Source organism: Chaetodon trifascialis, chromosome 5, assembly GCF_039877785.1.
Source record: "Chaetodon trifascialis isolate fChaTrf1 chromosome 5, fChaTrf1.hap1, whole genome shotgun sequence".
NCBI lineage: Eukaryota > Metazoa > Chordata > Actinopteri > Chaetodontiformes > Chaetodontidae > Chaetodon > Chaetodon trifascialis.
The window spans coordinates 13,802,058-13,941,806 of NC_092060.1; the positions used below are offsets into that span (position 1 = coordinate 13,802,058).

Genomic DNA, 139,749 nt, shown 5'->3' on the forward strand with positions numbered 1-139,749 from the left:
AAAGTCACTTTTCCTCCTCGCTGTTCTGCTGACTCTTGTCCTGCTGGCTTGTCTTGTTTATTTATCTTTTCCTTCTTGCATCTCCTGCTTGACATTTTGTCCTTAATCTTGACTGTACAGTATTTGACAGATCTGAACTTGGCTGTCCCTCGCATGCGTCTGTCTCTTCTCCTGTCCTGTGCGTCTTTGTTGCTGCGTTCCTTTATGTTTCATGACTACAGCTGTTATCATTTTAAGCACACGTCATTTTAATGTACTTTTTAACAACTGGCGAGAGACAACTGAAAAGATTTGCCATTTAGGTCTGGGGTAATTTCAGCTCATTTGCATTTTTATTGTTCATTAATGGCCATTGTCCCTAAAAACAAGCGGACAAATTCAAATGAATCGTATCCAAATATGGAATATAACAAACAGGACAGTTTTCCTGGCAGTGAATCATTGGATAAAACAGGATAAAAGTGCTTTAAACTAAGCAGTTGCTCATCAATAATCACCATCACCATTCAGTGTGTTAAACCTTTTGATATTTCAAAATGCTGGAGTCTGATATTTGTGGCGGAAAGGTTGACAGACACTGGATGGAGAGCTGACATGCCTGCGTTTGACATCGCAATGCTCAGTCTGACTCCTAAGGCCTAAATATTATTCTCCAGCATGCTTTTGAACTAACCCATCCCATCGCCTCAGGCACGACGTTCATCTGTTTGCGACTGCATTGACACTCTCCTTGAGAGAAAAATCAGCCTTGTGAGTATGAATGATTCGCCTGTATCCACCTGAAAAACTCCAGCACGCCTCATATGTTCTCTCTCAACACCACGCAATGAAGACCGCTTTCAGACGTTCTCGCAGCGTTAGTTTGCTTGTGACGTTGTCGTCTGCTAAAACACGTCTCGCGACTGTGTTGCTGAGGTTTGTGTCAGCAGCTCTACCTCCTCTGTGATATATTTTCTACCGTATTACGAGTGTTGAATGACAGCAGAACGATGGCAGCTCCGTATCAACCCTCTTGTTCTTGAGTGTGTTAACATTGGAGGCTTGACTTTGCGTCATTAAGTGGACACGGAGCACCATGAAGAGTCCTATAGATGCTGGTGTATGTTTAAACACTACATCTAATGAGGAGCGGCTGTTGTGTTGTGGTTGTAATAGTTGCATTAAATTTTTGAAAGTGACCCAGCCTCTATTTAGAACTGCACTGGTCACTTATTATTACTTATTGATACACACTTTAGGGGTTGAATTATGTGTTTAAACCTGAATGCAGCGTTGTTATTTGCATTTAAACAGCTCTGAAATCCCTTAACTCTAATGTATACAGAGATTTATTTTGGCTTGAGAGAGAACTCCTTCTGATGATGAGGGACGTTATATAATAATAAAGGAAAATCGCAGCTTACTTCATTTTCAGAGGACATATACGAACAAATAGTGTCGATCAAAGTGCGGCACAACTTCAGTAAACAGATAAACTCAAAGACAATATAAACATCGCAGCAGAGACACAAGGACAATCGAGGAATGACAGGGAAAGTCAAAGCACTGATGAGGCTGTATTGATCTCAATTGGATTTAAAGGCTGAGGCAAAGAGATGGGTTTTCAGCTAAGATTTCTAAATGTCAACAGAGGGAGCGGGCTTACTGTATGCGGAGGGATGAGCTGCTCCGGTGCATCATATGGCTACTGTTGGTCCAATACCACGTAGAGTCATATTATAGAGATGACTTCAACAAACACGCTGTAAACCCACAGTCACAAACGTGTGAGAGCTGCTCGCATTAAAAAAAAACAAATCCGTGGAGGAGTTTCAGCAGTGGAAATGTAAAATGTAAATAAGGTTGATTGGGGAGGTGTGGCTGAGTCACACAGGTAACCATACTGTGTAATTATGCACTTTATATATGAAGAGAAGTGAAGGCGCTCTGTTACATACAGTACATATTTATGGTCTCACAATGATTCTGATAAAACACAAGCATGTTTGAATTTTTTTAATCAGTTCGATTCAGGGTTTTTTTTTTTTTCTTCATCTGTATCACTAAGTCTGGCCTTTTTAAAGAAGGCTGTTAATGCATATCACACAAGCTGTCACCACCACCAGATTTCTTGCCATAACTTTATTGTCTCCCGATCATGGGCATTAATTGAGGTTGTGAGGTCTTTAATAGCCCAGAGTTAATTTATTGAGTAGGAAATGCAACATCAACCCCGTCCCTGCAAAGAACTGTAGTTTATTAGCCCTCCAAGCAGCCGATTCAGCATTTCAGGAACTTTTGCATTGCCTTCTTCTTCCGCTGAATTTCCCTCAGCCCATAAAAGTCCCCTTCTGTGCTCTTACCGGTTTGTTATCTTTGTTAATAGCTTGTTTATTTTTTAGTACAATTTAAAAGAGAAATTCCTAGAAAACGCAATTACACCGAGAATTTTAGAATTTCCCCACTGGAGCAACTCGCCCTGGGAAGAATGCTGCCTTGATGGGGGATTTTTTTGGGGGGGACGCTGAAGTGTGGCCCGTCGGTGACATTTTTTGGATGAGCTGTCGCAGACGGCCAGAGCGGGAGGGCAGCGCGGGGTTGGAAGGTATAAATCCTCCTCTCCTTTTCATGTATGATGCGTGTGCCCTTGGTTACCTAGTAACTCTCCTCTCCATCTCCAATTGGCGCTCCCGAACATCCAGCCGGGGTCGCGCCGCGCGCTCCCGCGAAGCTCGTGTTGAGCCGGAGAGTCAAGGCGAAAGCATCAAAACGCACCAGGAGGACTATGAGGAGAGCTTCCCCGTGGGAAAAAAAAAACAGCAACATGGGAGAAATCCATTAAAATGACAGCGGAGTGAGGATAACGAGAGCCGCTGTCGCTTCGCAGGAAGGTCATTAACGAGAAGCAGAAGCAGTGCGCAGACTGGACGGATATTTGGAGTACATGCATACCCGACCGCAAGTGAGACAGTGAAACATTGTCCCGGGTTTTTTCCCCCAGAAAAACAAGGCATGGGGGGATTTACGTCTCGACAAGGCAGGTGAGTCATTCCATGATACTTGACGAGTGGCTGAGGGGGGAAGTCTTGAGGCTGTCTGCCTGGTGAGTGAATTAGGGGGATGCGGAGGGGGGAAACGGGCACATCGGGCTACTTGGACTCAAATTATACGACTTGTCTTTTTCTGTAAAGATAAAAGCGTGCTGATGCTCCATCGACGCAGCGCAGTAACCCGGCACGAAGCACGTACACTTCCAAAACGCATTAGGATTTTGTGACTTGAACGGACGAGCCCGACTCTCCGTTTGGATGCCGGATGAACCGCCTGTGTGTCTTTGCGCACACTGGCACATGTAACATGTCACAACGCATCTGCGCTGCAAACGGCGGCGCACGGCAGAAGCGCTGTGTGGAACTGTTCAGGGCACTTGTTACTTGGACATAAGGACGGCTCGTGTGTGCGTGATGGAGCAGTGACGCGCGAGCGAGCCGTGCTCCCTACCCAACTAATAAAAAGAGAGAAGGAAAAGAGGAGAGGAATGGCTTGCTTTAGGCAAATTAAAGTGCAAGTTGAACGGAAATTAAACGAAGAATTAGTGAGTCAAATCGGCCGGAATGACATCAGATCAAAGATGTCAGGATGCGAGTGGGAGCTGCCACCAGTTTGTAGCCAGCTATATACCTCCATCTGTCGAGGTGAGGGCCACGGTATTCTGCCACATGCATAAGTGGGGATCCCCATTTTCCTCTTCTTCTTCTTCTTCTTTTTTTTATTTGAAGTTTTTGCACATGAATCGATTTGATTGGAGGTTTAGGGCTGAATGGGAAGCTCGCTAAGGTTGAATGCTTAATTGTAATGCATGAGGTTCAGAGAGAGTTTGAAATCAAGGATATTTCTCTCCATCTTTCACAGTGACAAAGAACTTAGATGAAGATCCGATATCACATATTATTTTCCTGCCCGCTCAATACTGAAATGCTTAATGATGTAGTAGCCTATAAATCTGCCTCTTTTCATCCTATCGCAGCATCGCTCGCATCCCATGCCTCCCTCTCTCCTTCCCATCTTTTATCATTCCTACGAAAGCTGTAGAAACCACACAGCACAAATTGCTTGTGCAAGAGGAGCGTGTCGTGCTAAATTTAAACCACAAGAATGATCCTGCAGGCCTCTTGCCTCCACTTTTTGTACAATCTGAAATTCCTGGACACATGGCAGGAGCTCAGAGATAAATAGCCTGGTTGTAGTCAACGGGAGAAAGAATAATTAACCGCGAGAGTCGAATTCCAAAAAAGACGAGAAGAGGGAGTGAAAATGTCAAGCATGAGTTGTCATGGTGATTGGTTGAATAAGCAGTGTGTCCCTGAAACCCAAGCATTTAGGAAATGATCCAGCCTTTTATTTGGCATGCATGCCACACTATTGATGAAAGAAGCCCTTAATGGCTAATAACAACACAGACACATAGAATTCCTATTGAGCTCATTTAAAGAGCGCCTATGAAATTTGATTAGGACTCTTTGGATTTGATTTGCAGTGAAATTGCGTTCATTTATATTGCATGTGTGTCTTCAATATCATGTGGAGGATTATGCACGCTGCTGCTGCTGCTTGTGAGTCCTCTCTCTGGAACTTCAGTGTTTGTATTCCAGTCCAGCAAAGGGCTATTTTTCAACTTCCCTGCTGTTTTAATATCTATTCTTCACTCTTTTTCTGGGGCCTTTTGTTCCTCAGCTTTGTGTTTCAGCTGCTGGAGAAGAATTACCAACAATGCCGCCTGATGAATTTGTTCATCGGCGAGACTTATTAGGTTGAGAAGTGGTCAGTGTGTGAACACTGCCAGGCACACACAGGAACACCTTTTCAAAGTGCAGCGTCGAGTCTGTTGTTTACTCTGTGAGTCTCAGGGCTGCTCCGGGAAAGCTCCATGAGACTCCCTGTCTGCTGCAAAGGTCAGCAAGGCTTCGTCCTGACCTAAAGTGAATACACCTGAGTAACGTCTTGGCCTGACTTAACATGGATGAGCCACTCATTGGTCTGCGGCCCGGGAGGCCTCTTGTTCTTTAGCCTTTAGTGTCTCCTCCAGCGTGCTCTCACATCCAGACGCGTGGACGGAGGCGTGCGAGCGCGTGCGTTCCTCCGCGTATACGCAGCAGAGGTGTGTAGTTGCACATGTGAGAGAGGTTGCGGAAGGTTATTTGTGTTTTCTAATATTCTTCATTGTGTTTGACGTGTTGTCTTGGAGCAGCAGGAGCAGGAGCTGAATAATTTCCCAAATGGATACCTCTGACCTTCTGAAAAATGCATCCTATCACCGCCTAGCTCACACCTGAGGAAAGGCCTGTCATTGTTCCGCCGCCGTTTTCACAAGTTTGCAATGTCATGAGCGCAGAAAGAAAAAGGCAGTCGTGGAGAATTTGGATTTAATGCAGATTAGTTTTGCACCACAAGCAAACAAAAGGTTTGCATTGGTCTTGATGTCTGACGCTCACAGACACACAGTTTAGAAATGGCTTATCAAACAGATATATAGTTGACACACTTCCTTTAAACTATCACTTCTTCTGTGGGTGCAGGAGGAGACATTCATTCAGTCTTATTGCCACTTAAAATGTAAATGATTCAAAGTCCCTCGGGTTTTTAATTGCCCTGCATAGTAGTGGTAGTGCAGAGAAAACGGATGGGGCAAGAAGCAAACTGTGCGTCATGACGTGTCGGCTGAGCTCTGTCATAATCTGGTTAGCCACAGACGTAGATGTACAGTGACTAATGAAGGAGGATAAACTTGTCTCTTCATATTTGCTCAGGAGGATGCGCTTTCATAATCATTAAATCACAACTTTGGTGACATATTTGCAGAAAAACACCCTGTTTCTTTCTTTCTTTCTTTTTTATTATTACTTGAAACAAGCTGCAATTTGCAAGATACACTTGTGTCATATTCATTTTAATAATGAATAAGTCGTATTTGTTAAATCTGTGAAAAGATGAAACAGTCTTTGTTTGACTAACAAAATGGTTTTGGCCTGAGGCTCAAAGATATGCCTCAAGACTACTGCACATAACATATTTAACAGAGATTTTACATTGTTCATGGCCCAAAAACATCTCCCTTGACTAACAGGTTTCCCTGCCAAAGACCAGTGTCTGCTTAGTAAACAAGATTCTTTTGGACATCGCCATCCTAACTACAAAGCAGATGTCACACAGTATGTCTCCACTCACTGTCTGCCAGAAGTTATCTGTTTATTATTTATTTATTAATTAGACAATTTACACTCAATAATAAACAGACTTAGGACGAAGCCCACTGAGTCAAAATCAGGGACGCGACCAAATGTGCGGCAGCAGCGAGGAGCTATTTTTGATTGCTTTCCTTTTTTAAAGGAGACTTTTTAAAAATGCATCACATGGCGGGAGACAGCAGGCGGTGTGTGTGTGTGTGTGGGGGGGGGGGGGGGGGGGGGGGGGGGCGGGGGAGAGAGACCGCCATGATAGGGAGAGAGGCTCTTGGTTGCAAAGCTGCACTCTGGGCTTGCATAAGCTTAGATTGGGCTGAAGTTCAATTCATTTCATTCATGTGGAACATGCGAACGACATGAGTGACCTTTTCAGCTGTGGCATGCAGGAATCAATCCGCTCAAGCAGTGTGTGCAAGTTTGTTTACATTGCATTGATTTCACTTTGTGGAAGTGTCATAGTTATTTGCAGACTGTGACTATGAATGATGATTTGTTGTCCGCTTGCACATGCAGCATGATGCGACAAACAAGTAACTCCCGCTTTACATATGGATTTCCGCAGCCCTGCGCTCTCTGTGCTCTGAAAGTCCATGCATGTAGCACGCCGGCTCATTTGAATTTTAAGACGTCTGTCAAGAAAATAATTAAGATAAGTGTGGAATGAACAAAGGAACAGTCACTCTGTCCTCACTTCGTGGCTGACAGGGGTGAAGCCCTGCACGTTTGTTTTGCCGGAAAGTTCACCTTAATCCCTATGATTCAAAATTGCATTTTACTCCACTTAATCCACCCCAGAAATGTACAGACAAGCGACAGGGAATCAACACTTTTAAATCCCGGGGACGAGCGTTACTGTCCAGGTAACGTTGATGAGGCAGAGTGTGTGTTTCCCCTGTCAATTTCCCAACTTCTTATCCAACTAAGCAATCACTAAACCCTTTTCTCTCCTCATTTTCTGAACACGGGGTGAGCATTGTGTGGATCTGGCAGGACACAGAAGTGAGGGCCCATCTAATTCATGGGGTAAATTAGTGGAGATAAGGCCTGAGTCAGTACCTCCAGCCTACCACAGATCCCCCGGGGCAGGCTCTTAAGGAGCTTAGTAAAAGCCTGTCGTATGAAGACATGACATGGAGCTGGCTAAATGGGCTACGTTGGAGTGTCTTCCATCAACCTAATATTCACATACTGTACGGGTCACTGTCGTTCAAGCTTTAATCCCATTCAATTTATTCATTCTCGGTTATTAATTCAGAGTTTTAGGACAATATGGCACTATGTGTAAGAAAGCAGAGAGGTTGTATTAGTGGGGCTCTAATGCAGCTGCAGACCAAACTGACAAAACACTTAGGCCCACTCATAACTCCGTGTTGTGTAAGAGTCTGTGCCACCAAATCAATAATGAATGCTGGTTTACCCATAGTAAAAGAACAAGGAAGAACTCCTCCGGAGTCACTGGGTCACATACACTGGGGAAACAATTAGAGGCTTCCTTGCGCTTTGCAGTGCGCAGCTTTCTTTTTCTTCTTCTTCTTTTTTTTTCAGTCCCACACATTCCCCTTAATTTTTCTCCAGGGTCCAGCAGCATGTCTTTACTGCTGTTGAGAAATTACAGACGCCGGCCCCAAAGTCTTTTCCAGCCAGACCCACAAAAGGCCACGTCAGGGCCGCGTGATGTATGTGGGGCCGCGTGAAGCGGAAAGCGCGGTGACGGATAGGACACCAGTCTTGTGAGTGTGTGTTAACCTCATAATGCTGACAGATTACAGATTTAAATATTTTAAATCTCACAGAGCACATGCTGCTGGTGATGAAGAGAGTGGAAATGACTGCAGTAATGCAAGAGATTAATTGAGATCCTTCCTCTCTCCCCCCCCCCCCCCCCCCCCCCACACACACACACGCACACGCACACACACATTTCCTCTGCCACTGGTTGGCCATTGTATACTCTCAGACCTGTGTGCCACAAGTCGACTCTTGCTGGGCCAAAACAAACACCTTTGGATCATATTGTCAAGATGCAAAATGGTACACTGGACTCAGATTATGAAAGAGAGTTAATAATTAGGGCTCCTACGTATTTAAGAGCATTTTTATCTCACTTTTATTTATTTATTTCTCTTTTTTTTTTTAACATTTGGCAGGCCAAATCGGACCTAATTGGAGCCCAGCGTTGGCTTTGGGGAACCATACTTTATACTCTCAGAGTCTCTTTTTCTTCATCCTTTAACTTTCGTTCTTCTTTTCTCAAGGCAAATTGTAAATAATGGAGAAGTGTGTATTTATATCCTTTAAATCTGTTCTCAGGCAGACTCTCCACCACACTTTTCACCTGTATTTCTCATAGTACACAGAGAAGACATTAGGCACAGATGTGAGTTGTTCAGAGCTCCGGCTGACTGAGTTATTGCTTATTTACAGCAGCTTTTATTTTTCATCTCACTGTTCTGGTTGCGGAGGATCCTGGAGACCAAATTAAATATTATGTGTATCATAAATGTAAAGGGCTGTGAGGGTTCAGTCATTTTTGCCTCACAGCAAACGGGCCTTTGGCTTGTCCCTGTATGGATTATGCTGTTTTTCACTCAAGCCAAAATTATGAGATAATGAATCCAAATTCTCCCACTGCAACCAAACCCGATTTTTTTTCTTTTCAGCATTTAAGTGTTAATATATATTTTCCAGACACTTTGTTTCTTTAAATGTTGTTTCAAAACCATCTCCCCAATGTTAGGGGTGTAATTATGATTCACTAAATGACTTCATTTTGGCTCTTTTTGGCCTAAAACAGTCAATATTTAGAACATAAATGAAAAAAAGAAATCCGAATCAACCTTTAAAAATTCACCTGTGTAAATGTGTAATAGTAGAATAGAAAGTAAGATTTTAATGTCCCGAGGAGAGGTCATCAAACCCCCCCCAGCTCGCCAAAACAATAGTGCGGACGTGTCCTTGGTGTCTTCAGTGGTAGCTGTCTCTGTTTACTGATGCTCACTGTTCCTCCCACTTTCCACGCACATGCAGATCAGGCTGAGTGAACTGCCCGCAGGTCTAATATGTGAGTGTGAGCAGATATCTGTCTGTTAGCCCTTTGATGGTTGTCCACGGTGTTCTGTTGTAGTCACCTTAATAGGAATGCATGAGTGAAATGTTGTATGGTCCAGGAAATAGTCAGCAACCAAATCTAGTGAAATCCTCTCAGTAGTACTGTGTATTAGAGTGTGTAAACTTTTTAAACGTGCCTTAATAACACTGTAAACCGTCTACCTTAAAAGGATAGTACCTGCTTTGGGATTGTGCTTACACGTAGACCTGCTCCTGACTGGTCTATTTATATCTCTTGCCAGCTTGGCAATGCTTCCTGATAGCCTTTGAGGACAGAGAAATTCCTCCATCAAACTCAGGGCCCATCTGTGCCCATATTCCTCCCAAAAGGAGCTAGCCTCCACAATTATAGCCTCCTTCCAATGGTACCATCATCATGCCATCGCTCGGTGTAAGAACAGGCTCCAGGAAATTGACTTGATATTAATCTGACAAAATTACCAAGAAAGGAAATTAGAGAGGGGAATTTTCTCAGGAATTGATTGCGTTTTAAAGGAGAGATGCACACTTTGCAGGGCCCTTGCAGCTTGAATAATAGATCATTTAGCTTATTGATTATTTGAAATATTGTGTGACGCCGAACGTCAAGCTTTAAAATCCATGCTAAATCGAGTTTATTTGACCTGATATCTTCTCTTTGACTCGCTGCAGCTCATTACATTGATACGGATCCAGATTCACCTGAAAATCTGGGTCATTACAGAAATAGCCTTTTGGCTTTCTCTCCCAAGATGGCAGCTCTGATGAATTGGTGGCTGTAGGTCACTATGACAATGGTTCAAGTTAAACAGCAAGGACGGAGGGACGAGCTGGAGGTTTTGACAAGTTTCTTGCTGGTTTTTAATCTAGAAAAAGTTTTGTTTCTGAGGAGTTTGGAGATGTGGGCGAACACATAAGACTAGAGTGATCCTCCAGGCGCTTTTCTGATCCTTTAAGTAGCACAGATTTGAGGGTTTTGCTACAACTGCCCAAATGATGTGCTCCAAAATCCATAATCGCATATTATTTGTAGAGTGCTGTAACTATGTGGGATGCAACCATGATTATTAATATACTGTACTTCCATGGGCTGAAGTAGCCCAGTAGAGACCTGGAAGGTAACGTGTCCCATCTCTGCGACAGGAAGGTAGATTTGAGACAAGAGACTCGAGACAAGAGTTGTAGTTTCTCTCTCTATAGGTCCTTTCGGCCTGCACCCTCTGTGAATTTCAACCAAGTTTAAGTACAGGTGTTGAATGACATAATGGTGGTGGGCAGTTCAGTCCTAAAGCAGAAGAGTGAAATGATACGGATAGAAATGGTTCTCTGAGAGTAGCAGGAATGGAGAGGGGATCAGAGAGGATAAGAGCAAGGACAGAAGGAAGAGGTGAGATTGAAAAGAAACAAGAGGAAAATGGTTAGGTTGGTGAAAGGTAAGCCTGGATAAGCCTTTTGACAAGTGAGCTCTGGGCTGGGGGAAGCCAGTCAAACAAAAATCTGCCAAGTTTGTTTTATTCATGCAGTCAAAGACTACGGCTTTACTACCCCCCCCACCCCCACCCCCCTCACAGCGACACACAAACAACAAGCAGAACACAAACACCGCTGAATTGTATCCCAGCATTTTTCTGCACTTCCTCTTCTATGCAAAGATTTTTTTGATTGAGGCAGATCTCCCTGCCATGTCGAAAATTACTAAATGATTCAACGTTTTCTGACACCCCAGAATTTACTTGCATTCTCATCTCTTATTCTCTTTAATCACATCCTCTTTCAATCCAAACCTGCTTCACACACATTTCATGCGTTTGAAATTCCACAGAAGCCCCAACTCCAAAGCAAACAGTGACAATAAGCATTTATTGCTGAGGCTTTTTGGTAGCCTGGCGCCAAGTAATATGTTAACTAAAGGGATGTTGCGTGGAGTTGTTTGCTTGCTGCTGAAGAATAACAATTCACCAAACAGGATATTGAATTTACATTTTTTTGTGCCACCTGCATCACCAAGCTATCTCCCAAATCTGCATTTGAAATAAATAGCTAAACGGAAGAAGTATTGTATATTTTATGGAGCAAACAGCATCAGAACTGTAAAATAAATTTCAGGCGGGCTGCCAAGCTGCTACACGTCATTTTACTTGATTGGCTGTTGAAAAAATACCCATAGGAAAGTCATTAGCTGGCTTGCACACACACTTAGACGCTGCACCGGAAGACTCCTCAGGGTTGATTCTAATGATACCCATGTGATTTATCCAGCAGATCCCTGATCAGTGTGTACAAAGGAATCCAGAAATGACCTAATAAGCCATATCTTTGCCTTTGTCTCTCACTGTGCTTTCTGAAAGACATAAGGAAGCCACGAATGAAGAAACCTCATCACAAAAGACGTTCAGAAATGTGACACATTTCCTCGGGGATGATTGCGCTTTGTGTCTCGGCAGCCCACTTTTCCTTCACGTTGATGCTTTGCTGCACACGAATGACAAACAGCTACATCACATGTTAAGGTCTTTTTAGCGGAATCCATTAGCGGGGGTCGCGAGAACAGGACTCGAGAGCCGAACATCCTCCATTGAGAAAATGTTTACTCTGTGTGTTTAATTGTTCGGAACAGTGTGAAAGGACTTGTCAAATTGGGTTCAATGAAGATCCTCAGTTTCCCTTTTAATCTGAGACTCGCAACGAGTACCCACGCAAAAACAAAACGCTGCTAAAGATAAAAAGCGACCAAAACAGTCGAGCATGGATATAGCGACGAATGGCTCATAGAGAATATTTATGTAATCTTGGGGCACCAGGGCTGACTCAAACCCGACTCAGAGCCGCTGTTGCAGAGAGAGGCCCAAGGACAGTAGCAAATTTTCTAAATCCCTGGTAGACACAGAAAGTTAAGACATGCAGTGTTGCAATAAAACAAAGCCCAACCCATTTATCTGAGCATCCCACACAACCCCTGGCCCAGATTTAAAGCCCCGGGCATCCAGAGCTACCAAATCTTCTGGCAGCCACTGCCGCAGATATTGATAGGAAGAGCGAGAATCCCACCAAGGAATTCTGAGCTGAAGGGGGCTAGCTTCCCAAAACATGAGCTGTCCCTTAATGGTTCGGCATCAAACACCAAAAGTGTATGATATAAAATGTTATGTACTATAATCACATTGTAAATTGGGATAAATTGTTTGTCATTGATTTTTGCTCTCTGAACTTGTCTAGCAAGTATCTCGTGCTATGTGGCATTAAGAGTGTATGGATTGTTTGACAAAGCCAGGTCTTTGATGAGCATTTGTACCCCCCGGAGACAGAGCACAATTCCATCAAGAGCGAAATGCCTGTTTGAAAACAAATAAAAACAGGCCCTCTCTCATCATTAGATCTAAAGCACTTAATCCTGCACAGAGGCGGCTCTCCTCCTCCACTGAAAACCCTTTCTTTGTATCCATCACATATGGATTGCCTTTGTGGAATATGTGTGCATACCAAGTTGCTGATGTTGATCCTCTGGAGTTAGAGGGCACTTGTCACCACCAATGCCTCTCTTTAGGTTATCCACCTGGATGCAGAACCTTTTTTAATTACAGCATAGAAAAGTCATTTATGGATTGCTGGTGAGAAGAAGTCAAGCACAAAGATGGAAAAGAGCATTCAGTGTAATAACAAACGCTTTCGGGCCTGAGAACTTACAGCATTGCGGTTTGCTGCTGTCATACGAGCGAGCTTTGAATAACAGACGGATTTTTTTCCTGCTGAGTGAAAATTTTCTCGTGATTCATCTCACCTTTTTTTTCCACTGCCAACTCATAAAAGATGAAAAGGACAATACAAATCACCCATGCACACACCTGACACACACCTACACAGGCCAGTATGTATGCGAGCCAGGCATTCTGTTCACCACAGGAGTAAATACCAGTAATAGGTGATGTGCCATTTTGACTCTCGGGGCTTTGCTTTTAGTGCCGGGAAGGCCTTGTAGTCACATGACATTTTACAGCAGGCATGGAGGCATTTCCATTGTTGTTACGCTCCTTACAGAAGCTCCAAGGCGTTTCAGCTAGAGAACAACAGTGGCCTCGTTGTTCTGTCTCATCTGCGTTCATGCCTGGTAAAAGGAACATAAAACTCCTTTCCCTCTCTGAGCCGCTGCTAGTTGCACTGGTATCGGCACAGTTCAGGCACAGAGGAATAGTTTTCAAAGTGTCACCGTTTAGGGCATGGTTTGGATGTCAGCAGCTAAATGAATAAATAATGTGCCCTCAAGTTGCATTTGATGTAGCAGGATCTGATCCGATATGACTTTTCACTCAAGCTAGCTAACATCCAGATGTTGGAGGAAAAGCCTTTTTTTCCTCCCTCAGGTTGCTAATGAAACATGGAACAGGGAGGATGTTTATAGTCGCTGCACCAACAGAAATATCAGAGGGTTGAAAAGAGGCAGATAAAAAAGATGTTGTTTTAGAGTAACATTGATTTGGAAATGTTGCGGCGCTGCGTGTAATCCTGGGTGCATGATCGCAAAGTGCACAAGCACGTAGAAAGTATCTACAGTATGTGTTGTCATTGCTCTGGGCGTCTCTGCTGCAAAGCAGGCCCAGAACAGGAAGGCAGATACAGTAGTAGCTCACAGTGCGTGTTGTGTGCAGTTTTTGAGGAAGTGCAGACAACCCGAGGCCAAATCTGCCTGCAGTGTTTGGACATGGCCTACTTCTAAGCGTGCAGTCATTAATATGGTCTTCTACTCTGTTTAACGTGCACAAATGGAATTTTAATTCATACTCAGAGCTCCATATGCAGAGTGTCTTCACTCAGTTTCTTTAAGTGTCTTTTCATTCCTCTGCACTCATAGTTCAGCATAGCGTGTGCACATATTCTGGATAAAAGACCACAGATTTTCTAAACCGGTGACATCCTGTATGTGTGGCGCCTTGCTGTATGACCTTGAGTGGCCTCAGCAAACCGCAGTGTCTGAGGATGTGTGTGTTGGGTACTGTAGTGGCCTACTCTTGTCTCGTGGACTTTATAGTGCCAGTGTGTGTTTGAATAATGTCCTGCAGGAGACACACTAAGTGCAACGTCTAGGACTCAGGCGTCAGCAGTAATATCAGGGCAACCTCTCCTCTCCTCTCTCCTCTGTGTGCAATGGCATGGGGGATATTACGGCATTAGAACGCATGAATTATAGTCACATTGTTAGCTCAATGTCAGGGGACACCAACGTGTTTTTGGTACCCCCAATGGCATCAGTCAAAAGCTAGAAAAGGAGCAATAGGGATTATGAAATGTGTTTTAAGTATATCCCTGCGTGCACTGTTTTGGACCTTGGTGATAAATTTAAGCCAATTTTGCTGAATAATGCTGTATTGAATTAGGGTGCCACATTTGTCACAAACTGTTGTGAGCTTAAGGCTGCTCTGCTGTTTGATCTGACGGCTGCTGTGCTATCATAAACTCAGTATTCTGTATCATAGTAAATGGATCTGTGTGTTTCCCAAAGACAGCAAGTGGGGGAAAAAATAGAAAAGCCCATGCGGTGCAATAACATAGGATGCATTACCTAATAGATTTGGCAGAAATACAGAGTTCAGGGCGGTCTGATAAAGCTGGGTTACAGTACTTTAATCAATCACTAAGAACACGAGCCAATTTAGGAAGAAGCCTGACATTCAAGATAGGCTTTCAGACAGGATTAGAAATAGTGAATGGAGGGGAGACATATCTGCCAGGGCGAGCCGAAAGGACTGTTGTCAGGAGACACTGTTCCCTCCTCCATGTGTGATATTGAAGCATGTCTCTGCCTCGCCCCATACACAACCAATCCCAACACCCTCCTTTATATTTGGAAAGTCACATTACGTCTTCCCGGCCTTGCCCCTCAGTTCCACTCTTTCAGAGAATGCAGATGAGTATTAGTAACAAGACAGAGTTGGTCGCCTCTGATGTTTGCTCTCTCTCCCTTCAAGAAAGAACACTGTCATTTAAAATGTCCCTTGGAGCTCATCATCATCTGGAGTCTGCGGCCTGACTAATAATATCTATCAATGTGAACATGCAATGAGCAGAGTAATACGGCTGCTTTTCTAAACTGACAACTGGGAATGTGACTGGAGGAAAAACAGCTGCTTTTTTTCCCTCCAGGATGTCTCTCTGTTTTTTTAACCTCACCACAGCAGCCCAGCCTGTTTGTGTCTAATCCAACGCTTTCAAATAACTGGAAATCACAACTCTCTTACTCTTACTGTCAATTAAAAAAAAAAAAAAAAAAGGAATTAGCTATTTCCCCAAACTTCAGGAATCCCTGCAGCTAAGGGCTAGGTTAGCCTTAACCTGCAGCCCTACAGGCCGAGCAGGATCAATGGGGAAAGCAGCCACGGGCTGTGATGGTGCTGGATAAGGGGATGGTTCAGCTGTGATGATTGATATCACTTCACTAATCCCCCCACATCTCCTTCTAAATCCACCTGGCTGCAGCCCTCACTGAGCCTGTAATGTGATGAATTAAGATGTAAATGCTCGAGCCACACATACATTTCCGTTTGTCACGTTTTTGAATGTAGATTATTTATTACTGAACTGAAATGAAAGCAGTCCAGATTATATTTCTGTGAATTTTTTTTTTATTTCCATTCATAGATCTGTCTTCAGTCGGTGATATAAATGAATCACAACAGACCAGAGTACAGCAAACTCCTCTTTGAGACGTCAAAGGCTGTATGTCACATAGTCTCTCTGAATGCGAAACCACTATTAATTACTTAAACGCCTCTTATTAATGGCTGATAGAGGCCATGTGGCGCAGCATGTGTTTGTTTGGTCTTTGTTTACACTGAAGATGAAGGTCACCCCCTCATTAGTGCAGCAGCATCTTTTTTGATGTTGTGATATACATAGTAATCAAGTGTGGCTCACATCGCTGTTTACTGTTGACCTTTAGTTAAAAGCACATCACTGTCGGTCGACTCCAAACTTAATTATGCTCTCATAAAACTCCAGCCATCATGTACTGTTGTCATTAGGCTACTATAACCCTGCGCTCCCTCTGTAAATCGAGCAGCTCACACCACAATGCTCATGATTCCATTATGCCTTTTTGTGTGTGTGCGCGTATGAAAAATAAATGCTGTGGGTTTTGCCGTGTCGAGCGCACTCGTGTACATCTCGGCTCTCAGCTACGTATTCAGAAATCCTGCTTGTCACACAACAATACACTTTGGCACCTCTCACTTCTCTGCAACTACCAGCCATTTGCATGTCAATAGCATCACTCTACCACTGTGCTTTTGGCATTTGCAAATACCCTGCAAGGAAGCCAGGCAGTCGAGGTCTTTGAAAAGAAACATCAGAATAATGTGTTGGGCGTTGCTGCGTTCATTAGCACGTTATTTTCTCGAAATTCATCTCGGCTTAATTGATCGTCAGTCACAATTAAGGACTCGAGGGCCTATGATTTACGATGGGTTTAAAAGAACATGCACATGCCTCGAGGGAAAAGGTGACGCTACCAAACTGCTGTATGTGATGCAGCAGTTGTAGAAAAGGCACGCTGTGATGCTTTTAGATCAGAACAAATTAATTACTCCCTGTTCTTACACAAAGTCTAGCAGTCTAACACAATAATTTACCTGAATGTGGACTCTCTGTGTTTGCACATTACTGTAACTGCTGCAAATGCTAACCAAATGCCTTGTGAGCGCATTCATTTTACAGCCAACATCTGGGTCATGTCAGTGCTTGGTATATGTATGATTCTTTGGAGCCCTTTCACACCGAATGATAAAGCTGACCTTTCAGTTTTCACTGAAACTGCAGCCTACTTACCTTAAATTAAGGCTGTTATGGAGCTTATTAGGCCATGGGAAGATTCAGTTTCTCAGCTTACTTACAGTTCTGTAAATGGGCACGCATACACATACAAATGCACAAGGCTATTATATTTCACATTGAAGCCCCAACAGCTTTCATTTTAGTGTTAAAAAAAAAAAGATTAATTAATGTCATATTCTTCTGGACAAGTTGATCTGAATTTTTAATCTTTGTCTGCAGAAAACATAATTCAAAATGCAGTGGATGAAAGTGGCGAATTACATGCACTCAGTGCAAGGCTTCGCTGCTTTTTGAAATGGTGCATAGCTAAGTGTTGTCCCCTCAGGATGATCAGCTCTTCAAAGGCCTGGCTTTGTATGGTTTATGAGGATACTTCTGTTTGTGTTTTAGTTCCTGTAATGGGGGTTGGTGGGTGGCAGGGACATTACAACCACAAGAATTAATTTTCTCTATACCTAGCAGGAAACGTCCACCAAATTGTAGACATTACAGCATCGTCAATTACCCACATGCTATTCACTGCAAAGTCAGAATCACGTTATAATGAGATGCGTTCTTCTGGTCCAGAAGAATGGTTTTGTTCCTTTGAAATGATTGCTCACCAATGTGGGTTACTCTTAGTTGCATATCTGCATTTGATACTGGCTCTGCAAAAGGGTTATTCCGACCAAGGACAACTACATGGGCTCTTTAACCCAGAGTAGAAGAGTCAATACTAGCCATAGGAGCTGATCCATTATAAGATTTTATAATGCAGTGCCAATGAACTTGGGACCCTGATTGCGAGAGATCAACTCCCTGTTGTAATTACCAGCCAGACCTCAATTAACTCACAGTAAACCCTCAGTTCAACTCTATAAGTTTGTTAAGTGTTAATAGCTGTTTTAAGAAAAATGTTTCCCCCGCTCGCCTCCCTGTCAGTTGTTTGCTAGCACTGATCCGCTCGGATCAATGTTCAGTGCGCTGCTTATTGTTAGATACATTACTTAAAATGACATACATTAAGCATTCAGTGAAGAGTTTAAATAAGAAGTAACCCATTTATCCCAAGTGATACCCTCATTAATCTTACACTGTAATCAATCAATCTAAATATAAGTGCGTTTTCTTCTCAGGCAGTAATTCTGATAACTGGCTCCATGACAAGCGGTATTTAGACCAAGGAGTGTAGCAGGAGTAATACACAGCAGTTCACACTTGAAGTGATTGTCATAAACTTTGATTTGCTTTATATATGTAGTGCCATGCCAGCGCTGTTCAGGTTCCTTGCACTTGCCTGAATTTTATTAGGGATGCATCCCAGAAGGCTAAAAATCCATCCTCCTTTCCACTGTAAGCCAGAAATTGATGTTAGTGCTGCCATGTTATACGTGCTGTCCTCACAGTGCAAGAGATGAGAGGAGCTGCTAGAAATATCTGCTGAATTCTCCTTGGTATGCCTGAGTGTATCCTCTCTAGGAATTCAATCATGTTTCACATATGCTCACCAAGTCCAATCAAATGTGTTGCCACTTCACAGATGTACGATGATTTGACCAACAACTGAGAAACACAACATTTAGAAAGCTATCTATGTCGTGCATACATCCATTATCTGATTCGGGTCATCACTGACACTTGCGTGATAAATACACATGAAAGCCATGAGGCTGAAAATGAAACACACAGAAGCCATGGAAATTCTGCACTCCTTTTTTCTCTTTTTTCCCTCCAGTTTCTTATGAGCAATAGTCTTGTGAAAGAGGTGTCAAAGATGAAAAGAAATGGAAACAGACTAAGAGTCTACAGCCAGGCTAGCAGGTCTTTTTGGCTGTGCTTAGGCAGCAGCACTTTGAGCTACTGTAAATGTGAAAGTCAGCATGCTAACATGCTAACAATGGCAATGCTAAGGCTTTGTTCATTTATTTCTTAAAATGCATCTTTAAGACAGACAGTCCACACTGTATTTTGCAAATGATCAGATCAGATTTGTCTGTCCAGACATTACCAACCTATCTGTATAGGTTACTGCAGCAACAGCGTAGATGTCAGCAAAGACTGTTTATTTATTTATTTATTTATTTATTTATTTATTCTGAATTGTTTCACCCCATAGTCGCCAAAGTAAATATTGGACCCATTTTTCACAAGCCGCATATCTTCAGAACACTCTGACCGTAAAATGCCATTTTTCAACGACACCCATTTAGGAGACAGCAAGTATATACCATTTCATGCCACTGGCGCATCTTAAAATGGGCAATCTTAAGTGTCAGTAACTACATACGTAGGGAACATGTCTTTCCATCGCAGAAGCATGAGAAGTGGAGATCCATTATGCTCCCAATCCAAAGAATCCTGCTATCAAATTGCGTTGGAAAAGAGCCTTCGCTCTGCTAACAGCAGCACAGATTCTGCTCGGCCGCTCTGACGCACTTCCATCTTTCTGGATTTTACATTGTCGTTGTGTGTTGCGTTGCGAGTGAAAGAGCATTTTGAAATCTGAAATCTATCAGAGCGCTCTGAGACAGAGACGCATGTGTAGAAATCTGATTGGTATCCCATTTCAAACTACCTCCAAATGCTAAAATTGGAATTCATGTGGTTTTTCTGCTGTCCAGACTTTCTAGAATCAATCCGGACATGCCAAAAAATGGATTTGAGCTGGCAGTCTGAATAAAACCTTAGTTTAGCCTGTTAACTGGCCAACATTTGCTAATTAGCACTGAACACCGAGTACGGCTGAGGCTATTGGTTTTACAAGTTATTACAAGTATCGGACAAATGGACATGTTGACTGGACGATGCTACTATATAAAAAGTCAGGGGATCATCAAAGTTACTGCAGTTCAGTTCGTCCTGAGGAGAACACAAAATTCTGTACCAAATTTTACGCCAATTCGTCCAAAAGTTGTTGAGATATTTCACTAATTCACCAACGTCATGGTGGTGCTAGATGAAAGCTCAGTAGCATTCCTTCTCTTGGGGCTAAGTTTCATGGAAACCCATCCGTTAGGTGAAGGGATTTTTTACTGACCAAGTCACCGGTCTGACATTGCCCCACATCGAGCCACGCTGCTAGTGTGGTTAAAAATTCCTCATGATTGATATGATATTGTGTGTAATTCTGTGGCTGAGAACCCATATAGCAGATATCCAGTGGGCTATAATGGAGTAGATGTGAGATGTGTAGACCAAACACAATTTGAATGAGGTTTTCCTTGTTTACAGTCAGTGATGTGCTAATATGTGACGACATGACAGAAGCCATCCAGGTCTTGTTCTGTTTCGTTAGCAGCACTTTGGAGCCGTGTTGGCAGGGGGATGGAAATCGCACAGAAAACATGTCGTCAAGAGAACAGATCCCACCCCGCAAATGACATCTGTGGGAGGGTGGATAATGAGTGTGCCATGTGTAAAGCCTTAATGTGTTTACATACAGCTAGATTAGAGACGGACCGAATACTTGCCCCTGCGGTTTCTCAAAGAATCCCTGTGGGCTACTTGAGTGATTAGCTACTTTGAGTTTTTTCAGTAGGAGTGTCTAGCGGGACTTTGCAGTGGATCAATAAGAGTTAGGATGATGAACTGCTGGGGAAATTTCTTTCTTTATTATTTTTTTAAATGTAACCTCCTCCGTCCTTTTCCGTTTAATTGAATCAGTTAGCTTTGATTAATATACCTGTACCTCCACATATCGCATTACTGCCTAAACCCTGAAATGCAGTCAGGAGCAGGACAGGCAATATAGATCTAAGAATGGGTCCACTGCCTCGACTTGCCGCTTTAAGAGTTCTAGATCAAATCTGTCCCTATCATTTGAGTCACGAAGAACAAACAGTTGTTTCAAGCACCGTCAGCAGTTAACAGAATGGCCATTATTTATTTGCCGTGCAGCCACAGAATTCATCTCAACATGCACTCACCTGGAATCTGTCTTCATTTGGCCTGCCAAGATCAGCCCTCCATGTTGCCTTGGCCGTTTGGCTGGTAATGATACTCACAGCAGCATTTATCCAGCAGCCAGGAGAAAGGGTGGAGACACGCAGCTTAGTGGCCGGCCACAGCAGCGGCGCCGTCATCCCTCACAGTCTCCCTTTTGCTTCTTTAAAAATATGTCAGCCTCACCGCGGTGATTAGCAGTCAGAATGTGCTGCGTCTTTGTCCTTGATTTAATGCCAAATCTCCTAAGTAATAATGACTGCACAGACTCTGTGTCTGACGGAAAAAAAGCAAAGGAAGTTAAGAGTGGGCCCTCATCCCTCACTGTTACAGAGGCACCGGCTCCCAGCAGGAGCCTTATGAAGCCGCGGTTTGGTTTTGACATTTTGCGAATGTTGTTTCTGAAACATGCCAATCTCCTTGATTTAATATGGCGTGCTGTTGTACATGGAGCGCGGCAGCTTATATAAAGCGCGTGCCTGCGAGAGGAGACAGGCCATATGTGTGTACATTCATTATTGATTTTGCTGTGTTGAAATCCGTGTTCGCCTATTTGAAATAAACACGTGTAAGCAGACAATTTACAGATATATTTTCCACATTATTGACATGCGGAGGCCAGAGAGCAATCCTATCACAAGATGAGAGCGCATCTCAAAATGGAGCCTTCGCACTGATGCAGACTGGTGTGTTTCTGGAGCACGAATGGGAAGGTGAAGACGCTAAATGAAGTTTTTGCCATTGCCTCTCACATTTTAATGAGTTCAGCCGAGGTAACCGCCTGAGCGCGTAGGTTTCTGTCTTCTGGTTCCTGTCTTGTTGCCTGTCTCTTATTGTTTCCGTAATGGCACATTCAGCCTTAGTTATAATGTAACAGCACCAGAAGCATTTGTAATCAGTGATTACGCTGTCTCAGGTCAGGACGGCTCACTTCATTTGAAGTTAGATGTTCCAGAGGACTAATGCAGCTTTGTGAATGTCGTTATTGCAGACTAGCTACTATAATAACAGAGTGGGGAGAGTCAGAAGCTCCATCTACTCAGAACTCTTATTGGTTCCTTTTTTATCAGAGTCCATTCAGCCTCTCTCTAAGGGATGTCGGGGCGTAGGAGTACATTTGGCTCTGTGCTCAGACTTTTATTGCAATGCAGAGATCTCTCCGCTGTTGGAGAACAAAGGGTCTTCTACAGTAAGTGTACCCGGCTGTGGGCTCGGACCAAAATAAGGCGGAATGAAGTCTATGTATTTTCTTCTCAATATGGGATACGTATGGGGGAACTCATGTGTTGTACCGTTGAGGTGCTTTTGAATATTGATGAATGGGGTTTGGGCCGGCTGAATTTAACATGTCCTGTTAATCAGGGGTCGGAGAATTGGGGAGGAGAGTGTTTAACAGCATGTACTTGGTGGAGTGCCGTCTTGCATTAAGGGCTAATAACCTCCTTTAGACTCAGCACAGCGCCCCCCCCCCCCCCCCCCCCCTCCTCCTCGTCCTCCTCCTCCTCCTCCTCTCTCGTCCCCGCCTCCACCTCCATCACCCCAGTTGTATTTATTATAGGCTGCAAGGCCACGGTGATGAGACGATCAATATTTCTGGGATGATGAGGGAGAACTCATGCAATCTCTCTCTCCCTCTCTGTTCCTCCCTTGGCAGTGCTTCCGCAGGTAGAGAGATCAAAGCAGAGAGGACCTCTGAGATGCTGTTGGAGGGGAGACTGATGAAGTCCTCTAAGCTGTGTGTCCTCTAAACACACACACTCCATCACACTGTCCTATGTCCTTGCTATGTCCTGATTAAGAAGTGTGACCTGATGTATTTTATCTCAACTAGAATTAGTGTTATCACGCTCGTTGTGCTGCTGCATGTGCAGATCTAAACAGAAAAGGCTTCAGTTAAAATTTTCAATTGAATATCTTGGATCTATGGGAAAAGGTGCCTTTTTGAAACACTCCTCTGGGCGTGCTGCGTTCGCTGTTCAGGGGATCAATACGTACCCACAGAACACACAACAGGTCGTAAAGGGGATCCGTTTAAATCGGAGTCGTTGCAGCTTTTGAAGAGGGCTCAGAAATGTTGTCAGGTGCCTCTTTTAGTTTTTATGACGGTTTAAAACTCAGTTGCCAGTTTATTAGGTACGCCAAGTTGAAACTACTGCACTCCAATGGGAAAGCTCTGCAGTAAATCCTACCTTCCTGAAAGTTGCCATTGTATTGTGTTCCCATTTAATTTTGTTCTTAAAACAATATCTTCAATGTTACTGAACATGGAAACGGGGGATTCACCCAGATGAGCTAACGTTAGATTTACGTTAGGACCCCCAGTTTTAATTACTTAAACTTCATTTCTTATGATTTGTGTTTTGCCTGTAATTTTGCCTTGATGGAGGGGTCTACATACTACAGTACCCAAGATTCTTGATTGCTGTGGCCATGAAAATCTTCAGCTTCCAGCCCCTGTTAGACATAACAAAATTTTAACCTTGTGGTATATTTCCAGCTGAAATTCACCTTGGGAGTCATAGTTTAGTCACTGATACACTGAAAATAGGTTTGACAATGTTTTTTTATTGATAGAAATGAGAGAGTGGATATAAATGGGGTGGCCAAAATGTTAGAAAACCATCTCAGTGTAACGCAATGCAACTCAACAGCAAAACAAAATGATCATGAAGCTCTGCGACGCTGTTGTGTGAAACAGAATTAGTTTTAACTTGGTGCAGCTAATATGCTGAGTGTATTTGATGGTTTCACAGTAGCTGAGGCTGTAAATGCTGCGGCTTGTGATCTATGCTATGGATTTGTCTTCAATAAAAGCTAAGAATGAAATACTTCCACGTACAGCATAGTTCATACATTCCTTAAACGTGGGGATCTGGCAGTAATGTCTGCTAGGTTTTGGGCTTGTGCTGCAGTGATCTAAAGTTAGCAGGGAAGAGACCACTGACACCTTTCTAGCATTCCGAAGCCTCTGCCAGTCTTTGGCCTCCCAGCAATGCATGCCTTTTAGTCCCCAGATTGGATATGGATGGCTTTTCATGTATTATCACTGAGCAGGTGCTCGGCTTCCGTAGTCTCTGAGCCGAATTGTCCATCACATGCATTTAGTTTCCAAATGTATCAGTGAAGGTAGACTCATCTGCACTATTTACAAAATGTACTGTATGTGTATGTTTTTCATATGAAGTGAGTCCAACTTCCACCGGCACACTTTCCACTGCAGAAAATGGGAGTAGCAGCCTAGCGATAACAGCACCTCCAGGAACGTCAGGATTGCTTTCTCTCAGTGGTTAGTAGCCCTCCAACGGCTGCTGATACATTATAAATCATTTACACAGTCATTTTGGAATGCAATATCCTCTTCTAAATGCTGGCTTTTCTTCTCCATTGTTATTAGAGTGAACACTGCAGTAGGCCCACAAGGCTGTGGGGGACCTTAAGCTACAGAAATTGAAAATTGATCAGGCAGTGCGGGAAGGTGTTGTCACTGGCACCCGCAGTTTACCCTGGGACTGTAGATTAGCATTTACAGTGCTGTCACTGGAGGCACCCATGTGTCGGCTGTAGCTACATCCTCCTCTGGCTCATCTTCTGTTCATCCTAAAAAGTCATCTCTTGTAAGAGCAAATGAGGGAGATGAAATTTAGATTCTGCCTCGTTCATATCTGTGCCAAAGGGAGATGTCGGGAAAATGCTGCGTGACATTTAGGCTGTCAAAATTGGCCCAAAATGATGTATGGTTGTGCCTTCTATTCAAATGTCTGTTTTTGCGCATTATGTCCATAAGAGGGCAAACGGTACAACAAGAGACTTCTATAGGTATATTTACATACGTACACATTACCAAATAAACAAATCATGTCCTATACTGTGTTGCTGAATTATTCGCTTGTTTCAGCTTAACCTACAGTACATTATACTTTCAATCAATGAAAATGACATGAGAGTTTCCATTTGATGCCGCTCCACGTGTCCTGGAAGACTTCACTGTTCCAGACAAATGGGAGGAATTCCGGCCTCTTATCATCTGATTGTGTCCTAGGGACTAACGGAAACAACAAGCTTTTCCAGTGTTAAGGGAAAGGACTCACCAAAACCTTATTGGTTTGTATTTTACTGTTCAACACCAGATCTGGTTTGGTTGAAATAAACGCTTATTTCATTGAGTCGGGAGAGAAGCGAGAGACAGGGTGGACATCAGAGAAGCAGAGGGGGAAACAGCATGGAGAGGCTGTCCCACCCCACGCGAGAACAGCTGAGAACAGCTCCACAATCGCATGTTAATTTTCACTATGAATCTATTTTGTTTTGTTTTTTTCACTGTTCTATTATATATATTTGAATTTAGTTGGCCGACAGCCGTAACGACATTGAGCAGGACACAAGATTTTTATCACGTCAAAATGTTTCTGTTTGACTTTTTAGTAGTGCTTCTGTGAAAATTCTGTTTCTTACTATCCCTCCTCTGCAGCTCAACAGGGAAACACTGTCAATACATTTTTTTCATTTTGTCCTGTTAGCATTATTAGGCGCATCTTGACAAGTTGCTCAACAGTTAATTGCAATATCCAAGTCAAAGGCAAGTTCTTCATTATGTGGATTGATGATAGCACGGAGAGCTCTGTCATGTTTATGTGAGCTGTTTTATGTCATGACAGAAAAGGACTCCACAAGTCAATAAAAATGACTGACTAAAAAATGGAGGCAAACTGGTGGGCTGTCAGGGAAGTGTCATTAATTTTCCTGTCTTCTCTTGCAGCTCGGGATAGAAGATCTGACTCGCGAGCGGGAGAGAGGACGGTGAATAAGGACCTCGCTGCAGAGGGGAAACTGCATAACTGTGACCGTTTCTGCTTGCCTGTAAGCCGGCAGGCTCCAGTATTGCTGATGACTGTCCCTCAGGTGGCTGGACAGCAGGGCTGAGCGGGAAGCCAGTGTGTTTGCTGAGGGGGTGCCCCGGCTTGTATGTTGGTCGCTTGCAGTTGCACTCGCTCACAAGGACCATGTGGTTTTCTCCAAGGAGAAGTCGTCTCCCCTCGCAGAACTGGCACAGTGCCCACAACTGCACCAATTTCAGCGTGTCCTTGTGGGTATTAAGTTTTTGTTGGTGGTTTGCAGCCGTGAGAGGTCAGAACTACCACCCCACTGTGAATACACAGTATGGGAAACTCCGAGGGGTGAGGGTGCCCCTGCCTAGTGAGATTCTGGGGCCGGTGGACCAGTATCTGGGGGTTCCGTACGCCGCCTCGCCAGTGGGAGAAAAACGCTTCATGCCCCCGGAGCCTCCTTCCTCCTGGTCGGGGATCAAGAACGCCACTCACTTTGCTCCTGTGTGCCCCCAAAATATTCACAACGCTGTGCCAGAGATCATGATGCCAATATGGTTCACCTTCAACCTGGATATAGTTACGACATACATACAGGATCAACACGAGGATTGTCTTTATCTAAACATCTATGTTCCAACTGAGGATGGTGAGTGTGTCGAGTAAACAGGGTGAAACCAAACCTCTCCTCCTCCTCTCTTCTGTCTCTGCCTTCCTTTCTTCCTTTCTGTCTTTCCTCTTAAGATTTTGTGTCACCTCTGTATTTTGCGCGGAGCATGACCTGTTGTCTGGCGCATGCTGTGTCCGTATCCATCATCTCAACCTCCCATCTTGACTTGATCTTTCATTTAGTCTTTTCATCAACTCTCCCCTTCCATGCCACTGTTAGAGGTTCCTCTTTTGATGACTTATTAATATGACTGAATTTTAAAAAAAGAAAGAAATCTAATCATACAAGGAGCAGATTGGAAATAGTTGGTGCACCTTCCTACCGTCACTGTCTTGACTGTTCTGGGGATATTAGCCATTAGTGATTAGTAGCCTGCCTCATAAGTGAATGATCTTCTACTGTAGGGTTGGTGAAATATTCTGTCTGGTACACGAGAGGCCTGTGGCATCAGCCTGACCTATGTAAGACCCTTTACTCTCCTTGCTTTATTCAGTTTGTCCTTGCGTAAAGCTAAAAGCATTTTTTGTGCAAAAGGCAAACACAGATCAGGCTTCACCACAACTAAAAGTTTCAGATTTTTAGATTTTGACTCTTTTAAATGTTCCCCATTATTCCACCACTTGAAGGAGACCCACACAAGAAAATGGACTTGAAATGTTAAGTGCTCTGAGAATCAAACAGGCACTGTCAAATAACACTCTAATTTATCAGATTACAATATGAATTACTAAATGTTGGAAATCTAGCCTCTCTGCCTTCTGTGTGGCTGTAATGGGTCTTAAATAGAAGTGCATGTGAATATGGGCTTCCTGTGTCCCAGGATGCAGCAAATTCATTCCACCCTTTTGGAATATTTCTGCAGCAACACCCCAGTTACTTTCTCAACAGGTCCTTTGTTGTTCTTGTTGTTGATGATGACTGGGAGGGTGGGAGGAGGAGGGAAAGAGGGTGAAGAGGGGGTCTGACTCAGTCTGAGTTGTTGCATGTCACATCCGATCTTTTCCAGATCTCTCTGTTATTTTGTAGTTTTTCCGTTCATTTTACAGTCAAAAGAATATCCAAGGAATGTGCCAGGAAACCCAACAAGAAAATGTGTAGAAAAGGAGGTATGTAAAAAAAAAAAGAAAGAAAGAAAAAGAAAAAGAAAGACAACACGGAACGAAAGAGAGGAATTGAAAGAGTGAAAGAGAGAGGAGAGTGATGGGTGCATCCTTCCAAAGCTGCCAGTATCACCACCTATCAACTCCCAAATCAAAGTGTTAATTGGGATGAACGTGGGACTTGTGACCGAGATCAACCTTGACATGAGTGTGTGAGATGAGAGATGAGTGAGTGATTGTGCTGTGTTGTGCTGTGTGATTGTGCTGTGCTGTGCTGTGTTGTGCTGTGTTGTGCTGTGTGTGTGTGTGTGTGTGTGTGTGTGTGTGTGTGTGTGTGTGTGTGTGTGTGTGTGTGTGTGTGTGTGTGTGTGTGTGTGTGTGTGTGTGTGTGTGTGTGTGTGTGCGCGCGCGCGCGCGCGTTGAAGTGTGGTTTTATTATGAGAGTGTGTCAAGGACAGAAAATGCAGGTCCCTAAATAAATAATGATGCTTTGTCAACCCAATGAGCATGATGTCTAAGAATAACATGTATTTATTCTTTTTTTTTTCATTATTGTACAGCTTGTCCATGTTTAAAGTGTGATATTCTTTCATTTAAGTACAACTGTTGATTAAATCAGAAGCATGAGTGCTACTTTGAAATACTGGAAAGATAAAATTTGACTTGGTATGCAAAGAACTTAAGTCATGTGTCACTGCTCTGACAGCACTTAAGACGGCAGCTTATTGGAAGTATTTGTCAAATGCGACACCTGAAAGCATCGGAGCCTCAGTCGTTGATTTAATTTCCACAAAAAAGTAGAGGGCCACCTCTCTGTTAAATTTATTATTCACAATTGTTCATATATGGGGCAGTGGGGTGTTTTATTGGCACGACAGCTTTCATCTATCCATGTGGCAAATGCTCAGACGCGCAGCCATGGAGAAACACAGTCCAACTTCATTAGCAACTGCTGAACTCTCACTGTTGGTAACAAGCCTGCCTGAAGGTGCTAGGACCTTACGAGTAGCCTTAAGACTGTGATCCTGAGCATATCTCACTCCGCAGTAAAGATTCAGTTTCAGCTGGGAGACCTGTGCTGCTGATTTCCATGGAGGCAGCAGGCAGCTTTTGGCCTCACTCTGTGCGCTCGTACATTCTGCTTTGGTAAACCAATTTTGTTAGAGACAGACTGGCCCTCCAGGCACTTCTGCTTCTGAATTAGTCCCAGTTGTGGAATATACACAGAAATATCTCTTTAATATTCCCCTTCCACTTGGAATTTTTCAATTATCTTCCCCATGTTTAGTAATGAGAAAATGGTTTATCATAAGTTTCATATGTTGATTTTGTGACACATTATTGTGCAGAGAGATAATTGTTGCATAGCTCCTCTTTTGCTGTAAATACAAAGGTCGTAATTTTCAATCTTGCTGGAAACGCTCTCTATTTCAGTTGCACCTTTTTTTCTTCAAACTGCCTCTACTAATCTTGGCTTATGTTGAATTAGCAGTGCAAATGAAGCATAATTTATCCTTCTTAGGCAATGTAGAAAGCAACCTCTGAAGCATACTTTGGTTTTGATTAAACGTTTCCAATACAAAGTTAAAGTCTTCTTTGACTAATTCAGTGTGAACTGGGAAACTGTTTTAACAGTTCATCAGTTCCCTCATTAAATATTTTAATTAGTGTCCTTTCAATAGTTAGATCTGTTACATAAAATGGTTAATACCAATGGGGTCATATGTTGTTTTTTTTTTATTTCAATGTTTGGAATGTTTTCAATAGAGACCTGTTCATTGCAGTAGAGTCATACACACTGTGCACATTCAGTACTAATAACGCTTCAGCTACAATCTGTACCTCTGTGAATGTGGTCCCTCTGGAGGAAAGAGTGATTAATTTTCAGGTAAAAAGTATGGTATTTGACTCTTTATGAAATGATTGTTGCCAAGCAACAGTATGCAGCTGTGACAGAGTAAATGGCCCTCTCACCTAGCATGAAGCACCTTTGTGGCAATGGTGATGGTTATTAAATGAGAAAAATACATCGCCCATGAACCCTGTTAAATGCATCACCCGTGATCTTGGTTACGTGATCCTCCACTTCTGGGACCATGGTTCCCTGATGGAAACGATGGATTGCTCCCTCTGGAATGGAAGTGAGTTGCTGCCCCAAGCGAAGGGGTTCAAGTATCTCAGGGTCTTGTTCACGAGTGAGGGTAAAATGGAGCATGAGATGGACAGGCGGATTGGTGTGGCGTCAGCAGTAATATAGGCGTTGTGCCAAACCACTGTGGTGAAAACGGAGCTGACTTGGTAGGCAAAGCTTTTGATTTACCAGTCAGTCCATGTTCAAGCCCTCACCTATGGACGCAAGTGTTGGGTAGTGACCGAAGGAATGAGATTGCAGCTGTACGGTGACTGGGCTCAGCCTTCAAGATGGGTTGAGGAGCTCAGACATCTGGAGGCAGCTCTGGGTAGAGCTGCTGCTCCTTTGTGCTCAACGGAGCCAGTTGAGGTGGTGCAGGCATCTGATCAAGATGCCTCCTGGGCACCCTCCTTTCTGAGGTTTTCTGGGCACGTCCAACCGGGTTAACCCAGAACACGCTGGAGGGATTACACACAATATGTTATGTGGCCTGGGAATGCCACGGGATCTCCCAGGAGGAGCTGGAAAACATTTGTAGGGAGCGGGACATCTGGACTACCTTGCTTAGCCTGCTGCCAGTCATGGAGAAGTGGAAGAAAATGGATGGATGGTGATCTTGGTTAGATTCTTCTGTTGTATTAGACAAGTGGTTAGTATATGATGATTTGTGGAGCCATAAGTATAAATATGTAACAGAATCTGCAGTGTGAGTCGCAGAGCGGTGGTAAGAGTGTGTATGTATAACTCTCTGTATGACTGTCAAGAAGTCGAAAGTTACTGAGAAAGTCCTCCATATGGATCTGGGTATTGTGTAATACCTGATTCACTGATATCAAAGATGTGGCTCATCTTCCTACATTAAACAGAAGAAAACCACACAGTAGTGTCCTGACAAAAGATCAAAGACAGATTCATTCAAAGAATAATAGAAGGCTCAAAATTGGAGTAGATGTTCCTTTTTTTACTATGGTTGGTTGGTATTCAGAGCTGGTGTTGTTATGCACCAGCTAATTTTGACAGTGCAAAAACAACAGAGCGTTGCTCTTTGTTCAGAAACTATTTTACACTGACTACAGTGTAATTCATAGAATGGCTGCTCCTTCGTTTGATAGACAGTGCACCAGTGCATGACCAAGATGTCCAAGCAGGTAGTCACAAGGTCATGTGGAGGTGGTCCAATGTGCAAGATCAGCACTGTAGCCCACTGCTCTCTCTGAAGTGGCCTTAAAGTGTGCACACAGGCCACAGAGCAGCGAGAGAGGCAGACACTGGAGCCTGGGTTATATCACTCATTCTCTCTGCTCTGAGTCAAAGTGAATGGAGTGAGGAGAGGGGTAATGATGTGCGGGGACACAGCTAAGCACTATTCAGCCTCAGAGTGTTAGATTGGCTCGAGATGGGTCAATTTTGCGAGAACAAGCCCCGATGAGGTCAATTTTTATCTTTAAAAAGAGGTTTACATTGTTAAATTGATTGACAAACTTTAAAAGATCCGTAAAATCACATCCTTTTGATGAGGTCCTCATTGTGGCAGAGTTGTGGTGATAAGGTGCTCTCACTGTTCTGCGTGCTGCCTGTTTATGCAATATGCACATTATTTTCTGCGGGGCTTTACAGCATGTCTCGTTTGCTGCTCGTAACCTGCTTGTAAAACCCGTCCGTAGAGTCCTTCACGCTGGTCTGTGTCTGAATAATATCGCTTCTGAGAGACACTCTGAGATCAACCTTCCTGACTCCTAAATTCATCCCTCATCATGAGTTTATTTGAGATAAGTGCAGCGAAATCTGTTGTACATTTTGGCTTGATTTGGACCACTCAGCTATCATTCTTATGCAGCCCTCACAGGCAGCAGGCTGCCATGTGTTACGCAGCCCGGTGCCAGTACTGAACCGCCCAATCAGTTGCCAAACCTGTAGATTAACTACCCCAGCAGAAACACTGGACATTTTTTTCCTATTACCAGATGACCTCCAGATGCTCAAGAGCTGTAAAAACTGTGAAAGAGCCCCAATCTTGGTTAGACTGCGTCTGGGCTGTGGCAGACAGTAACACACCATGGTAATCCCGTTGGTTGGCCGACTCAACCCTGCCTCAGGGAAGGAGGGGCTACTCCCTGAGTACTGCCGAGGAAATCTGTACACCGAGCAGACAGCACAAAAACTTTCCAACAAGACAAGAACAAATATTGGCTTGTGCCATTTGAAAACAGAGCAGATGCCCACTTTTGTTTGACAGAAAATGACTTCTATAATCATCTATGATCATCTGTCTGGGACAGTTGATGACCCCAGTGAGTGAGGGCTGTAACCAGCCAGCGGCAGATCCAGTCACACTGACTTGAGATGCAAGACGCAGCCTGAGCAGGAAGTTCCTATTCAGAGGCCTCCTGCTGCTGTGCTGTCCAGCTTCCACAGTCAGTCCAAGGCTCAATATCACTGTTCTGTTCTTTGTTTATCCCAAACTAAAAGGGAATAGAGGGCACAGCCTGTGGAGCCCTGTTAAAGGGGAAAACACTGTTTATTTGTTGCTTTTGGTTGGATCTCTGTTGGCTTAGATCTAGACCCTTGAACCCCGATATCCCTTAAATCTCTCCTTTAAGTAGGCTTAATCATTCAAACCTGTTTTTTTATGGCTGACAAATTTGGCATCCTTGTAAACTGAAGAATGCTTTGCCACACATCATGCCTCTGTAATGATGCACTTCTCAGTGCATTTGGCGCAGATGAAGAGGTTAAAGGTGCCCTGTGGAGCTTTCTTATGAACACATCGCTTGTTTCCTTGTGATTTAACAGGTGGTTTGAGTGCAGTTCTTTCCTCCTAAAATGTTTGCACATCCAATTTTTTTAGACTGCACATTCATGTTTGCTTATTTCCAGCCCTCATCCTCACTGCCTTTGTTGTTTGCATGTGGATGGACTCATACCCATGCTCTTAAATTAATTATTAAATAATACTGAAGAGGGCTCTACTGCAAATATTTGCACCACATAGTGTCAGATAACGGCCAGTCTTTTGTGCTTTTTAGCCGGCTTGATTGGGTTTTTGTGAATGACACTCACTTGACCATAGTTACCCTCACTAGCTAGGCCTCTGACAAGCTTACTTATTACTTATTTGAAGAGTTAGGTCTCCGAGACTAACAGTGTTGTGTTAAGAACATGGACAGGCTTAGGCGGAGATCCACCCTTAGTGGACTTATCTTTCACTTGAATGCATCAGTTTGGGACAAATTTGTGCAGAAGTGTACATGAAGTGTTCATTGGAAAAGCCAACAACAATCCCTGCTCCCCCGCATCATCATGTTTTGATTCAGAGTATGCATGTAGAGGAGGGGATCCTTCATCAGTGTGGTTGTGGGAGAGAGTGAGAGCGGCAAGGTTAAAGGGCTGATTGAATCGATGCGCTACACATAGCTCTCCAATGAAATAAGATTTGACCCATTTTAAATGGTTAAAAAAAAAAAAATTGAAAATCGATGTGTTGATCAGTACTGATTTTGTTGTCACAAATAAAGCAGTGTGTCTGAAAAGTACAGTATGAAGCCAACTGCAGGGTGTGAATCGGGCCACCTGGGTGCTCGTGCACATGCAAACAAAATGTTCCAATTGCAAAATGAGAATTCAGAATCGGCTATGTTGACCAAGTACGCGTACTCCGGTTTAAACATTCAGTGTACTTGCATGGGAAAAAGACATCACAGTCTGCGCATTCTGCAGCTAGGTCTCCTAGTGTTGAAGGCTGCGTTCCTGCATTGTTCTGGCTTTCTGAAATCAGTCATGATGCATAGTCAACTGTGGTGCAGCTCTTACTTAAATGACAGAAGAAGCCCTAAATCTAGTGAGTGTTGCCTTTCTGAGATATTTGTGCAATGTCGGCTTTTTTGCAGAGGATGGGAAATATATGGTTGATTAGGGATCAAGAGTAGAAGTAAGAGACCCCAGAGTGTACGCAGAAGCCTGTGGTCTCTGTTAAACTTGTCTCTTTCCATTATCGAGCTGTGGACAGGCAGAAAGACAACTTGGCTGCCTTTTATTTGTTATTTTATTTTGGGAACAGCTGAAGCGCAGTGTGAGTTTTGGCTGTCCTTTACTGCAGGATTACAGCCTCCTTAACCTTTTAGCTGCATTCTCCATCATTCTCTCTTATGTGTCCCTCCCAAGCTGTTCCTTAACCTCTAAACTGAGAGACAGATTGAGAGAGATGGAGACAGACAGACCGACAGACAGAGAGAAGGACAGGAGGAGAGACAGACCCAGGCACTGTGAAAGAGAAAAATGGCCACCTGAGGATTAGAGACTGAATATAACTGCTCTAAATTGTCAAGGCTGCAACATTTCACATTTCACTAAGTCCCTTTCCACGTTCTGACCTTTCTGATATTTAACTCCAAGGCCCATCTATTGTCAGCGAACCTTTTTCCAGCAAAGGAAAGGCAGTTAACATTTAGCCCTTCCACGATGTATTGAGTGAATTCTGGATTCAGTGAAGAAGTCTCTAGAGTCTGAGAGCGCTCTGTATCTGTGTCAGTGTGTATGTGTGTGTGTATGTACGTAGGTGTGCACGCTAGGGTTTAGTCATGTAAAACTCTTCAGCCAACTACTGGAGTGTCTTTTGTTTGCAGTTCCATCCTGGTGAAATGTTGAATTTCAATACCCTTTATGTAACAAGTGAGCCCATCAAATGCAGTTTCTTTGAACCTGATTTGATAAATGCGACAGGTTTCTATTTTGCTTGTCAAGGAACATGAATAATAGCTGTTACTCTAGATGCCGCCTGTTTTGAGGCGATGCTAATGTCGGCTCGCGGAGGCCGGTTATGCAAAGAAATTCATCTGATCACTGAAGTTTTATTTTAATTTCACAATCTCTTGCGGCGGCATCACATCAGAAGATTCAAGGTCAAATATAGGCTCATTTGCTGAGTCACTGCAGACGTCACATGTTTGCGGTGCCTATTATAGATCCAGTGTTTGACACACACAGGCAGGCTCACAGACAACACGATTCAAAGTGACAGAGCTTCCCTGTCGACACCTGCCATCCAATCTATGCCTGTCTGAAGCACTATCACTCAATAACCTCGCTGTTTTAGCACGTCAACGGCAGAGTGAACGCTAGAATAAGCGTAATCCCCAACAAGCTATAAAGAAGGCTGTTGAAGGAGGTGAAACCCTTTTGTTTGACTGCCGACTTTTATTCCGCTAAAACATTTTCGGAGGTTTCCTTGAAGCCTGCATGAGAGAGACGTGACATCTGATCTTGATGGCAGTCACTTCCTACACGAGGAAGACGCTCCTGACTGCGAGCTAGTGCTGCTATGAAATTCGTTCAACTTTAAAGCGCTACACCTGCCAAACTCTAAGACTGAGGCCTTTTTTAGACTGAGATGAGCACTTTGCGAAACAGCGCAGCTCCCCTATTCACTTCAATGAGAATGTTTTACTACAACATAATGCAGCGTTATCCTGCAGCGCGAGCACACATTCCAGGTAGATTACTTTGTCGCACTCACGCCATATTCCTGCTGTTTCTGTGGCAACTGTAACGACGAGAGTGTAAATGGTCACCGCCATGATAACATGCCAGAGTTGTGCAGTGTTTTGGTGTCTGATAACCATTCAAACTCATGACTGCATTGCTCAAATCAGCATTTCTGTATTGCATCATCAACGAAGCCCCTTGTGTTCTGATAACCTGAGCTGTTTTCAACTAGTTTTGAACGGTATTTTTATACTGTATGTTGTTAATGGAATGGATATAAATTTTTATCTAATTAGCCGATGACTTTGGGAGAGGATGTATGGCCTACCACACCAAGCAAGCCCTTCACCTTAAATGTCCAGTACAATTTGATAGCCTGCTCCTGCTCCTGCACACGCTCCCACAACCACTTCCACAACTTGGTGCCATTCATCAGATTGCCAAACAGGGTGACATAGAAGCTAAGCAAGTGCTGTAAGCTTGACATTGTTGTAGTCTGTGATTATGTTTGCAAGTCTGAAGATAGCGAATGATATAGCAGCCCATGCAGACTGCATTATTCATTAAGCTGCGTTATACTCCACAACACATCCGACACATCTGGACAGAGTGAACAAGGTCATTGTGCAGATGGTGAAATCAACAAATTCAAATGGCATCCCCACTTTGGAGAGCTTGAATCTGGTCAGTAAATCTCATTACACTCAGCCCGTTACATTATGCGTATATTGCATCTATCAGTTAACATCTGATCAGGTATTCAGACATGGTGGCGCATTCATTCAGATAAAAGCTGTCTAACTGGCACCTATGCTAAAGAGATTTATATGGTTTCTGACTTCTGTGTCCACACTGTGTACTGTCTGTCTCTGACTGCACCAAACTGACTGAAAGACATAATATTTTAAAGAGTCTTAGTCTCAAGTCACCCACATCCTGACATATGTTGTCTTCTGATTAATGTAGTTAGTAGATGACAGTCTAAACAACAGCCAGACTCATTAATGCATTTGCTGTGTGAAATGGCAACTTCACTCTTTTTCCTGAAAGGTAAATATTTTATTTCATAAACATTGTATTATTTATGATGTTAGTGAAGGTGATGTTTCTTTCAGACAAGGGTCAGACCCACGCCTGCTGTTTAACACTGTGGAAATACCAGACATCTTCTGGAAATCATGAACGGTTCAGTCAATTCTGTGACAATCGGCCCATTACATTTCAATATTAAATCATATTCATAGTGGCTTCGTGATTGCAACAGAGGAAAAGTCCAAGCTCACCAAATCATTGAGATTTACTGTATGGAGCATTGCTCAGGAGGAAACTCTGAACTGACAGTGGTGCTGGATGAAAGGTCAGAGTATCACCAAAACTGTAAAAGTCTCTCTAAAATCTTGTCAAAAAGTGATGGACTGTTGAATGGATGGACTGATGGATTGACCAACTGACTGTGTGCAACAAAAAATGATTGTACATGGTTGTCCAAATCTAGACATTTGAAAATACAGCTGTGTAAGTGGTAGGTGAAGATAGTCCTTCTACACTATGTTTGTGCACAGTATGCAGCGGCCTAAGGGGATAGATATTCATACTAATATGTAGTACAAGGACAACAGCATATATTACCTGCTGTTCAGGTCAAAGAGACATAACTGAGTATACATGATGCACACATCATGTGATTTCTAGGGGAAGTCCCGCACGTGTTTTCGCTTGTAGTGTAAACCCTGCTCTTTAAACAGTTTTCTGCATCCTGGTTTTTAGATTCTTAAACTTGCCAGCAACCCCATTGTCTGTTAATATCATTTTATTTGCCTTTTATTTATGGTCTTTTAAACTGTTTGAAGTTCATGTTCCAGAGAAAACAGAAAGTTACTAAATTGTTGTTTAAGCACACTTGAGCCCTGCTGGAAAAGTCATTTCCAAACCGCAATGAAAACCAATCAGGATTACATGTTGTAGCTGGTCATTTTTGCAGCAATCCTTTAAGCTAATAGCGTTGTTACCCAAACCTATAGGACTGCACTCACAGGGTTTCCCTGATAAATCTGAAAAGGTTTTTTCTGAAACTGCCAGTGGTGTATGACTCTGCTCCGGAATAAGCTATGATTGACAGTGGAGGGTGTTTAGATTACCTTCTGTCAGGTGTGTTTTTATTTATTTATTGTGTCACCTTCTTTAATTTGTATTCTATTAAACAAAATGTTTACTTTTCTCTTAATATGCTGTGAGTGTTGATAAGACTTGACAAAGTGTCTAAATGTGAGTTGTTTATTTCAATTAACGTTTGTTATTATATGCATGTGGTCTCAAATGCTGCTTTTTATTGAATTGCCTCTTTTCCCATCTGTTTGTTGCCAAACATGCTATTTTGAATTTCCCTGTGCCTCTCTATGTCTCTCCCTGCTTCAATAACAGGGGCCCATGCAAAAAAACAGGGCGAGGATTTATCGGATAACGACGGTGATGAAGATGAAGGTATTTTCCTTGGTGAACAAAGATGGTGCATGAGTTTCTTTTCTAAAAATGTCACTGTTTTCTGATCATTTCCGGTTTTTCTTTGATTTGTTTTTAATTGCAAATGCAATCATCAAGCACCCCTGTCACATTAGAGTCTGTAGAACAATGTTGTCTTTGATCAGACGGTAGAGAGTGTGTGTATGTGTGAGTGAATGTGAGGTCTCCTCCTCCAAAGCATCTAAATTCAGCTGATGAGTGGAGCGTTTGGCTTCGGAGTCAGATGGGATCTAGTAGCTGTCGAGATAACCAAGCCCGGGTTGAGTCATTTTAATATCTCACATGGCGACTGGAGCAACTGTTATTACAGGGGCAGCGGCAGTGGTGAGAGCCCCCTCTGAAGGTGTGGCCAGCAGCTGTATTTGTGGCGATAATGGCAGAGGGAAAGTGAAGCAGCAGTGTAATATCAGACTGTTCACCAGGTCTGCCAGCAGATTTAGATGAGGAGCGGCAGTTCAGGAGTGCTGCTGGAGAGGATTAGAGGCGAGAGGTGTAGAAAATGGGAAGTTGCTGCTCAGCAATCGCATTGTTCACTTTCCATATTTATCTTGGGATATTCCTGGCTCAGGGTGGATCTCTGCCGAGATTAGAGTGAGAGATGATTCTTGTGCTGCAACAGAAACGGCTTAAGTCTCTGAATCTAAATCAAACCCTTGATATGGCCCCGCCCTCGCCCTCCTTCCCCACAGTAAGGCAGGTGATGCAAGCATGATGTTGGGTATCAAGGTTGAGCCCTTGATTTATGCCTCATTTGTTTGTTACGGACAGATTGGATTTTTGCGCATTATGTGTATATTTGATGAAGGAGATTCATCTTTATGCGTGGAGCGAAGCTGTTTGGGACCTTAGCACATGTTTAGGGCATATGGACCTTCTATTTGGCAGGAAAACTGAGATGTCACACCAAGTTGCCGTATCCTGTCGCTTATTTGTCTTGAATCATGGCACAGTTAATGCTTTGCTGGGGGATCCTGCGTTGGGTTTTAACCCCAGCTGAGGCCCGGCTGGCCAGGGTTCTTTCCAGATGTTTAAGGGTTTCTACTTGAACTCCTTCTTCGTTGCCAGTGGGCTCTCCTTTCAGAAAGAGGCCTCACGCTGGCCTTGATCACAGAGCAGGAAGCGTTGTCATGGCACCACTTTGACACACAGGTGTTTCTCATTCAAGCCCAGGGCGAGCTGTTACAACTGGAGCCACACTGCCTTCAGTTTTCAGCTCGACAGCATGTATGCATGCGCGCACGTGGATGTTTGTCTTCCCCCAAGCAAGCCCACATGCGTCAGTGTTTGTAGCCCTAAGTCCGTTCAAAATTGCTGACAAGTGCCGATCCCTTTGTCTGGCAAGTCTTTGCATGCGTGCACAGTGGCTTGGTCTCCAAGCTGTTGTGCAAGACCAGCCTCACTGAAAATATGACAAGTCTTTACTGAGCGCAACTAATGCTATTTGCGGAGCATCACCGTAGAAGCACAATACAGTCCCTGCAGTATCCTTGCCACTGCACTGTAACTAATGCATGTGTGACAAAGCGAGCCATCAATCCCAAAGAATGATCCAGAAGATTTTCATTGTTTTGGCAAATATGTCTGTTTTCAAGTGTCATGGAGCCGACATGTGACACCAGTGTTCACAGACACCCCTCTGTTTCTCTATAATCCACCACCCCAAAAGAGAGCTGGTACCTCTGTGATGAAGAGACTTCAGTCCTCACTGAAGGATGGTTGAGCACACTGCACAAACCAAAGTCTTTGTAAAGCTGTCTTACAGACCACTGCTTTTATATGTGGCTGTACTATTATTGCGGGTAATAGCAATCTTTTTTATTCAAGTTAAAGGGCAAGTAGAATCAGCACAGGCAGAACTCCCAGTCTTTCCCTCTTTAGCTGATGCACCTCTTATCCACATATTCTCATTCAGTCCAGAGAGCTGCTGTCTTCTCTGGTTTCTCTGTCTAACCCCCTCCATCTCTCAGTCTGTTCATCCCAACATTACCATGCTGTCTCAGTTGGCAGTCTGTCTATCGTGGGCTAATTCCCCCCTCCCTCCACAATATTTGAGCAGCCCTCCTGTCCGTTATAACCTCCAGACACGCTCTTAAATTCTGATTCAGATTAGTTTTATTGGAACAGCATTGCCAAAGAAATGTAAGTAACGTCTGTAATGGAATAGTAATATAGAAATTTGCAATTGAAAAAAGGCAGCAGAACAGCCAATGAAAACATTCAATGGAGCAAACTGCCATATGACATAACAACATAATGACCTTTTTTTTTTTTTTTTTTTTTTTTTTACAGTAAATCTCCTTGTATTCACCTTCTGTTTGTCTCTTCTGGTGTCTTTCTGCTGGTCCCTTGGTGTGTCCGTCTGTCTGTCTGAGCAACAGTCAACCCCCTGGCACAACCCGAAGTGCATTCAAATTCTGTGCGACACTCCCTCCAGCAACACGAGCGCGTGGGCCAAGATGCTGTGATTTACATCGGCCCACAATCAAGACTCAATTTTACAGAGGCTGTTATTGCACCGTAAAAGAGAGCTTTCAATCACCTACCTGCTGTTGTTAGATAAAGGTGGGCATGTAAATAGAGGAAGTGGGGCTGTGTAGGACCTCCCAGGTGGAACATGGCAGTGGAGCCCAGGTGCTGTGCCCAATGTAAGGCAGAGAGAGGCAGCCGTCCCCGCTGCACCTCTGGAGTGTCTTGTGCCACTGCTGCCTCGGCCTCTCCTGTTGATGAAAAGTAGATGTGTGTGTGTGTGTGTGTGTGTGTGTGTGTGTGTGTGTGTGTGTGTGTGTGTGTGTGTGTGTGTGGGTGTGTGGGTGTGTGTGTGTGTGTCATTTGGCACTCTAGCTCTAATCAGAAGGCATGCTTCCACCCAGTGTGAGTGCGCACAACCTCAAACATCAACACCCACACCCATTAAATCAGTGAAGCATGCACACATGCACACTTGCACACATTATACACATACACAATGCTTGCTTCCAAGCTCTAGAAGTAACCATCGAATAAGACAACAGACACACACACACATATACCCCCACCCCCAGAGAAACGCTCCATCGTTGCTGTGCCAGGGAGCAGAGCTGAGCTCCACCTGCCCGGGTATTACCATTAATTCCATTGCACAAGCCTGACTGGATCCCCATCCGGCAAAGCCCTCCGCTCAGCTCAGGCAGGATGGAGACTGGTGAATAGGCAGTGGGGGCAGTTCACACACCATTCTCCCCATTCTGCCACTATCCTATTCTCTCTGATGTGGCGGGACGAGGAATGATGCCCCTTGAAGCCCATTTATGCAGAGATTTTTGGAATGCTGCTGCTCAGCTTCTTTCCAAGATAAGCATTGCTGCTAATGGCTGATCTGCAAAGGCATTGTTGGAGCCTTTTCAGAAGACGGGAGTGCGAGACCTACTGATACTGATACTGGCACACACACACACACACACACACACACAAATATATATATATATGTATGTGTGTGTGATATGTGATATGTGTGTGTGTATTCTTTTGAGTGGCACAAAATAATTGGCAAGTCAAAAACATGAAAAAACGCACTGCTTTTGAAAAATCTGAAGAATGGAACAAGCGAGGAGATAGACTTTGAATTAGCTCATCGAGGCTCTTTCCTTACGTGGTGCCACAGCAGGTCCGAGGGGGGTTGTGCCATGTGCGCCTCTGCAATGTGTTTGTTGGTGTGCTGTCCTCATCCCTTCAGCAGGTTTGTACAGTATAACATCAGATTTTGAGGCCGGCATCAAGGACAGCAGGCTTCCCTGACAGACTAAAGGGTTTGTCTTCATTCACTTGAGGAGCAAACAGCTATCTGTGAGTCTCAGGGATGACACCACCTCTGCAGCTTTCTCCTCTCATCTAGATCCAGGCCAGCTGTAGGGGGCTTTGGCTAATAGCCTTGTAGGCTTCTCACCGTGTCTCCCCTTTTGTTTTACTCAGCCCGGTGTCTCTCCCCATCTCTCTTCATTCTCTAGCCTCATACACACTGCTCTCTGTCTGCCCTGTTGCCAACATTGTATTTAACGCACAAACACACCAGCCAGGGAGCAAAAAGTCACCTTCACACAAAGGTCATTCCTCCCCTTACATTTAGTCCAGCGATGTCAAGATTCACTCTCACATCTCTTTTTCATATAATGTCGTACTCAGTTTTCCTTTATATACATAAGATATACCTGAGTTACCCTCGCAAATGTCAAGTGTTGTGGAGAACACGGTGGACTGTGACACACTCCATCTATAAGGTGCTCTTTTCCTGCCCGTTCCATCACCCCTGATGATGTGCCGGCTCTGAAAGCCCACTGGATTAAAATAGCAACAGCTATGCAACAGCTTTTTTTTTCTATGTTGTCTTCCTTCCCCGGTCTTCTGTGAGTGCAAAATAGAAAATTTGTTTCTGTGTGTTCCTTCATTTCAGCCTTTTTTCCCCCTCCAAGGCTGACATTCAGAATACTGTCAGCGACTTGTACAACAGCACACGCTGCTGTATAATTCGGTGTAATTACGCAGCCTGTTTTGCGAGGATCTCCCCAGTTAAACTAAATGCAGTCCTTAAACGTGAACATGGCCAGTAATGGACTTGTCATGAGTGAAGCGTGAAGCTGGGCCTGACAAGAGCACTACAGTAGGGTGCATGTCATGTCCTGCCACATCAGGACATTGTCACCCCCCCCACCCCCACGCGCGCCGACCACAGACCTCACTGATAGCCGTTGACAGCCACCATGTTTCACCAAGTGTTGACACTGTGAATGCCACGACACTTATCTCCGCCCGCCTTTGTCCTGCCCCACTCCGGAGTGTCATGGTCGCGTCTGGGGGCGCTTTAACGTCAAATATACCGTGCGTATGACTGGCTGTTTTCAATGGAGTGAGAGGCAAAGGACAAAAAGGTGGTAGCACAAGGGAGAGGGGGGGATAAGATAGAGGAGGAAGAAACGAGTGCTCCCGGCCCTCCTGGTGGGTTTCACTTACAGCGGCAACACTTAGCGGCTCAGCTCAGGCCTGAGTTTGCCTCCCACTGACACTCCAATCAGTCCAGAGCCACTGTGATGCTCCTGTGAAAGGTTGTGCTCCTCAGGTCCTGCTAAAATTCATGCCCTGTGATGTATTTGTGGGTGTGAATGTCCCCAGCCTTTCTATTTAGCCGGGGTGAAGAGAACTGAAGACCTTTGAATTGATCATTTGTTGGTAATATTTCCTTTATTTTCAGCTATTTGTTGTTCGTATGACATGTGCTGGGGGTGTATGACGCCAAATAGCTGCATGATGCCACTTGTGCGACTGAGAGAAATATGTGAGAAAATGATGTGTCATATAAATTATGTTTCTCCGCAGCTCACCCTTCATTGCACATCAGCTTCCATCAACATTTCTATCATGCACATATTTTTTTTTGGTTCATCTCCAAGACATGATTTTATTTGTCATTTTTTTTCTCAACTCGTTGTGCATGTTGAGTTTTTCTTGCAAATTTGTCAGTCTGTGCATTAATGAACCTATCTCTGTTTCTTTTCTAGCACAGAGCTACTGTGCTGCATTCTGATGCTATGTTATGTGTGTTGATGTAATGATGTGTTTGCCTCGGAGAAGTCGTGAATCAGGACGCAGCTTTTCAAGGTAGCCACTTAGTCACCTGTCACCTGTTTCGCCAGATTAGCCCGTCCGCAGCGGCCGATAAAGCTCTGATCTGATTGGTTAAGCAGAGCTACTCACCTCATTTCCTCCACGACATGCTCAGGCTCAGCCGTGGATGAATCTAGACAGGATCATTATTCCTCACTGTAAAGCAAAAGTCCAATTGGGATCTGTTGCATGTATATATATATGCCTCTGACACAAATCACAGTGTCAGTGAGAACTGTATATCACATCTGTGTGACACCTCCCACATCAGATCATGCCAATAAATAGATTAGAGCAAGTGGAGCTTCAGTGTCTTGTATCGCTCTCCCAAAGGGATTTAACTGTTGTCATGGAGACCCGATGTGAATCAACAAAAGAGGTGACTGATAACATTGACATGACTAATCTCTTTTTCTTATTTCTGCCCCCTGTTCCTTCTTCCTCTCTGCCATTCTCTTCGTATCTGTGGCCCATTTGTTTGAGTAGTTCTTGCAGGTTTTGCTGTTTCTCTCCCTCCCCCCTCCCCCCTCCCCTCTCTGACTGTACCTCTCATGCTTCCTCACCCCATGCATCCCCTCCTCCTCTTGTCTAAGATAAGTCTGTGCATAGAGAAGTGTCAGCTATAAATCACATTTCACTGTGTAGCCTTCTCAGATACCAGCAAGATAAAGAAAGCTATAAATAAGGCCACATCATATACAAGTTATTGCTTTGCTTTTAAACCTAACGGGGCCATGAATAACGACGGGAATGATGGGGGGAAAAAACCTGTGAATCAAGGCTGAGCTCTGCTATAGGGGTTGCAGAAAAGCCGTGTCCCTACAAAATGCATTTAAGTAGTTGTCCTTGGTGTTGAGCATGCTAATGTGATGGGGTGCATAACGACGAGCGGTGCCTGCAGATGGATGCAGATTGGGCCGTGCAGGATGTGGTCTGCGATTAGCTGTTCTTCAGGATTTTAAATTTTGGCTCTCAGTCGCCATAGCAACCAGAATACAATACCACCCTTTTAAATCTGAGCCCATTGCTTCCCCCCTTTTTCCTTTCTTGCTTTTTTTTTGCATCTTTCTTTCTTTCTTTCTTTCTTTCTTTCTTTCTTTCTTTCTTTCTTTCTTTCTTTCTTTCTTTCTTTCAGTCTGTCTCTCCCTCACTCTCTTTCTTTCTCTCTCTCTCTCTCTTCCTCGCTCTCTGCCCTCCCACCCCCTCTCATTCTCACCACTCTCAGGGCTTTGGTGGGGGGGGGGGTGGAGGCGAAGAGTTGGACAGAGATGGAGGGAAGGCAGGAGAGAAACAGGGAGAGACAGGGGAGAGTCTGTGAGTGAAAGCGATACAAAGTGAGGGAGGGGAAGGCGAGAAGCTACACGGAACGCGGGGGGAGCAGGAGTGAAAATGAGAGAGAGTTTCTTGTCTTGTCTCCCAGCTCTAGCTAGCCAGCCAGTAATTCAGGCTATTCCTCAGACAGAGCCTTTTTTCTTCCCTCTACCTCTGGATGTGCTTTATCTGGCTGGAGTGTCGCTCCAGCTGGGTATCAAGCCCTGATTCGGGAATAGAATAAACAACATTTTACCAACACTGAAGCGCAAATTTAACTGCCTGCAATGCCGAGCAAGAACGTGCAAATAAATTGTTGCACAGAGATAGGCCTGTGTGAAAAGGAGGCACATGGTTGCATTGTTTAATTAGCCGATGCGTTTTCCCTATCACTGTCAAGCCAGATTAGCCTTCTCCCTGGTTAGGAGATGTGTCAGAGCACCTCTCTCTTTATTCTCCCTAATGGCTTCCTGCGTGTCTATATTGGGAAGTGGGCCTGCCTCCTGGAAGGCAGCACAAAACCGAATACAGCCCTAACAGTTTAGGTTTATGGGATAAATATTTTGTATGGTAAACGATAAGCTGCGTTTTCAGCCGAGATGGCCAATTACCGTAATAGAGTTGAACTCAGCATAATGAGTGGGAATTAATTTGTATCTCGAAGAGCAGATACGATAGAGTATTGCCTCCGTTTCCATTAATAGGCCAGCAGACTGTGTCCTTACAGCTGGTATCTGAGAGGTGACCGTCAGCTTGTCTGTTTGTGGCCACCATGTGCTGTGTCTGCCGTATCTGAATCTGAGCTGACCCTTGATCGGAGTGAGCGGACGACAATGTGAATGTGTTAATGATGGCCGCTCTTGCAGACATACGTGATACTGGGGCCAAGCCTGTGATGGTCTACATCCACGGGGGATCCTACATGGAGGGGACGGGCAACATGATCGATGGGAGCGTCCTGGCCAGCTACGGAAATGTCATCGTTATCACTCTCAACTACCGCGTCGGAGTCCTCGGTAAGCATCTTTTCCTTTCTCTCTCTCTCTCTCTCTTTTTTTTCAACTTCATTTCCTCCTTCAAGGACGTTTTCTGGGCCATCTTTGTAGGGCAGCTAGGTGTAATGAGCACCGCTGATTGCCACATACACTCCAAATAAGGCCGAGGGAAAAGCAGAGCTCTGTAAATACGCACGCTGGTTCCCGTGATTCTTGTTGATGTGGTGCTCGCGTATCAGAATCACAGTAATTGAGTGTGCTGAATGTGGGTTTGTTGTTGTGACTGGGGTTTAGAATAAATTAAGAAATTATTGTAATGAGGTTGAAAAAAAATGATGAGATGGGCGTGATGCTGGAGAGATACAGGCGAGGAGTCTTGTCAGAGAGAAGGAGGGGTTCTCTCTGAGTTGTGGTTGGTTGCAGATTGACTCACACAGCTGAATCCTCTTTCAGACACTGGTGTGTATGTGTGCGTGTGTGCGCGTGTGTGAGAGAGAGAGTGTGGAGTGGCAGAGAGGAGAGAGAGAGCAAAAGAGAGGGAGAGAGAGCTCCATGGAAACAGCTGCAGCAACACAAAATGGAGTTTGTTAGCACACTACCCGAGCTTTGTACCTTTTCCATCCATCTCTCTGACGCAGCTGATTTCCCTCCTTGCACATTTTTTACATTTAGAGTGTTTGTGTGCTGGCTACAAACACTTTGAATAGAAAATCAAATTTCCATGTTGTTGTTTGCATTTTTTTTGAGAATATTGCCTCACATTTGAGCTATTGTTGGCTGCTGTTAACGTAAAAGACGCGACTAGGGCTACTCTATATGTGTCCTCAGGTCAACAAATCCCATGAAAGAGCCAAAACCAACAATTCCTGAATCTGTTTCAGCATTTACAAGTAATTTTATAGAACGGCTTTTAGCAAACGTTGCTCAAAGAGAGTTTAAACACTGCATTTGTTGGGGCCATGTTTCAGACTGTGATTAAAATGAATATTATTATGGACTGATGATAAAAGCGAAGATGTAGTGTATTCAAGTTTTGTTTGTAAGAGATGAATGAGATATTACCTCTTTCAAAACTTACATAGTTGTCCTTCAGTGCACATTTTGTAGTGCTGGTGAATATTCACAGCAGCAGGACAGTGCATGCAGCACTGACTCAGATAAGCAGTCTGAATCTCGTAACTAGACGTGGCTTCGTTTTAACAGGTTTTAAAAGGCAGAAAGGTTGAGGACCACTGAGCTACATCCAGCCATGCTGCACATTGTTAGTATCATACGGGCTTTGGTCTTAGCTTTTGTTGACAGCGAGAAAAATAGAGAATATCAGCAGCCTCATCTGTAAAGGAGTGGTCTTCCTCACCTTGCTGCTCAGAGAGCTCCACATGTCAAGAACGGGAGGGTGAGGAGCGCCACTGCTTTATCCTCGAGGACATTGAGATGACTGGTGTGGTTGAATCACACCGGCGCAACTCCATTCATCCCGAGACTCTCTTTTTGATGGAGATGAGAGCGATACGGCCTATCGATTTTGTCATCAGGATCGCTCGCCTTGCATGCGCTGTGTTTTCCTCTGTCATTTTTGTGGAGTATCATTTTGAGCGCTGTAATCAGCCTTCGGGGTGGTAAGGTAGCTGGAGTGCCGGCTGAGCGTGCTGCCTCCTGCTCCTGCCGTTGGTTTAAGGCTGAGCACGTAAGCCTAATACAGATTCATGATCATATTTCTTTCATGGCACTTCAATTATGAGTCAGATGTTTCTTCTCTCGCTGCCACATTTCGCTAAATGTCATTCTACATGCATGCACACATACCCTCTAATAACACATACGAGTACTCTGAACACGCGCACACTCGCACGAGCACGCAGCGAGCGCAGACCGAGAGACACAAGCAACAACAACCTCCACATACAGATGCGGTTTGCCCTCATGCGCAAACGCACACTCTCAAAAACACACACACACAGCTCACAAAGCAGCTCTCTTGGTGAGCTCCCCAGCAGCCATACTGAGACATGAGCAGAGAAGAAGTGATGCATGTAGTTGAGCGATAATGTCCATCGCAGTAGCATGGTCTGATAATCTCCCCGTGGTACGGCTTTAAACTGTTATTACAGACACACTCATATAAACCGAATAAAACCAAGGCCAGAGAGAAATCAGAGCATGATGGGCCAATTAACACTAAGCTGTCTGAAGATTCTCAGTCATAAAGTGTGAACTGCAGTACTCAGAACATGAGAAATCGTAATTACATGTCTCCGTTTTATTTTTGTTTGCCGTTTTTTTCTGTTGAAAATGGGTGTCACTCCCAGTTTGAGCGTTAATCTAGTCTAGACAGCCTTAAGTGGAGCAGATTTGCTGTTTGTACTGGACGCTGTACATTAGCCGCTGCACACACAGCTGAAAGCTACACACTCGCAGCCTAGCATCACTTCATATGACAGCTGAAGGAGAGCAAATACTCCAGTTTTTACTTCTTCTTCAACTAGCAGGACTCCCTGCATTTCAATAATGGAGAGGAAAGAAAAAAGAAATCAGTGGTTTAGATTCGGCGCACGACGAAGCAGTTTTGTGTCGAAATCCAAAATAAATAAATAAATAAACAGATATTAATGAAAAAATGAAAGCTCTTTTAATTAGGCTGCTTAAAGGGATGAGGGAATAATGGAGGCAGAGAGAATTAGACAAGATAATGAGTTTAAAGTGAAAGCAGACAAGGCAACTCAAACTCCAGCTTTCTGACACTAATATAGCTCTCCCACCGTCCCTGTGCAATCTGAATATGGCATTAATAATGCAGTAAACACCTTTGAAATACACACAACAATCTGCATATTTAACTCCTTTCACAGAAATAATAGGCCTGAACTATTAGGCAACAACAGCGCTCGCAGACAAATCTGTACTGAAAACATTCTTAATCTGGAGAATGAAAAACATTTTCTCCAGCAAATTTCAACAAATTGGGCAGCACCGAACTTTGGTAAATGTCAGCCATGGATGTTTTACTTCTCTGTTGCATTAATTTCATTTTCGTCACACTATTTTTGTAGTTTACAGCTTCTCAGCGTTTCACTCAAAAGGAGGGAAATTTGTCGGTGCTCCGTGTGTTTGTGAAATATAGATTTTTGCACTTGTTCGGCGTTTTTTTCGAAAGACGGGCTGCAGTGGATTTTGTCTACGTTTCAGCGTGGTTTTATAATCTGTGCATGGCAGCTGCAGACTGTACAGTGAAAACACAGAGAGAATACACTCGCAGAGAGAAAAAAGGGGAATGAGGCTAAGGGGAGCGCGAGAGGAGAAATACTGTAGAAAGGAGAGGTAACACGGAGGAGAGTTGTACAAATTCTCTTCAGAGACTCTGATGTGTCAAGTCGCTGCCACTCCTGTTCCAATTAAAGAGGAGTCCACTAAGTTTCCAGTGCTGTTCTATCATCCCCCTGCAGCTCTCAGGCCGACGCTGCTGTAATGGTAATTATTGCTTCAAAGGGTGGACCACAATTCTCCTGAGGCCCCATTTGGAAACTTTCATATCTCAACCTTTCACTGTTTAGATGAATGAGAATTCATATCAGATTTAATCTTTAATTACGTATTGACCCACCGCAGCACGATTATCGCCAGATGAGATATGGAGAATAGAGCTTCACGCCGTCCAGGCTGTCCTGCTCGGCCTCGTCTCGCTCTGCTCCGGTCGGGGACCTGAAGAGTAGAGTGTGTTAAGCAAAGAGAAACAGTGTTTGGATTTCTGCTCATTGATCTGTGTGTGTGTGTGTGTGTGTGTGTGTGTGTGTGTGTGTGTGTGTGTGTGTGTGTGTGTGTGTGTGTGTGTGTGTGTGTGTGTGCGTGTGTGTGTGTGACAGAGAAAGTTTGTGACTTGTCTGCCCACGTGCACGTGGCCGTGTGTGGATTGTTGTGTGCGTGCGTGTGTGGTCTGTGCACACGTTGCGTGCGTCTGGTTGCCGCGCCTCTCTAATGATGTGTAATGAGTCCCAGTCAGAGGGGAGTATCTTGTATCACTGCTCTTTACAAATATAATTACTCACTGGCTCTCCAGAGCATGTCAATTTCCCAGTCCATTGGGGGGGGGAGAGGGGGGGTACTTAATTACTAGTTTCCAAATGCATTAAAAATTAACAAAGGCTGCCTCTCTTGCCAAAACCCAAGGTGAGACTCTCAAAAGCTGCTCTAAAAAGGAGAATGGTCAAGTACAGGCTGTACTTGTGGAGTTTTCACCTCTGACAGGGTTTATTTGTGACCTTTGATGTCTATCTCCCATATCTGTCTGATCGCAGCCATTTTATGGTGCCGCTGTGGACCGTCTCCTCAGTCCGACCAAGTTATTCAGAGCTGCAAAAGAATAGTTTTAGATCCAATCAAAATAACCTCAACCTACTGTATGAGTGCGCTCTCGGCATTCATTTGTTCAATCGGCAGAGTTATTCTGTGTGTGGTAAGTGACTCTGCCGCTCTCTGTTATGTCCCTCTCCTCAAGTAAAGATGGTGACAGTTACTAATTCAGCCAGGGATTTGGGGAGCGGGGATATTTGTGGCTGTGTGTGAACAATATTGCAGAGCAACAGGTCGTCCATCACACAAGTTTGTATAGTTGTTTGTCACCACCGAAGTACGGCTCAACTTTCTGACCCAGTCACCGCACTCAGCTGAATGTTGGCGAAGTCGTAATACAGGTCATCTAGGATGTCATCCGCTTCCTGTCTCCGCTCTAAAATCATTTGCACTTGTTGTTTCAAGTGTCTTATACCTGGATGAAGTCCAGATGCAATTTATTACACTTTCATTTACGCTGCAGACGCCTCCCCTTTGGCCAGACCACAAATCTGATTGCAGTGCGCCTTGGTTTTCCTTGGCCACAGGCAAATCAGGGTCAGCCCTCCTCCTGCCTAAAGGGAGGTGGAAATGCACCTGAAGCCTCCAAAAAGAGCAGAAGAAGAACTTTAGCAGCTTAGTTACAAGAACAAGCAGTTAGCATTAATAGCTATATTGCTAACTACAAACACAATATGGCTGAGCTCTGTTTATGAACCACGAACAAGACAAATGTTTTAATATCTTCACAGGCCGTCAAAAATCCAATGCCCTGTCACACACACACACACACAGATCATTAATGGTCAAACTGATCAGGGATCAGATAAATGCTGACAAGAGCTCAGAGTATCTTCTGTATGATCATCAGTGGTGGAAGAAGTATTAAAGATCTTGTAGTTAAGTAAAAGTGGCGACACTGCAGTTTCAAATATTCTGTTGCATGTAATACTGCTCCGCTCCTGCCTCCGTGATTTTATCGAATCCTTGCACGGCTTTTAGAAAATGATGAGTGTGAAAATAACTTTTTTTTTTACTACAAATTCATGTGCAGGATATAATCCGTCTGGGTGCGTCTCATTTGTCACATCGGATGTCTGGGATCACAAAAATCACTCTGTGAGTTACCACGGAATAAAATTCGACATGACAGCCTCCTGTGTGGCGAGGGTGAATCGACTTAAAATAAAGAGCCTCCCTCAGTAAGTGTTCCCAGTCTCAGTCATTTCGGTTATCATCTGATATATGAGCTTGGCGCCGAGCAGAGGAATTCTCAAACAGTAGGTGGAAGAAAACGCGAAGGCAGAGTGAGTTCTCTTTGTCTTCTATTATCAGGAGGGGAGCTGAGATGGATATTTACTTGTTTTCATTGCCATTTGGATGAATTCATCCAAATTAAGCAGAGAACAAAAACATTTATTCATCCTATTAATGTCAGGGAGTGAGGGATTGAAGTAATGGCTTTCATGCTCCAGTCTGCAGCAGCTTGTTGATGCTGCTCTCCTACAAATCACTGCCAGGAAATTAACTCTTAAGCCAGTCTTGCCAGACACTCTGCAACAGACGTCTGGCTCTGCAAGACGGGGCAGAGATGGGGCCTATTGTTGCTCAGTGCTCTGCTTGTCACCGTCCCCAAGAAGATGTTTCCTTTCTACCTTAAAACTCTTGAAAAGTATTGATTAAAGCTGAAAGGGAATAATGCTGAGTAGGGCTGAGCGCCTGGAAATAATGGAGCAGTTGATGTCAAACAGCACTTAACACCGCGGGGCCTCGAATCTTCCTCATGAGTGATGATTTTTAAATATAGCACGGCTCAAACGGTTAAAGGTTCTGTGTTATTAACTTTTCATGAAATTGTTTTTGATCATTGTTGTCTCTGACAAAGCGCAGTGTGTTTTATCATCATTATTTTTGTATTTCTTTATTAAGTTCTCAGTTGCAGTCGCAGCACTCTCCACCACATCCAGAGCGCGTGCGTCATTTCAAACACTGGAGTTTTTGAGGGAAGGGAACCAACCAAGACTGATTGTGTTTTCATGCACTTATGGAAGAGTCCAACATCGAGAGAGATTTCCTCCAGCTTTGCCTTCATGCAGTATTTTAAAATCCAGGCATGAAACAATATCTGTAGAATGACATTTTGAAGCTAAGCAGGCTAATATAGTTCAAGCTAGTGGTGGGGTCCGCCATTCAAATGACCGACCCATGCATGAGATTCACGGGAAATGATGAACGCATGCTTTAATGCGTGCAGTGTTTTAATTCTATTGATATCTGCATTCTGCCCACCGGCCTGCAGTCATATCAGTATTTCGTTCCTGCTAATGAAAAATGAACATTTCCTGCCGCCACTACTTCACATTAAAAGCACCTAACTGCCCGCAAACGCGGTGGCATGTATGTGAAGCAGGCACTGCAAAACGCATTCGCAAAACAAGACACTGTCATGACATTTTTCTGATTGGGGATCAGCTTAAAATACAGTCAGGTAACATGATAATCTGCATATTGGATGGTTTGGGTTCATTTTCCCCGCAATAATTACCATCTGATCATTTTTAGCTCACAGCTGTGGAGAATTCGTTTAGTCTCACTGGACACATCTGCCAAAAAATCAGTTGCAAAGTGAAATATGGACAGAATTTAAGAGGCTATTAGGTAACATCTTTTTTCACTTTCAGAAACGAGTGTTTGGGCTGTATCCCGTTTCTAGGACCAAGGGCTGGTATACTACTATACTTTGAAGATGTTTTGAGCAACTGTTTCTTTCTGTCTAACCACCTGCAATCATCACAGCAGCGTTGTGTAAAGATGTTCTACACTGAATGAACAACGAATTTCCCCTCACTGTTGTGACTTGAACTTGGTTTGCTGATGTATTTTTAATGAGAACTTGTCCTTCTTTTTCATCCTACAACAAATGGAAACAGGAACAAAGCTCATTATATTTCATCAGCATGACATTTCAGAAATCTGACATTAAGAAATCAATTTCTGGAGTACAGTAGTGGTTTTTGCTATTCAAAACAAGCTTTGCTGTAGCACTGCCCTCAGATGAAAACATTTTTAGATGATCGCAGTACTTTCACCATAACAGTAAATATGCATAACAAAGACATCAAAGAGCTAACCCAACAATTGCTTTCATCTGGTCAAGGGGTCCTCTGCAGCGTCTCATGTAAAAATGGAGCACTTCACCCGAAGACGGCAATATGAAGTGCACAGATGGAACAGCGGTTCACTGAAGGAAAATGTCAACCTCGTGTCAGTGTTTGTGGTTGAGATGCTTTATTGATGGATGTTTGACCTTTTCTGTTCGTGATGGAAGATGTTCTCCTTATGAAGCTTTCATTTGCATCCGAAACATTGCCAAATATTATTCCTTTTCTGCCTAGTGGCGCACTAAAATTAGACTTTTGTGGGTGGAGATTTGAGTGGCTCCTCAAAGACAGAAGACTAATATTTACAGAGCAGCTATCTCACTCGCACTAACATGGCATGACTGAGCAACAAGAGATGGCGTTTCCATTTCCACCTCAGCACCTCAGCATTTGACCTATTACTGATTCAGGGGTAGAGCTGCAATTTCCAGGTATGCCACTCGCTGCCAAAACTTTTTTTTTCATATTTTCAAGTGCCCCTTAAATTGAGTGTATTTGAGTGTGAGCCTCAAATGAAGTACCCAATAGGCGAATCATAATGCAATGCATGCAGAGTGGCAGGTGTTGCCAATGCAGTGATAAAACCATTCTTTCACCTTTGGTTTTTGTGGCAGAGGCTATTAACTTGCACAAATAGACGTTTCAGAGTTTTGTGTGAATCCCCAGGCTGGCCTTCGCCTTTGCTTTCAGTGCCAGATGCCCCTTTAATAGCCACACCAGTAAATCCCAAAATATATTCACACCAACAGGGGCTTTTGTGTGACCTGCTATACTAAGTCCTGTTTGGACTGGTTTATTGTCCAGCAATTGCGAAATGACCTTGGTTACTCAAGGATATAAATTGAAGGTCCCCTCAACCTTTAATGTGTCACTGCATAGCAATTGATGCTGTTATGATACCCCGCCCCCCCACCCCGGGGCCATACCAAGCCACATGAATACTGAAGTAACATTTCTGAACGTATTTCTGTACAGTTCTAACACGAATAAAACAGTAAATACATCAGACTGTACGACTAAACAATGCTAAATCCTTAGCATTACCAAAATAAAGTACATTGAAGGGCACAAAAATGCCACATAAAGAACAATGCAGTCTGGGTAATGGGAACTGCAAATTACTGTTTTGTTCCTCCGCTGAGATATTGACACAGGGACCGAAAATCAATTAAGTGAAAACAGTACATACCATTGTATGAAGTCTTTGAACAAATATCACTCAGTCAGAAGGTGGCACAGGAAAGATACTGTATATTGTATACCCAAAGGTGAATATTTGTATTTCTGAGACTTTTTTATAACTTTAGTCTATTCCCAACTCGTAGTGGGCTTCTTGTTTATGCCGCCTGAAAGATCTATCTGTAGTGATTCATTGCTTGAATGCTTTGTTTTGCTTTATATCGTGCTCTAGGAGGGAGTATGGGGCTCCTAATGGCAGCACAGCTTTTCTTCTTAGTGCATTTGTCCTTGAGGGATTTTTAACTTCACAACCAAAAAACACACAGGAGCTTCTTCTTCCTCAGGGCAAAATACGTACAGGTAACAGCCTTATCGAACGGAAGCCAGCGTGTACGCCTTCCAGATCAGCCCGGTGTGGAATCTTTGATCAGTCCGAGAAGGGGAAAGAAGCGTGTGAATCTACAACTCTTTTCTTTTCTTTCTTTCTTTTTTTACTCTCAGGATTATTGTGAAGTGTAGGAAGGGGGAGGATTAGAGCAAGAGGAAGGACGGGGGTTAAGATTTGTCCATCATCAGGCGATGTGCGTAAGGAGATATATATTGGCCAGGCAGGTAGAGGTACTTGCTTCTAGTCTTGTAGCGGCATTAATCATAGCAGCGGCCGAGCCTAACCACCAAGGTCAGCAGTCCTCGCATGTGTGGGAGGCGCTCTCCGCAGCTGCCGCCACAAAGCGCTGCTGCAGAGGGGCTAACAGGCGGGAGGCTGAAGAGGGTGAGGAGCAGGGTGTTGAATTGACAAGGCGAAAGTAGGAGGAGGAGGAGGAGGAGGAGGAGAAGAACAGGGAGGAGAATGAGGTTGGATTAGTGACGACCCCGGGGGTGTGGTCGGTAAAGAGTGGCACTTGAGGTGGTAGTGAAGGAAATTGCTAAGCAAAGGTAGGTGGACATTTTGGTATAACAGCTGGAGGGGAGAGAGAGCAAAATAACAGCGTGTGATGCACTGGTACAGTGGGTGGACCTGCACCATTCAGAGGGAGTAAGGGTTGGGAGGGGCAGCGTGTGAACAAGGTCTGGTCACAATGCTTTTAATCACACCTCTCGAGTAGGAGTTTGGTATTATTAAAACAGGACAGAGGTGAGAATTATGCCCGTTCAGGGAGAATCGTGACTGCTTGGAGCTTTGAGAAAGATAAAGGTGTTAATTTGGCAAAATACAGAGTCAGATATCCAGTGTAGTGCTTATACTTATAACAAAGTATCCACAGAAGGCCGACTGTAAGCAAATTGGTGGCAGTATATCCATGACAGGTTATAATATACGTCAAGCTAGTGCCATCTTTCTCCTGTGAGAGCTAATTTTATCAGGTCATATGTGGTTTGGAATGTGTCGTAACCCCACGGAGGTCTCTCAGATGTGTGGGAGGGCATTTCCACTGAACCACTATGAAGAAAATATCGTCATTTTCTGCTGCGGTGTGAAACAGAGGTGCAATATATCCCTATAGTCTGCAGTGAAGAGAGCAGTGGCTGCAGTCCAACATCGTCCAACTTCATCTCCCTCACTATTTAGGAGCCTTGATTGGTATAAAATTGATCCAAGTGGGATTTTCCACCAACTCTTTTTGCCCATCCAGTCTTTTCAACCCCATGAAGCAGGAGATACTCTGGAGGGAAATGTAGAGAATTAGAACACACTGGAAGGGCTTTGTTGTAGTAAGCCAGCGTACAACTAATTCTGCGGGCACTACCTTTGCCTGACTGCCTTCTGCTTATATAACTTTTTCAGGCATTTCAGGTGACTCTGCCTGTCTGTAGGCATCACTGTGTGAGCTTGATTAGCTGTTTTTTGTTTTGTTTTGTTTTGCTTGCGGATCGTGAATTGAAACACAGAATCTGGCTTCACATTAAGTCCTGACAAAATAGATTATATGTCAGTGCGAAGATGGAACATTTTAGTAATGATAATAACAATACAACCCTGATTCTAAAAGAATTGTGACCCTGTGTGAAACATAAATCAAACAGAATGTGATAACTTTTCCTGTTTGACATTTACTCAATTGAAAACAGTACGAGGACAATATATTGAATGTTTTACATGGTCAGCTTCATTGATTTTTGTAAATTAATGCTAATTCTGAATTTGATGCAGCAGCATGTTTTGCAGCTATTCAGGTGCACAAATCCAACGCACCTCTCCAGCATCCTGCAGCAGTTTACAATGAATTGATTACCTGCTGGGGGGCATGGTTATCTTACAAATATTTGTGCATTGATGTTTTTGTGTGTGATTCAACAGAAAAGTAAAAGAAATGTTGCGACCAGAACTCAATTCTCCTTCTTCCTTAAAAATGAATAACGTCGTGCAACATTTGGTGCCGAAACCCGGGAAAGGGGAAATGAAGAGATGAAAAGTCTTATTAGATGTATGACAAGAACAAAGACAGGAAAGAAGAATGGCTGACCGTTTACGAAAGAAAAGAGCTTCAATCCGAGCTTCTACAACCAAGATACTAAGTAAAGTTGATGATGAACTTAGTAAAGAAGCAGCGCATCCTGATCTGCTTGAGGAGCTTTTGGAACAGCCGATGTTAAAAGAATAATGTTTGGCTAAAATTGACGGAGAAATTGAGGAACAAACAAACTCCAAGACGGATGACTTGGAGGATGAAGAGTCATGGAATATCAGGAACACATAATAAAAAGCAAAACTAAAATAAGAAGAGCGCTCAGGAGAGTGCAGGGGGATACAGCCTCTGTGACGTCTTGTGAATCAAACGCCGTGCGCCATAATGTGAAATTGCCCAAACTTGTCATTGATAAATATACAGGAGATATCAGCCACTGGCAGTATTTTGGGGGACAGTTTGAGACGGCTGTGCATCAAAATCCCAACCTAACGAAGACGGACAAGTTGAGTTACCTGAGGTCATATCTCATAGGGGCGGCTGCAAATGTGGTCGCAGGATTGCCATTGACTGAAGCCAATTATGATAATGCCATCCAACTGCTACATAACAGGTTTGGCCGAAAGGATCTTGTTATTAATGCCCATATGACCAAGCTTCTTAATCTTAATCCTGTTAAAAATTCCAGTGATACAAAAGCCCTCCGATATTTCTATGATAACTGTGAAATACAGATCCGTAGTTTGGCTTCTACGTGAGTTGTTTCTGACACATATGGCAGTTTACTGTGCCCCATTTTGATGAAACTTATACCAGAGGAGATGACTTTGGAGTTTAGCCGACAAAAGGATGAAGATGATGTCTGGAAAGTTGAGGAACTGATGAATTTCATTCAGAAAGAAGTAGACAGCCGAGGGCGCATGTCTAACTTGACCCAGGGCGCAAAAGAGCGCACCGGTAAGGAACGAGACAAAGAGACACTCGGTGCATGGGAAATGCGCACAAAACGAACAAATATGATGACAGCTTCTGCTCTTTGTGCTTCAAATCAAGACAGACAAGTTTTTTTCTTTTGTGAGAAATTTGATCATATGTCCAAGCGGTGCGATGAAATGTCTGTGCCTGAAAAAAGAGAAAAGTTGAAAACACAAGGAAGATGCTTTGTGTGTTCCGGAACTCGACATGTTGCCAACGACCGTCGCATAAAAGGCATTTCTTGTGAAAACTGTAACAGACGTCACCACAAGGCTCTTTGTTCCTATGATGGAAATGGATTGACAAACAAAATTGAGACATCAGATACAGTGATTTCTGTTTCACCCAGTGAATCAAAGCGAGAGACAGTCTTACTCCAAACTGCGTCTGTGTGGATTGAGACTCCAGTGAAAAGACAACTCACCCGCAGCTTTGTGCGTCAAAATATCTCTCGTGCACTTAACCTCCCTAAAATAGGCGAAGAGACTCTGAGACTACACACGTTTGGCTTGAGTAAACCAAAGCAGGTAACTTTTAATAAAGTCAAGCTAACACTGAGTAACATAAGAAATGGCCAACGTGTAGAAATAGATGTTCTAGAAACACCTCGTGTGTGTACTTCTATCATGAAAGTTGCAGGTGAGGAATTACGCAGAGATCTGGAGCGCAAAGGTATGCAACTTGCAGACACAGCTGTAAGTGGAATGGAAATACAGGATCTCTGAGTGCTAATTGGAGGTGATCATTATTGGAAAGTTGTGTCTGGTAAATTAGAACGTCTCTCTGAACAGCTGGTTGCATTAGACAGCAAATTTGGCTGGCTCATCCAAGGATCTGTATCCATGCTGAATGTAACTTCTGACCAAGAAATCACAGACATTAGAACGCTGCATGTGAGTGTTGGGCTGGAGGAAAAATTAAATCACGCCCTGCGCTCCGTCTGGGAAACTGAATCCATCGCGATCCAATCCTGTCTATTATCTTCCACATAGAGCAGTCATTAATGAGGAGCGTTTAACCACTAAGCTTCGAGTAGTCTTTGACGCGTCCTCCGATCTTTAAATGACTGCTTAATGACTGGCCCTAACCTGAATCCTGAGTTACTCAGTATATTGTTAAAATTCAGACTACACAGAGTGGCATTTATGGCTGACATCACTAAAGCATTTTTGCAGATCTCCATTAGAGAGCAAGACCGAGATGTTTTAAAATTTCTTTGGACTGATGACTTGCCTAAAAAAACATGGAACACTAAACATCAACGTTACGCGAATCACCAGAGTTCCATTTGGAGCTTTCCCCTGTCCCTTTTTATTGGCGGCGACAGTGTTTGTATGTGGACGACCTAATTTGCGGTATACCAAGTGAAGAAGAAGCCATCAGTGTATCAATGCACGCCAAAGCTATCGTAAAAGATGCTCAAATGACTCTGAATCTGAAAACCCTATGGAAGGAGAAAATGGAAAGCACAGTAAGTGGAAATGTTGAAGTGAAAAACACTGTTTTAAAAGTTCTCGGATTAACGTGGAGAACTGAGCAAGATGGCTTTATGTTTGACCTGAGAAACTTGTTTGACTTTTTGAAGGATAAAAGTGATCCAAAAAGAGTTTTACAGTACAAGCCGCGTCCTGCATATTTGATCCCGTGGGATTTCTTTCCCCTTTTACAATCAGAGTGAAATGTCTTTTCCAAAAAATGCCGGAACGTGGACTTGAATGGGACAGAGAGCTGCCTGACCATCTTGCAAAGCTGTGGCATGAGTGGTGCAAGGAGCTGACCGACATCACGAATATTAAAATCTCCAAACGTTATCATGCAGCGCTTTTAAAGCAGGATGCACCTGTGCAACGAGAAGTGCATGTCTTTAGTGATGCCAGCGAAAGCGCATATTGTGCAGCTGCCTATCTACGCGTCATTCCAGAAGATGGTGAGTGCATTGTCACTCCTTTCCATCCAGTCTGAAATCCAGCCTCTCAACCCTTTTTTGGATGATCAAGGGATTTTAAGAGTTGGAGGCAGATTACAGATGACTAATTTTTTAATTCGAACAAAAGCATCCCTGTATTCTTCCCCCAATGATAAATTCTCAGAGTTGATAGTGAGAAAATGCCACCAACAAGTAATGCATCCGGGTCTGCAAGACACTGTTAACCAAGTGAGAGAGAGATTCTGGATACTAAAAGGAAGCCAACTGACAAAAAGAACTGTAAATGCTTGTTTACTCTGCCGCAAACATGAGGCAAAACCTGATCAGCAGATTTCAGCTCCTTTACCTGAGTCTTGAGTTGAAGAAGCTCCTCCCTTTGAAAACACGGGTGTGGATTTTGCCAGACCCTTATACTGTAAGTCACAAGACAAAATATATATTGCCCTTTTTACATGTGCAGTAGCCCATGCTATCCATTTAGACTGATATGACAACAGAGAAATTCCTATTGGCTTTTCAACAATTTGTGTCACGAAGAGGACTCTGTATGTTCAGACAATGCAAAGACTTTCAAACAAGCAACACAAAATGACAATATAAAAGTGGCTTCTGCCACATCAGTAGGCATTCAGAAGTTTCTTTGTAAAATCAGTTAACACATTGAGAGTTCAGTCAATTTAACATGCTGTATATTTTTAGAGCAGTGTTGCTCAACTGGACCCGAGTGCAGAGAATACACCACATGCATAATTTCCTAACTAAACTTCTAATCTAAACTTCAGACGAACTTTATGTTTCTTTTCTTTGCTCAAGCGAACACAGAGCAAGACAATGTGCTGCCAGAATGGCCACAGACTAAAAAACCCTTTTAATGAGGCAGAACTGACTGGAGTGGAGAGAGCTTGGCACTGGTGTCTCCAGGACTTCGCAAGTGGGATCTGGAACAACAAGGTATATGTGGTGAGTTTGGCATGTGATGCAGATAATGAAGATGATCAGTCAAAGCAAGCTATTTAGCCATCAGTGCAGGCAGCCCTGGATTCAGCACCCTGGACAGCGGTCGTGACATTCAGTGGTTTAACTTTGTGGTGGCTACACTTTTATATGAATTATTGTTATTTATTTGAAGCTGTAATATGAAATAATCATGCGTAAAAGCATTTGTTTTGTTTTTTTAAATGCATCAGTGTCCATGTATAAAACAGTAGAAAATCCTTGACTTTGATAGGATTGATAGCGGCTCACAGCAACACATATGAATCCTGACCCGCCTTTGGTGCTTCATGACCTGAATTCCAAATTTCTCATCAGTGTATTGCTGAGGATTGATTTGTTTTGATTCTAATATAAGCAAACAACATGAACGTGATGTATCAACAGCAGCCTGAAGGGGGGAAATGAAATTACATCATGAAGACGCAGCTTACAGAGGAAGGGGAGTTACGCAGATCGTTTATATTCTAACGATTCATTTGAAAATTATATGTTTACAGAGCAAGTGTGACACAGTTTGTCTATAAATAACCTGGAAAAACTGAAGGGGAATCAGTTAAAACGGCATCATAACATGCACAGAAAATCATGTTAAACTCTGGAAGCTTTTTGCAGGCACATGATCTGAGCGCGTGCGTGTGTATGCCAGTGCATGCAGTCAAGATGTATTCTTTAATAAAATCAACTATTGAGTTCTGCTTTTTTAGCTCGTATCCCTTAATTTGATTTGTTCTGTTTATCAGAGGATTAGGTACGTCTTTCAAGGTTTAACTTTTCAAGCAAAAGCGCTTACAGGGTCGTTCGCAACAAATCCAACTTTTGTAAATCACGGCATCGCAAGAGGAGCTTGTGTGATGTTGGGACGTATTGAACCAGATATTCAATTTTAAACCAAATGCACAAAGCAATTTGAAATAGTAAGTCACAGGTGTGTAATTCAATTTATGGAAAAAAAGAAGCAGAGGGATAAAAAGTCATTTAATTCAGAACTAACGCTTCTTGATTTGGCTTTTTTTTTTTTTTTTTTTTCAGTGTCCACTCTGTACTGAATATCAGAAACTCTGCACAAGGTACCTAATCAACCGTAAGCCTTAATTGAGATTAGCCCATAGAACAGAGAGAGGCTTTGTTCCTCACGGGCAGAAAAAATAGTTCAAGGCATTCTTGTAAATATCACGCGAGACTGATGTGAGCGTCAGGTGCTGCCGAATGCCAATTTTCTCATGAATAATAGCAGTGAAATGTGTTGATAAATCCTGAATGTCTTGTTGGAGTTGCGTTGCTTCAGGTGTTGGTTGACATTCTCTCTGTGGAGCTGCCAGTCAAGCCGCTGCCGGGCCTCTGGAGCGCCGTCTCTGCGTCTTTCCGTGATATTTTTCAATAGAACAGTCACAGCACTTGAATACCACACTTCTGTGCTGCAGTGTGACTGTAATACTGACAATCCACAACCTCACTAGCATATACTGTACCGAGATTCCTCCCCTCAAATTCCGTGGTCTCATCTCTTCCTGTTTTGTTTACACAGATATGAGCCTTGCTGTGTTTCCCCATATCAAACTGTATTAGTTTCTGTCAGCACTAACACAACGTAGCAGGCTAATAAAAGCACCAGTGAAGTGCGCAGCACATGGCAGCCGCTCTGGGAATGGTCGCCACAGAGTAGCAGCTCTCATCTGGTTCTGGAGGATTGTGGGTCCCGCTCCCTTATATTGGCCAGGAGCCCATGTGAGATGTGACCCCATGCCACTTGTCCTTTACACTCACTGGCTGCATGCTGGCAAGTTGACCTTTATCATTAACCCTGCTGCGTGCTTGTCATTTGAAGTCTTTATTATTCACGCTTCCCTTTGGGTATATTGTATACCAGGGAGCAGGGATGCAGAGCTAGTTAGCACATTTACACTCAGCAATTATAGCACTTAGCTGCTGCTGAGAGAAACCAGCAAAGCAAATTCTCAAGAGCAGAAAAATGTGAAATATAAAAATATTGAGTTTTCTACCCAGCTTCAGCCATCTCTCGTGTGTGCAGCAGCACAGAAAAGCATGTTGCTTTACTTTATCTCACAGGCACACATATCCCTCTTTACCACTATGCACACCCACATGCATTGGCTTGAGCACAGTATGGTACTGTGACTACTAAACCATCAATTGCACATTTTCATGTTATTGATTAGTCTCATCGCTACACTATAGTCACAGTTTCTTTCATACAACAGCATTTGTTTCCTTTTTTTGACTTTGATGTTCAGAGCCCCAGCCAGACGTGAGGCACACACATGCGCACACACAGATACAGACACACACACACACACACACACACACACACTGTGGCTGAGGCACTGTTGATATTCTTTGGACACCCGTCTTTATCCGCAGCAGTGCTAATCAGCAGCCATTCTAATTAAACTCAGTTTGCACTTGAAATGCGTTAAAACATGTTCAAACACTTCTGAACGACAGCTGTTTGATAGGACACATTGCTGCTTCCGTCCTGCTTGCAGGTGATAAGAGCAGCCTGTGCAAAAGGAGCCGGCACGGGTGTATTTTAAAGTGCACATTGTCTGTATGTAATCGAACCGAGTCGATCCACGTCACACACCTTCCCTATGATATTATTCATGAATGTTTTTACCCCGATCCCACATCCATTACATCTTTATCACAGCTATTTTCATTATCATCCGGCTCTGCCACTTGCCTTCACTCAACCTCATTCTGCTGCGTGTCAACTCAGCAGTCTCCCGCAAAAAGTAATCCACTGCCTTTGCTGATGGGCTGTGATATAGCTCTCATCTTTTCAGCGCCGCCGCGACGGCTGCAGAATGTGGCAAACAGGCAGCTGACATCCCACTCCTGCTTTGTCAACTATTCAATTTGAACACTCTCTAAATGAATCCTATCAAATTACCTGATTACGTATCCAATTACAGTGTTTTTTGGTGCAGCTATCATCAATGCATTTCCATTTGTAACAGAGGTGGAATGTCAACTTTGTACTTGGAGCCAAATGATACAGCTTAGTCGTGCACACTGTTTGCACGTGTACTTGTTTGTAGCCCAGTCAAAGCCCTAACAGCCCTGCATACGATATTACATAAATGTTAGCCAGAGGACAAATTACAAAATGCTTTCGCCTCGCAGAATTTTCCATCATTAAAAAACAGAGCGAAGGAATGCTATTCGGATTACAAATGGGAATTTTGCAAATGCATATTCCCCCCGCCCCCTCACCCCCCTGCTTTACCCTGTCTGAATCAATTGAGCAAACCGGCATGATATTTGATGGCCTGTGAGCTCCAATTATTAGAACAATATTATGGCGAGGGTAAGTCAGGGGCACTCCAGTGGAATTCCAATAGTGTTTGGAAGCTATTTGTATTGGTGTTAGTCCTTCAGGGGCTAGAGAAGGGCATACAGCTCAATAACTCAATTCTTAACAATTAGCCCCTGACATGTCCCCCAGAAAACAGATAGAGAGGACTCCAGTGAATCATATTTCCAAACTACAGAGATTATTGCTTCAAAGGCCCAAATGGCATTGCAAAAGAAGTTGAGGCTGTTTTGGAATCAGACATTGGCTACTGATAAGATCGTAGTTGATAAGTGCTTAATTCTTCATCTCTCAGCTGTTTAGGTGGCTTTTATTTAGTTGCCATCAGCAAGGATCTCATCACCAGCATCCGCTTCGTGCTGCAGACTGCCTGTTCTCCAGGGTCACTAATTATCAACAGCACACTTGCGACATTTGTAATGGCCCAGACCTTATCAATCTCAATTATAAATGTATTATACTGTAATCAGAGGGGCTCTTGGTTTTGGGATCGGGCCTCGTCGAACTGGCTGCGTGTTTGCCGCTCCCCTCCTCTGAGCACACATCCTCAGCCACGGACCCAGCAGAGAGTGACCTTGGACCGGGGCCGACCTTGCAGCATCACCGCGGTCTGATGTTATTAGATTGTCCAGGAAGGAGAAAGGTTGAAAAAGCATACGCAGTCCATCTGGCCTTCGTTTGGTCTTCGGTGCACTTTCAAGGGGATAGGCAGAACAAATAGAGCTGTCTGAGGGTGTTTGACTTCTTGTGTGTGGGTGCAAATGTGTGGTTGTGTGTTTGATGCTTCTGCACGTGTGTCTGCGCAGCCACATAAAAGATGACTCGGAGAGGGACACGGAGGTGGCATTTAGAGTTGTGTGCTCAAGGGAGAACTCCCGTGCCTGAGGGGATCGTACTCAGTCGGGCTCTCTTTTGGGTCCTGATGGGCTGTGCGCTGTGGTCTGATTGTAAAGAGGTCATAGCTTTGTGAAGGAAGCCCCAGAGGCCAGCTAGAACAATTAGAAATATGTGTTTCTGGGTCACTGGAGCACAGTTACAAGTCTGATAATACTATTCTATTTCCAGGCAGCGAAGGGTGAGGAAGTGGCTTTACTCTGGCTTTCGTCTGATTGGTGATGCGATATCGCCGTGCAGGAAACACCATGCATGCTGCTTTGTTTGAACTGGTTTATACTTGCAACAATACCATAGATTTTCAGGCTTTTACTTTATGCTGTATATTCTAATCTTGCTCTCTCAAAGTCAGTAGTCCTTAAATCAACCGCAAGCTGTGCTGCAAACACAGCAGTGACAATACAAATGCATGAGCAGTAACCCAGCTTCAAGTAAGCTAAGCCTAATGTAAACATGGCCATTGTTTCACATATGCACAGCACGGCGTGGACAAATGTAAGTAATGTTTTCAGGAAAATAGACTTCAGTATTCCATAAATATTTGATGAAATCAAAAACACAGGGTCTACAGACTACACTACACATAACACATGTGTAATTTAATTCATTCTTCCTGTAACACAGCTGTGAGCCTAATGCTTTCATTGGAAGTAGATTGCCACAGGCTATATACCGCTCTCTGAGGCAGCATTTCTGGTGCTTAATATAGCAGTAAACAAGTTAACAATGCTTGACAGGGATTAAAATGGATATGGGCAGAAATTCAATGACACAGATCATATTAACTGTTAAAAGTGTCAGACCATGCAAGTTGAATTCAGATTTTAAGTTGTGTGTCACTGTTGTTCCTGACTCATAGGGGAAGTGTGTAATTCTTTGACTTGAAACGTCAAGATCACCAGAGCTGGATTTACGAGCTTTTCGCCCAACAACAAAAATACATGGAGGTTTTTCACCTTTATATTTTTCATAGGCAGGATGACTCAAGCTGTGCCTGTGATCAGTGGATCCAGCTGTTAAGTGTGAGCGAGAATATGGAGCGATATGAATTATCATAAGTGGTATAAGGGCTGCATCAAAACAGATTATCTCCTGACTCAATAATTTTGCAGGGTTGTATCACACCAGTCTAACTTGATCATCCACCCCCATCATTTTTGACCTGAATTGTGTATCAATTATCTCCCCAGCTCGAGCAGGCTGGGTTCTAAGTACAGCCTGGTATGATTTGCTGGCCTAGTTCTGGCGTCTAAGTGCATGCCCTTTCTATAAGGTAACATTTTTCATGCAGGATTAGAAAATGCTGACTTCGTGCTTTCGTGTGCTGCATTTGCATTTTAATGTAAACCCCCATTTACATTTACTAACAATGCCACTGTGGTCAAAATGATAATAGTAATACATGCAATTGGGTGAGAATAAAGAGTTTAAAGAAAAAAGGGGGCTTTAAGGCTTTTAAGAACAGGGAAGTCCCATCTTTTTGAGATAGAAAGCTAACACATTTTTCTGTGCAAACAAGTCAGGGTCCAGTGCCATTTGCTGGTGGCACCACTGCTCTAATGCCCATTTCCCCCCATGTTGTAAAAGGCTAAATTAGCCTCCTCTGGAGCCAATTTAGCTGAATTAAGGAGCTTAGAAAGGTCATACTTACATTTCATTTGAACTTAACAGACATTGCAATAAGAGTACTTTTCTGTGTTTGCCTACATCACCAGCAGACACTTTCAAAGTTAATAAGACCAAATATTCAGTCATTATTCCTGATCCGTCATCATCCAGAAGCTTTGCAGGTGACTGGGGTAAAAAACCTCAGGTATCTAATATCTTTATGGCATTTTCCCAAATTAGGCCGCCAATCCACTGTATGTTTGGCCACTGAGCCACCTCGTTAAGTTAAATAATGAATGAATTGTACGGGTAATTATGAAAACTCTCACACTGCTCACAAGCGGGACTAATGCTTCTGCCGGTTTAATTAGAGCAGGAGCCTGCCACTCAAGGCTGTTCCCCATGCCAATCCTGAGGACAGAACCGTGGGCTCCCAGGCTGGGGGGAGATAAGGCTCAACTCAGGAGCTCAGAGTGGTACAAATCTGCCACCATTGCGCAGGCTGCTACAGGTAGCGAGGCTGCAGGGTTTTCATCCACAGGTCGGGTTGTTATTGACAGTGAGCCACGACACATCCACTTATCCCAGGCTAGAGACAGGAAGAGCAGTTGACCACCTGTCTCCCAACATGGGAGCTGTTGCAGCGTAGTTAACGTATCAAAGACGAGAGAAAAGTATTGTCATCAACATATGCCTTGATAGCACCGCACAGAGCATTAAGCATTATCCATAGCACAGCCAGTTAGTGGACACTCAAGTGAAGGAATAGATGTGGGGTGGTAGAACGGGGGATGATTCAATCAACACAATTGGCTTTATTTCTGTTCTGCACCTGCTAGCTGTTTTGCTGCTGATGCTATCGTGGAGCCAGAGGGACCACTGGAGCATTGACTGAAACAAGATGTCCCACTAACAAGATTCAGAATCCTTCCTTTCATTAGGACATGTCTGTTTGCCTCCCATTATCGGCATTGTTGTTGGGTCAGTAATCCACCCTTGTAACCTCAAGGCAAACTGACTCTGAAGGATCCAGAGTTAACAGCAAAGTGTGTCAGCGTGGAGATTGCGAGCGGGGGCCACGAGACCGGCAGCGATGCCCGTTCAGGCTGTGGCCAGACTGAGGAGAGGTGACATTGGCCTTGACTACCCAGAAACACTGCAAAGCAATCTGTATAATGAGTGGTTTCCTCACTGACTGAGAAGGCTTGTCATTCCATTCATACGTCGTGGCTCGATACATCCCTCCCAACTCTAGTCAGCCCTCTCAGGCCTGAGGGGAGAGGAGAAAACAGTGGGGGTGACACTAACACAGAGAGAGATGAAGTGTTCACCAGGGGAAAAGGCAATGTACAGAACAAATGAAAGGTACTATCACATTGATTCAGTTGCTTTGATAATAGCATTGCAATTACAGAGTAACCATGTTAACTAAAATATGAGAATTTACCGTTTAAATCCTTGTATTACGTTTTGTTTTTTTTGTTTTTTTTTCTGAAATGCTAATGCAATTCCCTCAGCACATTTGGCAGAAATTGGTTACACTTATTTACGTCCTTGGTGTATAACAAACGTCTGCGCTCATGTTATTGTTTACACTGTGTCTGTTCAGAAAAGTATGAGCATGTGCCCTAGATAAGCCCATAGGCTCATGCAGCATGCAGCCACAGTTCAGACATAAACATCTGCCATCAAAATAAAAAAGAAACTCAATTAGGGGATGAGATCTGGTGGGGATACCATCAAATTAGGTGACTGACAGGCCCAGTAATCTGGAGCATATAGCATTTTTCATCTAATAACACTCAAAGGTGTCCTTGGAAAATGGAGTATGTGGCTATGCTCAGCTGATAGAAAGGGAGGGGAGCGTGGCTGCCGGGCCGGGGGTCATGTGCGAGTACAGCGACAATTTCTTCCGACAATGTCCCGTCTTATTTTTGCTTCGTCAGCACGCTCTTTAAAGCGGGGATGTCGCATTTAATCAAATTACCTGCGAGAGCTGCTCCTTCTTTTATTCATTTATTGAGGAAGGGTGAGGGGAGCCGGGGTGGGTGAAGGAGCACGGATGAGCTCCTTTGGGATGAGTGTGTCTTCTGAAACGTGAACCAGGGAGGGCTGAGCTAACAGGAGCTGACAGTGGCAACCGCCCGAGTGCTCGGCTGTGAGAGGACCAGTCGGCTTTTTTGCTCGAGCCTCGTTAGAGGAACAGTGAGAGGTGTCATCTGAGGCTCGGAGACAGGAGCTGGGTCTGATGCTGCTGCCGTTCAGAGGAACACGGATCAGGTCTGACTGTGTGCGTCAAGAGTTTGAGGCTCAGGAGCTGTTATGTTAAGCAGCGGTGAGGATAGTGGACTGTTATCCAATCACATCTCTCTGCAACGTAGAAGGATGCTGAATTAGTGCTGTCAATCAGCCATATATGATTTATATGCAGTTTAATCGTACAGCTCTGAGTTAAACCCTCTAATCTAATTGTCCATCAAAGCTGATTTTGTCAATGAAGATAAAAAGGCAGGTGGTTAAGAAAATGCGGCTATGGCACGTGCAGCAGAATTAACAAGACTGGATGCTGTTCTGTCTCCACACCACCCCTCGCTCTGTGCTTTGGCCGTCGGGCTCTCAGGTGTACAGTGCATCTGGCCTGCCTATAGGGCGCGTGGAACAAAGCCACGGTGACATTTTATCTGACGGTAGCTCCTGTGGGGCCTGAGCCATGCTGCCGAACTGTCAGGCAGATTTCAGCGCGATGAGGAGGGGGAAGAAAGCCAAACAAACAGAGCCCTGGCACAATCTCCCATCGCCAAGCAGTGCAGACGAGCACAGAGAGACCTCCCTGGGGATCGCAGGAGGCCGAGATGAAACAGAAAGCGAGATCTAACCTTTTTGTTGTTGCTAGAACCCAGTTCTTTAGTGCTGTTAGATTAAAAGGAAGAACGGCGAACAGAAATGAAAAAGGAATCACTTCAGCTGTTATACGTGGAGACCCTTGCTGGAAACAGGACTTCAATATCAATGGAAAAGGGAAGAAAATAAAGCAAATATTGTCATCCTTTGTAGGACATGGGTACAAGTGTCTTTTGTACGGTGCATGGCCTTTGTGTTACATGCAACAAGACATGACAGGCATACTCCCTCAATTGTAGAAGTGTTATGGTAATCATACACACTATTTCAAAAGCTTTTCATCCATTTTTCATTTCCCACTGTTCTCGGGGTGAGGGAATAGCCACGTTTCATCAACAAAGGAATATGCGAAGCCAAGCGAGCCAAGCACCCTCACAAGGTAGAAGGCAATGAATTCTGCATATGTACAAACCGAGTGGTTTCAGTTTCTATGGCACAGAACGGCATCCAACTGCTAATATGGACAATCACATGTGTTCCGTGTTGGTGGGCATTGTTAACAAACCACGTAACCGCAGAGTTGTATTCCCATGTCACCCACTTTGATCGCTTTCCTTAAAGTAGGTTGCATTCCCGTTCTTTTGATTGTATAATGAAAACATGTGCTGTTGATCAGAGTTCGCAGAAGGACTGCTGCTTCTGCACACATTTGTCTCATACTGTATAACATCTGCAATTATGGAAATGAGCTCTTAAACCTGCTTTGTTGTTTTTCTCCAGCTTCAGATTTTGAGGAACCTTTAAAGTCGCTTTAATGTGCTAAATGTAGATGTGGAGGATTCTAATTAATTCTGTAGCACAAAGAATCCCCCCCCTCCTCCTCTCTATAGGGTTGGTATTAACCTCCTGATGCTTTCATGGGCAGATGAAGAGATACCCACCACTGATGCTAAGCTGGAACTGGAACTGGAGCCTCAGGAGGCTCTGATCAAATCCCCAACTTAGCGCTCCACTGTGCACCGCGTAGCCCAGTTCAGCCTCACATGGCCCAGCCTGCCCTAGCTTATGCCGACGTGATCCTCTTGCACCATCCTCCTGGTGTGAAGAAGAGGAGGATCACGGCAAAGAGAGACAGAGATCAGATGGAGGAGGAAGCAGAAAGTGAGAAGGTGTGCAAGAAGTAAGATGGTGATTGAGAGGTACTTTAACACGGTGGGCTAGGAGGAGGAAAGTCCAAAGTATCGTGAAGTCATCCAGTGTCAAAGTTCACTCAAGACGGGCTGGAGTTTGAAACAAGGCTTACTCCCACCAGTTAATGCATCAGACCTTTGAAAACAGGGTTTAACACTTCTTTTCTACGTGACAGACACTTCAAAATCAGCCCTGCTTCTGCTACTTAGTGGTGTCAGGCTTTTAAGAACAAGGCTAGCATGGAGGTTAGACCTTTCCTACCAGAACTCAGTTTGTCAGTGCTGCTGCTCACTGTGACGGCTGCTACAGACCTTATACCTTTTTTCCACATCAGAGAGTAAATGCACGCATTACCACTGGCCCAAGCGAATGCTCACATTGCCATCGTTCCGGCACTTCATCAAATTGATATTGTGGGAAAACACACGGGCAGTGCCCAGTCTTTAGTTCGTAAACACACCAGAGTCTGTGCCAGTTCCCACTGGCTAGTGTGCTGGCCGTAGACCTAGTCAGTGCGCTTGGCTGATAATATGAATGGTAATGAGTGACTGGCTGCTGGGATTGAAAGCAAAAGTGCTGTCATAATTGAGTTAGATTAATTAAAGGAGCTCCTCTGTATTCTTACAGATCAGTGCATCTTGTTAGAGGGCTGTGCTATGGGTTTGGGCTCCGAGGGGGTGTGTTCCTGGCCAAAGTGTATGTGTTTCTGCGTGTGTAACCTGCAGATTGTGGGTTAGGTGGGTTGTTGTGTGAGGAACTAATTGAAATGAGAGGCGATGTGCGAGTCTCAGCCAACACGGCCAGTCCATTTGTCAGGGTGACATCACTGCACTCACACCCCATCCATCTCCGCCCGGCGCCACAGAACCATGCTCCTCCTGGTGATTAATATCCATACCTCCTTCACCACACTGCATACACCCTCCCCCGGTCCCAGCACTCACACACTGCTGCTTTTCCACACATGCACACCCACAAACAAACAAATACTCACACACACTCTGTTGGAAGCCCTCCTCTTCACTTACGTACACATTGGCTGCACACTCACCCACACTCAGTGCCATGGCACTCCCATTTACTCTCTGATACACACATGGCTGGAGCCCAGGGCCCCGACCAGTCACACACATAAACTTCCTAATTGTTCCAAACCCAAACTGTCCTTGCTCTTTGGTGGCATTGGGTAGCATTTTAGATTTTACTAATTCCATTTCCAGCCTTTTTATTGAATCCTGTTTCAAATTCGTATGACATTAGTGTAATCAGATCATTCAAGTAAGACAGGAAACCAAAATATTTTCAAAGTAAGAGCCTTGTTGCTTGCATTGGCTGATTCATTCTGATGCATGAAAACACTTTATTTCTTGTGCAGTGGAGCAGGAAATGCTTTGTCATGTTAGATGGATTTTCTCCCGTGAAAATCATTGTCACGCAGTGATTTAAAGATGCTAATGATTATTGTCATTCTTGATTAATCAGCAGATTACTTTCTAGATTAGTTGCCTGGTCTAAAAGCACTAGAAAATTATGAAAAAGACCCATCACAGTTTCATAAAGATGAAGGTAATGTCATCAAATTTCTTCATTACCGCAGTAATTCAGGCCACAAAAATGACACAGTTTTCTGTAGAATAAAACAACAACAACAAGCAAAGAAGCTGCAACTAGGGAGTGTGTCGCATTTCTTTTCGAACTTACAAACAAAACTCTAATTAAACCATGAATTGATTAAAAAACAGTTGCTCATTATTTTTCTACCAATGGACTGATTGATTAATCCACAAATTGTTTCAGCGCTACAATGATTACATTTTACTGTACAACAGCTGCCTTTGGAGAAGTTTAGAGGATGAGGCTGGTGATGTTCTATGTCTTTACAACAAATCCCGCACAAAGGAGTAAAACGTGGTTTTTTTTTGGCTGCAGAGTTATTTAAGATTTAAGGCAGCAGGATGGTCTTTGTGAGATTGACTCAAAGTAAACTACAGTGATCATCATATTGAAGGAACCCGTCTTCCAGTGTTATGTTCAAGCTCATTTATGTGTTTTTAATAATTTTTGGACAACAATGGAGGACCGTGGCGCAAAGGAATGAGCTGTATCGGGTTTTGGCTTCACAGACAGTTCTCCAATAGGATGTATTCACTGCCAGCTTCGATCTTTTCATGAGATTTGTTGACAATAAAACAACAAATATAGAACACCACCAGACCTATATTTTACACTTTTTGAGTGCTCGTTATTGTCTGGTATAATACACAAATGCTAGCATAACCGGCAATCTAGATAAGAGTGGAGCACGTCCAGACTTTGCTTTCAGTACATGATGAGCTAAATCAAAAAGCATGTTTCCTAACAAATCCTTGCCTCTTGTAAATTTGGAGCCAGTTCCAAATCAGAACACAACCCCCCTGGCAGCAGCACTACTTTTTGTAGCCAAAAATATTATACCCTTCTGAAGACAAATGAAACATCACTCATACAGTACACAGCACACTGCTAAACCTCACGAAAACAGATGTTCATTTAAATTGCTGCAGTTGATTTACAACTGAAGTTGGCAGGGTTTTACAAATGAACAAATATAAGAAGACAGGATTTACAGTATCGGGAATAAAAGCTGTAGAATGGGCTGCCTGGGCTTATTTCACAAGTTCTCGTGAGGATGGGTCAACTCAAAACTAAGCTCATTATGGCCAGCTATCAGAGCTACTCCAACCTGAGGAGCTGGGCTTTGAAGATCCTCTAAATGATGACCTTTCTCTCCTGCTCTGCTCCACTGATGTGCTTTGATAAGCCGGGCTCTGATCTCCTCCGTAGTATCGCGGCGCATCACCGCACACTGCCCCGTCCTCCCGGAGCTGGATGGTGCTAAACTTTCTCACTACGCCCTCAAATTACATCACCCAGGCTTGATGTCATGTTTCACACCATGCCTTTGAACTTGTGCAGCCATGGGCCCAAAAGTGAAACAGAGCACTCTGCATACAGTGTTGTTTTGTTTGAACAAAGGATGGCGAGTATGCTGTAAGAATATTTCTTTTAAATATCAGACTTAAGGCAAATTGTTCATGAAATATCTTCCCACGATGCATGTTCCTCCAAGTGGAACCAAAGTGCTGCTTAACCTCACAGTTGTGACTCTCCAACACCAGCCTCTCCCTCTCCCTCTGTGGGAGCATGCAGGCCCGCCTCCGCACCAGCTGTGAGATGCAAAGCTCTCCTCAACGTAAAAGCATTTCTCTGTCTTTGAAAATCCACTGTCTGTGCTAGTCACTGAAAGGTAAGATGTTGAGAGATACGAAGAAGAGGGAAGGTGATAGGTACTCTGTGTGCGCGTGTGGCGGCGGTGGGGGGCTGGGGGGCGGTGGAGGCATAGCACAGAGAAAGACACAGAGAGCAGAGGAAGACAGGAAACATGACAGGGAGAACGAGCAAAGGGAGAGATGGTGAAGGGAGGGTGGGAGAGAAGCGAGAGGGGAGCAGCAAAGCTGAAAGCCGACAGCCGCTATAGCCGATGCGTGATTGATTGAGTGGCATTCAGATACCAGGGGTCATACATATGCAAACTGCTCATTTGTAGTTGCTGCCAGGGCTGCTGTTCGCCAGAGCCCTTGAATTGTGTCGCCTGGCCACCGGGACACATCACACAATCAGATTAAGCAGCCCCGAAGTCACATGCAGGACGACCAACAGCTGCCACGTGCACCACCAGCTCCGACTTACAGTATCTGTTTTTCATCCCTGTCTGCTACAACAGGCCCTTGTCTGTCTGCAAGAGATCTGGGTTTTAGGGGCTCAGATATGTGTCAGATGAGCTTTTGGTGTTTGTGCGGCGCAGATTTCCCTCTTGACATTTTGTTGTTTGTTTGCTTTTTTCAGTGCTTTTTTGCACACAAACCACATTTTCCATTTGAGTGGCTCAGTCTGTATACAGCAGCACAGTATGCCTGATGCTCTGTCTTCAGCATCATGCGTCAGACTGTCCGGCCGCCTTATACAGTATCCTCGCAGCGTTGGTTCGCGCGTGTCACTGAGACAAATAGTCGAACCAGTTAGGTTTGTTAGTCATCGATCTGTCGACCTGCAGTTGAATCATCATTCAGTTTGAACTCAGCCGGTGTCGAGGGGCAGGCTCGTCATACGTCGGATAACTTTGTCGCCGTTCACGGCGGTCTGATATTTTCTTTAATTATTGATCTGTAATGAGCCCAACAGGAATCAGGGGCTCATACATAAATTCTTTTTCACCATTTTTCTAGTTTGATTCTGCTGTCATGTTGTATTCATCCACATGGAACATGGTCATTTGAAGGGGTGACAATCAAAAAGTTTGTTTTTTTTCAGGTCTTTATTTTCTCTTTCACCGGAAACAAGGATGTGGTGCTGGGTAAATGGACTCCAGTGTTCAGGCTGCCATAAAGAGGCTTTCTTGTGCTTGCCTGCCCTGCTCTCTCTCTCTCTTTCTCTCTCCCTCTCTCCCTCTCTGTTTCTCCATCCCTCTCGCTCGCCTGCACTCAGATCAAACTGCACTCCGGCCATGCTATTGGGCAGCGAGCTGTAAACAGGAGCTGTACACTGATCCAAGTGGCAGTCACCTTCATTCAGGCCCACACCCCCATCTTGGCCCCTTCCCTTCACACTCCCCTCCCCTCCCCTCTTTTCTTTTCTTTTGTTTTATTAATTTTTTTTATCCCCTTGTCAGCATGCTGAAATCGTCACCCCCCCCCCCCCCCCCCCCCCCCCCCCCACTCAAAAAAAAGAGGATGAAGAATCTTGTGGGAATGACTCCCTGTGCGGAGGATGGACCGCTGGGTATGTCCCTTGCTCATCGCGAGGCTAACACACAGGCCCTTTATGTGGCTGTGTGGAGGGTGGCCCCTTCCCTCCTCTGCTTCTCATCCACACCCCAGAGGCTCCCATTCAGCTCAGGCCTGGCTGGGGGGAAGTTGGAGCTCTTTTGTAGTGGGGGATTCTTAGGGGAGGCTGTCAAGGCTGCGACTGTGTGGGCCTTTATTTCCCCAGAGAAGAGAAGGGGAGGAGAAAAGATAGAGAGAGAGGGCAAGAGGGAGACAGGGGGGAAGTACGAAAGGAGAGTTTGGACACAGACGGCCTTGTTAACCGGCACCCCCAAAGAGGGAGAGGATGAGAGGGAGAAAGACACAGGGAAAAGGCAAAGCAAAAGCGAGAATGAATCCAGCAGAAAGCCAAAAAACGTTCCCTCAGTTACGTCAGTGCTGTTATTCCCGTCCTCCTCCTCCTCTTTTCCTCTGCTCCTCCCTATCCGTTCCCTCCATCTGTCCCTATGTAAGCTCGCTCTTCAGCTCAATAACAAGCGTTTGCCCTCCCCTCACCCTTCCTCACCCCCTTCTCACCCTCCGCCATTACTTTACACACATTCCATTATCTGGGAGACCAGGCTAAGAGAGATGTCTGGGGTCGGAGCGATCATTATCATCACCTCTTTCCGCCACACCATGAGTTATAGCCCACCGTATAGGAAACAGACATTTAAATCATAATCAATAGAGCAATATCAATGCTGAGAGGCACGGCTAAAGGAAATCACTGCCGCAGCTCAGGAGGAGACGGAGACGTTCGGTAAGGACTGAGATAGTGGCATCTGCTCATTGATAAAATACGATCAAGCGGCAGAATGCATTATGTGGCATCACACTCGGCACTGGCTTTTTAGGAAAAATAACTTTCATTGACATTCACTTGATGCAGTGATTGTGCCTGGGCTGTGAAAATATGTGGAAATGGAAAGCTGCTGGATGTGAGCGGTGATCTCCTGGTCTCTGAACATCAGTGTCTGCAGCCCGTGTATTGCTTCTGGCACAGTGGCTCCAAGCTCAAACACTGCAGAGGGGACGCTGTCATGCTGTATACATTAACTGACCCTCTGGTCATGTTCAGGTGACAAGGCCGGCTAAGTTCCTCATGGGGGGAGCTGTACTACATACACACAGGGTTTTGTCCGGCAAGGACGATGCAAGGTGACAGGTGCGACCTGACCCGGCTGCGACCAGACCACGGTCGCCGCTGCCACTCCGGATGAGATCAGGACTGAGTCTCTGGTTCTGTGCTGCCACAAGGAGAAAATACCAGTTCTTCATAGAGCTGAAGTGCACCACATCACTGTCAAGGAAGAACAGCTTTGAGACACGATACAAAAACACATCATGTAATCAGTCAAGACAAATTACAGTTCTAACATGCAGAGAGAGAGCAGAGAATCACTGTTATTAACTCATACAGTTTGTTTGCGGTGAATAAGGAACTCTCATGCAAATTTCATGTCTCATCCAGCTGACATGCAGACAGGTTATATTCCATTTTTGGAAGTCTTTGTTTGAAGCATTGAGACAATTTGAGATGTTATTTGTTCACATGACCTTTTATGAGTGGTGCTTATATAACCTGTTTTCTCAGCACATCTCATGAAATGCATTTTGGATCTGGCATACATGATTTAAGAAGGCTGACTTAAATGAAGATCAGTTCCATGATTCCTTTTCTCCAGTGTAGTTCATCTTCAGGGCATCTTGTCTCGGTGTAAACAAAACATTCTCCACTGAAGCATTTGTGGCTCATATACAAAACAATGTCTTGTTTTTTGAGAGAAAAAAAAACAATCCATACATGACGTCGGTGTTCAGCCTGAAGGTAGAGAGTGGACTGAAAAAAAATCCCACGTTTAATTTCCAGTTCGTTCTTGGTTAATAATGTGACAGAGAAGATTAAATTAGAACAAATGAATTTATACGCACTTAACTTTCAAAGTATCAGATCAGCTCGAACTGTTTACAGTTCAATGATTATTTTGTTGAATTAACTTGATGGTAACTGTATATACTGTTTGCGCTAAAGTTAATTGGTCAGATCATTTAAGAGTATTTGCATATTAATTTGAATTCAGGCAGCTAAACAAAGATGGATATAATGTGATTATATTTTCTAATTAACTGCTTATTGTAAAGCGGCACCTAGTGTGCATCAAAAATCTCAATTAAATGTCAGGTTGAGTAGCACATTCAAGCACAGAAGCACAGCCTGACCAAAGAGTTCAGAAGCAGTGAGCTGTAGCCCAGAATCCCAAGGTCCTGTGTAGGAGTGAGCCGTGAACACATCACGGTTCATGTGCAGCCAAAGCCCACACAGTGCTGATGAGACAGGGATCATCTGCTCGATCTGGAAATCTCTAACCAGGTTCACAAATTTAGGTAACTCAAACACGAGAAAGAGAAACTACATGGTGCATAGTGTGAGGTTATTTGAATAGTCAGGTCCTGGACTTAATTTTAGACTGAAAGTCCAGAGGTGATGCATGGGTGATAGACATAAAGATGTAGCCATAAAACAAACATCACCTCCAGCGCAAGCGACGGTCTGCTAGAAATGTAAAAATAGAAATAGCCATGCATAAAAAACAATTATTTTGCTATCTTAATTGTTTTCCAAAGAAAACACTTTCTGTCACCTTTCCAATTAAAACATTACCAGCAGCTATATTCGATGTATTTTTAAATGGTGCCTGCAGCATGTCTTGTTGTCTAAGATATTGAATTCCACCTCTACATTTTAATGGCCAGTTTCATTTATAGATGCAGAGGAATCAACACGGCTAAATATAAAAGTCACAAAAGACTAAAGCATTGAGCGACGCTTTATTCTGCCAGCCTGGGATCCAACTCTAATGATTTACATTTTGTCATTTAGTAACTCCTCATATTACAGTGCCAAATGGATAATGTTTACTATATCTTTTCAATTAGGCTAACAGTTGCACAGAGCCCCTTTCACATGGCGGTCTCCTGACATTTCGTAACCCATCTGACATACACTTGGCGAAGTGTGAACCATTTCACAAATGAGGGTTATTCTGGGAGAGTCATGTCTCCTCTCTCTCTCCCTGCACAGCACCCGAGAGAGGGTTGTAAAAGCTGTTGTCCTTTAGTTGTGACGGAACACGAGGAGGAGTCGCAAGAGAAAAAGAAAGGGAAAAGCTCTTCATTGCGAGTCCTCCCCTCTCTCTCTCTCTCTCTCTCTCTCTCTCTCTCTCTCTCTCTCTCTCTCTCTCTCTCTCTCTCTCTCTCTGTATGTGTCTCTGTTCCTCTGCCTGTCTCTTCCACTCTCTCCCTGCATGTGCCCTGCTGCTCTGTCATCCTCAGGGATGCGTCTGAAGGAGACCATCTGTTGATCCATTTGTCTCCTGCTTTGCTTCCTGTGCCACCGCCTCTCTCCTATCGATGATCAGGCCTGGCCTTTCCCCTGCCCACCCTCTTTGTTGCTGCCAGCGGGCTCTCTGGGCGAGGCTGGTGTGCTGTTGGAGGTGGGGCAGGAGGTTGTGCCCTCTAGTCTCTGATCCACACAAAGAGGGAAAATAGGGATTGGCAGACATGCATCCTTTTTGTACACACATACCATAAGCAGCTAATGAGCCTGGAGCAGCTGCTTTATAATCTGCGTTTATCTAAAGTGAGCGTCTATGTGCTGACCCGAGTCCAAAAAGGCACAAATTTCATCTTTTGTTTTGCTTTTTTGATATTGAAACTATTCTCTCTCCCCCCTTAGGACTCAAACACAGAGCGGCCATCATTATATGGAGGTATAGACCATGAAATAGACGTTAGAAACAATGCTGAGATGCGAAAGGACCATCACTGCAGGCTTGCGAGTGTTCACCACCAACACATTTATTGCTTGTGAAATGTTTGGCGGTGTAGCCACTAAAGAGGGGGTCTTGCTTTCCACACATGTCTCTGAGCTGTCACCTCGCATGCATGCTGAGGGGTTTGATGGACACTGAGTCCACCGTGGGGACTTTGGGGATTGCTTGCCTTTGATCTTCTCCCACGCCTCTCGATTACCCATCATTCAGCAGGGCTTAGGCCCGGGGAGAGCGGCTGGGAGAGGGTGGTGTGTTAACATGAGCTCTGATGTACCCAAGAGAGACTCACTGTCCAACTCAGGCATCATATAGGAGATTACACAGACACAGGAAAATGTGCGCTGATAGTGCCTGTTGTGAGTGTTTAGAGTGTGAGAGAGAATCGAAAAATGTCAGAGGAAGGTAGTAACTTTGATGCCATATATAATGAGGTCCACATGGAGGGATTTAAAGCATCCAAATTACTGCAACTCTTATTATCGCATCTTTTTTTCTCTCCTGGTCTGCCGAGTGTTCATAGATTCGTAAGGTTTTCATCAGGGCTGCTCAATATATCTGATGATGGGTGTTCACCCGGGGAGACGTGCCATTGATTTCCCATAAGGTGCAGATGACATGTGGTCACACGCGCTCCTATTTTACCAACAGCCGTGTCATCCAATAAGTCATGATTTCACCGCTGCTGTCACCTGGCGTGATGGTTCCTCTGACAAAATCGGGGTGGGGTTTGCTATTGCAGATAAGGTTTTATCCTGCAGGTGCAAGGAAAATAAAATGGCTGTGGCATACTGCGTGTTCACGAGAGATTTCTTAGTGAGTTTTTAATCTCTTGATTTCTGTGTGCGTTGCAGGCTTCCTCAGTACGGGCGACCAGGCTGCTAAAGGGAACTATGGGCTCCTGGACCAAATCCAGGCTTTGAGGTGGATCAGCGAGAACATCGGCTTCTTCGGGGGAGACTCCAACCGCATCACTGTGTTCGGTTCTGGGATCGGAGCTTCCTGCGTCAGCCTGCTCACCCTCTCCCACCACTCTGAAGGTACAGCACAACAGAGATGGGGGAGGGGGGGGGTGGGTGATACAGCTGTGGAGCTCATGCCTGCTGGTGTGAAGGCTGCTTGATATTAGAAACTGCCGATGCAGCTAGTGAGCTATTGAGTAATGTATGCTACTGTACTATGCAGCATAACAAATGCTTTAAGGAGCAGGTGTTTAAATTTAAATGATTGCGACGTTTGTGCCCATCCGAAAATTGAAACTCCACGGCAGATTTCGAACCACATGCGGCTCTTGATGTACTCTGCTGGTCTGCGAGCGTCCTTCACTATGTCAGAAATAAATATGTGGATATATTGTATCTTTGTAAGCAAGATAAAAAAGGACATGGTGTACCAGGAGAGAGCTTTTTAGTGGCAGCTGCAGTTATACGCAGACACACATACACACTCACGCTGTTCACTCTGTAAGCAATGCTGTTTATCTGCTGGCTACCTTAATGCTACTTCATGATGATTTACTGCCCATGTTGGCCATGTGTTTAATACTAAATGCAGCATGCGTGCTTAACCTGGCCATGCGATAAACATCCCTCATACTCATGCTCTCCTAATGTGTCGTTGGATTAAGATGGAGCCTTACTGCTTATAGGTAAGTTCTTGCAGGGAGCGCTTAGGCTTAACTGTTTCTTTGAGCTCCATCCATGAACTGCACCCCGCAGAGCTGCATCATCCTTAACCTGGAGTTATTACACTCGCTCACGTATTTGTCCACCCGTTTAAGAGCTGGCGGTTTGTTTTTCTGCATTTAATTGTTAGCGGCGGCGTGTACATGGCAGGCTATCTGAATATTGAGGTGTTGTGGCTCAGCAATGTTGATGTTTTTTTTCCTGCATTGATAATGTGGCGGTAATATACCAAATGAGAAATCTTTACATTCAGACACGCTCTCATAGCCTGCCTGCGAACATGTTAACAAGCCACAAACATGCTGCTTTGGACACACGTGGTTGGAAATGTAACACGGGGCTTTTGCTGTACATTAGATGGAAGTGAATTACATTAAAGGAATCACTCTTGCATTAAATAGAAGATTGGTCTTAGGCAATGCTGTGGTCAGGAAGCTAACCACCACTCACACTGATACACACTCACACACGCAGTTCTTCTTCTTGTCACTAGGCAGAATAAAATCTCCAGTGTGTGTCTGTGAAAGAGGTCATTTGAGTTGCTCGTCTTTGGTCCCCATCACAGTGGCAGGGATTTGTGGTGTGTTTTGCGTTCTCCAATTCGCATTTAAGTGTTACTAATTGCCTTGATTTCCTCCGATGAATGATGACTGCTTTTGGATTGATTTTTTACCATAAATGCCTTTTTTATTCATACTCCATAATGCTACGCTCCATGTAGCATGTTATTATACTGCCAGTGAAACCATCTCCTCTGCCTCCTAGTAAATTGGATATTACCGGGTCTGTTTTTTCCCCTGAATGGAAATGTATGCCCCACTGATGGGCTAAAAAAAAAGAGCCAGAAAACTTGAGGGATCCTAGGAAATTGAAACAGGAAGCCTTCTATCACGCCAGGACTCTTGCTGCGAATGTTACCAATGGCAATCAGATTTCACACAGTCTCTCTCGGAGCACAGATTGTTGTAATTATATAAAGTTTAGGACTGGAGTGGGCTGCAGGATGTGACAGGAAATCCAAGTGAAGAAATGTCTTTTTGCACCTGCTTTCACAACATCCGCTGCACTCACCCCCTCCTCTCCTCCTCCTCCTCTTCTGTAGTCTTAACTGTTGAAGTGAAAACCGGTAGGATGCCCTTGTTGCCAGGACAACGCAATAAACAAGAAAGGAATCAAAGTGTCTGGATCTGTGTTGCGGTGAAAATTGAAGCAAAAATCTATAATCAAATGAATTATACACTGCAGCACGAGCACACCTGGTTTCAGGTGGCCTCTAGTAATGGATTTGTGTAATCATTTCCTATCAATGTTAGCAGACAGTTGCATCTAAGGAAGAGCGCCTTATATTGAGTTTCCTACTTTGGATTCTGAATGGAAATTAAGTCAGGAAACAAGATCGTAAACAATGTATCACAGCCCCACCCTCATCTCCTGCTTTGACTTTTTATTTTCGACTTGCTCACAAATGAAAATTCAGACTCTGTCCGCATGAACAGAGGTAGTGCTGTCATATTGAATGTGGCGTGTGTGAATTCAGGAGTAGCAAAAGGTAGGAAGCGATAGCATCGCATAGGATTCGCATAGGATTCACGTAAACATTTTCCTCCACCTGCTGCTCAGATGCAGGATAATGAGGCCCAGGTTAAAAAAAAAAAGGGGGGGGGGGGGGGATCAGCAATGACACAGTGTTCTGGAGCTCCCTGGAGTGTCAGTGTATTTAATGACAGTATTCCCACTCTTACTGTACACAGTCTGTCATCACTGCCTACAGTGCATAGACTTTCCATCTAACAAAGACTCCTTTTATGCCTGTTGGTGGCAGAGTGACAACTTACTTCAGATGCTCCGTGCTCCTCCTGAAGCCTATTTAATAAGCTGGATCCTCCTATATCATCCTAGCCCTCCGGCCTCTCTCTTTGATTGCCTGCTCCTCTGGCCTGGCCTTGGTGTTGTCTCCATGTGGGCGTGCCGAGGGCTCCAGTCACAGGGTACATCCATCACAGAGTCCCCCCCCCCCCCCACCTTCTGGCCTGTGCGAAGGCTGCCCTGGACGTTCTCTCGTGAGGGCAGGATTTTTCAGACCCCGGTCCCTGCCCTGCCTCCTCCATCTAATCTCCTCCTCGCTGCACCCATCTGTCTCTCTGCCTTCACAGACAGTAAAAGCATGCAAGGGACAGACGCTTTCACTCCATGTGCCAGTGTGCGTCTTTCTCCCTTCCTCCCTCCCTGGGTTTCTGCTCCCCACTCTGCAGCATGTGTGGTGCGTTGCTATTAATAAGATGGCTGCCTTGTCTGCTATGTGGCGAGCAATCTAGCCTCACATCTGAGACTTTGGAAACAGAATGGTCATTAAAAGCGCAGTCTCTCTCGGCAGGAGAGTGTTTTTGACCAGCTTATTAAATGTAGCTCAACAGTTGCGTTCCCACAGAGGGAAATCTCTGTCCCCATCTTCTTTTTCTCAGCTTCAAACAGAAAAGGGCTGAAGAAGTTCAAAAGCAAGGACATCAGCCAGTCCCATGTATTATCTATCTGGCATCGCACTTGCGCTAATTGAACATGCAGATTTGGCTTTTTCCCTATCTCTTAATAATCATTATGGTATAAAAAAAGTGAGATGGCTTCTCTGCACATGGACAGAATACTAAGTAGCCAGTGACGTAGACGTGTAATTGTACATCTACATTTCTCTGTGGAAGAGAGTCAATATATCTATTTCTCCTTTTACAGAAACAGAAAACCTGCTCTGTACCTATCAAGTGTTCCAGCTGTCCAAATATGTGCACGCAGGCATGTCTATCCACGTAGCACACACGAAGGGAAGAGCTGGCTATAGAGCCATTGAAGGTCGTTCGGCTCCTTTCTTTTTTCTTTTTTTTTCCTCTCTTCCTGTAAGCAATCAGGATAAAAGCTCCGCTTCTGAGGAAGTGCTCCCCTTTTAATGGAACGTCTTGGACATTAAAGACAGCTAGCGTGGAGGATCCTTCATGCCAATGTCAGCTTTCATTTTTATTAAGACTTCTGGGTTATTGAGGACCATAAATGTGCATGTTAAATGCTTTGGTTTTATTGCAGCAGTGCAATGACTACCAAGCCTTTTTAATGCAAGACACCACCTAGCAAACACTGAAACCCCTTAGACCATGAGTATTCAGAGGGCAGTGTGACAGGTACTCAGTTTTCTGCAAAGCGTAACAAGTTTCTGAATCTATTAAGTGCAAAGGATGGCATAGAATGCGTTTGAGTGAAGGCATGCGTCGTGGGATGTTTAGAAATCGAGAATCAGAGAGATTGAAAAAAAAAAAGCAAATGCCATAGCAGAATGTTTTTCTCCAATCAAATCTGAAATATTAACTTATTAAAGGCCGCTCTTCATAGCAAACTAGTTGCTGTGGATTTCCCAACTGGTTTATGATTCATACAGTCTTTGAAAGGAAGTGACTTGGAAGTCATAGGAATGAGTTATTTCTAGCATTTCCCTCATCTGATTGGGTGAGAAACTAGAGCCTCTGTTCGAGTGACTTGATTGTGATGGGATGATTACAATGAAACACAAGCTGCCATATCTTAAATGGTCAAGTATGTGCAGTCTGTGAATCATCTGAAGGCAGAATGGCTGTCAGAGAGAAGCTTTAATAACCTGAACCAAAATGACACACACATCCTCGTGACAGTGCCCTCATAATACAGTGTTATTACTGTACATTATCCGCCAGATATTTGAAACTGCAGATATTAGAGGATTCGCAGGTAAAATGATAAAACAGAGTAGATGAAAATCTATTCAAATTGATATATTTTATCTTGAAAACGACTTCATTTAATAAAAACTGAATATTTAGCTTGATTTGATTCACTTTGTGACTTACTCCACAGACGTATCAGCTCTTAACACTGAGTTTACGCCCGTCCTGCTTCTTTTTCTTTTTCTTCCTTTTCTTGTCTAAAAGTCCGTGTTCACACCCAGAAACACTCATCACAGTTTTGTTATTTGTGTTGAAACACCTTTTAGTCCCCACCAGCACCCTCCCCGTGGAACACACATGATTCTTTCCTCTGTAGTGTAAACAAAACAAATGTCATAGAAAAATGATACTGATATAGAAGCAAATTACAAAAAGGATTGGTAGTCGATAAAATAAAGTAATGATAATTTGTAACATGAAATCATGTGTTTAGGCAGAATATTTCAACACACGGACATGGACTTGAATCCATTTTAACTCATATTGATTAGTTTACAAACTGAAAATGTTTTTCATACTAATCAGATCAGTTGCTTCATTAATGTAAAAGGTGCTTCACTATCACATCGTCTGGCTTTAAACATTTGTGTGCTAATGCCAAACAATCAGTATTCAGGTACAGCTACATCTGATAGAGCTAATTCAGGAGGTGACGACTAAGGTTAGGGTTTTGTTTTTTAGTATTACCTTGAAAGAATTTAAAGATCAATCGATAGCCAAAATAATCATTACTTGGAGCCCTAAATGTGTCAGACTTTCTTTATACACTCTATCTGATATAGGTGGGCGAATTCGTCTTCATCATTTTAATAATTCTATTTGAATCCCTTTATGAATTGTAATGGCATTGTGAGTGACTCTGTACCATTGCCGGTAGTAATTGTACATAGATGAGGGATTTTAGTGTGGCTGTCTGACCCTGGAGGCGAGTAAAAAGTTTGCTGAATTGGGTGACTCCGGAGGCAGAAGTCCATGCAAAAAAAAAGGCTGTGGTTTTATCAACCAAATATGACAATGAAAGAGAGGAGAAAAACAGAAGTCCTGGGAAAATTAACAAGGAGCAAATAAGCTGAAAAAATAACTGAAATAACACAGCCACACAGCCAGCTGCTACCAGAAACTACTCTCCCACAATCAAAGCCTCAGTGGCTTTATATACCCTCCTAAACCACTGCATGGGGGTTAGGTAAACCGGAGAGGGAAATCCCTACTAAAACCTGATCCTGACAGGAACATGGCAAACATTTGAATTTTCAGGGTGAGCAACTACTGATATACTCTTCCCCCTTGGGTGAACACCCATCCTTAACTAGCCAGTGTCAGGTCACATAGAAAGAGGAAGAGACCTCTGAGCCCTCACCTTCCTCTTCAGCCCAGACTGACAATGACCACAGTGATGCTAGTAGAAGAAGAAAATTAGATAACATCACCAAGGTTAATACACACTGCACAGACACATGAACCTTGTTAAGTAAACCCTGTTTCACTTCAGATGTTATTCATTATATTGGACATAAATCAACTAAGTGATGGTTCCACAGCCTCATTCCCAGTGCATCAGACACAGCAGCTTGGTCGGTGGCCCTAAGTCGGGAGCGCCACCAAGGTGGGGCCATGGCCACCCTGATACAACTGCCCAAGCTGCTGTATTTGATTGGTTGGGAGTGTGAATCTGGGCTCCATCCTGTAACTAGTTAGCCCAATGATGCTGTTGGAAATATAGGGAATCTGAGCATGTCAAAGGGTATAGATTGAACCTTTTCAGTCTTTACCTACAAGACTTCACATAGAAGGTTAGGGAGCAAGGTGTTGTCTGGGCCCTCTTGTCATTTCACTGCACAAATCAGTGCAAATAACTACTCTGCTGTTTCCGGCATGTATTTAACTCGTGGACCTACAGAGGAGGGAATCGAGACTCACAACAATGTTTATTGGATCTCGAATCAATCTGCCTCTGTCAATCTTGCTGATACAGTGCTGTCGTTGTGGGATTCAAAGCCTGCGTTGCCATGAGCACCTAACCTCTGCTCTGACAATCATTTACCATGTACATGCAGGCTTGTAGTCGTCCTTAGAGGAAACAACACAAACACTGTTGCAGTGTGGCTGCTGGGAATTGAGAGGACGGGGTGAGCCTTGGGAACTTGTGTACTCATTCATCGCTGACTCTTGAGATATCAACATATTTTCTGAGGCTAATTCAAATGCTGTTCCAAATTACCTTATCTTACAGAGTGAAGATGGGGGTCAACAGGCCATGTAGATGAAGATTATGTCAGTGTTACACCACATCACTGCTCTAACTGTGGCTATGACCTTTGAAAATAACACATGTGGATTTCCTCTCTGAAACAAGTCCCATGAGAGGTTCTCCTAGTGGAATGGCCTTCAGGCCTGAACACCCCCACTACATACTGTCCCTGTGCAGAGCTCTCACCATGCAGATCTGGAGGAGCAATCCATCCACGCTCATTGTCGACTTCATTTCTGTGAGCTCGGGCACCTTGTAGCAGCCATCCATTGCCTGTGGAGTTAAAGCATCAAACAAAGGCACCTTGCAAGAGCATGTGAATGTGAATTGGAGTCACCGGGAAAGATAGCTGCATAACCACATCCCTGGGATGTTATTCATACACGATGCGGCTGCCATTGTTGTGCAAATGCCTTGTGCTTGAGAAAAACCAGGGACAATTGTCGAAGTTGAATAGACCCCATTTCTGAGGTGTCAAAGGCATTCAGCAACTCGACACTGTAAAGTTACCTGGGTGTTTGGGGCAACAGAGTGCCTCCATCTCGAGGTTTGATTTGGCTGTTTGCTGAAGGGTGTCTGTGCATCTCAGGGTGTGAAAAAGGCCTATGCGAGATGAGAGAATGGGGACGCGCCTTGTCAGGTGCCGTATTCTTCCACCTCGATTGACAAGAGCGATAATTAAACCAGGGGGATGCCATCTCTGCAGAGCGAGAATGCTTGTATTTATTTACGCTGACTACTCTGCTTTGTTGTCTGCCATATAGTGTGGCCGTCATTGTGTGGAAAAAGCAAACTGCTTTTAACAAGTGGCCTATGTGGCATTTTTCAGTCACTCCTTGAACGGCAATGTATTTGACTTTGTATAGCAGAGCAAAATTGCTTTATTTTCACAAAACAAAGATGGAGGATTACTCACCAGCTAAAAGGTATCACTCTCTTTTGAACTCAAAAGAAATTGGAAATGGCCTAATTCAGCAGCAAATAGGTTTTTTCTCTTCACTACTCACTGTTGCAAAAAGAAAATGAAGCCAAAGTTGTATTGAGCAGAAGAAAAAAAATGAGGCTGTGCAGACTAATGTTAGGCGGGAGGGGTGTTATAAGGGTAAAGATGGCTCCGCTGAGGTCAGATAGCCAGTTTGAGGTAACACTCTAGAAAATAATATCCAGTTGGGCTGTCCATCAGAGGGAGGCAGCTTTACCTATCCCTAGCCAGAAGAGAGCAGAGGAATGAAGAATTGACAAATGGCCCGAAAACGGTGAAGGCAGTTCATTCAGGTAGTCCAGCCATCAGTCTGTCTCTGCTTGCAGCAGGTAGTTGAGCCTATAAAGCATGGAGTTATAGGTGTTAAAGAGCCGAGCAGCAGGTCAGAGAAAGAAGCAGGGGATAATTGAGTACTTTAGTAAATCCATGCCTCCATCAACCGAGGTAATAGCTCAGAGCATTGCATATACCTGTAGGCCCAGATCAACCACTGTACGAATGGGCTTCGGCAGCCTGAGCGACATGTGGCACACATGGGCTGTCTCAGCAATATTCTCCAAGACAATACAATGAGACCCATCTGTTGATGCATTGCTGAGATTGCTTTTGGAATCTAATCGCAGCTGATGAACGAGGCGACTACAGAATATGTCATCTGTTGATGACCTGCAATCCCCGGTGAAGATGCTGGCAAGTCATTAGTTCAGGTAGATGCCGTCTATGAATCATTCTTCATAAATTTTTGTCAAGGGCGCATTCACGCACCTCCTAATGGACAGTGACAGTCGTGCTTGGGGGGAGACGGTGGCTGCAGCTCCTGGCTGTGCCCCGCTGTTCTTTGATCCTGTTAGGCTTTAGATCAATTAAACCAATAGCTGCATCATATTGCTCCCAGACTGTCTCGTCTGTTTCCTCTCTTGATTGGTCTAATGAGTTGATGGAGGTTTCTGTCTGTCTATCCATTCCCCATCCATCCATCCTACGCTCGCCTCGTCTCTGCTGCTTTAATCTCAGAGGCATTTTCTTCAGCTCCCTCTTCCCTGTACCTCATAGCAGTTCCTTTCTTTTTCCAGTACCCACCCTCCCCCATGTCTCCCTTTCGTCTTCTCTCCATGTCTCCCTCTCTCTGCCTCAGTCTGTCTCTCTCTGGCACCAGTGTAAAGCATCCATTATAGAGTGATGCATGGGTGTCTGTGTGAGTGGGAGAGAGGGACTTGGCACTCCTCCTGCCCCACCTGCAGAGGAAGCACTGACAGCTGAGCACAGGGGGCTCATCCCTCCCCCCTCCTCCTCCGCCCATCTCCAGATCTCTACTGACCTCCCTCCTCCTCTCACACCTTCTCCATCTCTCGCTTTCTCCCTCGCCCTCCCTCCAGTCCCTGTTGTTCCACACATATTGGCCCACTTTCTCCCAGCACTCACTACTTTCCCTCATGTTATTTTCACATTTCATTATGTGCGTCCATCTTCTCTTTTGCACCGTATGTTCCCCTTTTTGTCTTCTTCCCTGCACATTTTTACTTGTTTCTTCTTTTTTTGTTTGTATGGTTTTTTTTACCCATAATTGTGAGTGAGTGTTCATTAAGCATTCCACGTCTAGGCAGCATGACTGCTGTTTCCTTGTTTGTCTGCCAGATGAACAACTTCGGTGTAATTAGCTGAACTTTGCCCTTTAGTGATGACCACGAGGAATCTGTGTTTGCTTGTTGTTGCTGACAGCTCACCTCTGTGGCTTGCTGGGTCAGTCCTTCGGTGTCCATACATCTGTTTATCTCTGTTGAGAGAAAGGCGCTCAGTGCCTCCGCATGAATAACAGAAGGGTACTGTGGAGCTGCTATGAAGCCACGGCATGCTTGAGAGCACCATCACCTTCCTCATCAATTTCACAGGTTTGCATAACATGTGATTTAAATACATCTTCTTCAGCGGAAAGGGAACATTACCTTGTGTGTCAAACTGTTTCAGGTGATGTTTCTGAAACTCTTAAATCGTTTTGAAATAGGAAATGTATGACTTTGTCCTCACTTAATTCTGGTATAACCGCTTCATCTGCACAGAGAGGAAAAATACTTGTTTACTGCATGATTATAGGCATCCAGGAATATATCATTCTGTTTGCACAGAGCCTGCTTGCTGCAGTCTGTGCGTACAGACAGAATGATTTGAAAGGAAAATTGTTTTTCAATGTGAGATAAGAAGTGTTGCATAGGAAAAACATCAGTCCAATTACTTTGCTGTACGACCAAGCCGGTGTGATGTGCTCAGCAAGAGCCTATAACAGTGTAATATAGGGAATGTATGCCATCTGGATCTCGATCACTGACATAATGCGCCGTAAGTATTTAACTACCCACTGTGTGCACGTGTGTGTGTGTGTGTTTAACATGTGCACGTGCAGTCACAAGCTGTAGCCTGCCTACCAAGATGCTCAGTTCTGGGCAGTGCAAATGCATTAGCCTTAGCTGTGAAATTTGCATAGTCTGAGCACAATGAAATCCCCAATGAGAGGAACTTCAGCAAACATGCTGACAAGCAGAAACCTCTACTATAAAGGGCCAGCACTGTGCAACCTAACAAAAAGACTAAATCTTTAGCTCTCATGCCCGCAAGGCTGTAATAGATTTTTAGCTTAGAGAGGTAACATAACCTATAGATCCTTCTCTGTGATAAAAGGGAGAAACTCCCCAAATCGAATCCAACTGTCAGAGAACAATATTAGCAGTGTGCTATTTCTCAACTTCCTTCTCCTGGATTGGAAATTCTGCATCAAATTACAATGTTCATAAGTGCTTAATATATGGACAGAGAGGGTACCTGTTGCTGCAGGCTGAAGAGCAAAAAGACAAAAATGCAGTTTGACTCTTGGACTTTGGAATTAGCATCCGCATGTTACAAATGAAGTATTATCTCAGGTGCTGCATGCTTTTAACAAGCTAGTGTGTACAACGCATCATCTAACCGCATGTGACATTGAATCATTCACACCTTTTACAAACCACAGGTGGGGAGAAAAGCTGTCTGACGTCGTGAGTCGGGTTAGAAACAGGAACAATAGTAAGCATTCACAGCTTTGGGATTACTGTTGGACAGTTGTACACTGTTTTTCCAAGTTTAATAGAAACCTCATTATCATCTGTCCACAAAAAAATGTTGCTTTGAAGAATTGTTGACTGGTACAGCACTAACCATTTTAATAGATTAGCCCAGAGCTGATAATATTAGAGCTACAATTCAAAACACCAAGGGGACCTTAAAACCATCATGTGATTTGAATTTCTGATTTTGGTTACTACAGAATCTAATCAAAGGACACCAAGGCCAGAGCAAATTATTCAGAACAGAGGTACTTTTTTCTGGGAACATTGCAGTTTTACTTGACCTTTCTCCTTGAGGACATATTATAGTTTTTATAGTTTATGTTTCTCAGCTTATTCCAGTGAAATAATTAAAGAAATTCAATATCTCTTCAGCAGATTTTTATTTCTTGCAGCATCTAGAGTATCTATACCTTCATGTTGTGAGGTAAAACAGTAATGCTTCATTTTTGGGTTCGTAATGTTCCAGGAAGTTTCCTGCAAAGAATTATGTTATTTGATATTAATTAAAGGGAAAATAGAGATAGTCATTTTCACAAAATCAATTTTTAAGATGCTATGATCTCATAAGATCTTACACAAGGGTCACAGGTTTTAATGTTGCAAACCTTTGGTCAGATTTCATGAAGGTGCTTTGGCCCCATATGATTTCAGTAGACAACAGAAAGCACACACACAGCAACAAGGCAACAAGATAAACAAATAGTCTTGCCAAAACAATTGATTTTGCCCCCCTGAAGGCTTTTATTGTGAAGCATCTGCAGGAAGTGCTGAGGAAGTCTTTGCTGACAAAGCGCAGCAATGAAGCGGATCAGAAACCAGCGAGGCTCCTATCTGCTAGATGAAAAGTAAAAACAGGAATGTAGGAGTAAAACAAAACTCCCAATGCGACTCCTACGATATCCATGAGCTAACACTTGCAGATTAAAGCAAACACTGAAAGCACAAAGCTGTTCATGATGAGCAGTTTAGTATTCAACACAGTGGCAGACGCAGTTGTGTGAAGAATGTTCAGAAGAGAAATTGCAGAGTACTCAAAATTCTGCCTATCTTCACACCTAAGCTTTCACACCTGGCTAATTGCTGCAAAATGTAGACTTTCAGAATCTCCCACTCGAGCTCTGAAGCAGCCCCACGTTCACAACAGCCCTTCATTTTAAAGCACGCCTTGACGGCGAAGGTGACCAAAGAAAACGTCCAAAGTAAATCTTAACTCATCTATCATTTGAAGGTGACCTGGGCCGCCGACAGACACTCAAGCCTTTGACAGACTCAGCATTTAACTAAAACAAATATTGCTTTTTGCGAGGCAAACACAATGCTGTATCAAGTTTTTCCAAAATGAAAGATCGGCATCGCTCCTGGAACATTTCTCCTCGTTTAAGTGAAGGCTGTTTGGAGAGCATGCATCCTCCGCCGTGTTGACAAACCCATATGGCATGCCACTAGTCTTGATCGATGCCCACCACAATGAACACTGCTCACACTGTAGAGGATAATGAAATGCAGCAATGCAACATTTCACTAAAATCAGCACAGTGATCTGTTTATTATCCATTATGAAAGGCGTCATGGCCTCTGCCGGTTGCTACTCAGAAAAACAATGCACAGGAGTGTTTACTTTCCAAACACAGAGCGGCACAGAGTCCTCATAAACATGTCTGCGCTCGCCCACTGTGCTATTCTTAGGGTTCCCCTTAGAGCTACTATCTAATTGGAGCCTTGGTTGTCTTATCGGTGAAGCTATCCTCCGCACAGCCTTTTTTACGAGGCCCATGAGTGACTGAGATCCCCTGTCTTTGTGTCTGTGGCTGTTCTCAGATATGTCCCGGGACTCCTGCTCATCGGTGAGGGCTTCATTAGCCGGGGATGGGAGGTGGCAGCAGAGAGAGAACAGCTGTTTAGCTAACCACTTGCATTGTTAGCCAGCCTTCTCCGTATGCCTAACTGCCGAAATCCGTCCCCTAGCTGCTAATAGAATGCTCATTAGGAGAGGGGAGGGAGACTCTACGGGAAACAGCGCCACTGTGCTCCAACCCCACCAGCCTCTGCTACTCCTCCTCTCCCTCTGGTCTCTATTAAAGAGCTGTATGGAACAAACCTTCCCTCTGTGGAGCAACTACCTATCCAGCCCATCCTGACCTCTCACCTTGACCTTCCGGTAAAGACAGGGGGTGTGTGGGTATCTGGGGTCTCCTCTGAGACAACCACCAGCCTCTGTGATACCGAAACATGCTCTGTACTCGCAGAGACACTGAAAGACACAAGATTTGGAAATCCCAGAGGACAGACAGATGATGCCTTGTGCTGCGAGCCCAAAGAGGGAAGGGGTTAGTTTGGTGTGCAGGTTTTCTTTCTTTCTTTCTTTCTTTCTTTCTTTCTTTCTTTCTTTCTTTCTTTCTTTCTGTCTGTCTGTCTGTCTGTCTGTCTGTCTGTCTGTCTGTCTGTCTGTCTGTCTTTCTTTGGCAAATTCCCCCCAAGCGGTGTGGTATTAAATTATTCAAATACTGTAGATTGCGCTGCCGTAATTTGTCAGGAACGAAAAAGCACACGTCTTTTTCCTCTGTGTCAGAACTGATGAAGCTGGTGAGGAGGAGGGAGAGCTGCGACATCAGAGATGGCACTGCGAATATCTGATGGTGTTCATGGGAACAGCTACAGATCAGAGCCAAAAACACTGTCCCCACCCCCCACCCCCTCCCGTCACAGCCAAAACACATCCCTGGCTGAAAAAGGGTGGCCAATGTTTGATTAAAATTCAAACAGGAAAACATGTCACCATGGAAGTACTTCATTGAATTAACGGAGGCCAATTGCTGACATTCCCCGTGTAGAAATGCAGAAACAAAGTGCACAGCAGCATGGGGGGAGACAATGTGTGGCAGAACTGATATGCTGCAAGCTGTTTACAGTAAATGACAGCAACTGTAGATGCTGCAGTCATGCAGAAATGTACTCAGGATTAGCGTTCACAGAATACATCATATTCTTACCTGTGAATGATAATACCATCATGGCTAAGTATGAGACAACGTGATGATAAGAGAGTGCTGCCTTTTGCCAAATCTGTTTCTTGATTAATGCTTTTTAAAGATGAAAAGGCAGATGTCTAAACCTTATAAATCCTTTAAATTAAGGTTGGGGACATCATGATTTACACTGTGAGATGAACCGTCACACTGGTGTTTTGATCAATGGGATGACTCACCTGCTCCACGTCCATTTACCAGCTTTTTCCAGAGCTTTTAACCGTTTTCATCAACACATGTTCAGTTTGCTCAGTGTCAGTGGATCTGTAGCTCAGCAGCTGTTCAGATTTTCTGGATAGCACTTAAAGGACTTCTCGTCCATCTGTGGATGAAGACCCTGCAATTTGGCTGAAAAAGCTAGTAAGTGGACTTTGATTTATGATGGTTTTGTCAGATTGCTCTTTCCAAAGTCATGAATGAGCTTTGATGCTCATAGAGTAATGGCATCCTTAATTCAATCTGACCGTTTTAGCAGTTAGTATTCACCGGTGTATTTGTGTATTAACCATCATCGGCGCTTAAAAGCAACTGAAGGAGTTGATGCAGGTATTTTCCCTCCTGACTACTGCTCTTCTCTACACCAATGAGACAAAGGGAAGGATATTTGAGGTGTTTTTTCTGGAAGAAAACGCCGTCTTATATTTAGGTCAGTATGGTAATAGCAAATCAACATAATAGCACCTGACAACTCCATGAAAAATCACCTTATTGTTACTCAAAGTTGGCTGTACAGTACGTCATCCAGGGCCCAAACTGTTTTTACTTTTTGTAAACACTTCTTTATTTCATTTGGTGGAGATGAAAAATAAAGAGATTTGTAAGTATTAATATAACGACTGTGTAGTCAAATAGGTTTGTACATTTGCTCATGTACACCATTAACTAGTTGCTCATCCCCACACATCTTTGCTGCATATTGGCTCTTTATTAGTCACTGCAAAACATGTATTAAAGCCTTATTCTGCATGGCCATATTCTACAGCAACTAGGCCCTTAAGTAAGAGTTTTCCCTCAATAACCTCTAATTACTGCTTATTGATAGTAAGTAAGGACCTTGTTGTACATGAATTATGATCATAATAACCTAACCCTAATATATCCCAAACCTCCAGAATAAGACTTCATCGTGACTAATAAAGAGCCAATATGCTACTATTATGCATGCTAAAGCAACTAGTTAATGGTGATTATAGTGTGACCAAATCAACATCCTACATTAGGCCTTTTTCTCAGCAGACATTTTGACTTGATAGTTGGAAACGAACATGCGTTACTAATAACATTAACGATGGCTTTAAGCCAGTAAGTTGTGACAGTGAGGTAGTGTGCGCGACAACAGGATCCTGTAACCGAAGCAGCTAAATGGAGTCATAGCACATTTTATTATTTGCACATGTTCTTCCTACTGTCATGTCAAAATGTCCTCTATGAAAAAAAACTTTTGCAATAAATTGTCAGCACAAATACAGTTTTGTGAAAAAGAAGTGAGTCGTCAGTGCACATACATATTTCCCACATGCTGAGCAGCTTGCAATCATGATAATATGTTAGAACATTTAGCATTTCAAAGTTAAGAGCCACAGGAAGAACATTTGTAATGCGTGTGCGACAGAGTGGACCTGTGTGTCACTTCTCTACGTGGTGATGGAGGCTGACAATGACACATTCTATAGTAATGGCAATAGGCTTACCGATGCCGCTGTGAATGTGTGCAGGAAAAGAATGTCTGTGGGTGAGATATGTGTCAAGTGTTGTGACGTTAGTTGCTGTTGAATATGTGTTAGCTTGACATTGAGAAAGTGCAGCGTGCCAGCATGCGGCCTAACTGATAGACGAGTGCACTTGGTCTCTCTCACACACATGCGTGCACGCACACGTAACTCATCTCTGCAGCCGCGCATCGATACTGCACAAACATTGCTGTACACATTCTGAACGCACAGCGCGCACGCATGGCTCTGGCTATGGCAGGTCCGACCCGTGGGACTGACTGTCGTTAAAGGTTGGCCTGTGTAAATATTCCCCTCCGTGCTCAGCTCGCAATCGCACGCACACACACAGAATCAGACACAGAGGCCATGTGTACATGTAAGTCCACATACTCCCCCACTCCAGGGAATTTCATGTGGCTACAGCTGTGTGCCTACTGGCACTGGCAGCAAGAGACACAACAGAGAGAAGAGAATATAGGGGAAGATATGGAAACGGACAGATTGCAGTGAAAGGCATGTTACCATGGAAAAGAGGACAAAAAACAGAGCGAGGAACCTGTGCACTCTCTCACACAAGCGTGATATTTTTTCTTTTCTCTTTTCCCTTCTCTCCTCTGCTGCCTACAGCCTGGTTTGAATGTGAAAGACTGATAATCTGAAGTGTGACCGCTGAGGCAGAAAGGCACCTATTGAATGCCTTTCTTACCTCAGTGAGGGAGTCACACGGCTCCACAAAGTTCACCAGAATGCAGATGCCCGTATACGCACAAAGACACACACACAACATAAGCAAATAGAATGATGCTAGCTAGCAGTATACGCTCTCTCTCTCTCTCACACACACACACACACACACACACACACACAAATAAATAGTGAATGAGACTGCCAGGGCGGGGACGCTCCGCTCCTCGCCATAGCTCAGCTCACAGCTCTCTGCCCTTGTGCCGGGACCTCGGCCTGTCACTCTGCGTTTTACTCCCTGCACCACCACTCCACTGTAAGCAGCCAACACAATTTTGGGTATTGAGGTGGTGAAGAAACTGTCCACCACTACCCATTTGGCCTTTTCAGAGCTTGACAGAAAGGACTGGAGGTAAAAATACACTGCATTCTGTATGCGCCAACGCTGAAATCGTCTGGAGTGCCGCTCTGAAAGGAGAATGTATATAGTCCTTGTTATTAGGCCGTCTGGTCTGAAATGAGGTTGACACGGTGCCAGACATTGAGATGTTTTCTGTCAGTCCTTTTTTTTTGTTTCACCTCAGATTCAATATGATACATCAGTGCTCCAAATGGAGTCTGTGCAATAGATATTAATTACTTGCCCATTACGGTTTGTGACACTATCAATCTGTTATCAGCTGGCTGCACCAATGACTCAAATTAACTGTCACTTCTCAATATCAGCCAAGTCATCTCCGTGCTTTATTGCCTTCATTACAATATTCACTTCTTAAATGGTATCCTCATGAGATCGGACAGTAATCAAGACTTTGGCGAACTCTAATGCAGAAGACAGATGTCGTGGCGTGTTTATCTGCACAAAGTTGGTAAATATCAAAGTAAATGTCAGCATCGGTATCAAACACCTTACAAGGAACAAGAATGTGTTGTGGACTTGAGGAAATAATGAGAGTGCAGCCATATCATGATCTCCTGAGGTTCATGTATATTTGATAGGGTCTGCCAGATGTGGCCTTGGATGTGTATCAGCAAGCAATCTCTCTCACATAGCTCACAGAAATTAGATTTCATCTCAGGCCCCAAATCTAATACACAGGCTTATATTTACTCACAGTTGCAGCGCATCATAAGCCAATATGACCCTATAGAGGGGTGGCAGAGCTGCGCAAAATACAGTTAAATGAAAAAGCTTTGAGCAAACTGTTCCAAAAGCCGTCCGAAGCTTCTTAGCCGCGGACTAGCTCAGAATGTAGCTGTTTCTCCACCGCATGGGCTTAAACTGTCAGAAGGAATAAAACTGCACAAGGCCTATTAAACAAATAAAATAACATTTTAGGCTTTCTCATTGTCTGGGATTCAATAGAAATCAAATTGTTGTTGAATATGTCTGCCAAATCTACTGTACATCGGGGGGAAAATTGCTTGCTTTAATTCTAGTGATGAATCTGAGGGTACATTTCCAGCCCATATAGAAATATCTGGGCGTTAAGAAATTTAATTCAACCAAATCACACTCTGAAATCATTTCTGAGCCTTTGTGTTGAGCTCGAGAACTGTGAATGCTCGAGATGAAATTGTTTGCATGAGTCACCCAATGCATTGAGATGCGTGTGTCTTCCTCACAATGAATGCAAAGTCACAGTTAGCATGCGGAGTGCCATTTTCCTATGCAGAGAGCCGGCGCCTGCCTTGAATTCTCTCCAGGGACAACAGCACCCACTGAGGAATTTTAAGAGTCGTCTCGCTTTTTTTCTCTTCTTTCCCCTCCTCTCTTATCCTCCCTTGACCTTTCCTTTTTTACTCCCTCCTCTCGCCGTCTGTGACACAATGAGAATAGATGTCGGCAGCTCAGTTCATCCATATGTCTGTCTGTTTGTCTTGCTAAGATATATTTTCTAGGTTGCGGCGCAGATAAATGTGTAGTCAGCATGCTTTTGTTCAGAGGGTGCAGAAGTGACGGATCTCAGATTGATGAGCACTCGGGCAAACACATTTTTAATCTCTATTGCTAAAGTCAACATCTCAGCAACTCAGTATATTTCCTCATCAAAATAAAAACATTTGAATGGATTGCTTTGAGATCAGTTTTGCAGCAGATCGATGCCGAGTGGCCGAATGCTGAGTTCAGATAGGCCGCACAAATAACTCTTAATTGTTGGGGTTTCCAGTTGACTTGATTTGTTCGAGGAGATTTTTCAGGGAGCCACTGCAGCCAATGGACACACAGCAGGACATGTCATAACCCAATTGCCTCAACGTCCACTTACAGTAAGTGGCTTTGGTGGCTAAAGAGTCTGCCACAGTAATTGACTCAATGGGAGTTTACAGTATGAAACATGAGGCAGGGAAGGCAGACACAGTGCTCTCCAGGGATGGGTTGTTGTGACAGCGCTGCTATATCTCCACTGTGTTCTACGGGCCGCTCATACACACACAAGCGAACGCCCGCACACACGCACACACTCTCAATAAATGCACAAACACAGCGGCCTGTCTCTCGGCAGGTAATTCCACAGTCAGGTGCTGGGATCGCTTTTCGGAGCGCCGTCCCATTCCCAGGCCCCCAGGTTTCGCTCTCAATCTTTAATGTGTGCCCACAAGTGAGGACGAGGCGAGGGCGACACATATCCATCCTATTTTTGTCCGCTGTTTGCATGGGGTGCCGTCTTGAATTAGACCGAGCTTGTGTGGCTTCTGGCTGCAGGGCTGCTGGCACAATGGGCTGAGCAGGGAACAGTGGTGTCAGATGCTGTGAGAGAGGAACACACGGAGTGACATAGGCACAGCTAGAAGAATATGTTTACGCTGCTGGAGCCAGCGCCCAGTCTGACACGCTCATGCCTGGTACGATAGTTAATCGGCTCGGACGCCGCTGCTGCTGCTGGTGCGACCACTGACCCTAAAAGGCATCGGTAACAGGGGGGCTCTTTATAATAGGAAGAGCACTATAATTACGAGTGGGGCGCAGGAATTACAGCGCATCCAGGGGAGTTTTTGTTTTTTTTTTCTAACGTCTCCTCTGGTTCTGCTTCATTAATGGTGGTTTAGATTAAAAGAGTTGTTGATGTTCTTGGTCAGAGAAAAAAGGTTGCTGCCTACTAGGTGCTCTGTGTGTGGTGCCTAATGAGCTTCCTGAATTATAAGAGAGACTCTGTATGTGTGTGTGTGTGTGTGTGTGTGTGTGTGTGTGTGTGTGTGTGTGTGTGTGTGTGTGTGTGTGTGTGTGTGTGTGTGTGCGTGTGTGTATGTGTGTGTGTGTGTGTGTAGCACGCTGGTAGCATTTATGTGGGTGGGTGGTATAGGATACATACTGTCTATTACATGTTGCCTGCAGGTATTTTCTGTGGAGATGGAGTAGGATTTGGACTTCCCTGGAGAAATGACTGATATTTAGAGAATGCAGTGTGCCAACATGTTTATGCTCCATGTGTGCATGAACGGCATACACATTGTTTGCTTTTTTGTGGAAGCTACAGTCAGATGTAATCGGGGTTGTATGATTTTCTGAACCAGACTCAAAGGCTTGTAAGCTAGTGATCTGCTGTACTGGAAGACTGTGAAAAGGGCCAGGGTAAGCAGTCAGCTTCCACCCACCTTCTGCCTTCAGCCAGCATGTGCATATCCATCTCGGTTTCACCTCCCGCACCCCTACAGCTCACAGCTAATTTGTTTCTGCAAGATTTAGGCACTTACGTCTCTCTCTCTCTCTTTCCCTCTCTCACTCTCGCTGTCACTCTTTCCCTTCTTTGCACTGAATCCCTCTGATCCCCCCCCCAGGGCGGTGTACACCCCTTGCAATAATTTGTCACAAATGCAAGTGCGCCCTCTCCACGACTTTCCTCGGCCCAAAAATGAGTTTCAGCCTTCCCATCTGGCTGTCAAAGGCAAGATGTCACCAAGAATAGGAGCTTCCCATCCTTCTACATTTTCATGGCTGAATTGTCATCTTTGTGTGTGACTTATGTCTTTGACCCTCCCACAGTAGACATATTTTACATCTGATTTGTACTTACAGAGCTTCGCTTCCTTGAAGTGAGTGCACTCTTTGTCTCGGCCTGTCACTGCTTGCTGCATATATAAAAATGAACCAAGCTTTGGAGCTGCTATACAATGCAGATGGGGTGTAAAACATGGTGCATATATTTAGAAACAACAGGAGTCAGATGTTTGCACTGTTACTACACGGCAGCCACTTGCACAAATCTCCCATGAAAACCAGTTTCTGCAGGAGCTAAAGGCACTAATCATTTCCTCTCAGCACACTGATCTGAAATCTATTTGTGGACGCAGTAGGAGAAGAGAGAGGAAATCAGAAAACATCTTTAACAACTTGTCCCATCTAATGAGATTAGCAGAGCCGCTTACACAGTCATGACATGGAGATACACACAGATAACCCTGTAATAACTCATTATTCTTCCCATTTCCACATCGACGCCTAGTCAAGGCTCGCTGACAGTGCGTGTTGTTGTTGTGCATACACAGCTATCAGACCAATCTAGGCGCTGCAGCAGTGTGGAGTGAGCCCAGTGAATACCGCCCCGAATGCCACAGCACAAAGAGAGCTAGCAAAAGAAGCAAAAGAAGGACATGGAGATAGCATTCTCTGCTTTTCACAGGCTGCAGCATTAGTGACACATGCATGAGTAAAAATGGAAAAATTCAGCGTGCAAGCTCTCTGTTTCTCTTGGTTTGGTGGGGAAGCTGCAAAGAGAGAGGAGGACAGAAATCAATTCAGTGTGTGTGCTCGCATGCATGTGTAGTCATGAGAATGCACAGATAGCGTCCCAAAAATACAGGAAACAGCTTGGATGAATAGGAAGTGCAGCAAAGGGCAATTTCTTGCCATGGTTCAAGCGAATATAAGATCAATAATAATAGAAAATTGTTGATAGAGCTCCTTATTTTGATGAAACTTTTTCTATCTTGAACAAATTTCTTCTGTGATAACAATGTCTCTATTCATAGATTTTTCCGTGAAATTTGTCAGTCAACAGATAAAGAATAGAGCCTCTCTGAACCCTGTGATTGTTGCATCCATCAAACAGACTTACACATACTTTACCGGCAGCTACAGCACTCCCAGTGCTTAACAGGTGCCCTAATCTTCATTTAAGTGTGATAAGATGTTTTTTAGTGAGTGGGTACATGCCAATTTATGCTCGTGCTTCCATCTGTGGGCACCATAACTGGATCACATAGGCTTTTCAAATAAATAGCAGCGTTATCCTACTAAGAGCGCCAGATCCAATTTGCCGTATTGGACAATACAACAGAAGCAGCAAAAGGTTTAGACAATCACAGAAAAGTGTTTGAAAATTCAATTTAATCTCCTTCACTGCAAACAGCAACGTGCACTAATCTGAAATGTCCGGATGTAGTAAAATCGTCACCCATGGCAAATTCTAGCTCGGAGATAAACGCGGTGAATTAGTCTAAAGCTACTGTTTGACTCAGGTGTGGTGTGCATGCCTGTGATTAGCAGCCAGATTGATGAGTTCAAGGAGGAGCGGTGGCCCTGTTGTGCTGTGCGTGCAGGCAGAGGGAGGCCAGCATGCGCGTGATGATGAGGCCTGGAGTGTGCGGTATTGACCAGTGGATGTCACGTCGTGATTAGTAGGAGATATCACACTCGCTGGGCTCAGATGCACATCGATCCTGGAACCTGGGTACAGCCTGTCAATGGGGTCATTTTTATCCTCCTCTCCTCTCCTCCTCTTGCCTCCTCCCCTTTCACCTCCTGCTATTTCACATCCTATCCTCCACTCACACCTTCATCTTTCCTCTTCCTTCCTTTCCTCTCCTATCCCCTCCCTTTTTTTGTCTGTTTTCCTTCTTTTCTGTCTCTCCTCTGTTCTGCTTTCCCATTCCCTCCCTCTTTCCTCCATCCACCCTCATGGATCAAACTCTTTATCTGGCCTAAGCCACAGCCTGCAGGCAAGCAGGCAGTCTCTACAGAGGCTGGAGCAGAAGACCAACAGCTTCAAACAACATTATATAGGGCTGGCATGAAGCTTGTCTCACACTGATAGATGAAAACACTGGCCCCTCAGACATTGCCTCTATATGAACATGATGAAACAGGAGCAGGGCAGTCCTTCTGTTTTCAAAGCCCACTGCTCTTCACTTGAATATTGCTACAACACCTCCTGGGAAGTAAGGCAGATTTAAGTTTATAGGAATTAGGCAACTGCTCACTTTTGTTTTCTGATCCATGCAAAACAAAACAGGCCTTTTTCTGGGAGAGAAGATGCATTTTCTCTGGCAGCTGTCCTGTTGGATCATCTGTTATGAAATCATTCCAGAGTAAATCTGGTTTAGAGGAAACATGTGAAGCCAGGTAACAAGCATGGTTGCAGCCATATAAAAAGAGCAGGGAAACAAATCATGCATGCAATGAATCATAAGTAGCAAGTCCCATTTGGGCTGTTTTATGTCATGTTTCATTTTTAATGTTTAAGCAAACAAGCACTACAAATAACAGCCTTCCTTGGATTAATTCTCACACACGCACACACTGCATGGATGCTTCTGCGCTTTAACTTACAGTATCTCCCTGAAGCCTGAGGGAATCCAGGAAGTCTATTCAAGCTCTCACAGAGCCTCGCCTTGCCCTCCTGAGTCCGTCAGCATCGTTCGTTTTGGAGTTGACGAGTTTGATGTTGGGCGGAAATGTTAATGCAACAGGAAAAACAATGTAGGTGTTGTTTCAGGGCTGCCGGACAAATGTGAAATGATCCATGGACTAATGCATGATCAGACCAGAGGCACTTGTGTTTAAGTGGATGCAGCCTGTGGTACTGTAGGCTGTAGCCATGGAGACCGCAGTTTTAACCCTGTGTTCTGAAGTGGCCAAGGATGTGCAATTAGGCAAATTTTCTAAGTATTCATCTCCCAGCTTGCTTTAAATATTTCAGGTGGGATTAAACCACTTCATCTCCGTCTTTATCTTTGAGAAAAACAATAACAGTGTGGATTCCCGAAAGGAGACAGAGAAAGAACAAGAAGAGCCTGAGCGAAATGCAGCAAGAGAGGCAGAGCAACATTTATTGAGTGTGTCCAACTGAGTGCTAGCCTAGTTTGACTGTAGACAGAGAAACGTTTGCAACAGAGGGGGCTCTGCATAGTCCTCGGGTCTGTGGAGATTTGCTTACAGTGGAGAGATGGCGGAGGTATGATGGCTCAGAGGATTCAGGCTCCGCTGAACGCAGGCTTATGTCTAATAATCAGCAGGGAGGGACTCAGCATGGTCCCTCCGAAAAAGAGACAGGGAGAGTGCGATAGAGAGAGACAGAAAAACAGGGCCGAGGGAAGATTGAGGGCGAGGAAAAAAGCAAGTAAAAGATCTAGTAGGAGTTATGGAAGAGGGGAAAAAAGAGAAAAAGACATGTCCCCATGGCCACGTTATTCCTCTCTTGCGATGGCTTTTATGTGTATGAGAAGAATTCTGATAAGATTTTGCTGCTTTACATATTTTCACCCCATTAGCTTTTAACATCATGTGGAATAATGTTAAGAAAATGAATCGCTGACCTGTAAAAAGAGACTCGGCCAATCCAAACTTTCAAGGTCATCTGACAGACGCCGCTTCAACGCCGGTGTTGTCTTTGCTGAGTTTTTTTTATTTATTTATTTTTTTATTTGGATGACATTGTTAAGGTTGTAGTGGTTTTGCAGGATGTACTTAACGGTCACATTTATCTCAGGGCCAGACTGATAAAATCACTGCTGGTGCTTCAGTGATTTTTGCCAGATGTTCCAGATTACAAAGTACAGTCATTTATGGCGCTTACTGGCATCATCACCAACAGAACATCCTTGTCCATTAACACGGACTGAACACTCACACATGCCCATAGTTGCCACGTAATACATCAGCAGTGATCCAAGGCACAGCCACGTCATGTTACTCTGTCTCCAGTGATGCAGCATTGGCTCGTTAATATCAGCATTTTATCCATATTGCTGTTGTCAAAACATGGCCTAAGTTGCATGTGTTTGTTTGAGCCTGTGGCTGTGTTTCAGTGTGTGTGTGTGTGTGTGTGTGTGTGTGTGTGTGTGTGTGTGTGTGTGTGTGTGTGTGTGTGTGTGTGTGTGTGTGTATTCTGCTCTCGGACCTACGTGGTGGTCATCATATCCCCAAGGTCATTCTTTTTTTCTTTTTTTCTATCAGCGGTGAATTATCTCGACAAGCCACTCCACCAATCGAGGGCCTGAACCACATGCCCATTTAACGGGTGTCTAGTGAGGGGGCAGCGCGGTCGAGGTCGGCAAACCGCAGCGCAGAGGCGGCTGCGGGGCGACGCGACAGCATTTTAGCAGGGACCCAATGAGTGATTACCTCGGAGCTCCAGTCATAATTCAGCGTGACCTCAATCTGCCAACAACGCTATGGTTTGATGGATCTGCTCACAGTTTGGGTGTCGGGTTCTCGCATGTCAAACACGGGCAGATAATTTCAGGGCTATCTGTTGCTTTCAGAAAGTAAAACATGCTAGATATGAATGTGACACACGTGCTGCTGGCGTTGCATCATGCTCTCTCTGTTTAATTCGTTGGGATGTTGAGGAGTCATTCACTACGTAGATGTCAGAGTAGATGCCGCAGACAAAACAGTGTCACAAATGGTTAACCCCCATCATGCTGATGCCTGTCGTCTGTCGGCCCATTCATCATCTCCGCGTCTTATCAATCAAAGTCAGCACAAACACACGTGAGTGCACACACATGTGCACTCAAACACACACGTACACCTCCCACTGTGGATAATTAGTGGATTCCCTCAGTGGGCAATAGAGCCTGTGCTCTTCTCTCCTCTCTCTGACCTTCCCCAGTGAGCTTCCTACCACAGCGGGGCTCATCACACACTGCTCTAATACATATTTATCGGTCCAGTGACAGCCCGTGTGCGCTGGATTTATATGTTTCTCCACAAACAATAGTAAACCCTCAGTCACTCTTCCTCCCTTTCATCAACCAAAGCGGGAGATAAATCTTGTAGTGTCGACCTGGCTGCAGCCTCCCAGCAGTTGTCCATCTGAGGGTTTGGGTGGTTGGACAGACAGGGGACTAAACCTCGTTGCTTTCAAGCCGCTCTCCTCAATTACAGCAAACGGATTTGATATACGTATGTCTGTCAAATCGCCTCGGCAATCAGAGGAGCTGCTCTGCCGGCAAGCGCTTTCCTACAGCAACTTGTGATCAAAGACATTTAGAAAGTGGCTGTGGCATGGCTGGCAGCATTGGGATTCAGGACAGACTCCATGCACCATGACTGGCTCTGTTTGCACAGCGCAATCTGAGCTGAGATGTGAAGAGAGGCAATACCACTAAAGAGTGAGGGGAGGGGAAGGGGAGGGAGGGGAGGAGAGGAGAGGAGAGGAGAAGAAGGGAGGAATGGCAGGATTAAGCCCCAGCCCCCACCACTCCCCACACCCCCACCTCCAAGCGGCCATCTTTCATCTTGCGGCCGCCCTTCTAATGCTTTCAAGTGGGCGAAACCCTCGACATCTGCTTCCGCTCCCTGGGACACGGAACAGGCCACCGTCCTGCAGAGATGCACATCCACAGGACAGCTCAGAGGGCAGCGGCAGGGCCGGGCCACAGAGAGCTGATGGTCCCATCCACGCAGAATGAGACACATGATGCAGAAAGGGAAAAACAAACCTTTCTGTCACTGAGGTTAAATCAAAATCCTCATATTCAGGTGTGTGTTGAACAGCCGCATTCACACCCAAAATCACAAATTGTGCCTTATGCTGGTAAACACACTCACCACAGAAACATTTCACAGTTCACTCACCCAGACACATTAATTCTACTTACTACTTGCAAACAAATAAATGTAAATAGCTCTGTAAATAAACACTTCATCTTCGCCAAGAAGAAATAAGCCCCCCGCCGCCTCTGATTAAGACTACCAAAGTGATATATCTGGCACTTAAGTCTGCTGTTTACCTCATAAACACAAAGGCTTCAACACAGCCACCCACACTGACGCTGAAATATCACAAACTGAGTCTGCGTGCCCGTGTATTTCTCTGCTAGTCTTTGTGGCTTAAGTGTGGAATCGTCTAATGACATTTTAATATATATATATATATATAGATATACATATATATAGATATACATATATATATATATATACATATATATATACATATACATATATATATATATATATATATATATATATATATATATATATATATATATATATATATATATATGTATGTATATATGTATGTATATATATATGTATATATATATATATATATATATATATATATATATATATATATATATATATATATATATATATATATATATATATATATATATATATATATATATATATATATGTATATATATATATATATATATATATATGCATGCCATTTCGGGAGTGTTTCGTCTGCTGTTGCTTTCAGTATCATGACTTCAGTGGTGTTCCTTGACTCTGGCAGTGGACATGCCACGAGCAATAAAGGAGCATGGTCAAGTGTTGGGAGCTTCGCCTCTGATTTTCTCTGAGATTTGTAAAATAGCACTTGTGATTTTGAAAACCGTATCAGGAGGACAGATGAGTGGTGCTGTCAAGACGGAGACTGTGAGGCACTGGCGATGATGTGAGAAAGGCCGACCCGAGATGGAGAGGATGTCATGTCACCTCAACTCTACTGTCTGTAAGGAGAAATTTTTCAAAGGGGACGAGATTCAATTATTTCCGAGGAAATGATGTTTGTTATTTTGGTTCTGTTCCTTGTGGTGAAAAGTCGTTTAAGATTCCCTTCATACCGCACTGCAACTAAAATGTAATTTAATTTGTGAGGGCACCCCATGAGACTGTAGATTTGTTCGCCTCCCTTTCTGAGCCACCTCCACCCTCTTTAAAGCCCACCCACGCACAAACTCCTATGTACAATCACATAATAGATGCTCTATTGACTGTTATTCTCTGTTTTTGTGTATTACAAGCAGCAGACCACGGAGGTCTCATCAGCTTGGTCGTCTTCCATTGTGTGCCACCGTGTTGCATTGTATTGCTTGGTGAATGTGTGCAGCTCCGTTCCTTCTGCGAATGTAGGGAGTAGGAGTCTGGTTTTATTTATAGCAATCCGCCCACCAACTCCGGTGGAATTTAGTAATCTTTCAGGTTAAAAAATATTACTTTTAACTCACGCATGGCGTGACTGAAGCAGAGGTGCTGTGTGTCTGTGTTTGTGTGTGTAATGACTGCAAAAAAGAGCATCTGTGTCTATAATTGCAGTGTTTGAGGTTCATCCAATTTAAGCTACCTTGAAAAGTGCATTTACAGGGGAAGGGCATGTGCACTGGGTTCATATATTCAAGACTCTTTCTGCATTTCATACAAGGAGAGGAATTTTTGGTATGACAAAGTGTGGTTTTGCCGGGTTTGATGCACCCTCTATTTGCAACAAAGCCTATAGAGCTATATTGGCAGCCCCTGCTCCTGATACACATACATAGATGATTACCGAGAGAGCGTGTAGAGATGGATGGAAGGAGAGAAGATGACAGACAGAGTGCTGATTCCCTCCTCTGTCTGCGAGCTGTCTGTGAGACCAGGCCATCTGCACATTCATTATCGCTGCCATGATTCCATTATTGTTCCGTGTGGCAACAAGGACTTGTTCTGTCTGGCCTTTGTTATTCTTATCAGCTGTGTAGCTGACAGCCCTCTTTTGATCATGGCAGCAACAAAATTAAAAACTATCATGTAATATAGCACATAACTGAATTATCCTCCGTAATAGTGACAAACTAAACACCATCCTGTCTCTTCTTCCCGTGTCCTTGTGCAGGTCTTTTCCACAGAGCCATCATCCAGAGCGGGTCAGCCCTCTCCAGCTGGGCCGTGAACTACCAGCCTGTCAAGTATACGCGTCTCCTGGCCGAGAAGGTGGGCTGTAATGTCCTGGACACTCTAGACATGGTGGACTGTCTGAGGAAGAAGAGCTCCAGAGAGCTGGTGGAGCAGGACATACAACCAGCAAGGTACCACGTGGCCTTTGGACCTGTAATTGATGGTGATGTCATCCCCGACGACCCCGAAATCCTGATGGAGCAGGGCGAGTTTCTCAACTACGACATCATGCTGGGGGTCAACCAGGGCGAGGGGCTGCGGTTTGTGGAGAACGTGGTGGATTCAGAGGACGGTGTATCTGGAAATGACTTTGACTTCTCTGTGTCAGACTTTGTGGACAGTCTGTACGGCTACCCGGAGGGCAAAGACACGCTGAGGGAGACCATTAAGTTCATGTACACAGACTGGGCAGACAGAGACAATCCAGAAACCAGGCGCAAGACGCTGGTGGCTCTGTTCACCGACCACCAGTGGGTGGAGCCGTCGGTGGTGACGGCCGATCTCCACGCTCGCTACGGTTCGCCGACCTACTTCTACGCCTTCTACCACCACTGCCAGAGCCTGATGAAGCCAGCCTGGTCAGACGCCGCCCACGGGGACGAGGTGCCCTATGTTTTTGGAATTCCTATGATCGGTCCTACTGACCTTTTCCCTTGCAACTTCTCGAAGAACGACGTCATGCTCAGTGCTGTGGTCATGACCTACTGGACCAACTTTGCCAAGACTGGGTGAGTAAAATGAGATTGTTAAGGCAATTGGATCTTTTTAGGATTTTATCTGTACGGGTATTGATACTGCTGCTATTTATCAGTATTGATACTCATTGTTGCTCTTATTGATACTTCTCCTTAATTTTGATGCCATTAAAATGTGTGGTGCACCGCTGCCCTTTATTTCTGCTTTTATTTAGATTTTTTTCTAAATCTCATTTTTTTCTGGTCTGCTGTTAAGGAAGCAAGAGAAAATGATTGTGTGGGATTAGTGTCTGAGATGTAGATGGATGGCTGGTTGTCTACCTGGCTGCTAAGGTTAACATTCGTCTTCAAAGGTATTGTTAAACTGGCAGTGTCAATAATTGTGTAGTTGTCTCACCTGATAGGACCTGACACCTTGACTTTAGGTGGAGTCGTTGCATTGGCATTGAATGCTAACTCGAGCCAGTGGGAGTGGACCGGCTGCAGTGATGGCGGAGCAGCAGCCGCTTTGGTGGAATATGTGATGTGGCATTTCATCCCACTGGGTCGCTGATGTTACCCCTGTTACAAACAGCGGCCATTACGCACAAAGCGTTTGCTGTGTTTTCTGTCTCTTTGAGCCCACATTTCAGAGCATTTTAGTCTGTCTGCCGTACAGTCCTCAGAATGTAAACACAGCCATCATCATTAGCAGATGGCTACAAGTTGGAACAAAGTTAATTCATTAGTAAGCGAACTGAAATTGTTGAATGTTAAAATGCTGAGAGCAGTATTTTGATTTGAACCAATCAGGAACCAGTCAGTACCAATTTAACACCAGTGCTCCGTGTCCATCGCTAATCTCAGTTCAGATCAGACGTGTATTTGTTTATTCTCATCATTAATTATAGTAGCAACACAACCTATTCACATATATTACTCATTTGTCTCTTAAATGAGTTCCACAGCAGTACTAAATAATTAAAAGCAGTGAACTTTTTTTTTATTAATAGAAAGGCACAGACAGAACTCCTATCTGAGTCTTATTAAAGGGACTCCTGTGCTGCAGGACAAAGGAAGCTCTACAATAGATAGTATAGGACAGAAATGCATTTTTCAACAAAGACATTTTTTCAGAGGTGTTTTTTTTTTTTTTTTTTTGCCTCAACTTCCTGGGTCCCAGTCTGAAAACCTGAGACATATTGAATCTGAGGAAGATTAAATGTTCCTCCAGAATGTGTGCTGTGCTTTTTGTGCTTGGCTGACTGTTTGGGTTGAGTATGTGTTCATGGCTGCCTGCCTTTCTGTATGCTTCTGCGTATGTGTGTGTGTGTGTGTGTGTGTGTGTGTGTGTGTGTGTGTGTGTGTGTGTGTGTGTGTGTGTGTGTGTGTGTGTGTGTGTGTGTGTGAGTCTGTGTGTGTGAGTCTGTGTGTGTGTGTGTGTGTGTGTGTGTGTGTGTGTGTGTGTGTGTGTGTGTGTGTTTGGCTGGAAATACTATCTATGCTCTAATATTCTGAGGCCCAAAAGACACAGAGACTTATCAGGGAGACACATCAAACTCTTGCCCTCAGCGGTATCGATTCCCTCAGCGTGGACCGAGTCGATCACTCGTGCCCTGGGTGACTCCCGCTCCCCACAATGCTCAATCCCCCCCCCACCCACCCACCCATCACTAAGCCTGGCTATTTTGTATGACTACTACTAATCATTTCCAACAACTGAAATTTAATTTGACAGTCCCTGTTACCAGAGGTATTGATCCCTTCCTGAACAGGTGGAGTCTGAAATCTTGTTCTGTTTTTTATCTGTCTGTATATCATCGGCTGCCCAATCAGGTGGCATTTACATCCAGTCATCTGGCTGATAGGCTGAGCCCCGAGGCCACCGGCTCTGCTAGATCCTTGAGCTGCAAATGGCAGACTAGTGCAGATGGACTGATGTCGGCCACAGCGGCTGCTCGAGGAAAGTACTGAGGTCCATCAGTGATGCTCAAGCTAAACAGCTGTCTCCTCTGCCTGGCAGCCATCTTGTGTCAACACATACGTACATAGCTGCAATTTGTAGATACATTGGGCTTCTCTTACTTGTCCTTTCAAGAGTATTATCTGCTGTTATGAGACAAGAGGGCTATTTCCATTTTCATGAGAAAAGTTGGGGGCCTGAAGCTAAGAATGCACGCTGCGTCTGTCATTCTTGACTTGGATCTTTTGATGTCAGTGAAATTAACTCTGATCGATGATGACAGCCAGCCCATCTTACCTACAACCGCTCAGATTCAACACAGCGCCACGGGCAGTAAGCTGGCCTTCACCCTAACCCGGCCTTCACCCTGGGATGCAGCAGAATTCCGAACAACAAATTGCACTTTAACTACTGACCCCATGTCAGTTTTGTAGATTTCCGCGTCACTGATTGATTGAGACCAGGAACAGAGCAATGGGAGAGTAAACTGTTGTAGATTTGCGCTCGCCGTGTCACGGGATGTATCCACCTTATGCTGTGTCGTCTTGGCCTGACTCCAGACTGAGGGATTACATGCAGACCACAATTAGGCACTCAGATGGTAAAAAGCCTGGGATTAGATGCCAGCATAATAGAAAACTCAGTGTGCTGCTCCAAAGGGCAATTTTACCCCAGCCCAAGTAAAGGACTCTACCATGAACTCCTCGATTTGCGGGGGAGGGGGACTGAGCGTGAGATATTTCCCATAGATTCTCAAGTTCATTCTCATTTAAACAGCACTAGGGGATATAGATCTCTCCTCCGACACCTCCCAACCCAATCTGGCTCTAGAGGACATCCTTTTAATTAAGGCACAGTTGAATTCCCTTTGTTTTCGTGGCCCGTCCAGCAGCCATCTTCCCCGTATCTGTAAAGCAGCTCTCGCTCCCCTTCCAGATGTTCGTAATGAGCTGACCCAGATTGCATTTCCTGCCCCCTCTCTAAATCGGCTGTAGAAACATGTGTGACACGATGTTGAGACACTTGGGCTGCATGTCAACAGTGTGTATCATAGCAGCATTCCCCCCAAAGCTCTTCCTGTCCCTGGCTCTCATGTGTCATCTTTACAGGCCAAATCCCTGCCCATGCGCTTTTTCCCCCCCTCCATCAGTGTCAGTGAAGCATAAAAGCATACAGAGAGTGCACGCTGTCAAATCTTCTTAGTGTGTGTGTGTGTGCGCATGTGTGCGAGTGCGATTTCGAGAGTGTGTGTTTACGCTACGAGTCTGTTCTTTCCTGAGAGTTAGGGATGTTTCAGAAGCCGGGGATTTACTCAGCTCAGAGTTATTTTTTCTGGCTGCAACATTTGTTTTACTATCGACAGGCAAAATTGTCCCGCGCTTTATTGCCACAACAACTGAACAGCTTCCCCGAAACTTTTGCCACAAGTCCACATAACTGCGACTTCCACACCTTCTCAAACATAACTGCAAGCACAGCAACGCAGCTATGCACAGAAAACCCTGGCAGAACACTTCAGAAAAGACAGCATGATGAAAAGCCCAGAAAAGATCAATCATTATATATCATTAGTGCTATAAATACGTTGGTCCATCTTACCAGTTCTTGTTTTTTGTGCTTTTTTTCCCCTGCTTGCTGGTGCTCATTTCCCCTGTTCTCTGTGCGAGCTGTGCCGCATGCTGTGCGGGGCCTTGCAAGATAGTTAAAGAGCAGCGCACTGTCATGTGTTGAATTTCTTTCCTCATTCTCCTCCGCTGCTCATCCATCCCTCTCTCTCATTATTCTATACAAAAAAAGAGAAAGTCTGCTCGCGTTTTACATTCACAACATGAGCTAAAATATGCAGTATTGATTGCTTTGTCTTCAGTGACAACGGCCGCCAACCAAACAAATGTAGATAGAAGTAACTACAGTGTGTCTATAGCGCAGTTTAACAGCCAGCACTGTGATTTACAGCCCCGCGTGTTGATTTTTTTGGTCTTCCTCCCGCTTGTCAATCGAACGGCTCTCCTCTGTAGGTTTAACAGCACATGTACGTCGACTCATTCTCCCGTCTGACCTCATTCACGCACTGCTTCAGCCTTTTTTTTTTACCCCAGCTGTCTAGTGGTTACATCACTCATCCCTTACCCCCCTCCTTGTCCTTTCCCGGATTATCCGCCATTCCCTTCGCTTTCCTTCGTTAGGGCCAACTCAACCTGCACCAGGAGTCTGCGAATGCTCGGCATTGTGGAACAGGACAGCCCCACACAGCAGCCTACCTACTCCATTAAATAGGCACTCACTTGATAGGAGATTTGTAGCCAATATCCTGATTTGCATTAGAGAAGGTAAGGAAGTGGTGTGGCTTGTTAAGGAGCCTGGATGCAATTGATCGGTGTCCATGCTGTGTGCTGAATGTAATGAGAGGGGGACAGCAGGGGAGGAGGAGAAAAGGAAGTAGATCTGCATGTGTACAAGCATAAGTAAGTGGTTGTTGGATTAAAATGTGGATGAATGCTAAATATGTTAAATAGTAAGAAATAGTCGAAAGCTGTTAATTGGTTAAAAGGGAGAGAAAGGGAATGCGGGGGAGGTGCCGGGGGAGGTGTTTTGCTTCCTGCCACTCATCCAATCAGACCAATCAATAGCATCCATAATAAGGAGTGGTTCGAGCTGTGTCCTCCAACACTTCTGCACGCCCCAAAGTCACAGCGCCTCGCCCTGCATCACTTAGCCTGCTGAACTGAAGGCTGCCATTAGATATGAACCACGCATCACTCAGCCCTCTGCCCCAGCGTGAGTCCACGTGAAGGGTAAAAGAGCACAGCCTGATAATTTGGCTGCTCAGTGCAGACGCCCCCCCCCCCCCCCCCCCCCCCCCCCCGACACACACACACACACACACACACACACACACATCACACCAAGACAAAGACTACAAACAGAATTAGATCGAGTGCGTTTATAAAAAATTTACATGGAATGCAGGGAGAAGGTGTTGAGAAGCTTCTGTTGGAGTTAAAAATTACAATTAGCTGCTTATTTTGTGTTACCTGGTAAGTAGATAAACAACTGCAGGGGATGAATTTGTTACACAACAGCAACGACAATAACTGGGGAAAAAAAACAGGCTTCAAGTTTGCATATTTTAGCAGCTTAACAAAATGAGCATCAGTGCCACTGAATTAATGCGTCTCCCTTGTTTTATATTGAGAAGCTATACTCAGCTCAGGATTCAGAGACCTTGAGTGTAGTGAAAATAGATTCTTGTCTTCTGCCTTAGGGCACCTAAACGTGTCTTTTCAGATTTGGTGATGGCTAGGTCTATGATCATTCAAGCGCTTCAAATTACATCAGGATGAAAAGGGGAAGGAGGTACATGGGAAATGAAAAAAAGAAAGAAAATGATATTCATTCTTCCCCTTATCTACCTTTTACATCAGTGCTTGCAGATAGGGCTTGGAATAGGTAATGAGCTCAAGCCCCTGTTCTGCCACATGTATAGGTGGAGCTGGGAGTCTGTCATCCAGGTGGTGCAGCATCTTTCAGAAGAGCAGGATCACACTTACCGAAGCCTTTGTTTTTCATCAGCCTGAAGAAGCCCATCATCAACGCGACCAATCATGTACTGCTTTGTGAAATGTGACATTTCTTGTGTTCAAGTGTTGCACTTGTGTGGCCCCAGAGGTCATCGCGGCATGATGCATCAACACACACTCGGACACACAGATACGCAAGCTGACAGACAGGAGATGGGGCACACACACACACACACACACAGACTCCCAGTCAATCACAGTTACAAACACATGAGAGTACTTAAACACACGCATGGCAGACCAAGGTTAGATGGGGTCGGCGGGTCATGATGGGGGGGTGTGAGGGTGATGGTTTATAGTACCACCACCATATGAACACATCAGAGGGACTCTGAAAGGCCGTTAAAACTCCTGCTTTTATGGGTGTAATAATCCCTCTGCTTTGCCTGGGAGTCCAGCCACAGCTCCAATGACCATCCGGATTAAGAGGGAGGTCTGACAGGACGCAGGCTATCAGCTAATGCAGGGGAGCTCTGAGAGCCCAGCAGGACCACAAACATCACACTATGCCAGGGCTGTTCATACAAGTCACAACAAGGCGTTTGCTATAGAGCTGAGCACATACAGCGAGCTCTCGAAGTGTTTGGACAACGGCGGGCTGTTGGGCGTTTTTATCACCGGACTGTTATAATATTTGAATGTGAAATGATATGAGGACTGAGAGGCTGGAGTGTCAGGTTTAATTTGAGGCTATTCAGGCACATCAAATGAACAGGCAAAGAAATACAGCCCATCCACACCCCTTAATTTCAGCTTGCCAGAAGTTTTTTGACAGGTTAAGATAATGTTCTGAAAGCGTTTTTTTTTTTAATCTCTAATGAAAATTCCTGACTGTGAGGTGACTTCTGAAAGTCTTCAGCCCATCAAGATCAGCAGACTGCTGATGTTTTATCATCAGCTTTCTCTTTCCAGCCTATTTAATTCTACGTTGTTCCGTCTGCATCTCTGAGTGTTCAGCTGTGACTAGCTTCAGCTGACTTCATGGTCATTTGTTTCACATACAAACTAATGACACAGAGAAAAACAACATTTCTTTGTTCACACTCATGGAGATGAAGACACTCTGCACAGTACAGTTAGAACTTCAAACTTTATTTATTTATTTATCACCTATAATGGCTGAACACAATAATATCGTGTGAAGCTCCTATTTTTTGTGTGTGTCAGCTTTGCCATTGTTTTGCCCCTGAATTATACATGAAGTTTTTCATGTTATTTTGTGCTCATATGCATGCAAGCGGGAAACATGTGAGAGATATTCAACTGAAAAGCATGTGTGATTCACTCTGGCAGCTGTTAGGAGGTGAACCACCTGCAGAAAACTTTACAATTACAGCACTGTTTTACCATCGTTCAGATGCAAAACGCAGCAGCCCAGCATTCAGAAAACATTCTAAAGTGGATCTGACTTTGTTGCATCACACAGTGCTCATGTGCCCCAGTACACATAGAGCAGGGTGCTCCAGTAGCCCTCACCGCATTGAGCAGCACACACCGAGCTCAAATCACTCCCTCTGACTCTGCAGCTCAGGGCAGGACTTCAAAGCCGGCGTGCGGCCCAAAGTTGAGCAGCAGTGGTAGAAATTGTTCAAAGGAACGTAGCCTGTTTACTATTGACTTTGCAACAATTACCCAAGCATATGTGTGCGTAATTAGATAAGGCAGCCAGTTGTTCTCTAATGCGGCAAATCAAATTAACTAAAGATGCCACATTGATTTCTTTGTGTTCCCTAAATTATTCATCTTCACTTGCACTGAACCAGCCAGCCATCCAGCCACCAAAGAGCTTTTCTAACTCCTCTACGCCGCTGCTCCCCTGCTCCCTGCACACACTGATTGTTTTGTGAGATTTACCCAAGTACCCTTTCAATATTTTTGCCTTCACAATTCAGCAAATTGACCCTCCTGAAAAGAGAGCATTTGCAGTGTTATGGAAATGCCCGGAATTCCCATTAACCGAGATTGCTTCGAGCTCCATCACTGTTGTCATGTGCGTGCGTGCGCTGTGTATGTGTGAGAAAGAGAGCGGGAGGAAAATTTGCTTGCATGTGTGCGTGACGGCACGCACAAGACTGCTGTGAGAATTCATGAAGCACGCAGGCTGCAGACAACCACGTCTCAGGCTGCCCCATTGACATCCTGTTCTCTGGCATGTTGCGCACGGGGAGATCAATATGACCTTACCTCCACCACCCACTCCTTTGAAACTTAATTACTGATATTCAGCTACAAAGTCATCATAGTCTGGCTGTCAATATTCATTGGGGATCATTACGGGCCTAATAAAAGAGGTTATTTACGGGCTGCTCTGCTGACACCGGCCCAGGTCCAGGGATTCAGCTCGAGCCATCTTAATTTGCTTCACCCCTCTCTCTTTCTCTCTCTCTCTCTCTCTCTCCCTCTCTCTCTCTCTCTCTCTCTCTCTCTCTCTCTCTCTCTCCCCCTCTCTCTCTCTCTCTCTCTCTCTCTCTCTCTCTCTCTCTCTCTCTCTCTCTCTCTCTCACCTCTCCCAGAAGCACTGACCTGAAAAAGAAAAATTGACAGCAGAGAAACGAACAGGAGAGAGGATGGAGGGTGAATTCTTCTGGCATGGCTTTTAATTCTCTTGGCTGTGTTTGGAGGTTTTTCAGCCCTCGCCAAAAAAAAAAAGACCACTGCGGCAGCCATATCCCTAAATTTGAACTTTGCTCACCACTGACATCGCAATCAGACCCGCAAAGGGATATTTCGTGACATTCAGAGAAGTGCTGCGCAGAGTCTTGCCTCCTTGCAGTAACACAGTTTTAACGTCTGTGCTCCAACATCAATTACTGCGTTGTCAAGGCCACTGCACTATTCTTCAGGTCCTTTCACTTCATTTCATCATTACCAAAAGCAATAGCATGAACCCGCAGAACTCCCATTCCTGACATCGTACAGCAACAAGGCAACAAGGAGTTGTGTGATTGTGGGAGATTGCTATGTTAATTCATTCCATAAATCAATAGCTTCACTGTAATTGAAATGGTCGGCCATCCAGCGTTGAGGCAACGTGTCAGAAAGTGAAAAGTGGAACAGTGAACTCTGTAGCTCAAAAGCGGTACTGCACCCAGAAAATATATGTCTTTCTCTCTTTTTCACAGTCTCACACACTCTCACACATCCCTTTTGTCTCTCGCGTTCAGTCTCGCACACACACAAACAATCCTTATATCCAAGCAAACACACACACGCCGCTCTGCAGTTTCCTCTTAGTGTCTTGATTAATATGGTCCACTTTGCATCAGTACACTGGATGCCAGCGCACACTGTGCTGCCTTCCCAGAGCAATTAGCGGAGGGGCTCCACCAGCGTTGGATTATCAACAACAAGATGCCTCCTGACGCGAGCCCTAAAGCCTGCTGACTTATTCATATGTGTTTACTTTAAAAGCCTCTGCCCTGGTTTTTGTGGGTGGGCTGCATCAGAACTGAATTAAGAACAACATCTTGGGAGACAGGAGATGGGGGAGGGGGTGAGACAGACAGGCACATTATGCCCACAGAGGGGTGGCTAAAAGAGGAGGGGGAAGGGGGGTCGAGCTGCGTGGAGATCTCGTGCTGCAAATAAAAATGTATGTGGATTGGGAAAATAAATTGATAGTAGGAATCAGTTTCAGTTGATGCAGCTGCAGAAAGCATAATAAACACCGCACACACACACAGGCACAGACACACACACACCTGGATCAATTATTAACTGAAGTCTGTTGGTTGCTGCCGTGGGTTTGTGGGCTCCACCAAGCAAGCTGAATGAATTCTACAGTAGTGTCTGAACTCCTTTCACGCCAAAATATAAGCTGTGACTGATGCTATTATGTTTTCTATTTGGTCTTTTTATGTGCTTCCTCTCCCCACATGAATGTGAGAGCATGAATAATTAAATATACTGTCAGAATCTCATTTAACACTCTACCACGTCTGTCTTTTCTCTGTCTGTAGCGATCCCAACAAACCGGTTCCCCAAGACACCAAGTTCATCCACACCAAGGCCAACCGCTTCGAAGAGGTCGCCTGGTCCAAGTACAACCCCCAGGACCAGCTGTACCTGCATATCGGCCTGAAGCCACGTGTGCGCGACCACTACCGCGCCACCAAAGTGGCCTTCTGGAAGCACCTAGTACCCCACCTGTACAACCTCCACGACATGTTCCACTACACCTCCACCACCACCAAAGTGCCCCCGCCAGAAACCACCCAGAACACCTTGTCCACCAAGAGGCCCAACGGGAAAACCTCCTGGCCATTCAACACCAAGCGGCCTCCCATGTCCCCAGCCTACAACAGTGAGGACAAAGACTCATGGAGCGACGACGAAGAGACGGGGCCGCTGGTGGTGGAGAATCCGCGGGATTACTCCACGGAGCTCAGCGTCACTATCGCTGTGGGAGCCTCGCTGCTGTTCCTCAATGTCCTGGCTTTCGCAGCCCTCTACTACCGCAAGGACAAGCGGCGGCAGGACTCTGGCCACGGGCAGCCCAGCCCGCAGCGCCAGACCACCTCCAACGACATTGGCCACCATGCGCCCGAGGAGGAGATCATGTCGCTGCAGATGAACCAGACGCACCATGAGTGCGAGGCGGGGAACAGCAACGAGGGGGCTCTGCGCTTGGCCTCGCTGCCCGACTACACGCTCACTCTGCGGCGCTCTCCAGACGACATTCCCCTCATGACCCCCAACACCATCACCATGATCCCCAATTCCCTGGTGGGCATGCCCAACCTGCACCCCTACAACACTTTCACGACCGGCTTCAACTCCACCGGCCTGCCGCACTCCCATTCAACCACCCGCGTATAGCTTTAAGGAGGCCAGGCGCAGCCAGCGCAGGCGGGGGAGGAGGATGCAGCGGTGGCGGTGGTGGTGGCGGAGGAGGAGCAGGAGGATGAACGAACGGAGGAGAGGATTGTGTTTTATAAATATCACAGGGAAGGGGGGGGGGCTGCAAGGGGGAGGGGAGGGGAAGGGCATGAGTCGGATTAAAACGTGAAGAGATTTAACTAGACTTTTACTACGAGAGAGAGTTGCTGAGAGCTCTCTATGGATGTCAAGTTGTGCAGAGCTGCCAAAATCAAACTGCTTCCCTTCTCCTGGTCGGGGGAGGGGGTCTTTCTGCAGTGTTTTTTTCTAAAATAATCATTTTAAAAGCCTTTTTAAGCAGACTGAGGAGATATCAACACTTTTTTTCTGGAATTCATAACAAAAACAAAGAGAAGTGCTTTTTATTTCCCATCCCTTCCTCCTGCGGGAGACACATCTCGAACAATGGCCTCTACGTCAGTATTCGCGAAATGTTTTTAATTGCTTCTTTGTTTTGTTTTACTTTTCAATGCCTTACAAAGCTTGTTCTTTTTTGTCATTATTTCTATTCCCTGAGACTATTCCAAGTGGAGTGTGTTACAAGCCGATGAGACTCAAAGATGAGAGACTGAATCCAGGATGGGAACCTAGAGGATATGCAGATGTAGAGATTTTAAACCTATTTGGGGCAACTCATTTTTTTTTCTTTCGGTTGCATACCAACACAACAGCCACACAAATGGTGTTATGGTTTTGTTTTGTTTTTTTTATCTCGTATAGAAATAATTTGTCTGGGACAGCTCTTGCCGGGAGATGAGAAGGCAGAGATAAATACTATGTTACTGTGATTGTTTTGTTAAGAAAAAAGTGCATCTTTTACAGCCAATTTATCTGTTAAGCTATCTGATATTATCTCCACAGAGTGTGCACGTACACATGCTGCTTAGAGCACCTGTGTGTTTGTGTGCATGTGAAAATGATTTCTCGTTCCTTGCGTGAAAGCGTGGTGAAGAGGCTGAGATGAAGGAAGAGACACACTGTCGGAACTTGCAAAAGCAAGAGTGGTGAGTGAATGAGTGTGTGTGTGTGCGTGTGTGTGTGCATGTGTGTGTGTGTGTGTGTGTGTGTGTGTGTGTGTGTGTGTGTGTGTGTGTGTGTGTGTGTGTGTGTGTGTGTGTGTGTGTGTGTGTGTGTCCGTGCACCTGTTTTTTTGTTTGTAGGTCGTATAATGTGGTTTTGGGTGGGGGTGGGGGCTGAGTACTTTCTCATGTTGTTGATTTTGGTTCACCACCAGTAGTGTTTCTGCTGCGTCTCTGGGTGTCTGTCTTTGCGAAATAGCACTTTTGTTATTTTCAAAGTTATATATGTCTAATTTTGCTTAAAGATTACAAAATAAATCTATTATTTTACGTGTAAGAGAAAAAAAATAGCTAAAGATTCAACTGAACTAACTGACATGATTCCATTGACTTTGTAAGAGTTCCTCTTCAAAAGCAGACAGTGGCCTGTTTGCACTGAATAAACCTACATCAGTGCACACTTGTATTTCTTTGAATATATATATAAATATGGGCATACATACATATATGTATAGGGCTTCTATGGAGATATCGCTCCCACTTAAAAACAATTAAAACACTGTTCAGACTACAAAGCACCAACTCAAATAATTTCTATGTATTGTTGTTGTCGTTTGAAACATCCTAAGACCACTCTAGGTGTCTTTGTAAGAGCTCTATATGTATATTTATGTATAAAATATTTAATATTTATTTATGTATACCAGATGCATACATGCTGATTGTGCCATGTGCCAAAATTAAAACTGTAAAAAATGAAGAATATAAAGTTTCACAAAACTTTTTTTCTCTCTTGATCAAAGTTCTTTTCCCCCCTTTCATGACTTTTTATTATTTCCATTTTGAATGAGTTAAAAAAGAAATATTCTTGCAGCAAGTGCAAGTCTCCCCCCAGGACTTCCTCTTTACCTCCCTCTTCCTCTCTCCCCCTCCTCCTCCTCCTCCCTCTCTCCTTTTCTCTCACTGAAACCTTTGAGAAAAACAGGCTAACAGCTTGGGGCCTATCTGCGTGCATAACTCCAGATTTTACTGTAATTCATGCAAAGTAGTGCTGCAGCAATGGGAGATTGTGAAAAGATTGCCTTGATGTACTCACATCGCATCCTATTATATGTTATTCTCGGGGAGAAAACTGGAGTTATTGATTCTGCGAGTAAAACTGACAATTTTCATTAAGTATCTTGGCGTAACGCTGATTGTCTCCTGCGTTACAGCAAAGCGCAGTAATGCAACCTGACCAGTGATCCTAGATCAGTGCTGGAAGTCTCAGACACTTCATGCACACAGACCTCAACATTTTTATGAAGTATTCCATTACGACTTCCCCTGGTATTTAATGATTGGAGACGCAGCAGAGCGAGAAGCACAGACTGGTCAGCTCATCACCGATCCTGCCAGTAGCAGAAAGAGAGAAGGGGTTATTCAAGGGAAATTGCTCGGAGACTAATCTATATGAGTCATCTTGTTTTTGCTCATCCTGCCTTATATGAGACTCACCTCTTAATCAGCCACCGTCTTCAACTGAGCCGCAGCCACGAAGAAACAAACAGGCAGCTGGTTCCTACCTGGAGCTGTCTCATACATACAGAAACATTTAATAACGTCTCTGCGCTTGTGTTAGAAGTAGACAAATAGTCAAACTTGTTTCAGTAGCAATAATATCAGAGGTACTGTGTTTCCTGGCATAAAATGAACAAACATTACAGCGTGCTATGGTTGATGGCATTTTGATGAGAAAAAAATTGTTTTTAAATGCTCCTGACTGCAGAGTGAATGCAAACAATCTTGGAATATGTCCTTAAATATTTGATTCACCCGATTTACTTAAAAACATATTTTCTTAGCTTATTGCGGTATCTAACCATGCAGAAAGTTTGGGTTTGTCGAGGCTTTGAGAAATCCGTCTTTTTCTGCAGTCTCTCCCGTACAATGGAGGCGAGTGTAATTTTTGTGTGTGGCGCTCACAGCAGCCTGTTGTTGTTGATCCACAGAACACGCTGTAACAGTTCCACTGTTTGTATGGACTGTTTCTTTGGTACAAAATAGTTCCAGTAGAAGCTGTTCACAGCCAGGTCTGTGGACCGTTCAGAGTGGCAGAGATGATCTGTCAGAAGAGACTAGTTGCTGTTGAGTTCTTTAAAGCTGCTTTCATCAGTGTTTTTATACTAACAATTGTCCAGATGACTTCTTGTGTGTCTGGTATGGATGAAACTGCAGGTAGTTAGCGCCTGACTCTGCGGTCCTCCTCAGCTCGACTGAGCATTATCGCCTCTTCTAGCTCATTGTTGTGATTTCTGACTGCAGTCTGACTGCAACTTTTTGCTTCCTTTTAGCGCTCTCATAGCGTTGTCTCCAGATGCAGCAGGCAGTTGTTTTTAGCAAGAAAAAGCTCAAATCCACTGCATGCCAACAGCCCAGTGTTGAGAAGACAGACAAAATTAGCATCTAGCTGCAGAACACAGTGAAGCATTTAGCATGAAATGAGTGAAAGTCTGACTTGCATTCATCAGATAGACAGAGATGCTTCCTATCAGCTGGATGTAAAAATAAGCAACAGTTTGCCATATCAACCGAAAAGCTGATAATAATGTCAATGCTGTGTGGCCAGTTGATATAATTTTCAATGCTGTCGGCACCACAAAGAATATTTGCTCCACCACTCCATTCATTATTGATTCATGATTTATCATAAGCAAAGGCTGTCTTTTGTTTTATTTTGTACAATCCTGATTCCAAAAAAGCTGGGATCCTGTTTAAAACACTAATAAAAACAGAATGCAATCTGTGTTAACTGCTCTGCATAATACAGAATAAAGAGATAAATAAATGGGGCTCTAACTATATTTGAGCTTTTATTTAGTAATACAATCACGTGTTCACAAAGTGGTGAAGCTTGTGAACGACTGAGCCTTTCCAGGATGCCCCTTTCATACCCAATCATGATACTATCACCTGTTACCAATCAACCTGTTTACCTGTGGAATGTTCCAAACAGGTGTTTTTGGAGCATTCCACAACTTTCCCAGATTGAAACGTGTTGCTGCATCAAATTCAGAATAAACATAAAAAAAACAATGAAGCTGATGAGGTAAAATATAAATGTAATGTCTTTGTAATGTTTTGAGCTGAGTATATGTCAAAAATAATTATCACATTGTGTTTAATTTATGTTTTAAACATTGTCCCAACTTTCTTGGAGTCTGGTTGTAATTGGGTGAGGCAACCCTTAAAGGCAGGACATGAATCAAAGCAGACTGTCCCCTCGTCTCATCCGTCTGCAGTGGTGGGAGGTCAGTTTCCATTGGCTCCAACACACACACACACACACACACACACACACACACACAGTGGCACAGGGCTAAAATTGAGTGGCGAAGTTGAGAGTGAACTATCAAAGGGAAGAAATGTCATGGGAGGGCAACTTGTTTTTCGCCATGTAATTTTCCCATATGCCGTTAAAGCAGAGCAGATGTCGCTGAGCATTGGCAGGGGCAGACCTGGTGGCCTGGGGGACACAGTTTGGGATACATGGCCCTGTAAAAAGCCTCATAATTAAGAGCCGGACCAAAGGGGAAGACCATGGAAAGTGCAGTGGTGTGGTGCTGCGACAGAAAAACGGGGTCAAACTCAAACCTGAAGGCCCGATGAATGAGTCCAAACTTCCTGCGACAAGGATAAAGAAATGGCCAGTAGAGAAATGGGACAGTTATGAGGCAGACACTTTTCCAGAGTGGAGATTTGTTTGCACTTCAGTGAGTGTGTTTCCAAAGTGACATCATTCAAGGATTGGCTAGAATAGCCCGATGGGGGTTTGCGACTGCCTCGACAGCGCTGAAGACAAACCCAGCCTAGAAAATGGATGTGCCAAATTACACAGTGCCACCCGCTGGGAGAGAGCCGCAGGTGTGTGTGTGTGTGTGTGTGTGTGTGTGTGTGTGTGTGTGTGTGTGTGTGTGTGTGTGTGTGTGTGTGTGTGTGTGTGTGTGTGTGTGCGTGCGCGTGCGTGCGTGGGTGTGTGTGTGTGTGTGTGTGTGTGTGTGTGTGTGCGCAGATACCAAGAATTTTATTCCTACCTCGGCGCACGTTGTTACCCATATTTCGTCTCACCCTCTCCCTCACCCTCATCTTTCTCTCTCTGCGTCTCATTCGTATTTGCTGTCTTCTTTCTCTTTCATGCAGTTTTTTTTATCCTCCCTCGCACAAAATGCAATCTGAGCAGCTCTACCTCTGTCACACACACACACAACTGCCCCGTTTTCTCGTTTCTGCTACTTCGCAAGTGCCGTAGCGTGGACCACTCGCTCAATTCCAATCATTTAAGGTCTGATTTTGTTGAGTTTCTCTGTGGACTAAGAAGCTAATTAACATTACTTACTGGGAAGCTGCGCACTACCAGTCACTGAACCAAAACTCCTGTAGCTGAAATTTAAACAGCCTGTTTTTCTCCAAAGGGAAATCATTCTGCATTTTGTCAAAACATCAATAATCTATTATTTCCATGTGAAAAACGCACTCTTGACAGTTTTCTTTTGTGCCCACAGAGCATAAACAAATCACTGGCATATGTTTCAGGAGCATCATGTACTGGAGCTTTTCTGGTGGCATCAGACCAATATGCTGTAACACATTTTTCACTAGAAACTAGGACTGAAATCAACAAAACCAATGGTCTTTGAGCCCAAATACATCATGATACATCTCTGTTATTTCAGTGTCATTGTACAGATTACTAAAGATGCCCTGTTACTTCTATGTTTATGTCCATAGAATGTATTTATAATCGCGCAGACTGGAGTAATCAAAATAAAATATCTATTCTTTCTGTATCTCATTGTGATTCTCATGAATATAGAACATTACATCCATTTTCAGTCGGCTTGAGACCGAGAAGTTTGGTGCTGATAAAAGTGTTTTGTATATTTTTCATCCCACAAAATGATTAGAGGGAGAGCATCACAATCCAAGAGAGCATCTCTGTAAGTGCTTGATTTGAGTGCTCTGTTCCTCAAAAAAAAAACCAAAAAAAAAAAAACACAGCTTTTGCATTAAAGGATAAGGTTGGCAGATTTTATCTTTTGTATTATTATTATCAACATATCCCACAAACAGACCAAAACCAACTATGAATTCATCCTTCTAACAACTACTGAGTGTGAAGCCACAGCCAGATGCCTCCATGCTACTGAACTGAGCTCACTGCCATCAAAAAAACATTAAAAACGCAGAGAAAAGAGCCAAACAAGAGCCAGATTGGTGCATCGGGTGACTTATTCTTTAATTACAATGAACACAGACAGTGTTGCACGTTCCTCATAGCTCGTCAAACCAGCAAAGCAAGGAGCCGTGTCCCCCAGCATGCTCAGCGACGTGTGCCCAACACGCAGCTACTGTCCAGAGAAAATGCTGCTGCAGAGTTGTTTCAAAATAAACTGGAGTATCACCCAATGGTATGGCTGTTTTATGTCTTTTTAATGGTTTTTGGATGGCGGCGGAGTCCAGTGGCACAGAGGCATAAGCTACAAGCTGTGGCTACACAGACAGCACTTGTTAGCAGGATAAATTCGTTGCTGGTTTTGGTCTTTTAATGGGATTTGTTGGGTAAAAATGAAAAGAGAGAATAACACCAACGTGATCCTTTAAATTCACTACTGGCTGCAACAAATTGTGGCACCACTGCGAGAATGGAACCAGCTCAAGTGTAATGTACTATTCAGCAGTAAAGGGGCTGGTTTGGTTTTTTTTGGAGGTCCAGTAAAGAACAGAAGCATCCTATAGTTCATCTAGCACAAGCAGTCCCACCTGCCCTCAGCCTAAAGCTGCCTGTCGACTACATAATGATCTGCCCTCTATAAGATGGATGGCCTGGAGATACCACTGAGACTAAAGCGTGTATGCTCCCAGTGTGTCTGAGGGAAGTAACAACAGCAGGCAACAAGCACATTTTAAGCGTGCGCACAGTATCTATCCTGTTACCTGTCCAGAAAACCCTGTTGTTGCTGCTTGATGGCTAATTTTTTCCCACTTCTGATGGCAGAATGGGAGAAGTTTCACGGCGAGATGCACAACTTCTTGGATGTTTCATTTCTTTTCTAACTGCTCTCATCATTCATAGCATTATCTCGCAGATTCAGAGCTATTTTGCAAAGTCGCCCCTCGCCAGCTGAGGCCGAGCCCGGCTCTATCTCTCAGTTGCATCAGCTGGAGTTCACCATCAGATGGCAGTCCACTAATGCCTTTCTCAGATGTGGGTTACTGGTGGCAGGGGTGGGTTGCGTCAGAGGACCTTTGGTGTCTGAACTTGCCGGCCTGTGCCGCTCCGGTGCAGACTACAGAGGACTCCCAGAGGACATCCTGAAAGTGTCTTATCACTTAAATCACATTACAATGACTCTCAGTGGCACCAATTTGATCTTAAGTGCTAATCCAGGCTACCAGGCTTTTCACAGATCTTTCAGATCAAATACAGTGTGAGTTTGACTTCAATATCTGAGCTTACTCCAAAAAAAACCCTGCACCCTTTTTTTTCCTGTGAAATACTGGAAACATCCTTTGAAGTTAAGCCTATTTTCACCCCGAGAGGCAGAGACATTCATTTGTCAGTGATGCCTAAATATTAGTTCTGTGCAGTGAATTCTCCATTTTTTTCTGACAAATTGAATAGATGTTTGAATGGCATTTTTTTTTTTTTTTTTACCCAAATAGACCCAGATATTGTTAACACTTAATCATAAAGTTTAATAAACGTCTGACCTCATAAAACTTTCACAAAATTCTTTTTAAAAATGCAATAGCTTTGCTGATGGGAATCAAATTTGAATTCCGCCATATCAAAATTCAGGTCAATTTGCCCTCAGTGTTTACACAAGTTGTGAACAAACGTATTTTCACACACCCAACTTGAAAATAGACTTCAAGTTCCCTTTTTTTGCTGTGAGTTACTATTAGTTGTGGGAGAAGGATGTCAGCTGATCGATAAGGAAGACGCATGATCTCAGCCACAAATGTTTCACAACCATGAAATAGATAGAAGGTTCAGCAGCGGAGACAGCCGGGGCGCCACAGACAGCTCTGCAGTCCACTCGTGGATCTTAAAGATTGTACACATTTGTTTCGATTCGCTCCGGTGAAACTGCTAAAGCACTGGAAACATCTTCACTGCTGTAAGGATGCACTGAGACCTCATGTGACTGACAACTTACTACCTTGGTAATTACGATAAAGGACATATTTTTTCCTGCCCACTAGGTAGCCCATGGCATTTGCTAAAACTATGTTCACTGTCACTTCCACCTACATCATCTCACAGCGTGTTTATACTCACTTTTCTCAGTTATGTTCAATACACGCAGTCACTAGCCCATATATTGGACATTATTTAAAGTACAGAGGCTCTACATTATGCAGGAATGGGGTTCTGACTATATTTGAGCACTTTGATATGTTTTATGTTTTTTGCTTGAGTTTCAGTAATGAATTCTACTAAATTGCCTGTCTGGGTTGAAAGAGGGAGGGTGGAGTGGCGTCAAGAAATCCCCAGTCAGCAGTGATGTAATGGCTCATTTGAAGTCCAGGGAAGGCTGGATGAGTCACATTCTTTGGGAATGAACTCCTCTCAAAATAATTGCACTGGTTTCCTGTTCCATACAATGAGGTCTGGAGAGTCAGAGAGCAAAACAGGAAATGACACGGCCATAGGCAGAGCCATGGATTTACGTCACAGCAACCTCAAAAGTCCAAATAAGCCATTAAATGTTTCCATTGGACTTAAGGTTTTAAAATGAGGGAGAAGTGTGTGTGTGTGTGTGTGGGGGGGGGGGGGGGGGGGGGGGGTCCTACTGAATGAGTTGAATACTGCAGATCTGTTTCACTTTCAGATCCACAGAGTTCTTAATGTTTTCTGATGGTGTGAAAGGTTTATTTACATCAGTGACTTCTGTAAACACAGCAGGAATAACGGGCCAGTATGCTTAATTATGATAAGTTAAACACACAAAATGCTGATTTTTGCATCATAAAGATAAACTCTTCAATTAGGATACAAATATCGCAGAAATTTAGCATGTCCAAACAAAACTCAGCCAGCCATGGAAGCACCTCTGTGAGGCTGCACTGAAGCACAGCTTTGAGTTACATGCTAACATGCAAAAAATGACGACGCTAATATGCTGATGTTTATGTTTATCATGATCACCATCTTTGTTTTGCACATTCGCTTGCTAGCATTTGCTAATTAGCACTAAACGCAACATAGTTATGGCTGATGAGAACATTCTGGACAGAGGATGAAAAGTAAGAGGGTCTCAAAGGTCATTACAGTTCATTTGTGGTGAACACAAATGCTTGTGGCTAATCTTACCATCCAAGCAATAGCTGTTGAGACATTTGACTCAAAACCACAAATGTCAACCCCATGGGTGTTTGTGCTTGAGGAAATGTCAGGGGATCACTTAAGTCTTTTAGATATGCCCTGGGAATGGATTTCATGACAATCCACCCCATTGTTGTTGAGATATTTCTGTCGGAACCAAAGTAGTGGACCAACCGACGGACTGACATGCTAGCCACACTGCTAGCATCCCTAAAAAATGAAGCTGTGTTGTAGACAGTTGTTAGTTCTGCTGTAGATCAGATTCGTGTCGACTGCCCTGTAACGTCACACTATTAAAATAACTGAAAAATGATTCTACAGTATTTATAGCTCACATGAATATCTCGCACGTCTTTGAAGAGGTGTCGGAGATATTATTTCACAGCATGCCAGCAACCCCTTTTATGGTTCAAGCTCCTTGTTCTGCCTTTGGTGAGTTCTGCAGGAATAACAAAGCAGTGATCTGAGTCCTTGATCCAGGCTCAGGGACTCGCCTCAGTTATGTAAGACCCAGTCAGAGTCTGACAATTCATTATGGCGTGTGTGTGTGTGTCTGTGTATGTGTGTGTGTTGGGTGGTTGAGCCAGCTAATTCCTTGGGAGAGCGTTGTTAGCCTGGACCATTTGGGGAGCTCTCAGGGGAGAGGCGTTGCTCCAGTCTCTCATCAGGCAGATGACAGACGACTGCGTGCTCTGCATGCTGCACTCGTCTCGGCCATGATAGCCTCACTGCACAGGCCATATCTCTGCTTCATTTACTCATTGTCTGATAATAACAAGTGTCTCCTTTCTGCTATACTCAATTACATCTTCATTAGCTTGCTAACTAGCTTAAAACAAACCGGCATTGTGTGTGGAGATTTTAAGTCTATGTGACATTTATTACCAAGATGCCTGAGTTCTAGGTGAGGGGCGAAAGGGGCACAACATGGTATTTATTATGTCTTCATCTCTCAAGCCCATTCACTTTCTCATCATAACATCAATTCATTTTAATTTACCAGCTAATGAACTCAGTTCATTCATCATTTACTCTGCCTGTTATCTAAACAAGGCGACTGGCTGACATATTGGCCTCTTACTTCAATGCGCTGCCAATCAAACACTGGTCTCATAGTAATTAGCTGAACAATGGGGAGGTGTTCCCATAAGACAAACTGCTATATTATATCAGATCCCATTGAAGAGCAATCTAATGAAAATCATACAGCATAATTAGCTGCTGGTGACTTTTCGTGCACAGTGAAATGACAATGTGGATTATGGCAGGTAAGTGTGGCAGCAATGTCAAGTACCAGGTGGATGCAGAGCTGCAGAAACTCTCGCAAAGCCACGAGACACACAAAGGGAGAATTCCAATCAAATGCCTCTCAGTTTCATTTGTGCTGCACCGCCACGTTTCCTGCATTGTTGCAATTCCTCGCCTTCGGTCTCTGAAAACAGGATGTGCCCTTCATTTGCAAGGGAAGTTCCATCATGGCAAAGCCAACTTTGTTTGTTACTATCCTGAACAGCTGTGGCCTCAATCAGTCATCCACGCCTTTCTCTAAGTGGAACAGACAACACAGGAGGAGCTGGTTACTCTATCCCACCCCAGTGTATTTCCCTATTGTTTGAACGCTCTCATTTTCCCCTTTGGTCTTTTTCTATTGCTCTTTGCTTTACAGTAATGTCAAATTCTAAGCTCATTTGCTCTCAGCACTGCACTCTTCTCTCCCTTTGTCCACAGGCCAGCACCAGCTCTTGTCCCGGTCAGCTGGGGTTAAATAGTTGGCCAGAGTTCAGAGCGGTGAACTTTCTGAACAAAGTGTCTTTTAATGAGACATAAACAGACAAGGAACAGTATCTTAAATGTCCAGCCTTCCTTCCTTTGGCCACTGCCACTGACACAATGTCAAAAGGCAGCTACACCCAAGCAGTCTATCCATAATATATCACCATGGCCGCTGGTATAGATGACAGGTCGAATCAACCAGCTGTCCAGAGATTTTTAAGGAGAAAGCAATGACAATTCAATAAAGTGTTGGACCCTGACATCTCTGTTTCCAAGAGGGCAAAACTTTTCCTTCACTTTTCATCCCCCTGAAAGCCTTGTGTGTGATTGCAATAAGCTGTGTAGCTAAATATTGCCGAGATCGTTGCTTGTTGTTCCTCATTCAGCCTCATCCTCAACTCAAATCTGGCACTTCTGCAGCTGACTAAAAATAATTCTGCATACTTCAGCTGGATTATAACGCTGATGTCACTCAATGGAAAATCAGAAGTCACTAGTGAAAAATCACACTGTACAACCACAACATTCACCTCAACCTTGTCTGTTTCTCTAAGTGCTGCTTTGACAACAAGGAGGAGACACCTGTAAATGGATTACACTCGGTAGACCTATGCTACAGTGAAATGACAGCAGAACATAAACACAACCGTGATGGAAAAGTCACAGCGAGGGAACCGCTGAGATGCTCTCAGGCGACTCAAACAAAGCAGAACCATTTCCTTCCTTCTGTGCAAAGCTTGGATTTATGGGAATAAGTTGTTACAGAGTCAAAGCCCCTGCATAAGAATTACAGTGCAAAGTCTAAATGAGCATTGTTTCTCGGAGCACAACTGACGCACTTCCCTTTCAAGCTGTCTTCACATGGTGCCTGAGCTAAATTTGTGGTTTTCCTGATTTGGTGGCAGAAGTGAAACTCAAAGCATAATCAGAACAGACATACAGGAAGCAGAGGTACAAACAAAGAAGAATAGCAGAAGGGCTGCAGAGACATGTGGTGTGACAGTAGCAACAGTCAATTTAGGGGATAGTGAAGGTGTAGGCGCATTGAATATAATTTGTTGTCAGGACTGTCAGGTGTGCTTGTTAGAAAAGTGAAAGGCTTTCAGCATTGTGTGTGTGTGTGTGTGTGTGTGTGTGTGTGTGTGTGTGTGTGTGTGTGTGTGTGTGTGTGTGTGTGTGTGTGTGTGTGTGTGTAGATTCAGATGTGGCCAGCAAGGACAGCAGTTTCTCTACACTCGAACAATATTCAATTTAGTTTAGTATACTGTATATACTGTATATCAACAGAACAAATGAAATACTTTATATCAATATGTCCATCAAAATTTGGCTTTATTTATATGTGCATTCATCTGTACAACAATTCATATTTAAAAAAAAGAATATTAACAAGAACTGTACACTGGAAACATCAGCACCGACATGACGTTTGATATTACAAAGCAAAGCTGAGCCCCTTGGGCCTGAAATTTGTTTAAAACTAAAGTGCCATTAGTAATTTTGAACTAAACAAAGATAGCTTCCTTTTAAAAAATATGGCACTGAGGATTTAGGCCCCCCTTTTTACTGGAATAGTACTTTTACTTTGTACTTTTAATGTGGCATTAAATATGCTTTCTATGGTCTCTGCAGCATTTTCTCTCTTCCCGGACAGATGGAAGCGTTGTCAAGGATCTGATGCTGCAGGGACGTCATCTTGCCGGCTGGACAAGGCGTCGCCAGGGGTCTGAGGGTGTTCTTGCATTTTGGAATGGAGTGCCCTTTTAATTTCTGATGTTAACCTTTTCCCCCGGAGCAGCCAGGGGAGCATTTTGCTCCCTCAGATCTGCTCTGGTGTAGATCTGCCTGTCTGCTCGGCAGTAGCCAGCCATGTCGCCCCTGGCCTGTTCCCCCGCCCCCCCGTCTACGTGGCTCGCTTTCACTCTCTGTTCACATTTCTGCAAAAGAGAGAGGAAGAGAAAACTGCAGAGGTTCAGGAGACAGAATGAGAAAACAAGCACACAGGCACATTAACACACACAAACATGCACCGCCTAATAACTGAGCCTTGTAAAGATACAGGAAGACTTACGATTAATTAGTAACATTAATTCTGTCTGTGTCAAGACCACTGAGAGCAGAGGACGTATGTTTTCTTCTTTGTGGTTTGTGTGTGTGCACAGGGCCATGCGTATGTTCATGGGCCGCTGAAACACCACTGCTTTTGTGCTGATAGCAGTATCACGATGCTCATGTAGTCGGAGCATCGTGATGCTATTATCACTAAAGGTTGTGCAGATAGTCCACCTGAGTCCCCAGACATGGCATTTACACACAAGAGGTGCACAGAGATAAACTGAGAGGGAGGTGGGGGGGTGGTACAGGGTACAAACAAAGTGGCTACTACTACACACTCAATGTGCATCATGCACTCTGTCAGCGTCTGCACCAACATTACACACTGCAGCCTGCTGCCTTGTCAGCTTAAGTGCAAAAGGAATAAAGGGAAGACTGGCTGATGGGTGGGTGTAATTGTCTTAAATATGTACCTGCAAGTTCTTGATCCAACATGTTGATAAAACTCTCAAGTTCCCTTGTGTCTCCCAGCTTGGCTGCAGAAAGAGGACAGAAAGAAAAGGAATTTGAGAAACTATAGGAAAAAAAACCCAGCAGTGGAACATTTTTGTGGAGAAATGCAGCTCAGTTCACTGGAATTTCCTTTGGACCAGAAAGCTGAAAACTAATCGAAGTCCCAGAATTACTGTACATATGAATCAAACTGCTTCTGGACTTGCAAAAACCATTTTCAACTTCTTTACCACAAACTGGGATAAAGCTGATCTCGAGCACTATAAAACCTTGGCAGCTTGATGGATCTGACTGGGATCTCTGTTGTAAATATATGAAGGTATTCTGTGTAAACACAGACAGAGTGAGTGACACCTCCCGGTCACCTTCTTGTTTTTATCCATTGAGATGTAACAGCAGTCTCTGTCATTTAAACACACCTGAGCCAGTCTCTCCACATAACATAACAGCACAAACAAACCCCTGCAGGAGACTTGGAGAGAGGACGGCTGAGACGTCACAGTCACAGCGGCAGGGGCTTTGTTGTGTAAAAACAAAAGAGCTCCCAGCTTAATGCAGAGGGGTTTTTGTGTGGCTGTGATAGTGATCAGAGCAAAAGTGATAGCGATCACTGCAAGAACGAGGGCTATCTGGATGGAGATAGGCCGATGGGAGTCTCTAGTACCTTTCGGTGCCAGCGTTATGCCTGCTGTGTGAAGCTCCTCCTCGCTGGTGTTCAAACTGTTTCCCAAAGAAGCTTCGCTGCCTGAGGGGGAAAGGGAGGGAGGCGAGGAAGGAGTGAGTAGAGATAATAAACAGAAGATAAGCACTAAGGCCAGCCCATGCAAATGATCAACAACAACAATGACAACCATTTCAACACAATGCAGGAGTTGCGCACAATGATAATAACATGCAGTAAGATGCAGTTAAACACGTGTCCGCTGTGCCGGCTTTTTGAAAGCAGTTTGCCTGTTGAAACATTAGGTGGCTGAAATACTTTCAATAATGACGACGCATGGGAGCTGAAAAACACACGTTATTATTTTATCTCATAACCATCATCACACGCACAATGGAGGCAGCAACAAAAAACCCAGCAAATTACAGGAGATGGGTTATCCATAATTGCAGTTCATTCCAGTGCACGGCGGCAGTATTGTCATGAGCCGAACAGCCGCTTTAATAGGAGTGTACAGGGATGTGTCCTCTTGTACCACTAATTTCATGCAAATTAAAAGTGCAAAGCCGCAGTTGTTCGGGCTGATAAAGGGGCCCAACTAGCACCCATGGGGACCCCACACAACCTCACCCACCAGCAAATGATCCACTAAATAATCTCTTTCCTTCCCTGCACTCTGAACAATGAGCAAACATTATCTTGATCACAGTAACATTGTTTTGTGGTGACGACTCTGTCACTCACCATAATCCGAGTCCTCCACTCCGCTGTCATCCCCGGGCGCTGTGCGACTTTTGGCCTCCTGCAGGACGTGCTGGTACGCATGAGGTCTGCTTCGAGAAGGGGCCTTCAGCTCCTCCACCACATCCTGGAACTCCTGCAGCAACTCGCCCAGCTCGAGCTCCAAGTCTGCAGGAAACGTGACAGCAGTTGGAAACAAACCACATTACTCCACTGAAAGAAAATGTGAAGACCGTCTCAGTTATAGCAGAGAGAAAAACGGAGGAAGTGCTGAAACACGTAACATTTTAAGGCCCTGATTAAAGGTGAAAAAAACAGAATGTCACAAAGATCTTTGACGTTACAATAGCTTGTGACACAAATATCTTCTGGCTGAGAATGAACTTAAATAAAAGCCAAAAACTTGCAGTTGACGTTTATGTCAGTGGGTTGTATCAGATAACTTGATGTGAGAAAATAAACCTAACAGCCCATAAGGCATATAAAACATCTAACAGCCTGTAAAACACCTGGTGTGCAAGCTGCGATAAACAAATATTACATTTTAAGTCCAAGTCTGATGCTTTGGGCTGCAATAAAGCAACACTTTTGGCCATTTCCTGAATAAATGCACAGTCACAAAATAACAGATGTATGAGATGAACAAACATCATTTCAGCACAAAGTTATTTTATGAAGCTAACATGAATATGACAGAGCTTTAACAGTCCCCTATGGAAAGGCGAGGACAGCAACAAATGTACAGCAAGACAAATATGAGCGCATTATGAAAGGATACAGATGTGTGTCACAGGAAAACATGGGGTATAAAATGAAAGCATAGCAGGCTACATGATTTACAAAGCTGCTCACTCTCTCAGTGTAACTTTAAATTGTGATGTGATGTAAAAAGGATTAGGCCAGTCTGGGATTTGTTAAAAATAAAGCTTAGAGCCTCTCTGAAAGCATTACAATGCTGTTAACTGTTTGTTACAGGCCTATGATCTCCATCAGTGCATCAGCATTTAGTGGCTCAAGCAGTCGACGGACTCACCTGTGTTAATGTCTGAGGACATGTTGGAGCAGTGAAATAAAACACCACCTGGCTGCTGTGTGTCCGAACAGTTACAAGATGACAAGCGAAGGACTTTATTATAAAGCTCTCCACACCCGCTCCGCCGGCGGAGCCCACCAGCCAATCAGAGCGCAGGGAAACCTCAGCGGTCTGCTGTGAGGGAAAGGGGCGGAAAGTTGAAAGAAAAACCAAACGAGACTGACGGAAAGAAGCCGTTATGCAACGCAGGTCGCGGCGTACACTCCCCCAGCTTTCACATGAAGACGGAAACTTTGCGTGTACTTTCAAAGTCACTCGTTCAGCATTCATAGATTTATCCTGTTTTGGGCACAAGCAGCTTGATACAATAGGATTTAATGGAGGACCTTAAAGAGTCGTTCGGAGTTTGAGTGAAGCTTGGTTACAGTTGATATGATATCAACGGACTTTGTAAATTCGGATGTTACAAATCTGTCATCGGGTGAATTTGTACCTAAGCACCTAAATTAAATATGCACAAAAGTACAGTTTACAAAAAAATGTTGTTGCCAGTATGGACAATAAATAGTATTATTGCACAGTTGAGAGAAATATACAACTTAGAAATTGCACCAGATGAAATGGATAATTTGAGCATTAGCATTGATAACAGTAGTGCAAAGCAAAGCAGGTTACTTCGTACCACTGATGCACCTATAGAAGAAACTGCCAGTTTATATCTATGTATGTCCTCGTGTCTGCACCAAGCAACATTAAGCACTGTTCCCAATATTACTGGTGTTATGTAAGATTTGATCTCGCTTATTGCGGCTTCTGGAAATGCGGGCAGGAGAAAACATTTAAGGACAAATCTGAGAGAGGACAATTATCCAGAGGCCATTAAAACATGAAGCATCACACACACAAGTGGCAGGTGTGGTAATAAAAATAGATGTGTAAGCACATGTGGTTTAGGCGCAGTAATCCTGTCCCACGTAGTTTAGAGCAGCAATCCCCAACCACCGGCCCAAGGACCGATACCGGTCCGTGGGCCATTTGCAGGGACGGACTGGGACAAGAAATCGGCCCTGGCATATTGGACCAGACCGGCCCACCACATTTGATAACACGCACCGTTTCGGTCTTTTCAATCTCTTGAATGTGTGTATCAACTGTGCAACTCTTTAAAACCAAGTACCTTAAGCCATGCAATGAGTTAATGGGAATCAATGAGAGTGGACACATTAAATATTTCCAGAGAGAGAGAGAGAGAGAGAGAGAGAGATTTAATTATTGGTCAATCTTCAAGATAAAAATAGCAGCTTAGAAACTGAAAACTCAAGAGGGATGATGACACATGAATCACATACACAATGTCTTAAAAAAAACTTGCATACAGGTATTATAAACTAACTAGAATACAAACTAACCTGGCCATAGAACATTAGCCAGAAATATGTTATTGACGTTTTATCATTATCAGATTTACCAATCTGATAAGGGTTGCTTTCCTCATGACAAGTGTTCTGAAAGCAGTCCAGCTTACTGCAGGTTTTACTGCATGTCCCTGTTCATGTCGCCAACAGCACCACTGTCATCGTCCACGGGAGCTGATGAAGGCCCTGCCGTGGCAAACGTAGCAGAATGTTTTGCGCATTCGGCAGCGCTGGCTTGAAGAGCCAGCTTCTTTTTCTCTCGCAGTTTCTCTGCACCTCCTTTTCGTTTTCTCTCCATTCTCGCAGATCCTAACAGATTACGTTACCGACGTGAAAGAAGGGAAGAGTTTCATGGTATGATTGGGCGAGATGAGCCCCGTCTCGTGTCAGAGAAGAAAATAACCTATCGGCCGCAGAACTGCGTGTGTCGAGCGGCGGTCGGTGTTTACAAACAAACTCTTGCGCTGACTTTTTTTTTTCGCCGAATGCATTGCGCCGCAGGGCCAAAGCGAAAGGGTGTTTAACGACGTGATTGGGCCAGCCGAGTGTCAATCGGGCCGCTGATCAACTGTCTGTATGGGCCGGTCAGACCAATATTTAAAAAAAAAAAAAGAAAAGCGACTGTCGGAATGCCAGATGGTCCGTCCGTCCCTGCCTACATATATCTGCACTTGCGCACTTCAGGGGTGAGACACTGTGTTTAAGGACACCTTATCAACACATATCATACCCATATAGTCATCATCACCCCTGACAAATGTTTTTAAACCTATAATAATAATAACAATAACAACGTGATGATAATAATAATGATGATAACAACTGGGTCGAGTCAGTTTGAATTAAAGGCATGAATCAGTTTTTCAGCATCTGACCCGGGATCCGACCGGGCACCTACCCGGGTCCGACCCGGAACTTTCCCGGGTCGGTCCCGGGTAAGTTCCGGGTCGGTCCTGGATAAGTTCCAGGTTAAATTCCCGGGACTTACCCAGGTTCGACCCGGGACCAGACCCGGATCCGACCCAGACACGCACACACTAATAATAATAATAATGACAATCTGGGCCGGGATCCGACCCGAGAGACACACACACACACACACACACACACACACACACACACACACACACACACACCAATAATATTACTACTACTACTTCTACTACTAATAATAATAATAACCCGGGAAGGGATCCGAGGGGACCCGGGACACACACTAATATTATTGTTATTGTTATTATTATTATTATTATTATTATTATTATTATTATTATTATTATTATTATTATTATTATTATTATTATTATTATTAATAGTAACAACAACAACAACCTGAGAAAGAAAGGAGTAAAGGAGTCCAGCTTAAGGCAGGTTTTACTGCATGTCGCATGTCCCTGTTCAATGTCGCCATCCACCACTGTCATCGGCCACGGGAGCTGATGAAGGCCCTGACGTGGCAAACATAACAGAACTTTTGCGCATCTGGCAGCGTTGGCTTCTTCTTGTCTCGCAGTTTCTCTGCACCTCCTTTTCGTTTTCTCTCCATTTTCGAAGATCATAACAGATTGCGTTACAGACGTAAAAGAGGGGAAGTGTTTCATGATATGATCGGGCGAGATGAGTCCCGTCAAATGTCAGTGAAGAAAATAACTTATAGGCCGCAGACCAGCGTGTCGAGGGCCGGTCGGTGGTTATGAACAAACTCTTACTCTGACTATTTTTTTTTTTTTTTGCCAATGCATTATGCCGGCTAGACCAAAGCGAAAGCGGTTGGTGTTTAACGATGTGACTGGGCCAGCCCAATGTCAATCGGGCCGCTGATCGATTGTCTGGTATTATGGGCTAGTCAGACCAATATTTAAAATAAAAAAGTGGCCGACTATCCGCCCAAATAGTACGTCGGCCCACCGGGAAAATGCCCGCTATGCCAGATGGTCAGTCCGTCCCTGGCCGTTTGGTTCCGGGCGGCACAGAGGGACTGGACAAAAAATATTTTATTGATCATCAGAGTCTGAAAGAAGTTGATTTTGAAAATCAGGGGCGTCCGCCTGTGCCTCTGTACACGTCAAACACACACACACACACACACACACACACACACACACACACACACACACTAATAATAATTATTATTATTATCATTATAATAATAATTATAATAACCCGGCCAGGATCCAGACCCGGAACCTTCCCGGGTCGATCACGGCAATGTCCCGGTTAAGACTTTGTCGGGACCGACCCGGAACTTTCCCGGGACTTGCTCCGGGACTTTCCCGGGTTCGACCCGGGACCAGACCCGGGATTCGACCCAGGACGCACACACTAATAATAATAATAATAATAATAATAATAATAGCCGCCAAACATCCCCCTGTGCCTCTGAGCACATGTCAAACGGCTCTCTCGGTCACATAGGCTATGGTAGTAAAAAAGTAAGCCCATAAGCTGGCAAAAATTAGTAAAATAAATAAATAAAAACCTGTTTTTGGAGAGCTTCTTCGGAAAGAGGAAACGGCCAAATAATGAGACAGAAGAAGAAGAGTCTACAACTTCAAAGAAAAAGTTGCATCTATGAGATATTAACAGCAGTCCTACTTAAAACACGGGTTTAGCGCTTCAGGTGATTCTCACGCACGAAGCCCGCTCTGCGTAATGTGTGGCGACAGGCTCGCAAATGAGGAAATGAAGCCTTCTCCTTGAAGAAAAACAAGCGCAGGGCTCCCACTAATTACAACAACTACGTTCAGGCTAATGGTGAGTTGTATTTTTAATAAT

The 139,749-nt window shown here is 44.1% G+C and overlaps 2 protein-coding genes across 3 annotated transcripts; one reads left to right on the forward strand and one right to left on the reverse strand.

Annotated features, from left to right (window-relative positions):
• The first annotated feature begins 2,694 nt into the window (after positions 1-2,694).
• nlgn3a (neuroligin 3a) lies at positions 2,695-121,195 on the forward strand. Of its 2 annotated transcripts, XM_070962005.1 has the most exons (8): positions 2,695-3,020; positions 25,807-26,522; positions 27,590-27,649; positions 37,677-37,736; positions 45,587-45,736; positions 80,084-80,269; positions 108,239-109,028; positions 118,478-121,195. In XM_070962005.1, exons 2-8 carry the CDS (start codon positions 26,051-26,053, stop codon positions 119,334-119,336), a joined length of 2,577 nt encoding a protein of 858 aa, XP_070818106.1. In that variant the 5' UTR covers positions 2,695-3,020; positions 25,807-26,050; the 3' UTR covers positions 119,337-121,195. The 2 variants fall into 2 exon arrangements, with proteins under 2 accessions (XP_070818106.1, XP_070818108.1); XM_070962007.1 differs by lacking the exons at positions 27,590-27,649; positions 37,677-37,736 and having other exon boundaries at positions 2,711-3,020.
• Positions 121,196-131,869: 10,674 nt separating this feature from the next.
• LOC139330830 (regulator of cell cycle RGCC) lies at positions 131,870-135,686 on the reverse strand. The gene is made up of 5 exons (XM_070961941.1): positions 135,560-135,686; positions 134,530-134,694; positions 133,789-133,869; positions 133,085-133,147; positions 131,870-132,493 (listed from the first exon to the last, which is right to left on the reverse strand). Exons 1-5 carry the CDS (start codon positions 135,579-135,581, stop codon positions 132,486-132,488), a joined length of 339 nt encoding a protein of 112 aa, XP_070818042.1. The 5' UTR covers positions 135,582-135,686; the 3' UTR covers positions 131,870-132,485.
• Positions 135,687-139,749: the final 4,063 nt, after the last annotated feature.

Coding starts and splice junctions, on each gene's coding strand:
- nlgn3a (XM_070962005.1), top strand. CDS start 26,051: ATGTGGTTTTCTCCAAGGAGAAGTCGTCTCCCCTCGCAGAACTGGCAC. Junction 37,737..45,586: donor CGACGGTGATGAAGATGAAG/GTATTTTCCTTG, acceptor CCGCTCTTGCAG/ACATACGTGATACTGGGGCC. Junction 109,029..118,477: donor ACCAACTTTGCCAAGACTGG/GTGAGTAAAATG, acceptor CTCTGTCTGTAG/CGATCCCAACAAACCGGTTC.
- LOC139330830 (XM_070961941.1), bottom strand. CDS start 135,581: ATGTCCTCAGACATTAACACAG. Junction 134,695..135,559: donor GTCCTCAGACATTAACACAG/GTGAGTCCGTCG, acceptor CGTTTCCTGCAG/ACTTGGAGCTCGAGCTGGGC. Junction 133,870..134,529: donor AGTGGAGGACTCGGATTATG/GTGAGTGACAGA, acceptor TTTCCCCCTCAG/GCAGCGAAGCTTCTTTGGGA.